Source organism: Diospyros lotus, chromosome 14 (assembly GCF_014633365.1).
Source record: "Diospyros lotus cultivar Yz01 chromosome 14, ASM1463336v1, whole genome shotgun sequence".
Classification (NCBI taxonomy): Eukaryota; Viridiplantae; Streptophyta; class Magnoliopsida; order Ericales; family Ebenaceae; genus Diospyros; species Diospyros lotus.
The window spans coordinates 19,385,743-19,522,101 of record NC_068351.1 but is presented as its reverse complement, the minus strand read 5'-3'; the positions used below and the strand labels follow the sequence as shown (position 1 = coordinate 19,522,101).

Here is a 136,359-nt window from a genome sequence, read left to right as displayed (position 1 = left end):
TAAAAAATAGTGCATATGAGCATAGATGCATGTATCATCATGTGAAAGTACTGCATATGAGCATGGATGCATATATCATCATTTTATCATGTGAAAGTACCCTAAATGGCATTCATGTTTCTTTTGCTTTTTGATACCCATGACTCTTATCCTCGCTTTCTTCCAATTATACTTGCTAGGCCTTGTGGCTTATGTTTGCTTGCATCATTCCAGGTAAAGGTAAGGCTAAAGTAGAGGGTGAGCCAAGTGAGACAGGATCCATGGGATAGCAGTATATACAGAGCCGTAATAATCAAAGGTCCTTGGGGGGTGTTTTGTGGTGTGTAATATTAAGTTATGCTTGTTTATGTTTTAGGTTGTACCCCTAAGGAGATATGATGGGTTGTGAACCCTAATAAAGTGTGTAATATTAAGTTATATTATGGGTATGTGGACCCGAATGTATTTGTCTATGAGTAAGAGTGTATGAATGTGGTTTATGTTGTCAATATTAAAGAGAATATGTAATATTTTAATGAATTTTGACATTTATATCATCTTGTTGTGGGTCCCTAGCTAGGGGCGCCTACATCATGACCATTAGAATGGGAAGTTTTCAACATAATTTGAATTTCAAAAGTACCAGAGATCATGTCCTTTTATAATTGAAACTAGTGGTTCACCCATGCGATGCATGGATATTGTAAAAAAAAAATAATTATTAAAGTGAAAGTTATATAATTTATTTAGTAGTTACAATAAATGAAAATCACAATAAAGAAGTAAAAAATAAATAAAATAATCGTGTTATAATCATGAAAATACAACAAAAGGATCACATATTTTGAAAGATTTCCTTATATGTATTCAAGAGTAGACGAACAATTAAAAGCACATAACTCTATCCCGAAACCATGTAAAAAATAAACTTAAATTAACATGTAATACAATAAATAATGCGTAAAAAATAAAAAAATTATACAATAACAGGAAAAAAAAAAAGAAATAAACGATAACCAACCTATTTATTCTGAAATATGTATTCAAGGATAGATGTTTTTTTTTTTTTTTGGATTTTCACGTGTATTTGTCTCATATGTGCTTACCATACAAACCCTCAAGGCCTAATTTTTCTTAGTTGCATTCACATCACTTACTTGACAGAATAATGGTGGTATGTTACACCAGAAGACCAAACTAAGTAAAAAAATATAGTTAAATTTACTAAATAAAAGTAAAGAAAAGAGAAAATTTGAGAAAAAGAATCGAGAAATGAGAAAAGAGGAAATGGAAGGGTTGAACGGGAATGGAGAGGAAGAAGAGAGAGATATTTGCTTTCTTTTATTAATTTATCTTTCTTCAAATTCTCCTATTTCTTTTAATTTATCAAATTACATGCCACCATTAAATTTCTCTTTTTTCCTACGCTTTGCTACATAATTCGAATCTTACTTACTTAACAAAATTTTCAAAACACAAATTTAATTTGCATTTAATTTCTCTAATTCCAACATATAGCATATCTTCAAAGTAGACTAAGGGGAATAATGAGAATTAAATAAATGACAATAATCAATTAAGTTGAAAAATAAAATTATGACATTTAAAATTATAAAAAATAAATTTAAATTAATTAAATTATAAGTAAAATAAAGATAATTTAAATAATCAATTAATTATATAAATGATAATAATCAAATTTTCAAAATTGATTATCCATGACTTTACATATTTCTTCTCGCAATCAATAACCATATTTAAGATAGGTCAAATTTTTAAGAAAGTAACAAAAAAAAGTTAAAAAATAAAATTATAATATTTAAATTATATATAACATTTAAAAATATAAAAAATAAATTTAAATTAATTAAACTATATATAAAATAAGAATAATTTAAATAATTAATTAATTATATAAATGATAATAATTAAATTTTTAAAATTGATTATTCATACATGGCTTTACATATTTCTCCTGACAATCAATTACCATATTTAAGATGGATCAAATTTTTAAGAAAGCAACAAAAAAAAAATAAAGTTAAAAAATAAAATTATAACATTTAAGTAATATATAAAATTATAACATTTAAAATTATAATAAAATAAATCTAAATTAATTAAACTATATAAAATAAAGATAATTTAAATAATTAATTAATGATATAAATAATAATAATCAAATTTTCAAAATTAATTATACACACATGACTTTACATATTTCTCCTGACAATCAATTACCATATTTAAGACATGTCACATTTTTAAAAAAACAACAAACAAAAATAAAGTTAAAAAATAAAATTATAACATTTAAGTTTTATATAAAATTATAACATTTAAAATTATAAAAAATAAATTTAAAATAATGAAACTATATATAAAATAAAGATAATTTAAATAATTAATTAATTATATAAATAATAATAATCAAAATTTTAAAATTGATTATCCATACATGACTTTACATATTCCTCCTAACAATCAATTATCACATTTAAGAATTATCACATTTAAGACAGGTCACATTTTTAAAAAAATAACAAAAAAAATAAAATTATAATATTTAAGTTATATATAAAATTATAACATTTAAAATTATAAAAAAAATAAAATTAAAATAATTAAACTATATTTAAATAAAAAAAAATTACTTGACAGTCGGTATTCGACGGTATAACCTAATATATCAAGATTTCTCCCGATTTAAAAAAGTCTCATTTTTTTGTAATTTATTTCAATTAAAATTTTATGTTAATATTTAAAAATTAATAATATGGATAAATTAATAATATTTATCTTGCCTTTTCATATACCAACATGCTTACACATTCTTCAAAACACTATTCAATCATGAAAAAAACCATTTACATGTTCCAAGAACTACATGTTTTTCATAAATATAGATTTAATTAATGACCTATAAAAATTTCATTTTGAGTAAGCAAAAAAATTAAAAAAATATAATAAAATATCAAAATAATAACTGAAAATGGGCGAGAAAAAAATTGACGATTGTTTTGTTATAATATATATATATATATAGATTAATTCAGCTTGGCAAATAAAATGCAAACCATGTGGTCAATATATATAAATCCAAAAGGTAATTAAGTCTTTACAAATGTCTAGTTTTTACGCTTCAAATGATTGGTATAATAATAGTCCAAAGATAATTAAAAGTTTCACAAAAATAATATGTCTCCAAATCTAAATAAGATCTTTGCACAATGTAAGTTATAGACAAAAATTAATTTTGTGACAAGATAGAGCAATTCAAAAAGTATCCGGGTTTGATTTTCTAACCATATTTGAAAATTGTCATGTCATAAGTAAAGGTCCATTAAAAGTCTAAGAGTCCAAAACGATATTTTGGATTGAAAGGTATAAATTTTTCATACACGAGAGGTCCATATAAACGAATAAACAATATAACTTTGATATTCAAAAATTTCTTTGAAAAGATAATCAATTATCCTTAAAAACTTTGAATTCTAAAATGGTTTTGGAATATTGGGATAAACGTCATCTATAAGAGATAGACGCTATCCATAACAATTTTAGTCTCAATCAAACTATGATTAATTAAGATAAACATCATCTATAAAAGATAGATATCATCTATAACAATTATAGTTTCAGTCAGGCTAGAATTAATCAAGATAAGCATTATCTATAAAAATTCTAATTCTGTTACACTTTATGTCATTTCATATTTCTCTATAAATAAACAGGCATTCATTCTTGAAAATGTACGACATTTTTTGTACTAGTTTCAATACAGTTTTTTTCATTATATTCAGTGTCTAATTTAAGCATCAGAGTGTTTGCACGGGGATCTCTCTGCGCCATCTAATTATTTTCTTATTTTTGCAGATTCAGACAGCTTGACGACGACGTTTTCAATCAACTAAATTCATTGTTGTAACCAGACAACTAACAAAAATATTTTTATTTAACTTTAACTTAATAGTTTTGTCATTACAACTAGATAAAAACATATATTTGAAGAGTATGGATATAGGACAAATTCATATGAAGATTAATTGGTATATTTTTTTTATTATCAAATAAGTTCAAAAAAATCAACTTGAACAATGAAAATTAAGTTTCTATAGAACTTTAATCAACTAGTTGACAAACTTTAGTCGACTAGTTATAGCTCTACGGGCAAGAGCAAAGCATTCTGTCGAACTTCAATCAACTAATGGCGGGTCACTAGTCGATTAATTAAGTACTTTCAGAAACTCTCATGGCTTCCTGTCAAACTTTAGTCAATTGATCTTGATCAACAAGGTGACTATTGTTAATTTTATTTTATTTGTTTTAAACTTTAGTCAACCAATTATAGTTGTTGGTTAACTAGTAAATTTATTATAATTTCTAGAATACTGGTTAACTTTAGTTGACTAGTTATAGACTATTTGATATACTTCAACTTAGTAATTTTATTTCTTTGATCACTATGTACTCTTGAAAATATAAATCATCTTTTTAAAACATATTTTAAAAATATTTCATTATCATCAAAAACATAACAAAATTTATACCTTTTAAGGTCAAAAATATGTAATAATATATACCATATATACGAAGGGTTCAAAAATCCTTTTGAGAATTTTGACAATGGGTTTTTATTTTTTATTTTTTTATTTTTTTGGGATCAATTTTGTCCTTTTTTTTTAAATGAAAAAAAATTAGAAATGGCAGCATTTTCAAATTAAACCTTATGTTTTCTTTATAACCTTAATAAAAGTTTAATTTTTTGGGCTTAAAGTTTAAGTTCAAGAATGTATCATCATAAGTTCAGTAAAATACATATACTAATAAAATAAAAAAAAAGAAAGAAAAAGACATGTCGAATAAATTCATTTTAAAGAATCAAGTACATCAATTAATTTTATTAATTTATTGAAAATAATATGAATTTAAATTCTTGAAAGTCAAAACATCAATTGTAATACTTGAAACTTGTGACACATTCCAACAATTAGAGTAAATTCACATAGAGGTTTGGCTAAAAGACATCAACTATAATTGTGTTTTTAAAAATGTCACTAAACTCTGTCAAGATTAATTATTATGCAACACTTATTCCTCCGTTGTCAAATAACGGTAGTTAGCTTTTTAAAATTTTCAAATTAACCTCCCATCTCTACTCTCCTTCTATCTCTTCTAAAATTTAAAAATAAAATAAATCAATCAAAAAAACCCATGTTGGTAACGAGGAAGACCTATTATCAATAAAGAGTTATAGAGATATAAAGAAATCTAGATATATGTTTGTGTGTATAGAGAGATATGTGTGATATGGTTTCTTTTTCATAATTGATGATCAATTGTAATATTCTGGTAATTCAAGAATAATTAATGATTATTAATTAAATCGAGAGCAGCTGATAATTATTAAATTAAATTGGGAGCGTTTGGTAATTAATAATTATGGTATTTGTGGTGACTATCAAATATTTGTGAGTTTAAGAGAAATATTAATTATTAATTATTTTATTTGTGGAGATTATTGAATATTTGTGGGATCAAATGAAATATTAATTTAATATTTTTTCGGTGATTATTGAGTGTTTATGGTTTAAAGAAAATAATTATTTAATGGGGAGTATTTTTGAAAATAGTGGAATAAATTAATTTAATAGATTTCTAGAAAATTCGGGGTATAAGTGTAATAAGAGAAAAATTGGATGTGGGGTGTATGTGATAATTTTCGAAAGTTAGGGGATTTAAAGTGTGATTTGTGAAAATGGGCTGGGATTGCTTTAAAATTAATGGTATGGCTATATATGTTAAAGGTGCGGCTGGAGCGGATGGTCCTGCGCAAGAAAGTCCGTGGGCGAGGCGCGTGTTTGAGGCTGGAGAAGGAAAATGCTGATTTTAATCAGTAAACTAGCTCCAAAAACGATGTCGTTTTGGGGCTAGGCAGTGGCACCAGCTGGCTGCCATACGGTAGCTTCTGGTGGCCCATTTCTTTTCCTTTTTAAATCCCAATTTCAGTGTGTAATCAGCCAGTTCGAGTAGTGAGCAACAAGGAAAAGTTAGGAGAAAAAGAAGCATGCGTAGAGGTGAAGAAGTGAGAAAATTTGGGGAAAAATTCAGTATTAAACTTGGTTTAATCTAAGTTTAATTAGTCAGGTAAGTAGAGAAATGTGTTTTAAACATTCTGTGCGGTTGGAATTTAATTTTGGGTTCAATTTTATTAATTTTGGGAGTTTATTTTATCTTGTAGCGTGTATTAATTTGGTGGCGTTCAAGCGTAAAAATGCTGTAATCTGCTAAAGAGAGGCAGGGTTTTTACTCCCTTTGTGACTCTCATTCAATTTATGAATTTTATATCCTCCCTTAACTTAATTTGGTTTCATAAATTCATTACGTTCGTTATAAACGGTTATTGTGCAAATTTTGCTTAATTAATTTAATTAAGAGACTTCTGGTACCTTTGTGAACTCTTTCAATTTTATGAACCCCATGCCTTTCCTTAAATTGTTTCGATTTCACGTATTAATTATACGAAACGAGAATTTTATTAGTATGAGTTAATTTAAATTAAATATGAGGCTTGTAGGGGTTTTATTTGTTGTGTGCCTACGGGGGTTTGTACCGTCCACATTCCTTTCGGAATGATCCCGAACCCAACTTAGGGACTAGGTTTTCTTAGATTTGCGGGTTTGATTATGAATTTCTTAGGTGTGAGTCAACTAAGGCTATCGAGCAGTGGGGTAGGGGTCGGCTGTTTGGTGACGTTAGAGTAGACTATCGTACGACCCTAATGTGGATCGTCGGGTGGACACTCCTAGTCACTGACTGTTGATTGGTGCCGGACACTGTTGACTAGCTCTGTCATTATGTGATTTACTGCATGATTTGATATGTTGTATTACCGTTCATGGTTTGATATGCACATGGGTACGGGATGCATGTTGGGGTATTCATTTATTGAGTATGCTTGTACACAAACATTCTAGTGTGGTTAGATTGCATCTGGCACGGGCATATGCATTGCGTGTGGTTTATTATGTGGACGGAGCATGCCCTGATGCCTGGATGTATGGGCGCCGGTGTATCACGTTGATGCTCACTATGCCATTGCATTTTTATGTGTATTGCATGGTTACCAACAGTTCACAGGTCTCGGATGGGAGGACCGTTTTGAGAGAGCCTACAGCTTGGGTGTCGGGAAGACCAACGCGAGCACACGAGTGAAGGGAGCACTGACCCGGGACAGCGCGCATAGGTTTGTTGGAGATATATGTTGCATTTCAGGGCAACGATAGGTTGGTATGGGACTTGGTTGTCGTGTGTCTTATGTGGGCCCCAAGGACTGCTACGTACTTTTATTTACGCTTTTATACTGTGTTGGGCGTTTTATGGCTTGTGTGTGTTTGGGGGTTGATGTTCTGGGGAGAGTATATTGGATATGTTTAGCCTTCAGCCTTTATTTCCTTATGCTTGCTGAGTCTCTCGACTCACTTTGCTTTCCATCATTCCAAGTAGTGGCAGTGTGGGTTAAGGGCAAAAGAGATAACATCTAACGGCAGAGTTGGTTTGGTGTACAGGCAGTTCCGTCAGTCCCCGTCAACTCTGATTGTTGAGAGGGTTTTTCTCTATTATTTTTTACTATGCCAAGTCATTCCGCGTGTCTCATGTATATGTCAGCACAAGAGTCTGTATTTATTTATTTATCTTGCGATCGTTGTGCTAGCGGTGTACTCGTAGTGCATGCATGTGTATAGCTTAGTTTCTGCTGTTTTCATTCTTGTATATGCATGCCAGGGTAGTTCTTGTTTTGTGTCTCATTCTTTCTCCTTCCGTAGGCACTCCTGTTTGGGTAGTCCGGGTGGTTGGGATATCCAGGCGGGGGTGCTTACATCAATAATGGGGAAGAAATTGACCATCAACAATAGGTGATGGGTAATCCTTCACAAGTAATTGAGAATATGATATGGTGGGGAGATGAAAAGATGCACAAGAAGAAAAATAGAGAAAATAAGGGAAGACGAGAGAGAGTCTTAAATACATGGGAAAATAGTTATTGATTTGATTTATTAACAACAAAGGGAAATGTATAGCATTTCTCAAAACACAAACTAGCATATGAATTTTACTTGAACAATTATTATTTTTATTTTTTATTTAGTTAAAAAATCCCCATACTAAGCATAGCATTAATTTTCAATTTTTATATTATTAATATAATTAAGTAAGATTGTGTACGTCTGCGGCTTGATTGTATTTTATATGATATAATTTAATTAATTAAGATTGTGTATGTAGTAGAATTTTAAACTAAAGGACAAAAATTGAGATTTAGTCTTATTACAAAAATTATCTCTTTTTTCCCCCTATAAATAAGATATATCAACAAAAAAAGAACGACAAAAAGCCTACAAACCAACGCATGAACATACCCCGCAAGACAAAACAAAAAAAATCATCCATCAACAAATAGGTACAACCACCACAACTAAAACAAGCTAAACAATGCAAACAAAAGAAAAAACACCCCCTCTACAAATGAGCAGAGAAAAACAAGAAAAAAACTAAGTCAAACCAAAATTACATGGGATCGATGATAACTACACCTTCTGCACACAGCTTCTATTTGGCCTTTTCAATTGCAAGCTTATTCTTCATCTCGCGCTTAATCTAGGACTTGGACTTCACTTGAACAAACTTAGAACTTGAACTTTTAGTCTTCTCACTAGAAGAATCATCCTTATTCTCCATCCTATCTCTTTTTCCCCTATTCACAACATCACAACATCCGCGGTGTCCTCAGCTACAACTTCTTGACACCCCACCTCTCTTGAAAGTTGCAATTCCCCTACCTCAGGAATATCCATATTTTCTTCCAACAAATAATATAATTGATTTGCCATCGACTCAAGAATATCCATATTTTCCTCCAACAAATAATATAATCGATTTGCCATCGACACCCTCTCATCACTCGAAGGAATGGAATGGGCCCTAGAGGCTTGCTTAACAATCTTAATACGAGAAACTGGGGAAGACATCTTACCAGAATAATCTTTATGCACAACATCTTTAACAATATGTGAGAATACAACGAATACCCTTGACCTTTAATAAAATGTTGTAGTTTTTTTTTTTGCAAGTATGAATTTTATAGAACAAAAAACAAGTGCATGAGCGACTACAAACACAACTGGGGCATACCCTGAGCAGAGAACAAAACTACAACACTAACTAAAACAAGAAAAAAAAAAAAAAAAGGAACCAAAAACACCACCACAAACATACGAGGCAAGAGATAGCCACAAAAGACAGTCACCATGAAAACAAAAGAAGCTACTTTGATAATAAATTTCCAAAGTAATTGTGTGTAAATTTCCAAAATACCTGTATGAGCTATAATGTCCATTTTACCTTTGTGATAAATGAACAAAAAAAAAAAAAGAAGCTACTTTCAATGTTCTAAAACGAAGATCAAAATTAGATCTTGATCGACAAAGGAAAAATAGTGTTCGATGATGAACTTCAACCATTGGCAACTGATGTTTAAAGGTATGATGTTCTAAGTGAAGGAGATGGGTTGCCTAGGGCTTCAAATAGGGGAAGATTAATTGTGCTACCACATGGCTTGAAATTGTAGACACCATTTTAGTTGAAAAATGAGTGACAAAATGATAAAGGGATATGATATAATTATGTTTTTGATGTGTTTGTTTAGATATTCAATGAAAAATAGTTGGAGAAATCTAGAAAATTGGTGAAAATTGATTCGGTTTTATAGAGATCCATTTTTGTAGAAATACTAAAATTAGAGGGATACCACTACAACAAGTAATATTACCTTAATCTTTTGTTGTATTGACAACATGACCAACATCCAAAAATATATATATAAAAAAAAAATCCCTTTTAAGATATGAGAGCAAATTTGTCGTTTTGCATTCTAATGTAACCTTAGACTAACATATTGGTAGTTTTTACTATTTTCAAAATGTGAGGAGTATTATCTATAATTTTGTGAAACCTTAGGAGTGTTCTTTGCAATTTAAATTAAATTAGGTAATATTATTGACAATATAGCTCTAAGAACCACACAAATTAAAACACATATAATACCAAATGTTCATTTAATCATCAAAACTCACCACTATTTGATCCCCATAACATTCACATATGAAACTCACTAACTTAGCATATATCACATATGCATACACCAACTGTCATTAAGCAACGTTTAATTTCGCAATAACGATAACATTTTTTCAAGCAATCATTGTCACTTATGCAATTGAAGGGTTCATCTTTCGTAGAAGAAATTGTATCAGACCTTGTTGGTTTTGTCCCTTCAATGCCAATCACAGCTACATGTTGTGAACCTGCAATATTACACGAATACATAAATGTTAGTCACCTCATTATATATGGGCATACATGAAATCTTCTATTTAGCAAAAATTTGGTTATGATTTTTAAAATTATTTTATCATTCTGAAATTAAAGTAACCTTAAACAATGTGTTGGGTAAAATAATTTTGGGGAACAATCTCAAAATTTCAATTTACGAAATCGTAATTTTTTTTTAATGAATTGTATTAACTCCACTGGGTAATAAAATGAAAATCAAATGAAAGCAAAGTGTTTTAAAGTTTTGGATTTCATAAATAGAAAAATAAGAAACGAAAATGTAGAAATTGCTAAGTAGGAGAGAGAGAGAGAGAACCCGAGACGAAGAGAATAAGGATCGCTAACAAAACTTTATTTTTGAGAAGCATCTTCTTCACAGCTTCTGCCTTGTGCTTTAATGGCCTAAGGAGGGGAAATATCTTATTTGTAGTATAGAATGACAAAACCCCATCTTTGGAGCCAATATATATAGAATGGTGTGTGGTTTGCTATGATAATGATTAACCAAACTTTGATATCATTGTACCAAACACTTTACAAAATTTAAATAAGCAAACTTTTTAAAACATTAAAAAGTTTAATTTTAAACTCTAGTAATGGAACTCCTTATTTTTATAATAGCATTAAAGATCGAATATGCTAAATTCATTATATTTTATAATATATTACAAAGATATTATAAAAATTACGATAAAAGAATCTCCTAAATACTAATATGTGCATGTACTTGATTGGAGGTTTATACAACAGTTGTATATAAATTAATATTTCATAAAATTAATTTGATGAGAAACAATTTTTATGTAACTACGGTGAAGAAAGTGGACCCAATAGTCTGTAGAAGTGTTGCCCTAAAGATTGGATATATAATTATAAAATTATATATATATATATAGTGAGCTCAAATTATAAAATTTAAGTGATATATATATATATTTCCAATATATAAGAAATCATCTATTTTACTGTTACTACTTTTGGTAACATTTAATTTCCTAAAACAACCTCGTATATATTTTCTAAATTTAAAAATTAACCAGCCAATTCGGTTGCATGACTTTGGGGGGTCACATTGGTACCTTCATATTTGTGTTTCTTTATGCAAAAAACAATGAGGTGTCTGTCCGAGGCAGGAAACTTCCTACAGAATGCCAAAACAATCTATCCAACTTTCTTATTCTAATTTGGTGGAGATCACATAACTATATCTATGATTATTAAAAATAATATATATATATATATAGTCCAGAAATATATTTAAGAGGGGTGAATTAGTAGATAAATCAACACAATAACATAAGAATTTTATAACAATTTACTTTTGCAATCCTCTTTCTTTAAGAAGAATATTAAAGATTTCACTAAAAAATAATATTAATAACCCTAATTTTTATTTAGAACATGAAAAATGTTATTTATATAAATAAGTGGGACACTGTAACATCCCGAAATTTGAAAATAAATAATAATTATTCAAATCGGTGTTTGAGGACATTATTGAATATTTGGGAATTTAAGAGAAATTATTTATTTATGTGGTTTTGAGGAAAATAAGAAATTAAAGGTAATTAATTAAATTACTTAGAAATGGTTAATCCTTATTAATTATTGTATTTGTGGTGATTATTGAAAAATTGTGAGTTAAAAGGAAATATTAATTTATTTGGGTATTTGAAGATTTAAGAAAAATGTTTATTTATGTAATTTTGAGAAAATAGGAAATTTAGGTATTTAACTAAATTATTGGAAGTATTTATGAAAATAGTGAAATAAATTAATTTAGTGAATTTTTGAAAGTTTTAGGGTATAAGTGAAATAAGAAGGAAATGGAAGTTCGGGTGCATGTGATAATTTTCGGAAGTTTAGGGGTGCTGGTGCAAAAGTTGGGAAGTCACTTTAAATATAACTGAAGGCATATTAATATTGAAGGCGTGTGCTGGCACAAGCGGTTGCTCGCGAGGCGCGAGTTCGATTCTTCCCGCGCGTAAGAGAGGAAGATGCTGATTTTTAATTAGCAAGGACGCCTAAAACGGCGTCGTTTCGCCTAAGGCGGTGGTGCCTCCAGCGGCTGCCTCCGTTGCTGCCACGTGGCTCTCACCTAGCCACTTATTTTTTAGCTTTTTAAAGCCCAAATCGGGTGTCTTTGAGCAGCAAGAACAGTAAGGAAAAATGGAAAAAGAAGGAGGCGCACGCAGTGAAGAAAATGAAGGAATTTGCGGGAAATTTTGAAGATTAAATGGGATTTAATCGCGATTTAATTAGCCATGTAAGTAGAGCAATATGTATTAAACATTCTATACGGTTAGAATTTCATTTTGGGTCAAATTTTATTAATTTTGGAAGTTTAATCTATTTTACAACGTGTATTAATTTGGTGGTGTTCAAACGTAGAAACACTGTAATTTGCTTAAACGAGGCAAGCTCCCTCTACCCTTGCGATTTTTTTTTCTATTTTATAAACCCCTCGCCTTCCCTCAATTCGTTTCGATTTTGCGTATTAATTATACAAAACAAGAATTTTATTAGCGTGATTTAATTTAAATAATTTAAAATAAATATGAGACTTATTGGGATTTTATTTGTGATGCGCCTACGTGGGATTTTAGATGGATAAATTATTTATATTACACGGTAGATTTATTTAATTAAAGCTATGATTTTATTAATTGTTAGGAAAAGTTTTATTTCGCAGTGGGGGTACAAGAAAGGCAAGAAACGGTCGTGTAAAGGCAAGCTCCCAACTCTTTCCTCATATTCTTTAATTCCCGTGAGAGACTCCGTGGTTTCTCGTACTTTATCCCGTCCCTTACTCTAATTCGGCGCCTAGTATTATTTATTGAGTTGTTATTCGTTTGGTATGATTTAAATTAAATCCGGGACTTCTAGAGTTTTATTTGTTGTGTGTCTACGGGGGTTTGTACCGCCCCCACTCCTTTCGAAATGATGTCGAACCCAGCTTGGGGTTTAGGTTCTTGGTGGTACGGGTTTATTTACGAATTTCTCAGATTTATTTATGGTTCGGTTAGAGCTATCGAGAAGTGGGGCAGGGGTCGGCTGTTTGGTGACGTTGGGGTAGACTATTGTATGACCCTAAAGTGAACCGTCGGGTGAACACTCTTAGTCACTGACCGTTGATCGGTGCCAAACACTACTAGTTAGCTCTGCTAGTATGTGATTTATTGTATGATTTGATATGTTGTATTACCGTTCATGATTTGATATGCACATGGGTACGGGTTGCATGTGGGATATTCATTTATTGAGTATGCTTGGACACGAACATTCTAGCTTGGTTAGGTTGCATCCAGCACGGGCGTATGCATCGCGTGTGGTTTACTATGTAGGCGGAGCATGGCCTGATGTCTGGATGTATGGGCGCCAGTGTATCACGTTGATGCTTACTACGCCATTGCATTTTTATGTGCATTGCATGGTTACCGACAGTTCACAGTTCTCGGACAGGAGGACCGTTTCAAAGGAGCCTTCGGATCAGTTATTTTACGGCTCGGGTGTCAGGAGTACCGATGCGAGCACACGGGTGACGAGAGCACCGACTCGGGATGGCGCACACAGGTTTGTTGGAGATATTTGTTGCCTTTTAGGGCAGCGACATGTTGGTATGAGACTTGGGTGCCGTGTGTCTTGTGTGGGCCTCAAAGACCGGTATGTGCTTTCATTATGTTATACTATTGTATTATAGCGTCTCATGGCTTGTGTGTACCTGGGGGTTTGTTATGAGAAGAGTTTTCTGGATATGTTCAGCTTCCAGCCTTTATTTCTCTATGCTTGCTGAGTCTCTCGACTCATTTTACTTTCCATCATTCCAGGTAGTGGCAGCATGGGCCATGGGCAAGGGAGTCAACTTTTAGTGGCAGAGTCGGTATGGTGTACAGGCAGTTCTGTCAGTCCAGTCAATCCCTGTCAACTCTAATAGTTGAGTACGATTTACTCTATTATTTTCGACTGTGCCACATCATTTCTCGTGTATGTCGGCACAGGAGTCTGTATTCATTTATTTATCTTGTGATCGCTGTGCTAGCGGGGTACCCGTAGTGCATGCATGTATATAGTTTAGTTTCTACTATTGTCATTCTTGTGTATGCATGCCAGGGTAGTTTTGGTCTTGTGTTCTATTCTTTCTTCTCCCGTAGGCGCTCCCGTTCGGATAGTCTAAGTGGTTGGGATATCCGGGCAGGGGTACTTATAGTTACCGAGAGAATGATTGAAGACGGCAAAATTCAAAAATACCTTGACATAATTTGCTGACTTTGGATGAAGCCCTGTAACAGCCCACCTCTTCAGGGCGTGTTATGCCTTAGGAAATTTGGTCTCTCTTTTTTTTTTTTTATATTCGAAATTCCCTAAGACCTTATCTAGTGTTAGACGAGATGTTTACACTAGAAAATAAATACGAAATGGAAGCTGAATCGAACCTGCTCATAGCAATACATACATGAATATTTGGACATAATATTTATTACAAAGTTATTACATAAGCTTCTGAAAATAAAACAATTGTACAAAATTCTTAAACTATTACATGGCACATTTCCTCATCTCGCATCACTACACATCTCCAACCTTTGTATCATTACTGCGAGTCCCGACTGGAACGTTGAATGTTCCAGGGGCAAACCCGAGTTAGATGATAAACCATCTAAATAAGGGTACATAATGCTATGTCATGAGTGTATGCAATGTCTTTCATCGTAGGTGTCAACTGTACCCCTCATGCTATCTACCATTTTAGCTGCCACCTCTTTCGAAGCCGGGGTGTATGGGTGCACCCTTGGTAATTCAGTGGTGCCAGTTCGTACTCCCTACGGCCTCATATGCGTGTGATCAACAACATCAACGTATATTTATGCATTTCATAGTCACGTCATGGATGCAATCTACGTGATGGGTACATATCATAGTATGTCAATATGACGTAGGCATTCTTAAAGATATAATCGTACTAAGCTTGAAACAGTACACTTATGTTGGTCCCTTGACACACACACAATGGCCACTCAAGAGGGGGGGTGAATTGAGTGATTAAAAACTTATTGAATCGATTCTTTCCTTTTTAAAACTCTTGAGATTTTCTTATATACAAAATACACTTGTTATAAATATATATGTTGTTTGGAAATGATAGCGATATAAATACACAAACAACCATAGTATAAACACAAGATATATAGTGGTTCGGTGTATCCAACACCTACTCCACTCTCTCAAGGTCAAACCGACACTTGAGGTTCCACAAAAACCACCACTAGGTTTCCACACAAGAACACCTAGCAAACTTGTACACCCTGAGGTTTCCCCTTAGCTCACCCCGAAAACTATTACAGCACAATAATACACCGAGATTACTTGGGCTCTAGGATGCCACTCACAATCCACAATCTAATACAAATAAATTAATTCTATGTCCAACACACTTGGACTACAATGGATATCAATACAAGATCAATATACAAGGCAAAATGAAATGATACAAGTTACCAATAAGAAGAAAACTTCTTCTTTGCCTTGAGGCTCCAATGGATAGATCTTTGAAGCTCCTTGGGTCTTGGATTGCTTTGATTGAGTACTAAAGAGCTTGGGTGTGCTTTAGGAAGATAGGAAATGGTAGAGCATTAGCCTTCTCCAGATTTCTCCTTTTGATATTTATAAAGAGGCTCCCAAAACGACTTGCAACGGCTCCAAAAATTCGATCGTTGGAGTCTGGAAGTCGACTGCTCTAACTGACAGTCGACTCTCGCTCAACCCACAGTCGACTTTCTCACAGACAATCGACTCTCATTGGCCTACAGTCGACTCGACCGTCGACTGGCCAAAACCCACTCTCGGCTACCTCGACTCTGCATAAACAAGGCTCGGCTATATCGACTGATGCACATCCATAGTCGACTGCCATTGACTTATAGTCGACTGTCCCTCACCGGGAGTCGACTCTCAGACCGAATTTTAGAAAAATAAGATTTGCTTTGATAATACAATACATAGCATAAATTCATTACAAGATATTTACATTCATTAGTTCGTTTTGATACACAAAATACTATAATAGTTAACAATTATCAAAAATTCATTAAGGGTTTTAAACATACTAAAAATAGTTTTACTAAAATTATGTTTTCTTAAACATCAAAATACACAATAAGTTGATTGGAGCAACTTGGCTCAACAATCTCCCCCTTTTTGATGATGACAAAAACATTATAATTTTATGAAAACATTTTTGCAAAACAACTCTCCCTATGATTTGTACTAACAGATACTAATAAAACAAAAACCACAAAGATTGTTTTTGAAAAACATGAACCAAGGTTTTACAATAAAAAACCATTTGGAAGGACATTCCTCTCTCCCTTACAACTTACCTCCCCCTTAGACATACCTCCCCCTCACTACATACTTCTCCCCCTTTTTTTGAAATCAACAAAAAGAGAAAAGAGTTAGTATAGAGAGAAATATAGGGAAAATAATAAAGCAATAAAGCACAAGGGATCAGAGCATGCAGAGTATAACAAATAAGTAGTAAATAGCAGCCAAGCAATCCAAACATATACACTAGCCAAGAGATAAATAAGATATCAATTAAACAAGAGGCTAGAAAAAATTTTTTGTATGCCTTTGATTTGAAACAAGAAAATGATACCAATTGAAGCATTAAGACCAAATGATTGAAATGATGCCAAATTCTTTAAAATGGTATAAGCATTTTGAGAATAATTTTTGGATGATGATACTAATTGTTGCATAAAAGAAATATCCTCTTGATACCATTTGTTGGAGAACAATGAAACAAAATGATATCAATTTATACCAATTGATAAAACAATGATGCACTAGGATACCAAATGACTTTAAGCAACATATTTAGGCATACTTATATTTAAAACATAATGGGAGATGAAAATTTGATCAAATAAATTCATTTTCTCCTGGAGTCTTCAGGAGAGTCGACTTCCAAAAACGGACAGTCGACTGCCAAATGAAAGTCGATTGTGAAACTTACACAGTTGACTGCAACAATGCAGTCCTAAAAGAAACTTCCTCCTTTTGAAACATAGGCTAAAAACAATTAACATAACATATACCAATATATTCTACAAGGCCTAAAACACACATAAATGAAACATTTAAGCACATAGAACACACAACACATTTAGACCCTTTCAAAAATAATTCTTTTAGAAAATAGGGACTAAAATGATCAAAACCTCATTTTTCTTCCAAATGACCAATTTTTCTTGCATTGAATGACTCCAAAGAAGATATATCTATCACAATAGGTCATGCAAGTTGGATCAACAATGGAAATAAGGGTTGTCTTACAAAAATCCCAAAAATTTCAAACATTTAAACACCATGGGATAAGACCTAAACTAAAGCATAAAGGATTTCATTAAGTCCAAATCTTTTATATGCCATAAGATGATTTTTCACATTTTAATGCATTTGGAAAACTTAGATTTCAAGCCATATTAATTTTAGAAATTAGGAATGAGGTGATTACCCAAAAAAAAACTAAACCTCTCATATTCTCATTTATTCCATAGGCTTTCCATCCTATTTTTGAGAGTGAGGTCTAAACCATAGAACCCCTTACCTCTATTGTGCCATGAGTCTCCACTAAAACAAATACAACATGTTTCCCATGTGGATCTCATGCACATTTGCACACATAAGGCTAAGTCTTAGCCTTGGGCACCCATCTAAACATGGGACCTTTGGCTTTTGGCTCTTGAATGCCCTTTGCCTTTGTGTTGGACCCTTTAGGAGGATCCAAATCTCTCATTTGTTGAACTACCCCTTTTGGCACCCAAATTTTAATTTCATTTCTCTTAGGGGGTTGGGGAGTCCATCTATATGATTTCCAATATTTCTTTTCATATTTTGGCTTTGGCTTTGGCTTTGGGGGATTAGAATTCTTTTTCACAATTAAGCTTGCCAAAAACTTCTCTATTGCACCATTTTCTAAAGTGAGCTTGGAGTTTTGAGCTTTTAAAACAAATATTTCTTTCTCCAATATGGGGAATTTTTCAAACATTTTATCATCCGTTTTTGCTTCATTTTTCTTTTTAAGCTTTTCTTCTAAAGACTCATTTTCTTCTTTGAACTCTGCAATCTTTTCTTTTAAGATTTCTATTTCATTTTTCAAAGACTCATTCTCTTCTTCAAGATTTTCTTTTTCCTTAGCAAAATTATTTCTTTGCATTCTTAAATTCCTTCTTAAGAGACTTAAATTTAGCAAATAATTCTTTAAATGCTTCTTGGAGTTCATCAACTCCTACATTCTCCTCTTCTTCATCCTCTTCTTGAGCCATAAAGCATACATGTGCCTTTTCCTTGTTGGATTGGAATGACTCACTAGAATCGTCCATATCCCATGAGGGAATGACATTTTTCTTTGAATTATTGGCTCTTTTTTCTTCCTTTTTCTTTTTCTTTTTCTCCTCACCTTTGAATGCCAATGATTTCTTTTCATTATACTCTTTAGCATCTTCATTCATTTTCCTAAGCATTCTAAAAATATTTGAGGCTTTTTCGAACCATCCTTTTAAAATACTAAATGTCTCACTAAACCATAATTTACATCTTTGATATTGAGACATAATAAAACTCATTTTAGAATTATTGGATGCTTCATGAATTCTCTCTAATTCTTTCCATAAATCATGAGATGTGGAGCATGAAAACAATTTTCCACACTCACTAGGCATTAAAGAACTAATAATTATATACCTAGCCCTATGGTCCATTTCTATTTTTCTTAGGTCATCATTTGACCATTCTTCCTCATATTGAAAGGATAGATCAAATCCATCCCTAACAAGTCTCCATAAAAGATAGCTTATGGAAATGATATAGGATTCCATCCTAATCTTCCAAATAGCATAATCCTTTCTAATGAGCATTGGAGGACTAGAGGGGATTGAGATATCACCTAGGGATTGGCTAAAATAAGAGGCCATTATAAGATCTTAACCTAAGATTTGAGATTGATGATCACAAATATTGTAGGACCCGCTCTGATACCAATTGTTGGTTCCTTGACACACACACAATGGCCACTCAAGAGGGGGGGTGAATTGAGTGATTAAAAACTTATTGAATCGATTCTTTCCTTTTTAAAACTCTTGAGATTTTCTTATACACAAAATACACTTGTTATAAATATATATGTTGTTTGGAAATGATAGCAATATAAATACACAAACAACCATAATATAAACACAAGATATATAGCGGTTCGGTGTATCCAACACCTACTCCACTCTCTCAAGGTCAAACCGACATTTGAGGTTCCACTAAAACCACCACTAGGCTTCCACACAAGAACACCTAGCAAACTTGTACACCCCGAGGTTTCCCCTTAGCTCACCCCGGAAACTATTACAACACAATAATACACCTAGATTACTTGGGCTCTAGGATGCCACTCACAATCCACAATCTAATACAAATAAATCAATCCTATGTCCAACACACTTGGACTACAATAGATATTAATACAAGATTAATATACAAGGCAAAATGAAATGATACAAGTTACCAATAAGAAGAAAACTTCTTTTTTGCCTTGAGGCTCCAATGGATAGATCTTTGAAGCTCCTTGGGTCTTGGATTGCTTTGATTGAGTGCTAGAGAGCTTGGGTGTGCTTTAGGAAGATAGGAAATGGTAGAGCATTAGCCTTCTCCAGATTTCTTCTCTTGATATTTATAAAGAGGCTCCCAAAACGACCTGCAACGGCTCCAAAAATCCGATCGTTGGAGTCTGGCAGTCGACTGCTCTAACTGACAGTCGACTCTCGCTCAAGCCACAGTCGACTTTCTCATAGACAATCGACTCTCATTGGCCTACAGTCGACTCGACAGTTGACTGGCCAAAACCCACTCTCGGCTACCTCGACTCTGCATAAACAAGGCTCGGCTATATCGACTGATGCACATCCATAGTCGACTGCCATTGACTTATAGTCGACTGTCCCTCACCGGGAGTCGACTCTCAAACCAGATTTCAGAAAAATAAGATTTGCTTTGATAATAAAATACATAACATAAATTCATTACAAGATATTTACATTCATTAGTTCGTTTTGATACACAAAATACTATAATACTTAACAAGTATCAAAAATCCATTAGGGGTTTTAAACATACTAAAAATAGTTTTACTAAAATTATATTTTCTTAAACATCAAAATACACAATAGGTTGATTGGAGCAACTTGGCTCAACAACTTATAGCTAAGTTGTCTCGAGAAACGTATCGACCTCAAAAATCGTGCTGAGCGGGTTTCACTTAATCTTCTTACCCTCAAGGACTCCTAAAACAATAGATTTATTTTTAGAATATCATTTTACTATTTTCCCATAATTTCTATAATTTCTCTTTATTTCTAAACCTTATTTATTCAAAATTGCATAAAAATTATCTAGACTTTCATAAAAATCTGATTTCTCTTTACTAATATTCCTTAAATACTATTTCTAACATTCTGGAATTTTCTTGGAATTTTTCAAATTAAAATCCTTTTTTTTTTATTTCCATAATAGAAAAACTACTTAAATAATTAATAAAATTAGCATTTTCCAGAAAATTTTTCACAAAATAAACAACATTTCAGATTTAAAATTTTTTGCAAAATTTATTTCTTTTATTTTTTATTTCCATTTATTTCTTTCTTTTCTTTTTATTTATTTTTATTTATTTCTAGTAGGTGCGTGTGGGCCACGCGCCTTCGCCTCACTTGGGGGCGCGTGCGCCCACGCGCCCGACCCCTTCCCTCTCGGGTCGTCTTCTCCGGCAGCCCATTGCCGTCGGCGACGCTGCTGCTTCCCGAAGCTTCGAAAGAAGCCTTTGATCCCCTAAATTTTGACCTCCCGAACCCAAAATGCCAAAAAAAAAAAAAAAAACATGAAAAGAGTAGCAAAAATACCTCAATCGCGTGATGAAGCCTTGGCTCCGGCGAGTTGCGCGTTTTCCGGCGAGCTTGATTCCTTCTTTCTTACTACTCCATTGGCCACCAAAATTACCCGAAATGCTACCCACGAAGCAAAGACCAAGACCCCGCTCTCAAATCTCTCAAACACTCTCCCAATCGACTGATCTAAGCCTCGAAATTTTCGGATGAGAAGCTTTGTTCAACCGCGGCTATTTATAGCCAAAACTTCACCACGGAACGTCCCATCGAGGCACCCACGTGCCCTAGAAGCCATACCCGGCGTCCTTGCAAGCATTAAAACCCTCCCTTAACCCTAGATGGCTGATTGCAAGCGCGACCATGCTCTGGCCGCGCGTCTGCTCTGCAAAATCCAGATTTTCTAGATTTTTTTTTTGTATTATTATTATATATACATATATAGATATATATTATATATATATACGAATTTTCATACATACTTATATATACAGTAAGCTATATACATATACATACGTACATACATATTAAATTATATATACAGCAAGCTATATACATACTTATTTTTTATTTACATACTTATATACTTATATATACTTACATAATTTCTGTCATAAGCATACTTCAATAACTTAAATCATATTATTTTCATTTACATACTTATATATTTACTTATATTTTACATATTTACATACTTACACATACTTATATACTAAGCATACTTTAATAACTTAATTACATATCATATTAAACTAAGTAAATATATCATATAAGCATAATTTATTTAAACTAAATAAAAGCATAACTAAGTATAATATTAAATTTATTCATAATGACTTAGGGTATTATATTCTCCCCTCCTTACAAAAATTTCATCCTCGAAATTTGATCATTACTATAGGTTTTCAAATAGGTATGGAAAATTGAGTTTCATATCTTCTTCTTGCTCCCAAGTTATCTCCTCACTTACCGGGTTTCTCCACAAAACTTGAACAAGGGGAATTGACTTGTTCCTTAAGACTTGATCCCTACGATCCAAAATACTGACCGGTTTCTCGACGTATGAAAGATTTTCTTGAATTTTGATAACTTCAGCTGGCATTACCTGTGAGGGATCTGGCTCATACTTTCGAAGTTGTGATACATGAAACACATCATGGAGGTTTGATAGGGCCAGGGGTAGAGCAAGTCGATAAGCAATTGGTCCAATTATTTCCATTATATCATATGGCCCTATATACCGGGGGCTTAACTTGCCATTTTTCTTGTTGCTTCTAGTCACCATTCTTAGTGGAGATATCTTTAGGTATACTTTGTCGCCTATTTGGAACTCCAATTTCCTTCTTCTCATATTTGTGTAGGATTTTTGGCGATTCTGAGCTTCCTTAATTCTCTCTTGAATGATCTTTATCTTTTCTGTTATTTCCTGAACTATCTCGGGTCCCAAAATTTGACGTTCACCAACTTTAGTCCAACATATCAGGGACCTACATTTTCGTCCGTACAGGGCTTCATAGGGGGCCATTCCAATGCTGCTGTGGTAGTTGTTGTTGTACGTGAACTCTACTAATGGCAAATGCTCCTCCCAGCTACCTGGAAAATCAATAATGCAAGCTCGCAGCATGTCTTCTAGGGTTTGAATGGTTCTTTTTGATTGACCATCTGTCTGGGGATGATAGGCTGTACTTAGCCTAAGCTGAGTACCTAAACTCTCTTGCAAACTTTCCCAAAACCTAGAAGTGAACCTCGGGTCGCGGTCTGATATAATGCTTACAGGTACTCCATGTAACCTGAAAACCTCGTTCACATACTGTTGGGCTAATTTGCTGATCGGTTGGCTTACTTTCATGGCCAAGAAATGAGCAGACTTAGACAATCTGTCAACTATCACCCAGATAACATCATTTCCTTTAGGACTTCTTAGTAATCCAGTCACGAAATCCATCGTAATGTGTTCCCACTTCCACTCTGGGATTTCTAATGGTTGCAAACTTCCACCCGGTTTCTGATGCTCGATCTTGATTCTTTGACACGTGTCGCATTGACTTACGTATCTTGCCACGCTTTTCTTCATTCTGGGCCACCAATATACAACCTTCAAGTCTTGGTACATTTTGATGGCGCTAGGGTGTATCGAGTATCTGGATCGATGGGCTTCTCCCAAAATTATTTGCCGCAATTCCCTCACACGAGGTACATATATTCTACCTTGAAAACGAAGGATGTTTTCTCTTACCTCAAATTCTGGTCTCTTTACTCGCCCACGCTCGTCAACCCACATTTTTATTCGAGAGTCTTCTGAGTAGGCTTGTCGTATCTAATCCATTAATTCTAGTTGTAGCGTGAGACTAGCTGCGTAGGCAGAGTTTTCTTGGGAAATTGCTCCTACTGTTATCAAGCTAAAAGCTTCAACTAGCTTCCACTCTGCCACCATCATTCCTGCCACATAGGTGGTTTCTTTCCTGCTTAGGGCATCTGCTACAACGTTAGCTTCACCGGGATGGTATTGAATAGTGCAGTCGTAATCTTTTAACAACTCCATCCATCTCCGTTGCCTCATATTTAATTCTTTCTGCGAGAAAACGTACTGTAGACTCTTGTGATTAGTAAAAATTTTGAACTTCTCGCCATACAAGTAATGTCTCCAAATCTTTAGGGCAAACACTACTGCAGCCAACTCAAAATCATGAGTCGGGTAGTTCCGCTCGTGGTTCTTGAGCTGTCGGGATCCATAGGCGATGACCCTACCGTGCTGCATCAGCACACACCCCAAATCGTTTCTCGAGGCGTCAGTGTAAACCATAAAGCCTCCTGATCCATTTGGCATAGCTAGTACCAGAGCGGTTGTCAGTTTATCCTTAAGTGTCTGAAAACTTTCTTCGCACCGTTCACTCCAGTCAAACTTCACCCCTTTCTGAGTTAACTTGGTGAGGGGCGTTGCAATCTTGGAAAACCCTTCCACGAACTTCCTATAATATCCAGCTAATCCCAAGAAGCTCTTAATTTCAGTAACCGACCGAGGTTGCTTCCAATTTGCCACAGCTGCTATCTTGGCTGGGTCGATCGATATTCCTTCAGCCGATACAACATGCCCTAAAAATGCCACCTGGTATAACCAAAACTCACATTTCGAGAATTTGACATACAGCTTATGTTTCTGTAATGTTTGTAATATTACCCTTAAATGTGATTCGTGCTCTTCTTCCGAGGGAGAGTATATCAGTATATCGTCTATAAACACGATCACAAATTTGTCCAAGAATGGTCTGAAGACTCGATTCATAGTATCCATAAAAGCTGCTGGGGCATTGGTTAGTCCGAACGGCATCACCAAAAATTCGTAGTGCCCGTATTGAGAATGAAAAGTTGTCTTGGGCACATCTTCTGCCTTGATCCTCAATTGATAGTACCTTGATCTCAAGTCGATTTTTGAGAAAACCTTAGCTCCTTGTAACTGGTCAAATAGCTCCTTGATTCTGGGGAGTGGGTACTTATTCTTGACCGTTATCTTGTTTAGCTATCGATAGTCGATACACATCCTCAGACTCTTGTCCTTTTTCTTGACAAAGAGTACTGGTGCTCCCCATGGCGACATACTTGGTTTGATGAACCCTTTGTTCAACAACTCTTGAAGTTGAGTTTTTAATTCTCTTAATTCTGCAGGAGCCATTTTATACGGGGGTATTGAAATCGGACCTGCCCCTGGCACGATTTCTATTGAAAATTCGATCTCTCGCTGGGGTGGCAATCCAGGAAATTCTTCGGGAAACACATCCCTGAACTCTTTAACGATTCACACTTCTTCGACTTTTAACAGCTCCTCGCTTTTCCCTTGGACACAAGTCAAGTATCCTTGTGCTCCTTGACGTAATAGTTTCTCAGCCTTTAGAGCTGAGATCCACTTCCGTTCACTTGCCCTCTTTGGCCCTCGAAACTTGATGTTCGAGTCCTTGCTCCTGAGACAGATTGTCTTAGCTTTACAGTCCAATGTCGCATCGTACTTGGTTAGGAAGTCCATTCCTAAGATCACGTCAAAATCTTGAAATTCTGGAAGGATTAGATTCACCAGAAATTCAACTTCTTTTATCTGGATCTTCCTATTCTTGTATCCTGAAGAAGTTTCTAAAGACTTCCCTATTGGGGTTGCGACAATCATACGACAATTCAAATTTTCTAGTTTATCTCCTAGTACTTTAGCAAATGCATGTGAAATGAATGAGTGACTTGCGCCTGAATCTATTAATGCATGCATGGGGATACCAAATAATAACATGGTACCTTCAATTACGATTGGGTCTTCTGTTGTATCTTGTCATGTTAGATGAAACACTCTTCCTTGCTGTACTCTAGCATTTTCGGATGTCTCTTGAGGTTGACTCATTGATCGCGGCTTGGGACAGTCTTTTGCAAAATGACCCGTCTGTTGGCAGTTAAAACAAGTGATTCCTCTCTTTGGGCAGTTCTGGTTGAGATGTCCCATTTTTCCATAATTGTAACAACCTTTTGTTCCAAGCCGGCATGGCCTTCCAGGGTGCTGCTTTTGGCACCCATTGCATGGAGTACTAGGCTTGAATTTTGGCTTCTGGAGTTCCAGCTTCTTGCCTACTTTTTGACTGCTTCCTTGCTGATTTTCTCCTTGGATAGCTTCGATACGGCTCAGGTTAGCCTCAATGGTAAAGGCTTGCAACACCACTTCTGAATAGGATTGAGTACTTATACTACTCAACGCCCTCTAAAGCTTCAGATTCAGCCCTCCCAAAAACTTCTGGGACTTGATTCTTTTGTCCCCTTCGTAAATAGGCATGTACCTAATTAATCGGCTAAAAGCGTCCTCATACTGGGCGACAGACATGTCCCTAGTTTGTTTTAGCTCCATGAATTCTCTCTCTTTCTTCATTCTTAAATTCAGGGGAAATTACTTCTCATTGAAGAGTTCCTTGAATCGCTCCCAAGTGATGTAGGGTGCCCTAGCTTGAGGGGTCATTGCCCTCTTGACTCCCTTCCACCACCTATCTGCCTCATCTTGCAGCATAAAGATGGCACAATTGACCTTCTCTTCTTCTCCGCAGTGCAGGTGGTCTAACAGCTTTTCTGTTTGCTCGATCCAGAATTCCCCTTCGCTGGGATCTGCACCAAGTCTTCCTTAAAAAGTAGGAGGGTTCTGTCGACGGTAGAGGTCGAGCATATTGACCGAATGGCCGTCCCGGGAGTGAGTTTCTTGCATGAATCCCACCATGCTTCCTAGTATTTGTTCCACTTGATCCAGTCGGCTGTTCCCAATTTCCTGACTGGAGTCACCTCCCGGGTGCCCTCCTGCGTTTTCTCCTGTGTGGCCAGCTTGTTGGTCGGGTGTTCTAGGTCCCACTGTCAATCTTCTTTGAGTGTTTACCATCTAAAAAAAAGTAGCATTCTGGATTAGATAACAGAGTCTTGTCATCCGATAAGATAAATCCTTCATTAATTCTACATATAGTATATATTCGGTTGCAAAATGTCATAGGTGCGTGCTACATAAGTCACATCGATCCTAGGCAATATACTATACAAGTCACGTAGCTAATTAGAATATTTCTAATTAAATCTACTTTCGTCTTGATGACCTCCATATCCAAACATTCTTCTCATCCTCCAACTCGTGTGGGGGTATTTCGGGATCGTCCATCACTTCTTCAATCTCTTCCTCGTCTTCAGAGTCCGTGTCCTCGAACTTGAGAAGATCATCTCCGGCCCAGAATATGGGTATGTTGTCTTCTTCTTCAGCTTCAATCGAATTTTCCATTTCTCCTGCTTCTCATGGTTCGATCGAGTTCTCTATATCTTCTTCCTCTTCCTCCTCGAGTGGATCTTCCATCTCTTCGTCGGGCTCATCTGCTAGTACTGGCTCATACAGCTTTACCAGTAGCTCGCAAATCCGTGCACAATAGAAACGAAAATCAGGGAATGGCTCGCCATATCGAACCCAATCTGCAAAATCCTACAAGTCGCCCTCTAGAACGTCGACCATCATGTTTATCTAGAAGTGAACTAAGTCAGGCCAGAGTCAATAACTTGGGGGTACGTCATCGATAATTTCTTCCATCTGGACTAGGTGTTCCATAATACCCTCGTTTGGCTCCGGAATCCGACTCTCCAGGCGATGAGCCCAATGATCAACCAAGACTTGCTCCGAAAAGTTTTCAGCCATCCTGTCATCACAATTTCCATTAGTACCCCGAACTGTCCTCAAGTTGGTACTTCCCACCTGTTAAGCCAAGTTTTTTTTTTTTTTTTTAGGTACCCTACTTGGTTGAGTTCTGATACTAACTGTAACAGCCCACCTCTTTAGGGCGTGTTATGCCTTAGGAAATTTGGTCTTTTTTTTTTTTTTTTTTTATATCCAAAATTCCCTAAGACCTTATCTAGTGTTAGACGAGATGTTTACACTAGAAAATAAATATGAAACGGAAGCTGAATCGAACCTACTCATGGTAATACATACATGAATATTTGGACATAATATTTATTACAAAGTTATTACATAAGCTTCTGAAAATAAAACAATTGTACAAAATTCTTAAACTATTACATGGCACATTTCCTCATCTTGCATCACTACACATCTCCAACCTCTGTATCATCATTGCGAGTCCCGACTGGAACGTTGAATGTTCTAGGGGCAAACCCGAGTTAGATGATAAACCATCTAAATAAGGGTACATAATGCTATGTCATGAGTGTATGCAATGTCTTTCATCGTAGGTGTCAACTGCACCCCTCATGATACCTACCATTTTAACAGCCACCTCTTTCGAAGTCGGGGTGTATGGGTGCACCCTTGGTAAGGCAGCGGTGTCAATTCGTACTCCTTACGGCCTCATATGCGTGTGATCAACAACATCAACGTGTATTTATGCATTTCATAGTCAGGTCATGGATGCAATATACGTGATGGGTACATATCATAGTATGTCAATATGACGTAGGCATTCTTAAAGATATAATCGTACTAAGCTTGAAACAGTACACTTACAGCTAAGTTGTCTCGAGAAACGTGTCGGCTTCGAAAATCGTGCCGAGCGGCTTTCACTTAATCTTCTTACCCTCAAGGACTCTTAAAACATTAGACTTATTTTTAGAATATCATTTTACTATTTTTCCATAATTTCTATAATTTCTCTTTATTTCTAAACCTTATTTCTTCAAAATTGCATAAAAATTATCTAGACTTTCATAAAAATCTGATTTCTCTTTACTAATATTCCTTAAATACTATTTCTAACATTTTGGAATTTTCTTGGAATTTTCCAAATTAAAATCCTATTTTTTCTGTATTTCCATAATAGAAAAACTACTTAAATAATTAATAAAATTAGCATTTTCTAGAAAATTTTCACAAAATAAACAACATTCCAGACTTAAATTTTTTTGCAAAATTTATTTCTTTTATTTTTTATTTCTATTTATTTATTTCTTTTCTTTTCTTTTTATTTATTTTTATTTCTTTCTAGCGGGCGCGTGTGGGCTACGCGCCTTCGCCTCACTTGGGGGCGCGTGCGCCCACGCGCCCGACCCCCTCCCTCTCGGGTCGTCTTCTTCGGCGGCCTTATTACCGTCGGCAACGCTGTTGCTTCCCGAAACTTCGAAAGAAGCCTCTGATCCCCTAAATTCTGACCCCCCGAACCCAAAAATGCGAAAAAAAAAGAGAAAAGAGTTGCAAAAATACCTCAATCGCGTGATGAAGTCTCGGCTCCGGCGAGTTGCGCGTTTTCCGGCGAGCTTGATTCCTTCTTCCTTACTGCTCCGTTGGCCACCAAAGTTACCCGAAATGCTACCCACGAAGCAAAGACCAAGACCCCGTTCTCAAATCTCTCAAACACTCTCCCAATCAATCAATCTAAGCCTCGAAATTTTTGGATGAGAAGCTTCGTTCAGCCGTGGCTATTTATAGTCAAAACTCCGCCGCAGAACGTCCCATCGAGGCACCCACGTGCCCTAGAAGCCATACCCGGCGTCCTTGCAAGCATTAAAACCCTCCCTTAACCCTAGATGGCCGATTGCAGGCGCGGCCATGCTCTGGCCACGCGTCTACTCTGCAAAATCCAGATTTTCTAGATTTTTTTTTGTATTATTATTATATATACATATACAGATATATATTATATTATATATATATATACAAATTTTCATACATACTTATATATACAGTAAGCTATATACATATACATACATACATACATACATATTAAATTATATATACAGCAAGCTATAAACATACTTATTTTTTATTTACATACTTATATATTTACTTATATTTTACATATTTACATACTTACACATACTTATATACTAAGCATACTTTAATAACTTAATTACATATCATATTAAACTAAGTAAATATATCATATAAGCATAATTTATTTAAACTAAATAAAAGCATAACTAAGTATAATATTAAATTTATTCAAAATGACTTAGGGTATTACAAGCCCGATCGAGATGAAGTTTGGTCGGGATTCATGATATAAAGCCCGAAGATTGATAATGAAGTTCGATCAGACTTCATCATCGGTCATCGGACTTGTACATTTCGTCGTACATGTAGCACAATTCTTAGAACATAGACACTCAGTATTATCTTTTTGCTGACAAAAACATTCTTATAGTAAGGCAAATCTCTCAAATTAATACAAGTGAGTCAAATACAACAAAATTAACACCAACTTACAAAGAAGTCCACAACTCAGTTACTCCATTTTGCTTTAGCAAGAACACTCTCCTTTTTTGTAGTGCAAATCTTTAATGCTATCTAAGTCTGTTTTTAAGTGCTCATTCTTGCTGCTTAATTATTGGAAAGAGAAACTTTCAACACAATTTGAATTCCAAAAGTAACACAGGTCATGCCCTTTTTATAACTGAAATTATTTTAGCTTTGCAAAGAAAATGTGAGCTCACATGTGGTCAACATATATAAATCCAAAAGTTAATTAAGTCTTTACAGATGTCCAGTTTTTAGGCTTCAAATGACCAGTTAGTCCAAAGATAATTAAATAAAAATTTCATAAAATAGGGCGTCTCTAGATGTAAATAAGATCTTAGCATAATATAAGTTATAAACAAAAGATAACTTTGTGAAAAGATGCAGCGATTGAAAAAGTATTCAGGTTTGATTATCGAACTATATTTGAAAATATTTTTGTTTGACTTCAATTTAATAGTTTTATCACTACAACTAGATAAAAACATACATTTAAAGAGTATGGATATAGGATAAATTCATATGAAGAATAATGGGTACATTTTTTATTGTCAAATAAGGTCAAAAAATCAACTTGAACAGTATTGAAAATTAAGTATTCTGTCAAACTTCAGTCAACTACTGCAGGTTATTATTAGTCGATAAGTTAAGTGCTTTCAGAAACACTCGTGCTCATTATTAAACTTTAGTCAATTGATCATCTTGATCAACTAGTTGATTATTGTAATTTTCATTTTATTTGTTTTAGACTTTAGCCAACTAGTCATAGTTGTTGGTTAACTATGATATTTTACTCTTATATTTTGGTTTTGACGATGAAAAACAAACGAATTTTATATCTATACCCTAATCCAAATTAGGTAATGTTATTGACAATATTGCTCTAAAAACCACACAAATTAAAATACATGTAATACCAAATGTTCATGTATTCATTAATAGAACTCACCACTATTTGATCATATATGAAACTCACTAACTTGGCATATATCACATATGCATACACCAACTGTCATTAAGCAACGTTTAATTTTGCAATAACGATAACATTTTTTCAAGCAATCATTGTCACTTATGCAATTGAAGGGTTCATCTTTCGTAGAAGAAATTGTATCAGCCCTTGTTGGTTTTGTCCCTTCAATGCCAATCACAGCTGCATGTTGTGAACCTACAATATTACATGTATACATAAATGTTAGTACATGGAATCTTCTATTTAGCAAAAAATTGGTTATGATTTTTAAAATTATTTTATCAATCTGAAATTTGAGTAACCTTAAACAATGCGTTGGGTAAAATAATTTTGAGAAGAAATTTTGGGGAATAATCTCAAATTTTCAATTTAGGAAACTGTAATTTTTTTTTAATGATTTGTATTAACTCCACCGGGTAATAATTAAAATGAAAATCAAATGAAAGCAAAGTGTTTTAAAGTTTTGGATTTCATAAATAGAAAAAAAAAAAGAAACAAAAATGTAGAGAGAGAGAGAGAGAGAGAGAGAGAGAGAGAACCAGAGACGAAGACAATGAGGATCGCTAACAAAACTATTTTTTGGAGAAGTATCTTCTTCATAGCTTCTGCCTTGTGCTTTAACAGCCTAAGGAGAGGAAATATCTCACTTGTAGTACAGAATGACAAAACCCCTTCTATGGAGCCAATATATATAGAATGGTGTGGTTTACTATATATGGTAATGATAATAAATTTTTCATGTGGTTGGCTAAGAATCAAGTAGAATTCAATGTATTGAATTTGAATTCAATGTAGATTCAATGTATTTTGTTCCTTCTCAAATGAGTCAAATCATAATCTTACACTTGATGATACGTTTTGATGATATGCGTTTTGTTCCTTAATAAAATGTATCATCATCACGTGTCTTATCACCCTAAATTGAGTTATTTATCACATGACTTAACAATGCTAGATAGATCATTGTTGGGTTTCCACATATATAATAACTCATAATTTTATTTTTTATTTTAAAATAATTAAATAAATTTAGGGCATATTTGATTTGAAAGAAAATAATAAAAGTCATAACTCGAGGCTACAAAATCTTGCAAATGAAAGAAAGTGGGCTAGCTATTAGGTGATTTACGAGTTGAGTGGTGGGTTGGTGGAACATGGTTGGATGAAGGGGGTAAATGTGAAATTTGGATAAAAATTAGACTTGAAAAACAAAAAATTTTGAAATTAGAGGGTAAGGTTTTGGAAACAGATTGAGTAGTTTCGGAACTAGGGTGGATAGAAAGATGGAACAAATTCTTGTGTCATTTTCCTCCAATAGCAAAAAGCAACTGTTAAATATTTTAAAATATCAAAAATTCCCTTTTCCTCTCTCCTCTTTCTTTCTTCTCTCTCTATATATATACTAGGCGTTATTCCATGCGATGCGATTTTCTTGTGAATAGATAATAATGATATTTGGGTTATATTTTTTGTAAATATTATTAGTATCAATTTTTATTTTTTTGGAATAAATTTTTACTTGGAATATATTATAGATTTTGTTAGCTTTGTAGATTAGTGTGGAATATTTTTTGTTGTTTTATTCTTCTTGTTTGATTTTTTTTTTGTACAATAAATATTTTTTTAAATTTCAGTATCATAATTGGATGACTTGTTTTTTTTTTTTTGGTAATATTTGAATTGGGTTTGTGAAAATAAATGATAGACTTTCAATTGAAAAAAAACTTTAATAGACATAAAATGAACTTAGAACAGTTATAGTTATGTGTGGGCTTTTTTTTTTTTTTTTTTTTTTTGCAATTAGTTTTTAGTATAATACCATTGTTTTAATTATGCACCATTCAATATTTGCATAGTAAGTGGATGTGTATAATTAAGGTGTGACTATTGATATGTCTTTTGTTGATAAAGGTTGAAGTTGAAAGGCTTACTATGTTTGAATGGTGAGAAATTAAAAATATCATAAAATATGTTTGATTGGTAGCAAATTGAAAATACCATAAACAATATGTAATATAATATATTTTTGTTATTTACTATAAGCACTTAGACAATTACGAAAGATAGAAATAAGATATGAAACCTAACACTATAGGTATTCTATTAACTGAATTAAGAATTTTGATTTTAGGTAGTAATTCTAAAAGAGATGCGGATTGTATTAATATATAATCTATGGGTGTAATCGTCACATGTTTATATATTTGGACCAGGCCCAGACCCATAGGCAAAATCAAGAGCCTATTGTCTCAGGGCCCATGATTTTGCCAATTTAAGGGGGTCCATAAATTTGAAAAGAAAATTACTATTTTGCCCCCATATAAATCTCCCCCCCCTCTAAAAAAAAAAAATCTATTGAATGCGACAGTAACTCTCTGGCAAATTCTCTTTCCTCCTTTCTTTCACTCTTTCAAGAAGAACAACCCTCTAAATCACTGACTTTTTGAAATTCAGCCGTCTGATCTTAGATCCAACCATATTTTTACTATAAAAGTGGCATTGATCTACAAGAAGGTATGTCTTTTAGTTTTATAAGCAATTATTTTCAATATAGATGTATGATATATACGTATATACACACAGTTTGGGCTAGGCCGAAAGTTTAATCTTAGATCCATAGAGATTCGATCGTTGGATCTTGTTGGTTTTTTGGTATGTTGATCGATGGGGATAAGGGTGTCTGGTGGTTGCCTCTGATTGTCGGAAACCATCGGCCACGATAGCTGGCGGTGGGATTTGCCAATGAGATCTTTTTTTCTACTATTTATATTTTTGTTATTTTTTTTACAAAATATATATATTCTATAAATATAAATATATATATGTCTGTTAATGTTTATATATTCTGTAAATATAGAATATATAATCTGTAAATATATATATGTTAATGTTTATATATTATGTAAATACATATATATATATGTTTATATATTCCTAGATGTTAATGTTTTCTGTGTGCCTTAGGTACACAAGTTTTGTGATATAGAATTTGATTTTATAGTTTGAAATCAAGACCCAACAAACATATTTAATTGGGTTTAATTATTTCTATTTTATTTTATAATTTAAATTTATAAACTCAATTATGATTAACTAGAATCTTAGTAAATTAGAAGCTCTAGCAATGGGTTATGGGTAACTAGGATTTTATGCATTTATTGATTTGTGAATTTTTATTGATTTGTTGGATTATAATTTAAAAATTAAGTTTAATGTTATTATTGCTTAAGTGAGTTGTGTATTGTTATAATAATTGTTTTTTTTTTTTTCCTTTTGTTAGGCTTAAGTGATAATCACAAATCATGTCTCCTAAACATATGTTTGGAGCTCAAAAAAGAAAAAGGAAACAAAGGGAAGAATCATTAGTTCAATGTCAACCCGGTGATATGTTTAAATACTTTAGTAGCAACAAAATAACAGAGATGACAGAAATAATTGAAAACTTGGATGAAACCTTGGTGGAGGAATAAGAAACTTGGAATGACAATGTCAATGAACAATGTGAAAAGGCTGATGAATTTAATGAAGATAAAGACGATCACGTTAATATCAATGAATTGAACGATGAAGAAGAAAAAGAAAATGTTTATGTGAATCAATTGAATGAGGAAGAAGAAGAAAATGTTAAACACGAAGATTTGTTGATTAATTTTTATGATCCAGGGTGTTGGGATAAGATTGATCAAAATATGAGAGATTTTTTAATAGAGAGGGGACTAAAAAGAGTTGATCGAGTATTGTTTCTTAAATATAGTATTGGCAGACATTTTGAATTATCACAATATAAGCGAGTACTGACCAATGGAGAAACAAAAGATAGGAGATGGCTAGTATATTTAGTTCATTTGGACAACATTTTTTGCTTTTGCTGTAAGTTATTCAAGAGTCAAAAAATAATGAGTAAAATTGGTTAGTTGGGAAATGAAGGATACAAAGATTGGCATAATATGAGTCGGAGTCTTAAAAATCATGAAGCAAGTAAGGAGCATGTAGATTACATGACTAGTTGAATTGAATTAGAAACAAGACTGCAGAAAAATAAAACAATTGATCTAAGTGTGCAAACTGAAATCAATAAAGAAAGATAACACTGGAGACATGTGTTGAAGAGGATAATAACTGTTGTCCAAAGATTGGCAAAAAATAACTTGGCATTTCGAGGAGATTGTGAGAAGCTTTATGTGAAAAATAATAGTCTATTTCTGCAAATGATTGAAATGATTGCTGAATTTGATCTAATTATGAAATAGCACATTCGAAGTATTCAAGCACATGAGACTTATTATACATATTTGGGTCTTAAAATTCAGAATGAATTGATACAAATGTTGACAAATGAGGTAAAAAGTTCAATTGTTAGAAAAGTTAAACAAGCAAAATATTTTTCGGTCAAATTAGATTGTACTCCAAATGCCAGTCATGAGGAGCAAATGTCTCTTATAATACGATGTGTGGATGATTCAACAAACTCTACAACAGTAGAAGAATATTGGATATAATTTTTGAAAGTTAATGATACATCAGGGCTTGGACTTTTTACTTAGCTTAAAAACATGTTGACCAATCTTGAGCTTGATATTGACAATATAAGAGGTCAGGGATATGACAACGGATCTAATATGAAAGGAAAGCATAAAGGTGTATAGACAAGACTACTTGAAATAAATCCGAGGGCTTTCTATACTCCATGTGGCTGTCATAATCTTAATTTGACATTATGTGATATAGCAAATTGTTGTCCTAAAGCTATGTCATTTTTTGGAGTAATACAACGCATCTATACATTGTTTTCTTCTTCTACCAAGCAATGGAAAAATTTTAAAGATCATGTAAAAGGTCTTACACTTAAGCTATTGTCAAAAACACATTGGGAAAGTCATGTTGAAAGTGTTAGGCCTATAAAAGAGCAAACTATACAAATAAGAGATGTTTTATTTGACTTGGCAGATACTAGTGAAGATCCTAAAACGAAAGGTGAAGCTGAGTCCTTAGCAACATATGAACTTCAAAATTTTGAGTTCTTGCTTGGTATGGTAATTTGGTACAAGTTGTTGCATGCAATTAACACTGCAAGTAAATTTCTTCAAGTTGAAAATATGGATATTAATGTTGCTATCAATCTTTTAGAATGATTTCTTTTGTTTCTTGATGACTATAGAGAATTTGGATTTGATAAGACTATAGTTAAAGTAAAACAAATGGCAAATGAAATAGGAGTTGAAGCTATATTTCGAGAAAAACGCATGATTCGAAGAAAGAAACAATTTGATGAAGATGGCAGTGATGAGGTAACACAATCAGCAGAAGATTCTTTTAGAGTAAATTATTTCCTCTTCATAATTGATCAGGCTCGTTCTTCACTTCAAACTAGATTTGAACAATTTCAAAAATATGAGGAAACATTTGGATTTTTATTTAATTTGGAGAGGCTGAAATATGCTGATGATGATATTTTGTTGAGGTCTTGTAAGAATCTTGAAAAATCCTTAACGCATAATGGTTCATTCTAATATTGATGGAGATGATTTGTTTTTGGAGTTGTCAGTCTTGAAATACTCTTTACCTACAGAAACAAAAAAAGCAATTGATGTGGTAAACTATTTGAACAGAATGGATGGATGTTTCCCAAATGCTTGTGTTGCTTACAAAATTTTGTTGACTATACCTGTTACAGTTGCATCTGCAGAAAGAAGTTTTTCCAAGTTGAAGTTGATCAAGACTTATCTTCGCTCAACTATGTCACAAGACAGATTGAATGGATTGGCTATGTTGTCTATTGAGAAAAAAATGCTCGAACAACTTGATTATGTAAATTTGATTGATATTTTTGTCTCCAAAACTGCAAGGAGAGTATTTTTTAGTTGATCAGTTATAAAATTTTTAATTTTATTTTGATATGGTATGAATATTTTTTTATATTTTATTATGAAAAATGAAATTTGAATGTACACTATGATTTATGGGCCAATTTTTTACATTTCATCTCAGGGCCCCAAAATCTCAAGTACGGCACTGATTTGGACCCGTATAAATAATACAACTATTATAATGTTTGACCTATTTGCAAACCGTTATCGCTAAGACAACACTATTGCCATTATTTCAAGCATCCCAACCACACATAGGTTTTCCATCATAAAAATTTAAGGAATAATAGACTAACAAAAATTTTAGATAATAATTTGCAATGAAAGTGTATGTAGTTCAGTATATTTATTAAAAATATTTAATAAAACTTGCAATAAAACTGAATTTGTTGTCACATGTTATTAAATTACAAAACATTTCTCATAAAAATTACAGTACTCTATCTTATATGATATATCTAATCCAAGTAGATTAATTTTCTCTTTTTATTTTTGTTTTGTTGTTCATCTTCATATTCATTGTCCTGGTCCACTTTGTCCTTCATTTTTTGTTCTAAAATATTTGAAATTTCCAAGTGATGCTAGAAATCCTACAATTTTTTAATTAAAAATTTTGTAAGTATATAACTTTTTTGAGTAAGAAAATTGAATTTAATAAATAAAGAAAAGAATTACCTCAAACCCTTCAAGTTCCTAAGCTCAAATCCTTTGCTTTTTGTGACCTACAACCGATGATTAGTAATGTACATTTGTAAAATAAAGTATTCTTATCATAAGTTTTTTTTTTTTTCTAAAATCTTGGGAAAAAATATTGATACCTTTTTTGCTTGTTGGAAGCTATAGTTTGATTCTAGTTTTTCATGTGATTCGTAGTTTGATTTTGTCATCGTAAATTTGTTTCAAACCATTTTGTTAATTTGGTTTTTTCTACTCCAAGTTTGGTCAAAACACTTTGTAATGTTTCATCATCCTCAAAAATAACATTATGCTCTCCTGGAAAGTGGAAGGGCAACCTTTCTACTGTTGGTTCTCTATGCTGTATGTCGAATTGAAATATTCTCCAGCAAGCTTCTGTAGCAGAAATATATCTACAATCTACGTATCCTTTGATCTCATATGTTCCTTCAGAATGAGTACCTTTCACAATAGGGATGACTCTATCACAACTTTTGTGAACATAATTGAATAAGTACTTGATTGATAGCAATTAAAGAGTTCAACATTAATATGCGCATCGAACTTTATTATTAGATATTTATTATGAGGAACAAAATACTGATTATTCAACAAAATTCCTTTCTTCTTAACTGTGAATGACGACTGTCTCCTTCTATATATAGGAAATCCATCACAGTCTAATGTGGTTAGTTCATTAAATGGCTTAGGAAAAGTTTGTTACATCTTCCATTTATCATATAAGGCGTGTCTGAATTGTAGATGTTGCACGATCCATGGATCATAAATTTTTGCAAGGCATCATATCTATTAGTGTTGTATGTCTTAATGCTAGATTTGGATGACGTTTGGCGGGCTTTGTAACTAACCACATTTATTGTATCTTTGTATATATTTATAAAAGACAGGTTTCTTTATTCATGAGCTCTCTAGTTGAACACATGAATGAGTCTCTAGATATTCTATTTCGGAATCTTATTCTCAAGAAGTTGAGACTATGTGATAGGATTATCAGGTAACAATATTTCTTAAATTATTCCTAGACCTTAGATTCTTTGGATGAGGACTTCGATTAGTCGAGTATGGACTAGCACAGGCGTTACTGCATCATAAAGTATGAGATACTGATGGGAGGGTGGCATGTCACATGCCACGTGACATGAGATGTCACTAGTAGACCTGTGGGTGGTTGTTGGGGAACAACCAGCGCATGGTGGATAATGGTCTTATCGTTAAGTTGTGATGGTGTGTTGATCCTTGGACTTGAACCAGCACGACTGTTTTGTATATTGGTGTGTGAGATTTACTAATAAGCCGAACCATCCAATTGGAAGGTAGAGAGGTTCATCTATGTGGTTCTGTATTGCTGATATATGGAAACAGGTGTTGGGGATATGATCTGTCACCTTTGTTGGTAGTTAATGGGGTGAACGTCTAATATGATCTACTATTAGTGTGATTGCACAGTTCCTGGCCAGGGCAGATTGGATATCAGGAAAGGAGTTTCCTAAGGTGTCATCTAGTCATATTGACAAGATCAAACACATAGTTACTAAGTTTGTGAGTTTATCACTCCATGACTTGCTCAGTCAGGATGTTAGGTGATGGAAGGATTATAGCACTAGGTAATCGTCAGCCTTAATAGGTTTACTTGAAATGAGACTTCACTGGCACCTATATTGTCCTAAACCACAACTAGGCGCTATTTAGGAACTCTCGAATCGTCATTGGGATATGAAGAGATTCCGATAATGGGTTAAGAGGTTGGTCGATACCGAAAGGGGTTTTGGTGTTATTTGATTGCTAGTGGGTAGTGAACCTAGAAAGTCACACACTATATAGTGTTTTGTTTGGTAACTACATTTTGTGCCCAAAGCGTCTCAAGAATTGGCGGGTCAAATGTTGACTTGCTAGCCTAGACAGTCGATTTTCTTGTGGCAAAAGTCAACTTTTGGTCCTAGCTGTTGCCCAAATTAGAATGCCATGTGGCGTGAAATTGGGCAGACGTTGGGGTGAGGTAGTGGACGATCTGGGAAAAGATTAAATTGAAGTAGTGTTTACTACTTCACATTTCTTTTTTCGCTTCCTTTGCTTCTTCTGTTAATTTTTGTGGTTGCCAGAAATTAATACGCATGACAGTCATGCGGGGATAAATTTGAGATGCGAGTATGGGTGATACAACAATCCTTGTGTCTAGCTCAGAAAAGGAAAATCAGAAAAGTATCGGATAATGTACTAGGTGTGGACCGACTAGGACCACCACAAGGTAAGGTGGAGCGGTCTCAATACAAAAATAATTTATGTACCAACCCTACATTGGATTGTAGGTATATGCATATTTATATTCATATGATGAATATGCGTGTTGCTTAAATACCCAAGTTGTGTGTATGATGCCTGTAATTGATTCCATTGTGCACATCTGATGTGTATAAAATTTTTAATTAAACCTACATGATCATATACGAGTTTTCCATCAGTGGTATTAGAGATTCAGTTTGGTATTTAATGCATATATGCGGTTGTATGTGTCAAATATAACATCAAATTGGCATTAATTAGACTTAAGGCACTAGTTTATTGAAGAAGACGATTCTACGTTGCAAAAGTCAACTTTCTTAGTTTGGAGAGTCAACTTTCGAGCAGCCAGAAGTCGACTCCCAGTGTTACAAAAGTCAAATCCTGCCAATTCCAACGACCAAATATCATGCTCCAAATGTTTTTTTGTTGATGATTGTGTGGGCATTCACATTGGATGTTGACAAGAGAGATTAGATATGCGTGTTTGGATGCTATGTTGTAATATTTGACATATGCGATATAAATGTTTTCAAAATTATTTTGAAGCAATAGTGGAAGTGGATGTATTTTTAGGATGAGCATGGGCTTGGCATGAATGAATGAATATTACAAGGCTTAGATTGATTTATTTCAATATGTAATAATTTATTCATTTGAGTATGTAATGAGGTATAAGCCTTGAGTAGCTTTTTTTAGTCTTTATTTTACAAAAGTTGTAATGTGAAGACAACACGAAGGAGTTGGTGGTAGTAAGAAGCGGTTAAGCATGCAGTCCATCAAGGAGTTGATGTGTACCATGGTTTAAACTCTTGAGGCTAAGTTTTATTCTATGAGTAAGCCCATGGTCATTCTGGTTATTTATTGTTCATTTTATTATGCAATGGTTGTTTGATGGAATGAATTATGAGTGTATGATTTGACCTTAAATAAGAAGCTCAAAAATCTTCCCATTGCATTAATATTATGTCTAAACAGTGAATTTGAATCATTATGGCTTTTCACTGTCGTAGGGGTTCATCAGTCTAATTGGGTGTACCTAATAACTAAAATGTGAGGGTGCATTTCTTAAAAGATTGTTTAAGTTATCTTATTAACCATGAGATGGAGCGATATTCAACGAGTCTTACCTAACCAAGTAACTAAAATGTGAGGAAGGGTGATGTTCAACTCATTGCACTTAGCCAAACATTGGGTGGGATCTAACTAGTCCATCGGGCCAACTAACTAAAATGTGAGGTTTATGATGGGTTAGAAACCGAAGGTCGAGCTCCACATATAATGTGGTGGCAAGTGTTACCTACTCAATTCTAAGCGTACTTCAAATAACTAAAATGTGAAAGGTATTCTTATGAAAGAGAATTCGACCACCCGTTATTGGATCTTCAATAAGGGATCACGTTTCTTGCTTGGGAAGTGTAGGATTTGAAAAAGTTAACGAGAGTACCCATTTGTTTAAAGTCCTAAATAAATGGTAGTTTATAAATATGCAAGCTAATAAATCTATTTATTTTTTACAGATAAAATGGAAAAACTGAATCTGTTATCATGTATTCTAGACACTAATAGGCTCACTGTCCCTAATTTTCCTGACTGGTTTTGCAATTTAAAGGTAGTGCTCAAAATGAAAAGGATGGATGATACTTTGTCTTTTGTCCCACATTTGGAAATTCCTAGACTGCGACTGAGGAGTAGGTTATCACTTGGGAAATTTTGAAAGAGCATGATATGCGCGCTCATAACTATATTCTTGCATCGATGTCCAACAATTTACATAGTCATCTTGAGTATTTTATGAGTGGTATAAGCATGATACAACATTTGTAGGACCTCTTTGGCGAGCGTAGTACAACAACATGATATGAGATATCAAAAAAGCTATTTCGGGCCCAAATGATTGAAGGTTCAGATGTTGGGGACCATGTCATCAGATGATTAATGCAATTGGTCAGCTGGATGCCTTAAAATTCCTAATGAATCATCAACTCCGTGTCGACCTTATCCTGTAATCGTTGCCTGAATCTTTTAGTTATTTCATTACTTATTTTTACATGAATAAGATCAAGTGTTCTTTCTCTAAGTTATTAAATATGTTAATACTTGCACAGTCATAGATGAAAGACAAAAGAAAAGAAGTAGTTCTCATGGTTGCCTCATCTTCTTCTCAGAAGAAATCTAAATCTAGAAAGAGAAAGAGAAGTGCAATAGGGGCCAAGAAGGGTAGCAAAATGTTAGAGACAAAGGGTAAGGGAGGTTAGAGCAAGGTTAACTGTTACTTTTGTGGACATAAGAGACACTGGAAGAGAAACTGCCCCGACTATCTGAGGAGCTTGAAAGAAAAGCGCCTTGAGGGTTAAGATATGATTCCTTCATTGTGTGTCATTGAGATTGATTTTACTATTGGTTGATACACTGCTTCTTGGATTGTGGATTATGGCATTTCTTCTCATATTTGTTTGTTTGCATAGGATCTCAGTCAAAGTAGGGCGCTTGGGAAGCGTGAGGTGGTCTTGAAGGTTGGAAATGGGGCAAGCGTTGTTACATTAGCCGTAGGACTACCTTTGTATCTTTACCTTTTGGGTGTGTGTTGGCACTGTATGATTTTTTACTTATTTTGAATGCGATTCAGAATGTTGTGTCTATTCTAGAGCTTGTAACTCACGGTTATACATTTTCTTTTACATGTAATGAATGCCATATTTTGTATGGTAATGTGTGTGGGAAAAGTTGTGATGGTAAGCGATCTGTACTTTTTGGAAACACATGTATGTGAATATAGACAAATGGTTGCTAGACCTAATACCATGGTAAATGAGAAGCATTCTCGAGATAATCATGTAAATTCCAAACAGTTGTGGCACCTTAAGCTAGGCCATATTAGCGAGAGTAAGCTTATGAAGTTAACTCATTAGGGTCTTATTTGTGATTTGTGTGCTGAACTCGGGCCAACTTGTGAGTCATGTATTCTCAAGAAAATGACCAAGTCTCCTTTTGTTGGATAAGGGAAAAGGGCTACTAAATTGATAGGATTAATATATTCAGATGTATGTGGGCCTATAAATGTGATGGCCCAAGGTGGTTATGTCTACTTTGTAAACTTTACTGATGATTTATCACGATATGGTTATATGTACTTAATAAAGTACAAGTCTGAGGTTTTTAAAAAGTTTAAAGAATTTAAGGCGAAAGTAGAAAACAAATTAGGAAAAAGTATCAAGACACCTCGATTGAATTGGGGTGGTGAATACTTGAGTACTAAGTTTGTTGATTATCTTAAGTTTTATGGTATAGTTTCACAGTATACTCCTCCTTATACACCATAGTTGAATGGTATGGATGAATGTAGGAATCACACCTTGTTAGACATGGTTCAGTCTATGCTAGTTACATGAATTTGTCTATTTCACTATGGGGATATGCTATTCTTACTACGATTTTTTTTTTTTGATAAATTAAGTTCCGACTAAATATATCACGACTACTCTATTTGAGATATGGGTTGGGAAACCATCTGGTCTTAAGCATGTTAGGATTTGGGGTTGTCAGGTGCATGTAAAGAGGTTAAAGATAGAGAAATTGGATTGTAGATTTGAGAAATGACGATTTATAGGGTATCTTAAAGATAGTTTAGGATATTATATGTATTTTCTGGCTGACATAATAGTTATGGTTGTTAACCATGTTATCTTCTTAGAAGAAAAGTTCATCCAAGAAGGTGGCATGGGGAAGAAAGTAGATTTAGCAGAAGAGGGGTCTTTTGTTCCATAGATACTTATACAAATTATTGAGCCAGGTGAATCGAGTCAGGTAGATCATCTGTTGGTTCCCCGTAGGTCAGGTAAAGTTCCTCATCTTCTGGATCGATGGTATGATTTGTCGATGGATGAGATACATAAATTGTTCTTGTATGTGGACAGTGACAAATTAGTTGACCCTATCACCTGTGAGGAGCTGATATGAGATATCGATGCCTTGAAGTGCTAGATAGCTATGGAATCTGAGATGGAGTCTATGTACTCCAACTAGGTTTGGATCTTAGTGGATCAGCTTGCAGGAATTGTTCATATAGGATGTAAATGGATCCTCAAGAGAAAGATTAGTGTTGATGGATAGGTTTTCACATATAAAGCTCGGTTGGTAGCAAAGGGCTATCGTCAGTGTCAAGGAGTTGACTATGATGAGACTTTCTCACCTGTCGCAATGCTTAAGTCCATCAGAATGATGTTAGCTATTATCGCTTACTATGACTATGAGATCTGGCAAATGAACGTCTTTTTTGAATGAATTTTTTGAAGAAGAGATCTATATGAAACAATCATGTGGATTTTAGTTTACTGATCCACGCCAAGTGTGTTTGTTGAAGAGATCGATTTACTGTCTGAAGCAAACATCGAGGAGTTGGAACTAATATTTTACTCTTGTGTTGGTTTTGATGATGAAAAATAAATTATTTATATCTTAAGTCAACTATATGGTTTTCAAACAAAAACCAATTTTAAATACCTTTGTGAAAATTAAAACCAAATGAATTACATATATGGAGATTTGTAAAAACAAGTATTAAGATTTAAAAGAATCTCCTAAATAATTTTTTTTTTACAAAATTAGTTTTGAACCATTGGATAAATGAAATAAAATATTTTCAAAGGCAAAAGACTATGCATGCTCTTTATAATAGATTGATGTTTTTGTTTTTGACATGATTTTAGTGATGAAATTCAATTGTATTTTATGATGGAATTACTTTATTAATTTTCATTCACTTGGTGCTTTAAATTTCTTTTATATGATTTATTAAGCACCAAAATTAATTTCATCATACAATTAAATGTCTGAAATCTTCTTATAAATTTCTTGATGACAATTGAAATATTATATTTCTATTTGATCAAAATTGTTGAATGAAAATTAAATCCAATGCCAAAATATCTTGTGATAAATTTCTTATCGAATTTTGGAATATTGTGTTTTTAATTGATTAAAAATGTTGAATGAAAATTACTTTGAGCAATTTAATGTTAAAAAACATGTGATAAATTTCTTGATGATATTTGAAGTGTTGTATTTTTATTTGATTAAAATAAAACAAGTGTAGTTGTTGGCCCTCACGTTTTGAACCCTTGTCACTAGCCAAGTCCAAGACTTTAGCAAAAATAAGGAACCACTTCTTCTGGAAGCTAACTTGTTTATTTATGTGCACAAACTAATATATATATATATATATAACAATCTGTCGACTAAATGCTTTCAATCTGTCGACTAACCCCTGCATCTATTGACTAATGCCTTCAATCTGTCAACTAATAGAATCCTCAAACTAAATCTGTCGACCGATTTAAGTCATCTATAGACTGATTAATTCGCAGAAAGCTTCCAATAGCTAGTTTTTTAAATTTCAACGGCTCAAAATGGCTAGTTTTCTCTTGAAGCTCTTGGGATGTCTATGTATACAAAATCAATGATGATCTAGAAGAGACGAATGGATGAAAATAAAATGATTTGAGCTTACATCTTATACTCATTTGTATTTATATTGATTGTGCTTCATTTTTCTCTCTTCAAGGCTTTGATTTTAATTTGTATCAATTCATTCAAGTCTTGTTTGTATTTTAACATATCTTGTAACTAAGAGATATATCTCTTAGATCTTCTCTTTATTATTCAATTCTTGTATTTCTTAATTTGTATAGCTAGAGGGCCTACTTTTGTAAGTAGGAGGTTGATTTCCTAGCAAGTGTGCTAGAGGGCCTACCTTAAGTGTAGGAAGTTGTATATCCTAGTCTTGACTAGATGGTCTACTTGGGTTCAAGTAGGAGGTTTTAGTGAATTGGTTTAAAATTCTTAGTGAGGAGTTAAGGTAGTGGATTAGGCTTGGTTTAAGCCAAACCACTATAAATATTTTGTGTCATTCATCTTTCTTGCTTTACATTCTTTAAGCTTTACATTTGTCACTTTATATGTTTTATGTTTTTAAATCACTAAAACCTCAATTGGATCAAAAAGTTTTTCAAGTTCTATTAAGTTTTTAAATTACCCAATTCACCCTCTCTCTTGGGTGCATGCCATAGCATTTCAAACCTATCAGGAACATCATTTTTTATCACAAGATCAAACAATTTGGTTAGGTGAGAAATCTGGATGAACCATATGTATATAAGAAGGCTAGTAGGAGCGACATTGTGTTCCTAGTCATTTATGTGGATGATATTTTAATTATGGATAATAGTATGGACATGATGATTGTTGTATCATATTTTTTGGTATATGAGAAAATGTGGTTAATGAAAAATCCTATGAAAATCTCATATCTCGAAATAAGTTTTCTATATTTTGAAACATGTATGATTAGTGTTTTGGCGCTAAAGGTCAAATGTTTTAAAAATCCTTTTTTTATCTCATCATGTTTCGAAACTATGTTTTTATATTTCGAAACATAGTTCTGTAGTGTTTATTCGAAATGCTCTTCAATATGATGTATTTCGAAACATAGTTTCCATATTTCAAAACATCAGTCTGCCATGTTTCTAAACTTGTTTCAAGATGTATATTAAAAAGAGTTCAAGTTTTGCTCAATCTATATGATGTATTTCGAAATCTATTTGAAATCTAAGCCTATGTTTCGAAACATATTTAGTATATTTCGAAACCTTTGTCAGTAGTGTATCCTTGTTCAACATGTTTTGAAATATGTTTCTGAAGTATTCGAAACCTATTTTTCATATTTCGAAACATTTGTATCTGTCAAAAGAATTTCAAAAATCTGTCATGTCTTTGCACTTTATTTGAAAAGCTATTTTAATAATCTATTTTTGAAATTATACCTATACCCTGATGTTCAAATTTCAGATATGTTTTTAAGTGGAGAATAAAACCAAATCATTTTGTTTTCTAAAGAGAAGTCTTCCACTCATTTTGTCTCTTTGTGCATATCCAGCTGTAAAGGCTATATGTTTCGAAACATGTTATGTGTGTTTCGAAATCTCTGTGTAAAAATGTGTTGTTTCGAAACCTGATAAGTATATTTCGAAATTTACTTTCTTATCTTGTCTCTAATGGTTATAATTAGTCAAAAGTGTATCCGTTTATTATATATATAAGCTCTTTGAAGACAAGAAGGCTCTCTCTCCCAAGTATACACAATTTTTACACATCTACAAGAGATTCTTGCCACAAGCACAAGTGAACAAAACTCTTCTAATGAACTCTCAAAGAAGTTCCTTTCAATCATTCCTTGGTGTGCATTGTGGTACTAACAGGAGAAGCAAGTCAAATCCAAAGCTCTCATTTCTTCAAGCTCTCCTCATTCCATACCAATAGGTTTGCTATAACTATTTGGTAAGGTGTTTTAATTATATTCAAAATTGTTGGGTTGTAAAAGATAAGTATTATTTATCTTGTTGTAAGGTTTGAATTGAGCCCGTAAAAACTCAGTGTGTAAGATTTTAGGGTGAACCTTGGTAAAACCCTTGGTGTCATTGATCGCTAGTAAAAGTGATTGTGGTTTGCAAATCCTTCAAGTGGGTAAGCTTGAAGGTAGTGGAGTAGGTAAGTGCCGAACCACTATAAATCTTGTGTGTACTTGATTTCTCGTTCCTACTTGTTGTTATTCTTGTTCAAGTTGTTTAAAAGAATAATTTTTGAAAATATAAAGGAGTTTTATTAATTGCAAATCAGTGAGCACTATTTTGAAACACACCTTAGTAGGTTTCGAAACATACCTGCCAGTAAGTTTGATTTCGAAACATACTCATCTATATTTCGAAAGATAAGTCTTGCGATAAGACAATCCTGTCAACAATATCCTTACAGGAAGACTCAACAACCTCTTTGTGGCAAGACCTAATCCTCTCGAGAATCTCCTTGCGACAAGACCCAATCCTCTTGGCAATATCCTTGTAAGGGCCCACTCCCGAATGTGCCTGCTAGCATAGGACATTCGAAAGGAGGTCATCACAAGGATGATATAGAACAATACCTCATAATAAACACACACATTTATCTATTTTCACGCAGCGGAATATCAATAACTTTCGTTACAAACCAATGTTGATACATCTAGGCTCTTAGGCCATACAAACCGAATATGAGGCTCTAATGTAAAACAACAATTTAAAATCTCATCAATCTTCCTCACCAAAACGCAACTAGGATCTCCGAGTTGAGTGCCTCTGTACACCACTACCCTTGGGTTGTAGTCCCACTGGACTCGCCCTTAATGACTGCTTTACCTTTACCTGGAATGGCATAAGAAGATCAAGTGAGCCACAAGGCTCAGCAAGTTCTAGTACAAAGGAGCAGTATGAAGAAAGAGAAATTATGATGATACCGAGAGGAGTGTACAACGACTTCATATCAATATTCAATTATAGAAGTCGGAAATCATATCTCATAGAATTATAAATTTCAAATTTTTGTTCATGTATAATCATACAAGTGCATACATCATAAGTATAAGTCCCATAGGCTCATAAGCCACGATGCAAAATATGCGTTAATCATCATATCAGTAAATCAACACATAATGTATTGAGCACAACCTGCCGGGCTATGGCCACCTCGTCCCGCATCAGGCGCTCCTAGGGTACCCTTTATTTCCGCGCAAAATAATAAGTGCGCTAAGAACATATATATATATATATGAGCATCATGTACATGTATGCATCATGTATGCATTTACCAGCAATGTAAAATTTAAATTCTCGTTCTCAATATACATTTAATACCATTGAAGAATGTTATGGCAAAAATTGTTATTTTTCCACCATACAATCGCTCTAATACATTAAGTAAATGTTTAATTAATATTAATAAAAATTTTCGGATGGGTACTGTAGCGGGGTACTATACGGATACGGTATGGTACTGTAGCAAGATACTGTATGTATACTGTACGAATACGGTATTATACTATAGCGAGGTACTATATGGTATTGTATCGAAATACTGTATAGGTACTGTATGGTACTGTATCGAGATACTATATGGTACTGTATCGAGATACTATATAGGTACTGTATTGAGATATTGTATAGGTACTGTATGGTACTGTATTGAGATACTGTATAGGTACTGTATCAAGATACTGTATGTATACTGTACGAATACGGTATTATACTATAGCGAGATACTATATGGTATTGTATCGAGATACTGTATAGGTACTGTATGGTACTGTATCGAGATACTGTATTGAGATACTGTATAGGTACTGTATCAAGATACTGTATAGGTACTGTATGGTACTATAGCATCCGAATTTTTCACACATTAACTTGATATTTTTCCACAATTTCATGGGACATTCGGGTATAGACATTAATTATCCAGACATCATTCACATATAAGATATACCAATAAATATACTACAATGAGCAATGAAGGTGAACAAACTCCCATCATAATGGAGGCGAAAAATGCCATTCACAGAATAATATTGGGGTGAATCAAACCCCTTTTGAGACATCAAATAGACTCACAATATTTAGGAATTTTTATACTATGTAGATAATAAAAAAAAAATTTAATAGAAATGCTATACATGGAAGGGGAGAAAAATAAAGGAAGAAGAAGAAGGGATACTTGCCTGAGGATGAATAAATCAAGATGAAGCACCCGCACAGAAGCTCCAATTGCCACAGAAAATTTAACAGAATAGAAGCAGTAGAGGAGAAAAAGAATGCGTATCAGATGAGGAAGAAGAAGAGGAAGGAGAAGAAGAAGAAGAATAGAATAAGAAGAAGAAGAAGAAGAAGAAGTCGGGAGGGAGAAGAAGAAAAGGAAATAAAGATGAAGAAAAAGAAGGTGTAAAAGAAGAAGTGAAAGAAGAAAGTAGGAGTAAAGGAAAAAGAAGAAGTAAAAGGAGGAGTGAAAGAAGAAAGGAGAAGTAAAAGAGGGAGTGAAAAAAATAAAGAAGAAGTGAAAGAAAAGGTGAAAGAAGAAAAAGAAATGGGGGTTGGGAAATAATGATGCGTAGATGGTTTTTTTTTTTTTTTTTTTTTTTTTTTTGTATTGGGCTTAAGCCCAATAAATGGCCCATCTTCTATTTCCTTAAAGGCCTAAGCCCAACTCTTAGCCCACTTGCCTTAAATAAATTGAAGCTCAACTCATTATCCCATCCATTTAATTTAAACTCATACATACAAGCCCATAGATCTATTTCAACATTAAGAATCAAATTTGCTCAACTTATATAAAATAATTAAAATAAGTTAATATATCATTCTAAAATTCTAAACCCAATAATGGGTCGTTACAGTTTCTCCCCCCCTTCAAAGAATTTGGTCCCCAAATTCCTGTCTGGTCACTCGAATAGCTGGGGGAAAAGACACCTCATCTCCTCCTCGCGCTCCCAGGTAGCCTCATCTAAAGAGTGACGCTGCCACTGAATTTTAACAAATGGAATCGATCGATTTCGTAGCACTTTCTCTTTCCGCTCCAAAATACTAACAGGTTTCTCCTCGTATGTGACATCCTCCTTGACTTCTATAGTCTGATAGTCGATGATATGCTGGGGATCCGACACGTACTTCCTTAACATGGACACATGGAAGACATTATGAACGCCAGCTAACTGTGGTGGCAAGGCCAACCTATAGGCCAAAGGGCCAACTCGTTCCAAGATTTCAAACGGTCCAATATAGCGAGGACTAAGCTTCCCCGACACCCCAAATCTGCGTACGCCCTTTATGGGCATCACTCTCAGCCATACGTGGTCCCCAGTTGAGAACTCCAAGTCTCGACGTCTTTTATCCGCATAGCTCTTTTGTCGGTCCTGTGCGACCTTCATTCTAGCCCTGATAATCCGAATCTTTTCTGATGTCTGCTCAACAATCTCTGGCCCCAATAATGCTCTGTCTCCAATCTCCTCCCAACAAATGGGTGATCTACACGGTCTGCCGTAAAGTGCCTCATAAGGCGGCATACCAATACTAGAGTGGTGACTGTTGTTGTAAGCGAATTCTACTAGTGGCAGATGATCATCCCAACTACCATGGAAATCCAACACACATGCCCTCAACATGTCCTCTAATGTCTGGATGGTCCTCTCTGACTGTCCATCTGTCTGAGGGTGGAACGCGGTACTAAACTTTAGCTTCGTCCCCAAAGCATCTTGCAACGCTCCCCAAAAGTGTGAAGTAAATCGAGGGTCCCGATCCGACACGATACTAAAGGGAACTCCATGTAATCTCACCACTTCCTCCACATATAACTTCGCAAGGTGGTTCAAACGGTAAGTCTTCTTAATCGGTAGGAAATGGGCTGATTTCGTCAAACGGTCTACTATCACCCAAATAGCATCACACCCCTTCGCTGTTCTTGGTAGCCCTGACACGAAGTCCATGGATATGTTATCCCACTTCCACTCTGGAATGGGCAACGACCGTAGGAGACCTGCTGGTTTTTGATGTTCTGCCTTAACCTGCTGGCACACTGCACACTGGGATACATATCTTGCCACATCTCTCTTCAAACCATCCCACCAAAACTGCCTCCGTAGATTCTGATACATCTTCGTCGTGCCGGGGTGAATCGTATAGCGGGACTTATGAGCCTCTGCCAAAATCTCGTTCCTGATCTCCGCATCATCTGGTACACAAATCCGATCTTGGAATAGTAGCATCCCATCGCCCCTTTGGCTGAAACCCACTGGGGAAAACTTCCCCACATCTGCCAAGATCTGGGCCAACTTCACATCGTGTGATTGTTGTACCCTAATCTGTTCCATCACATCAGGTTGTACCCTTAGGTACGAACAATACCCCGTAGGTCTCTCTTCGGGTCCAGAGATAGATAACTCCCCCATCTGACTCAAAAGCATCCATTCCTGGGTCTTCATAGCCGCCATATAAGCCCCTCGGCGACTCAATGCGTCGGCCACCACGTTGGCCTTCCCCGGATGGTACAAGATCTCACAATCATAGTCCTTCAAAAGCTCCATCCACCTACGTTGCCTCATGTTCAACTCCTTCTGGGAGAAAAGGTACTTTAAACTTTTATGGTCAGTATAAATCTCCACCTTCTCTCCATAAAGGTAATGCCTCCAAATCTTGAGAGCAAACACTACTGCCGCTAACTCCAAGTCATGGGTAGGGTAGTTCACCTCATGTTTCTTCAATTGTCTCGAGGCATAGGCATTCACTCGTCTATCCTGCATCAATACACATCCGAGACCTGAGTGTGACGCATCACTGAAGATGGAAAATGTCTCTCCACTCCTAGGAATAGCCAATACTGATGCTGAGGTTAGCCTCTTCTTCAACTCCTCAAAGCTACGCTCACAAGCCTCGTTCCATTCATACTTGACTCCCTTCCGAGTCAACTTTGTCATAGGAGAGGAAAGCCTAGAGAAACCCTCAATGAATCTTCTGTAGTAACCTGCTAGCCCCAAAAAGCTCCTGATGCCGGTCACTGTAGTCGGTTGTGGCCACTCAATCACTACCTTCACTTTTTCAGGGTCTACTGAAATACCCTCACCAGATACTACGTGTCCCAAGAAGTCAACCTGTCGCTGCCAAAAATCACACTTACTGAACTTGGCATACAACTGCCTCTCCCTCAGCCTCTGCAATGCCAGCCTAAGGTGGGTCTTATGGTCCTCCAAACTCGGCGAGTAGATGAGTATGTCATCAATGAACACTATAACAAAGCTATCCAAATACTCTCTAAACACCCTGTTCATCAAATCCATGAAGACTGCCGGGGCATTAGTCAACCCAAATGGCATGACCACAAACTCGTAATGGCCGTACCTAGTGCGAAAAGCAGTCTTCTTTACATCTTCTTCTCTGACCCTCACCTGATGGTATCCAGACCTCAAGTCAATCTTCGAAAAGACGGATGCTCCACGTAACTGGTCCAACAAGTCATCAACACGGGGGAGGGGATACTTGTTCTTCAACGTCACCTGATTCAACTGCCGGTAGTCAATGCATAATCTCATGGATCCATCCTTCTTCCTCACGAATAAAACTGGAGCACCCCAAGATGAGGCACTCGGGCGGATGAATCCCTTCTCAATCAATTCCTCCAACTGCACCTTTAGCTCTTTCAATTCATTTGGAGCCATCCTGTAAGGAGCCCTAGAAACTGGCTGCGTACCTGGTACTAAGTCAATAGAGAATTCAACCTCCCTCGATGGCGGCAATCCTGGCAACTCTTCAGGAAATACATCGGGAAATTCACAGACCACCGGAATATCTGGCAATTCCATCTTGTCCTCATTACCAGTCGTCACTAAAGCCAAATATGCTTCGCAACCATGTCGCATTAATTTCTCCGCCTTCATCACCGAAATCAAGGGTGTGGAGCTCATTGGTTTAATGCCTCTATACACAACAATTGGCTGATGAGGCAACTCAAAATGAATTACCTTGTGCCGACAATCAACCTTAGCATAGTGTTGGGATAGCCAGTCCATGCCCAAAATAAGATCAAAATCTTTTATGTCTAGCACCACCAAATTCCCCGGAAACTCCTTATCGTGCACCATGATTTTACAATCCCTATACACCTCACTACCCACCATTTTCGTATCTCCCGGAGTAGTCACAATCAAATAATATGGTAACAATGTACTGGAAATTGGAATATGACATACCACCCGAGGTGCAACAAAAGAGTGTGTGGATCCCGTATCAAATAAAACACAAACATCAATATCATATAAGGATAAGATACCTTGCACTGTGTCTTTCCCTTGCTCTGCTTCAGCTGTAGTCAAGGCGAACACTCGCCCCTAGATGTGGGGTCTATCAGCATCTGCGGTGCTCTGTCCTGATGGTAGTGCCAATGATGGTGCCATCCCCTGAAGTCTAGGTACTGACTGCCTCTGCCCAGATCTATCACTCTGATACCCCGGCCTTTGGCCTCCTCGCTGAGGTGGCACTGAGCAAACGTTGGCCTTATGGCCCTTGCGCCCGCATTTAAAACATGTCACCTCCTGGCTACCTGCTCTACCTGACCCTTGAGGGCAGTCCCTCTGTATGTGCCCCGCCTGACCACAAGTGTAACATGTCACCCCTCTGTCGTAGCGGCATGGGTCACGATGCCTCTTTCCACATGTCTTGCATGGGGGGATGTCTGGCGTGCCTCTCGAAGGCCCTGGTGCACCCTTCCTCTTCCTGTCATTGCCCTGGCCCTGGGCTGAGCCTGACCCCCTAGAAGCTGTCAGGGCTGCTCTCAGCTCGCTCCTCTCCCTCTCAATGATGTATGCCCGATGTACCAGTGTAGAATAGTCAGTGAACTGCGCACCTGCCAGCTGAAATCGAATCTCCACTCGTAACCCTCTCAAGAACTTGGTCGCTTTCTTCTCATCAGTGTCTACTAACTCGGGGGCAAAGCGTGCTAGGGAGGTGAACTCCTCATACTGAGCCACTGACATGTTGCCCTGGGTCAACTCGATGAACTCGTATGTCTTCTGGCTACGAACCCAGGCGGGAAAATAATTGGCGTTGAAGAGCTCCCTAAATTCAGCCCAAGATGGCTCCCTGTTCCTGAATCGCAGTCTGGCCGTCTCCCACCACCTCTCAGCTGCTCCCTGAAATAGGTATGTGGCCAGCTGTACCTTCTGTGCATCAGTGCATCCTATGGTCCGCAGATGTTTCTCTATTGCCATCAGCCACTCTTCTGCAACCAGAACGTTGTTTCCCCCTCTGAATTCTGATGGCCTGAGTGCTATGAAGTTCCTCACCAACTGACTGCCAGCATTACCATCCATACCCTGAGGCTCGACCTCCTGCTGCACTGGGTTCGACGTCTGACCACTAACATTTTCTTGTAAGACTGGCTCATTCCCTGCTACCGGCGGCGCCTGTCCTGTCCTGCCCTGATGGGCCATGAATTCCTCGAAATGCCTCAACATGGAAGCCATCGTGCCCCTCAACTCAATAACCTCTTGGCGCAACTCTGCCACTGAATCTGTAGGAGTAGGCGATGCTGGGGGTGGTGTAGGGTTAGGTACAGGTGCAGGCTCCGGAATGGGATCATGACCTGGAGCAAGAATTGCCCGGTTGCCTCGGGCTCGTGTCGGCGGCCTTCCTCGACGTCCACTCATTTCCTGTACAACCAAAAGACCTTTTAGTACTCCATCTTAACTTAGTCTCACTAGACTACTAAACACACATCTACTCTACCCACCAATCCTAAGTGTACAGAGACTCTCCTCACTCCTATACCTAATCGCTCTGATACCAAAACTGTAAGGGCCCACTCCCGAATGTGCCTGCTAGCATAGGACATTCGAAAGGAGGTCATCACAAGGATGATATAGAACAATACCTCATAATAAACACACACATTTATCTATTTTCACGCAGCGGAATATCAATAACTTTCGTTACAAACCAATGTTGATACATCTAGGCTCTTAGGCCATACAAACCGAATATAAGGCTCTAATGTAAAACAACAATTTAAAATCTCATCAATCTTCCTCACCAAAACGCAACTAGGATCTCCGAGTTGAGTGCCTCTGTACACCACTACCCTTGGGTTGTAGTCCCACTGGACTCGCCCTTAATGACTGCTTTACCTTTACCTGGAATGGCATAAGAAGATCAAGTGAGCCACAAGGCTCAGCAAGTTCTAGTACAAAGGAGCAGTATGAAGAAAGAGAAATCATGATGATACCGAGAGGAGTGTACAACGACTTCATATCAATATTCAATTATAGAAGTCGGAAATCATATCTCATAGAATTATAAATTTCAAATTTTTGTTCATGTATAATCATACAAGTGCATACATCATAAGTATAAGTCCCATAGGCTCATAAGCCACGATGCAAAATATGCGTTAATCATCATATCAGTAAATCAACACATAATGTATTGAGCACAACCTGCCGGGCTATGGCCACCTCGTCCCGCATCAGGCGCTCCTAGGGTACCCTTTATTTCCGCGCAAAATAATAAGTGCGCTAAGAACATATATATATATATGAGCATCATGTACATGTATGCATCATGTATGCATTTACCAGCAATGTAAAATTTAAATTCTCGTTCTCAATATACATTTAATACCATTGAAGAATGTTATGGCAAAAATTGTTATTTTTCCACCATACAATCGCTCTAATACATTAAGTAAATGTTTAATTAATATTAATAAAAATTTTCGGATGGGTACTGTAGCGGGGTACTATACGGATACGGTATGGTACTGTAGCAAGATACTGTATGTATACTGTACGAATACGGTATTATACTATAGCGAGGTACTATATGGTATTGTATCGAAATACTGTATAGGTACTGTATGGTACTGTATCGAGATACTATATGGTACTGTATCGAGATACTATATAGGTACTGTATTGAGATATTGTATAGGTACTGTATGGTACTGTATTGAGATACTGTATAGGTACTGTATCAAGATACTGTATGTATACTGTACGAATACGGTATTATACTATAGCGAGATACTATATGGTATTGTATCGAGATACTGTATAGGTACTGTATGGTACTGTATCGAGATACTGTATTGAGATACTGTATAGGTACTGTATCAAGATACTGTATAGGTACTGTATGGTACTATAGCATCCGAATTTTTCACACATTAACTTGATATTTTTCCACAATTTCATGGGACATTCGGGTATAGACATTAATTATCCAGACATCATTCACATATAAGATATACCAATAAATATACTACAATGAGCAATGAAGGTGAACAAACTCCCATCATAATGGAGGCGAAAAATGCCATTCACAGAATAATATTGGGGTGAATCAAACCCCTTTTGAGACATCAAATAGACTCACAATATTTAGGAATTTTTATACTATGTAGATAATAAAAAAAAAATTTAATAGAAATGCTATACATGGAAGGGGAGAAAAATAAAGGAAGAAGAAGAAGGGATACTTGCCTGAGGATGAATAAATCAAGATGAAGCACCCGCACAGAAGCTCCAATTGCCACAGAAAATTTAACAGAATAGAAGCAGTAGAGGAGAAAAAGAATGCGTATCAGATGAGGAAGAAGAAGAGGAAGGAGAAGAAGAAAAAGAATAGAATAAGAAGAAGAAGAAGAAGAAGAAGAAGAAGAAGTCGGGAGGGAGAAGAAGAAAAGGAAATAAAGATGAAGAAAAAGAAGGTGTAAAAGAAGAAGTGAAAGAAGAAAGTAGGAGTAAAGGAAAAAGAAGAAGTAAAAGGAGGAGTGAAAGAAGAAAGGAGAAGTAAAAGAGGGAGTGAAAAAAATAAAGAAGAAGTGAAAGAAAAGGTGAAAGAAGAAAAAGAAATGGGGGTTGGGAAATAATGATGCGTAGATGGTTTTTTTTTTTTTTTTTTTTGTATTGGGCTTAAGCCCAATAAATGGCCCATCTTCTATTTCCTTAAAGGCCCAAGCCCAATTCTTAGCCCACTTGCCTTAAATAAATTGAAGCCCAACTCATTATCCCATCCATTTAATTTAAACTCATACATACAAGCCCATAGATCTATTTCAACATTAAGAATCAAATTTGCTCAACTTATATAAAATAACTAAAATAAGTTAATATATCATTCTAAAATTCTAAACCCAATAATGGGTCGTTACAATCCTGGCTGCAAGACTTGTCAACCTTCAAGAATCTCCTTGTGACAAGACATAATCCTCTCAACAATATCCTTACAGGAAGACTCAACAACCTCTTTGTAGCAAGACCCAATCCTCTCGATAATATCCTGACTGCAAGACTCGTCAACCTCCTTGCAGCAAGACCCAATCCTCTCAGCAATATCCTTGCAGCAAAACTAGATAACATCATTGCAGTAAGACCTGGCAACACATTTTCCTTACGGCAATACAATACATTTCCTTGTGGCAACATAGGGATTTTCCTTGCTGCAACGCATCCTTGCGATAAAAGGCAATGGATCTTGCGACAACTCTTCTTGGCAAGGTGGCAGCACAAAGGGTCTTGCGGCAACTCCTCTCGACAGCCTGGTTCTTCTCTCGGCACTCATTGCAACATGGTTCTTCTCTAAGGCAGCATGGTTCTCCCGACAATTGCTGCATCTCTCTCGGCACTCTCTTCCTTCCCCAACGTAAATCTCCTCTCGGCATAGCAAGCAGAGCAACACTCTCCTTCCCGACAACTTCCCGCTAGCCCCGTGGCCGCATGGCCTTTCTTTTGGGTTGTTTCTAGCCACCTAGCTTCCTCTCATCTAGCCACGTGTGCTCCATGCCACCATTTCCTTCCACACACAAGCAATACACATGCTGCCACCATCTAATTACAATACTTCTATAATATACAAGTAATATGCAATCCAATTCCTCAAGCAAGTGCCCATGGTGCCCCACGTTTGTGGTTCCTTGGCTTGTCCCCTATAGCCTTCAATTACAATTCACCTAGGATAAATATATAATATACACGTACTTATATCATACTTTTATATAAATGACCGTAAGCCATCCCTCAAGCACAAAGTGCCATAAAGGCCCCGCGCAATGGCCTATTTCCTATGTGTTACACATGTCTCCCTAATCCACCAAGCAAAGTCCATCCAAAATATACAGCTTAAATGCATCTAAGTGTATTCAATTGCATATAATATTCAATTGCAAGTCCTTTCTACATGCAAAATACTCGATGGGCCCCACGCCCTGATCCTTGCCATTTCCTAATTGAATTGCATAACATATGTATATTGCATGAGTATAATTGATTAATTATATAATATGTATGTAATTAATTAAGTTAAGTAGGGTGGAATTAATTAGTCGTATTGCAACTTCTCCCGAATGAATTAATTGCACAACTGGGATGTAATTTCAAAGATATCATACCTAATTTAGAGTAATAGACAACATCTAGAAGCATCTTCTGTCACCCTAAGATTTTGCCCAGGCAAGCTAATAGAGGCTAAGAACCTGCTTCGAGAGCTCGTCGTAAGATCCATCTTCTCCCAAAGGACTCCCTAGACTATTTAGTCCTCTAAGGGAGGATTCCTCTTAAACCCATCAGAATTAGGCCACACTCACTGCTTCTTTTATTTATTCGTTAATTGCCTCTTTTATTTATTACACTATTTTTTCTCACGTACTGACTTAAGCATCGGAGAGCATACACAGGTGAGAAATCCCTGCGTATTTTTGGCAACAACACAATCAGAGACCGAAGTTACCTGATGTACATTTCCACAAGTAGATAACTGTCAGCTCTTCACCTTGCTCTGTTGTAGCTCCAGTGTTCCCGCATCACAAATTCTAATTGTTGTATTTTTTGCAACAACACAATTAATGGTGATCTAAGAGATAACTCTCTTAGTTACAATAAAGCACAAATATAAGAATCAAAGCATACAACAAATGTTGCAAGAAATACACTTTGTCTTTGAAACAAAATTGAAAGCTTAGAGAGATGTAAGGTGAGATATTAGTTTGAGCACATGCACTTCTTCATTAGTTCTCCCACAAGATCCTTTATGCTCTATTTATAGCTTTATGGTTGGCCGAGCACTTAAATTCAATTTAATGACCATTGCCCCACATTAAATGTCTGAAAACTAGTCTTTTTAAGGATGTCAAAATATAAAATGTCGATAGATTGATAAAGAAATCAATTGTTTCTTTCAAAACATTTGAAAATTCAAACAAAACTTAAAAAATACTTGACTTTTTTTAAAAAGAAGTAAACTTGAATAAAAAAGAAATCGACATATTAGCATATAAAGTCGACATTTTTGGTAAGAAAGGTGACACTATACAATCACTATCAACTGTATTTAAACTAAAAACACTTGGATTGAGAGCATGAATTTTCTCTATCGACAAATTTTAAGAATTGTCGACTGATTTATATCAAAGGACAAAAGAAGTCGACTAATTTTGTAATACCTCAAGAGCCCAGAGAAAGGTAGTATATATAGAGGATAAGTAAAGAAGAAAACAATACCAGTTGGATACCTTTTGGACTGAATGTAGGCAAAAGAACTCACAGATTAAGCGTGTTTGAGCTAGGGAAGCTCAGGGATGAATGACTCTCTGGGAAGTTTGTGTAGGCCCATCAGGGTAAGTTGTTACGGTCCTTCTTATCGCTCGATGCGGGATGTTATATGTGGTATCAGAGTCGACCCAGACCGTGTGTTGGGATCGTGTACTAGCCAAAGCCTGGGGGTACTAGACTAGGGTACTAGCCCAAGGCTGGGGGTACTGGACCAGGGACACTGGACAGGGGAGAGTTGGGACCAGTTGTAAGGTCGCATGATGAAGACGTCATGTGTTCAAGGGAGGAGAATGTAATACCCCAAAAGCCTAGATAATGGTAGTATATATCGAAGATAAGTAAAGAAGGAAATAACACCAGTTGGATACCTTTTGGGTTGAATGTAGGCAAAAAAACTCCTAGATTAAGCGTGTTTGAGCTAGGGAAGCTTAGGGATGGGTGACCCCTTGAGAAGTTGTTCCGGTCTTTCTTATCACTCGATGCGGGATGTTACAAATTTATCTAGAAAGTCAAAATATTTTGATCTTTCAAAATTTCATACAACAAAAGTATGAAAAAATTGACATTTGTAAGGAAAGAGTACATTATTCACTAACTCATTTTAAGAAGTGTGATTTTGAAGAATAAACTTTGACAAAAATTCAACACATTTTAGCAAAAATACTTTTCAAGGGATATAAAGATATTTTTCATGATTTAGTATTTCTCAATGAAAATTTTATATGGCTTGTTAAGAACAAAAATTGTGTCTCTAAGTCATGAATATTTAGTTTGCAAGGTGTAAACATATACTATTATCATTTTCAAATTCCAAAACAAAATTAAGTTTTTCATCATCAAAATTACTTTAAAACATAATGAACAAATGTGAGTTTGAAGGCCAAAAGATTTGCATGTATGGGTTTGCTCTCTTACGTTTTGGGGATACCATTTCATTGGCAAACAAAACTTTCTTAGTGTATGATTCAATCCAAGTATCTTTTTCTATATATAGGTATTGTTAATAATGTGAAGTAATTTGTTTGTTAAAGTGTTAAACTATAGTGTTCATAGACGTGATATTGTAAGCTTATTGCAATTATTCATGTTCAAAGGATGATAAGAATGGGAAGAAAATCAAAAGACTAGACAATAAAACTAGAAGATTTAGAGTGAGCCATCAAACTTATGAACTTATGTTGATAATTTATTGTACCCAAGAAAAAGGAACTAAATATTCTTATATTTTTATTAATAAAGGAAGAAGAAACAGAAGTGTACTTGGGGGGGGGGGGGTGAATTTACTAAAAAGTAGTCTCCTATTTAGAAGAGGGCAATGAAGGCCCTACGATAATTTCTCTCCAAATCTAAAGGGTCAAAAACTTTCAAGGTATAGTCCCTTATTTCCCCCCATTAAATGTATTATGTTGCAATTTTGTTCATGAGTACTTTTGAAGATAACTTTTTCTCCCTTTTAATGTGTGATATGTTGGCTTAGTTTTCTTGTTGAACAAATGCTTTGCAAAAAGAATAATGATAAATGAAAATATGGTTGATGTATTGGAGTTCAAAAACAAGCCTAAACAATGTAATTCTAATTTAATTTCAAAATAAATAAGCATGACTTCATCATTAAGTGGGTGCTGATTATTAATTAAGGCACATTAATTTGAAAGCTTGATTTCTATTGGGTATTATATTTTAAATTCCTTTATTGATATCTATACAATTCAAATTGGTATTCATTTCATAAAAGTAGAATATTATTTTAAATATCTTTGCATTCAAATGACAATAAGTTCTTTAAACATGATTTCTTGCGCTTTCATTAGCATCAATAGGGAAGTGTTTTATTCTCAAAGGGTGTGTCAAATACCAAGTGAATTATCATACTCTATAACAATAATTGGTGATTTCCTCAAATTGATCAAATGAAAAACCTTTGATAGAATACATGAGACACATGAGGTATGAATCATTTTGATATCTTCATTGATAACAACCCAATAGGTGATATCTTTCGTTAGATCTCTGATTTGTTTCTATAAATGGTACAAGAATGCAGCCAGATGATGTTAGCAATAGGGTTGGATATCATGTATGGGCCTAACATTGATTTGTATATGGTCCTTGTTGATATGACTTAGTCATTATACCAGTTGGAGGAGATGTTGCTTTCAATCGATGCACATGGTGGTGATGACACACATTATCTTTGGTTCATCACATGTGATGTGTAATGAATCAAAGCCAATTGACAAATGCCCATCCAAAACAAGCCCAAAGGTAGAAAACAATGAATAAAAGTAAAAGAAAGAGACTCAAGAGACCCTCTCATGATGATTGTCTCTGGGAGATCCATTATAGACTCTGTAAGCTCATCTTTCGGGAGACCTAGAAGTCTCCATTTCCTATGAGATATTTCCACATAACCAAAAGCGCAAATCTACCTTTGAAAGGTCTTCCATGAATTGCATAAAAGATAATGATTATTTATAGTAGTCCAAACCCTAATGAATCTTGAAATATTAAAAATACTTATCACAAACTCCCTCAATAACTTAATTATAAATAAAAAAAATACTCATTTTAAAATGGTAAGTCACTTGTTATCAATTCAAGAGTTCTATACTTTTTTTCTTTGTTGTCTAAGAACTTAATTTAAGTATTAGAGTGTTTGCATGATGAATGTCTTATGTCCTTCAATGATTTCATATTTTGTAAAATTCTGAGTCTTGAAGACGATTCTTTCTGGACAAATAAATTTTATTATTATATTTGAGCTGCAAATAGAGACTTGCACAATGATGTTAAGGGATTACATCAGACACCTATTAGTTGTCCATGATAATGCAATTACAAATTGGCTTCTCATACATGTGTAAGGATAACCATGATGAACTCCCGATATCACTTTAGACAAAGATCGAGGTATTGGTCCATGATGGCATCGAGGAGAAGGTAGAGGATTTTAGTGCTATATGGGCAATCATTGCAAGCTATATATATTTCCCACCCTGCAGCAACAATCACTGCTAAGGGCACCATAACACTAGTCACCATTAAAGGTGTATCAATATAAACCACGAGTTATGCAACCAGACCTTTTGGTTGCTTTTTCTCCATAGAGACAGAAGAAGCTTACACACCTTTACTTCTGTGTTCTTGAACGTTTAATGCTCTTATTTTTTTGTTTCATGTTCAATGTGTTTTGGTAATATGTATATTGGAGAGAAGTTGTTGGACACATTGGATGTGTTATGGTTAGATATATATATAGGAGACATTGGGTGGGTGTTTCGTTAGATGTATATTACAGACAATGGATGCTTTTGTAGCTTTGATAGACATGTTTGATATGTTAAATTTATTTGACGTCGAACAAATACAGTTTGATATGATGTTCTTATAGTAAATAGCTGGATATTGGATTCGTTAGCGATCTTTTTCTTGGTTGTTGATTGTGATTATTAAGGTTTATGTACATTTTTGTCATGTGTCATAGAGTTTTATAGTTAATGTTAATACTGTCATAATGAGGGACGAGTCATGTAGTAACTCGCCCCTAGCAATAGTAAGTGACTTTGCCCTAGCTGTGGTTCTAACCAAGTGCATTTTTGCTTTGTAACAAGCTTAACTCACCTTTGCTAGTTGTGTCTTACAAAGGTTGTTGCTACTTCAATTAGTGTGATTAAAAAAATATAACAGTGTGAAAAACACAAACAATTAAAAAAAAAAAAAAAACACCTTGCTACTATAAAAGGCAACACTATGCAAAAGTCGATTTTCCACTCTAGCTATGTTCTAGCAAGGACTATCATGATGGAGAAATTTTAATAGTTTGTTAATTAATTTGAAACTATAATATTTTGTTAAATATCTTCAAAATTATAGTGTTTAAAATTTAAATCTTAAACCAAATATAAGGTTCCATGTCTTCCAAAGTAAGACATGTTATGCTAACATCCAATTCTTCTTGTCATCTCTTTTACCAACACTACTAACAGTAAGTGTCTCCCTTTCAGTTACCTATTTTCTATTCTTTGAATAAGCAAAATTATGAAACAAAAATATTTTACCCAAAAGAGGGAAAAATATCAATTGTCTTTATTTCCTTTCATTCCATTAAATTCAATTCTCTTTATTTCCAAGAAAATAGTTTTACATACACATATATACACATGCACAGACATATGCAATATATAGTAGAAATATATAGCTAATATTTAAAAAGTACTTCTTATATGTCAAATAATAAAAAATATTCTTTTTGTTGCTGAGATATAACAATAAATTTGTAACTATGAGAGACTCTTCAGCCTTTGAGAGACTATAAGTCCTTGAAAAATTGCAAGACAGAAAATAGTTGAAGGTGCAAGGTGTCTCTCGTGCAAGCTCTTTAATACTTAAGTCAGTCTAAGTTAAAAAATAAAAAAATATTTAGATAACTTGTGTAAGAGTTATTACTACCTAGAGAATGTGACGTCACCCCTACTTATATAAACTGAAGCTAATAGATGAAGAATATTTACATCTTTCGAGATCGTTTCTTCTGAGTTTCAAGGCATCAATTTCGGATGTTAGTTGACATGTTTCAACCAATATTGTATTTAGAGAGTCTTCAAGAGACTTATCATCACTCTTCCAAAAACTAATGCCCGGATGAAAATTATTGGGTGAGTCTCTAGGTGACCTAGATGAGAATCTCCTCCTTTGGTACTAAATAATTTTGGAGATAACATCTAAATAATTTATAAATAATGTGTGTCTATGTATATATATAGTTTGTACAAAAAATAAAATTGTTTAAAAAAATATGGATTAAGATTAGATTTTAGTTCAAGAGATCCAGTTGGATTTGATCTATGATCCTAAGTTTCAATCAGAGTGAAAATAGATCTAGAGGGGATCATTACTTGTCGAATTTGGATCCAATGGATCCATGACTAATCTAACCCATATTTGAATCATTAACAAAAAAAGGAAAATGCTATTGGTACACTTTTGTGTACATATTGGGTTACATAAAAATATATCAATAACAAAAAAGTCCCTTATGAGCGTGTGAGACGCATGTGAGGCGAGAGATATTTTGCTCATAATACCCCCTTATGTAGCCCAAGATGTACAAAATGGTTATACATCTAGCATGATTCAATAAAAAATTATTTGCATATTAATAATTTTCTTATCATGCTTTTATAATTAAAAATTAATAAATTCATCATAGTTGCATTTGAAATTCTCATTTATTATATTCATCCAAACACTTGAATTTAAATTGTGATAATTCTAATTCAAGAAGAAGATAGGGAAATGTACCTAGGGAAGGTACTGGGCAGTATAAAATCTGAACGCAGCCTAGCACTTATGTATTGGGAAATGCTATTAGTACAAAAAAATTGACAAAAACATGTTTAAATAACAAAAATACCCCACCCAATTGCAAATTCACCATCCTTGCCCTTGATCGCCTCCCCTCTTCTCTCTCTGCCCCTTCCCGTGGCAGCCTCCAACAACCGCCGCCCCATCAATGCATCATTGTTGTCACTGTTGCCTCGCCATTGTATCCTCATGGCCTTGCCACCATCGCCTCGCGTTGATCGAGTTTCATGTGCAATGAAACCCAAGCTTCATCACAAATAAAGATGAGCGATCAAGCCCGATCGCTTCATCCCAAATGCGGGTGAAGCTTCATCTGCCACGAACAAGGGAGAGATGGCAAAGAGGAGGCGATAAATGGGTGGAGTTTTTTAGTTATTTTATACATGTGTAACACTGTGTGTAAGCCTATATGTATATGTAGCACGATCCTGATTTCTTTTCTTTTTCTACGGATGGCTACGCTAGAGAGAAGTTTCTCTTGCAATTTTCTTACTCTCGTTCCCATTTTTATTTCTTTTGTTCACAAACTTTCACCGGCTGGCTGCAAGTATAATTACATCTCTTTATGGTTATAATTTCAAAATGTATGATAGACGAATGGAAATCTAAGAGAAGTAAAATACCCATTCAACCTCCTCTCTAACTCCCATCCGCCCTAGAAATTCTTGTATGAACTCAAGTCTCTCTACCTATTATAAGGTATACTAAGCCACTAAGCCAAACCAATCAAATACAAGGTGGATTTAAACTTTTAAATGGCAAAATCCCAAGAATATTTTAAGTAGTCGTTGTTAAGCTCAAAATTTAAAAAAACTTGAAAAACTATCTCTAGCTTGAAAATGAAACAGATCTGCGGCATCAGCATGTGTTCAGCGAACTTTGATCCGCGAATTGATAACATATAAATGTCAATTCGCATAAAAAATCATGTTTCCCAGAAAACACCAGCAAAAACATCCAGAGGAACTCAAATTTGGTTTACAGAAGACATATGTAAGGAAGAATACAAGCTCACAAAAATTGAATCCATCCTAATAATTATATAAAGAGTAGAGTAAATCTAGCTAGTCATCATAACCTGGTCGGTTGCTTTAAGTGCTTGGCCGGCAAAATACCTCACGTCAACGTCTGGGTCCTCACTCAGCTCAACCAAACAGGGCCGTATTGTACTCTCTACCACCTGCAGAGTTGAAACATTAGTTCCCAACAAAATCCTGCCTCAACATCTGCTTCATAATTGTGCAACACAAGCCTTGAATCCATTAGCTTATTGACTGGGATTGAGTAATCCCCTCAACAGTTCGTAGTATTCAAGGCACTCTTCCCATTTACAATCGGTTCCAAGGACGGGCCGGGCAAAAGAGGGTGGATGAGTTAGATACAATATAACCAACGTAAAAGTTGGTCGATCAATCATGAATTCTAGACAAATGAGAAATGCTTCATAAAATGTGCAATTCTTTTTATTCATTTCCCGTCCTTTTTCTTTTGGTGGGTGGGACGGGGTCGTTCACTAATTTAAAAGAAGAAAACTTGATTTAATTATGCAAGATGATCATCAGAGTTCAAAGATTTAAATTGATAACAAACCAGCCGAGGAAGTAGCTGCTTACAGAGTGGTCAACTACTGGAACAATAGATTGCAGCACCTTGGCCACGTTGAACTTGATGTTAGGCACCCTGTAATAAGTTGTACTCAGGCCAAGCAGTCCAGCTTATCATTAAAAGGATACATTAATCCCTAGACAGTGGCTAAACTACCTGTCTTTTGATGCGTTAATGATGATAGGCAGAAGTTTGGAACATGTAATTTCGGAGCCCATCACAGGGGCAAGGAGAGAAATTGCATGCAGTATGGTCATCCGATAGAGATAATGAGGGTTGTTAATCATGTCCAGAACCTGTTAAGGGAGTGTGAGATTTATTAAATGACAGGGAAACAAAATTGAAAATGCATTCATTAATTTCAGAAAGGAATGACAGCTGAACGGTATTATTTTTTCAGAAAGGATATACATAGTTTAGCATAACTTTTACTTGTATGGGCTGGCATAATGTTGTGCGTCTATAGCCCTAACATGTTAAATATTTGTAATTCACAGATCAAACACATACTACTGAAACGAAATACCTAAGTGTTTATTTTGCAACTTAGTAAGACATCCCTAACATGATTGCAAATTCAGAGTGTCAGGCATCTTATAACAATCACAAAGTGGCAGGAAAAAGACTAAATTAATTTTTGTTAGGTAACCAATTCAGTACCTGTGGAACTATGTGCTGCATTGCCCATTCTGGACCAAACTCTTCAGCAAGGCGCTTCACGTTGTTAGCAGCTGCATCACGAATGGAATAAACCTACAATGCACACCCCCTAAAAGAATTAGCAAAGCTGATATGAACAAGTCAAGATGTTCACTGCTTGGAAACTGCAAGAGCACATTGCTAACTGCTGGATATGAAGTGTTACCGACAACAACCAATTATTAAGGAAACAATAATAAATAAAACACAAACTTCTCACACCAGGCTGGGAAGAGTGAACATTATGCAAGCAGGAACTATGAAGGGGATGAGCTATGTGAAACTACAGCGAGAATCATAATATGCATTTCTGTAATTTTGTCGACATTATAATTTGTAATATTTCAATGTTTTCATACTAACTCATCTCTCAGAGAAATGGAGGAAACTTGTGTTTATGTATGCAGTGGACACTGCCAACTTTGGAATGCAGGAACCTTTACACGGAAATCATTGAAAACATAAGAGTTCCAGACCACATATGACCAATCTTCGGATGCATTACAATTGACTGACTTGCCAATGGAAGTGTGCATTTTGATATAAATTCACAAACCTTATCATTTAGCCATTGCATGCAAAGAGAGCCAAGCTTATCATCAAAAAACCCTACACCCAATTGACTTGCCAATAATGGAATGTATTCTATTATTGCAAGCCGAACTCTCCAGTGTCTATCTTCTGCAAGTTCAACAATTGCAGGCAGCAGGGACTGGGAGAGCAGATCGATTCCAATGACCTACATGAGAAGGTTACATCAACAACTAAATGAATAAAACTATGATAATGGTAAATATATGGCAACTTAATAGAAGCAGTTCATGCAAGTCTTTTAGCAATGGCACTTTTCTTTTTTGTTTCAGATGGATTAGCAATGGCACATTTAAATGACAAAGCGTGAAGAGGGACAACAGGCCCACAAGGCTCCTGCCACTGAAGGAGGCTAAATATACTCAAAACTTTTTTCCAATTGGCAAAGAGGCTGTTTATATGGTCTGAACCCTTGATCTTCAGGTCCAAATGAAGAAGCTCTACTACTAGTCCAAGGGTGTCGTTAGACCAATAAAGAGTGTGGACTATAAAATTCTCTACAACTGGCAATTGCAAACTGCAGCATCTTACAAGGCATGCAATGAAATCATTGTTCCCTGAATGCAAATGAAGTTATTAACTAGTTATTAACAGAAGGTGCTTCATTGACCAAATTTAGCACATTCTCTCTCTCTGGGGGGGTGGGGGGGCAACACCCTTACAACCAACCAAAGAGGCAATTCTTTTGGCAGAAACCTCTGGCCTCATAAACGGCTGAGACCTCAACTATGTCTTCCATGCTCTAGTCCGGTACAATAGAGAAACAGTATTAACCCAGCCAACTATACAATCCGTCAACTTGGACATAAGACCTGTCATGGAGAAGCTAAGAGATTTTCCACTAGGGGCTGGGAGAACCCTGACCATGGCATCCATGAAATCTGATTTCAGTATTCAACCAACCTTAAGAAGCCAGGTTGTGACAGCCTAAGGGCCTGTTTGGCATTGTCTTTTTTGTGTTGTGCAGAAAGCAGTGTTGGAAAAGTAGTGTCTGGTAACCAAGTGTGATCTTGTGCTTATTAATGTTAAAAGTAGGTGTTGACAGAATAACTAATAATATAAAAGATAAAAAGTTAGTAAAAACTTAAGCTTTTAGATAAGATGGTGGTTAACAATTTAACATGGTACTAAAGTAGGCAAAGATCTTGAATTCAAACCTTATCACTGACCCAATATTTAAATAGTTTCATGTGTTTGGACAAGTTAAACAATGAAGCCTGGCTACACTTGAGGGGCCATGCTGAGAGTAAAAACAATAATATAAAAGATAAAAGTTATCTCTCTATCTAATTGCTTTAGATAAGATGGTTAACAAGTCAACAATAAGTAATAAATGTGGGTCCCACTATAAGATGCTCAACATTTTATAAAAAATAGGGGATCTCTCGCTTTTGCTTTTAAGCCAGCTTAACTTGCATTTTTGGATAAGCAGCCATGGTTTAAAAGCACAATTGGCTTTACCAAACCCTACTTTTCTAAATCTTTTACAATAAAGCGGATGGGCTTTATAAGCACAGTAATACCAAACAGGCTCTACCCTTTTACAAAAGATTCTTCATTATCACTCCACAATCTCTTGTCCATATATTTCAGGCCTTCCCTACAGTAGCCCAAGGATTTCCTTGATTCTGGAAGGTCAGAGATCAGTGACAAACGATCAGCTAGCCACCTGGGATACTCCCCAAGGAGCAACTTCCCCCTGACTCCAGTAAAATATAGTCCCCCTTGGAAATTCACCTGGGATAATCCAACGTGGAAATTCATTGACAAATTGAAGGACTTCCACTAAAGTGGCACGAGCTCTCTCTCTCTACTGGCTTTTTTTTTTGGAGAAATCTTGTCTAGAAAAGGAAAATTAATTCTATAAAATATAATAAGAGAGAGCATATCCAATTCCCTTTATATAAAATATAATAAAAGAGTATATCTAATTCCCTTCAACCTCCTTTAACACACTAATAAATAAATCAGATCTCTCTCTATCACCTAATACTACAGTGGGAAAAAAGTGGACAATTTTCTCAAGAAATAAATACTTTTTGAAAATGGATATGAATATAGTGGAAGGTTTATACAAACCTTCAAAAAGAGGATTAGTTAGAAAGCTATGTAAAAGGTGATTTCCCAAGCATATGAATTGCAACATTTCAAAGTTCTATTTGAATTAAACCATGTTATTTAGATATATAGCCATCCTCAATTTGTTTGTTTTTTTAGTTCAGTGAGCAAGTCATCCTCAATTCAATGAAGTAAGAAAATAATTCTTCCTAGGAAACACATTAGTACCATTTCCAAGAAAGATTAGTAATTTCATACATCGGATATGATAGTGAAACAATGTATCTCTTTAAATAGCTTTGTGAATCTTGATTTCTGGCAATACTTGGTATCATTTCAGAGATTTTAAAAATATTCAGGAGTATGGGTTGTGACTATAAAAAGTTGGCCCATTCATGTAAAGAATATGACAGTCCTATATTCATCATGCTAGATACTTCCATCTTATAACAACTACAATTAGAGGTAGAAGGAAATGAACCATGCATGAAAAAACAAGAATGCATGAAACTTGTTGCATCGTAGAGACACTGAAATACCTGATTCACTTGATCAAGCTTGCTGATAATATTCAGCCGAACATCAGGGAATTCATCTTTCAGCAGAGAAAGGAAGATTGGTAAAAGCTGCTCAATTGTTGCATCCTGCAATTATAGGTGGAGAGAATTGGAGGTCAATTAAATGTATGAAAAGAAAAAATTACATAGAGAATCAACAAGAATCAGTTTGACACTCTCTTTAGAAAAGAAAGACCACGAGCATAGCAACCCCTGAAAATTTCTGACAATTTGTCAAAGGAATCACAATTGGATGCTTAGTTCTTGCTCTTACATTTACTAGGTGCTAAAATTTTCTGGAAATAATCATGTTTAGCCATGGCTGAGTGAGTAATTAAAAGTTAATTCTACCATTGATGAAACATAAAATTTACTGAAGATTTGTAATATTTCAAAGATGAAAAATTGAGGGCTTGGTCTGGATAGTGTCTAGTACAATTTACACCACTTTAAAACTTTTTTCAAGGGCCAATTCATGACAGGTAAATGACTTTTGATAGCCCAGAATCTAGATCATTCAGTGGAACAGCATATGGCACTACAACCATTCTAGTGCTGACCACAAAAGAATCCAGAAGATCCGAGACAAGTGATCCAGTTCATTAGTAGGAAGTTGCATCTTTGCAGGGCTGAGTGGTTAACAGATTTGAAGAAACAAACTAGATTTGGGTTTGTTTTGGCATTAACGGACAAGGCACTTTAATTAAAAATGCAGTACTGCAAATTCAAGAAGATTGGGGACAAATGACCAACGGTTTCCAATATGAATGCAAAAAGAATAAGTTGTCCGATGCAACATCCAAGCAACCATTTTGAACTCGAATCTATTGTATCTCTTTTGAAGCCAATAGTTCAAACATTTCCTAGTCATTATATGTACAAAATAGCACTCAGGCAAGAGAAGCAACAGGTCTTGATTAGTTAGACTCTATAGTTTAGCAATAGAGATTCCATGAAGCTGCTTGCTGAAAATAATATTTAGAAGAAGTGTGATGAATATTCAGTGCCAACAGAACTAGCATGGTGGCGATCAGAATCAGACATGTAGAATCACTGGGACTAACCAGCTAACATCCACAAAACACCAGAGAATGCAAAGGCAGAAATTTAGCAACAACAATCCAAAGCCTCAATCCCACTAGGTGTGATCAGCTACATAAATTCTAGATCTCCATGCATCTCTATCCATGGCCATATCATTTATTAGGTCATTATATCCTCTATCATGCTAAGAGTTTCCCACCAGGTTTTTTTTTTTTGGTCTTCCCCTCCCTCTCGCAACAAATTTCCTCGATTCCATCCACGATCCTAACAAAACCTTCTATTGGTCTTCTTCTCACATGCTCAAACCATCTTATTCATAGCTCCCACATCTTATCTTCTATAAGTACCACTTCAACCTTATTGCATATGACCAAAGACAGAAATTTTGCCTTTGTCAAATCATTATATACCTCAAGGAGAGGTAGCTACATAGTAAACTAATACCTAATTATCAAAGATCAGTACCTTTCCAAGAACTGGTGCCATTCCCATTATAACTGAAGCCAAAGCAGAACGTACATGCTGTGATGAATCTGAGGACAGTTCCTGTAGAAGACACAGCAGTTATATATAGCATTGCATATGAACTTCAATCCTGCAGAAGAAAAGGCCAGTAACACACACACACACACACACACACACACACACACATATATATTATCATGTCAACTTGAAGCACGATAGACACAACAACAAGAAGTGATTTTTAACAAAATAAACTGACAAAAAGATTTCAATAGGAACAAAACTGTTGAGGAAGAAATCTCGGTGGAAAGGAGATAAATCCGAAAAAAGAGGAAGCAGATCAGGTTGAATGAAAGGAGATAAAGATTACAGCTATTCCTAAGAATTAGGAGAAAAATTAGGAGAAAATTTCTTTCCTTAACTGTTGTTTTTTTTGTATTTTAAACTCCTAGATTTTAGATAGATGATAGATGGATTTTCTGTATTTAAAGGGACCATGTAACCAAGAATGAATGTGAAATAGTTAGTATTTTTTGAACCCTATTACTTAAGAGGGTATTATTCCTAAATTCTCTTAAAGTTTGTTTACGGTATCAGAGCTAGGTTTCCGGTAAACTGCGTACCTCTTTTTTCACACAAACTGCTTCAAGATGGCTAGTTCCTCGCCAACTAGTGAAGCCTCAACTACTTGCCCTACAACCTCTCGATCTATACTTCCAACTGCTGCCCCTATTTCTCTAGATCACCACACCCTTCAAATCACTCAACATAAGCTCCATGGGACTAATTTTCAAGAATGGTCTCAATCGGTCCTTTTGGTTATGAAAGGCAAAGGGAAAGTGGGGTATCTAACCAGGGGGATTCCAAAACCAGATCCTAAAGCTGCAAACTATGAAGCATGGGATGCTGAAAACTCCATAGTAATGGCCTGGCCCATCAATTCCATGGAGCCAAAGATAGGGAGGACCTATCTGTTCTACAAAACAGCAAAAGAAGTATGGGAGGCGGCTCAAAACCTTTACTCAGACATGGAGAATACAACACAGTGTTTTGAAGTTAAAGGAAGGTTGTTAGGAACAAAACATTTTCCATCTAACAGGGAGGCTTTTGTCAAAGTTAGGAGGGAATAAAGCCGGAAGAAGGTCATGCTCCATGCATCACCTGAGATTAATAACCAAAGTGGTTTAGCCCTTGATGTTTCTAAACCGAGAACAACAGCAACTCATGGAGAATCTCAGAAAGAAAAGCAATGGTGTGATCATTGCCACAAGTCTTACCATACCAAAGAAACCTACTGGAAAATACATGGGAAGCCAGCAAATTGGAAAGGGAAACGTCAGAAGAAGCAACAAACATCCTATGCAGTAGATGCTGAAGAAGGTAAAGTTGCAAATTTTTCTTTAACTGTAGATCAACTGGAATTTTGGCAACAAGTTTTGAACCAAACAAGGGTTACAAAACCATCAAATTCTTTGGAAGCACCTAACCCAATAGCCTCCCTTGCAAAACAAGGTAATTTTCATAAGTGCTACCTCTCTAAATTGCTGAATATGAATGATTGGATTGTGGACTGGATACCAAAGCCTTTGACCACATGACTGGATCCTTGCATGGAATGTCTAACTACAAATAGTGTGAGACATCTATAAAGGTAACTATGGCAGATGGTACAATCTCCTATGCTAATGGAGAAGGCTGATAGGCAACCCATAACATTCCCCTACCAAAGATGTAAGAAATAAGGGCAGAATAGGGATACTGAAATGGGAGAAAGCCAATTGGTGCATGTGCAGATAACAAATTCAATTAAGAGATAAAATGGGAAGAGCGAGGAGGGGTGGGGGGGGGTGGGGGTGGCATGTGCGAGCAACAGATTCCTATAAATAGAGAAGCAAATAGAGTAGAAGGGAGAATACTTTGGTGAATATAGAGGGAGAGAGTGGACCTCTTGAATGTTTAGCGACAATGCTGGAACAGTTTAACTTGTTGGTGAAGAAGTGGGGAGAGCAGGAGAGGGGGCAAAAGGGGAAACGAGGAGAGGACGTACCGGTGAACCCATCCCTTACCATGGGTAGCTCGCCAACATAGGGGAAACGTAGCCGTGAGGTCAGAATGGAGGACGAAGCTCTCTGGAGGCAAGACGGTAGAAATTGGCAGTTGGAGATGCCAATCTTCGAAGGGGGCGACCCTGATGGGTGGGTTTTCAAGACCGAGAGATACTTCACCGTCAACCAATTGACGGAGGCTAAGAAATTAGACTTAGGGGCTCTCTGTTTCGATGGGCATGCACTCACCTGGTTTCAATGGGAGCAAAGGCGACATAGAGTCAAGAGCCGGGAGGAGTTGAAAATCCGCCTAAGTAAACGATTTCGGTCTTCGCATGAGGGATCAATGGAGGAGAGGCTTTTGGCCCTCAGGCAGGATGACTCCGTGCAGGAATACCGCCTCCTCTTTGAGACTTTGGCGGCCTCGGTGGGCAAAGTTTCTGGGGCCATACTGGAGGGCATCTTTATTAATGGGCTGAAGCCAAAAATTAGGGCAAAAATTAGGGTGTTACAGCCATTGGGTGTAACGCAAATCATGGAGACAGCCCAGCATATTGAAGACAAGATTCACATACTCCAAGCCCAAGTTGGTCCTGGACCACTAGGGAACCTTGCAACAGTTCCCTACTTTTCACCTTGAGGAAAAGGTGAGTTCCGTGGGCAGCCCATAACATTCCACTACCAAAGACGTAAGAAATAAGGGCAGAATAGGGATACTAAAATGGGAAAAGGCCAATTGGTGCATGTGCAGACAACAAATTCAATTAAGGGGTAGAATGGGAAAAGCGAAGGGGGGGGGGGGGGGGGGGGGGCATGTGTGGGCAACAAATTCATATAAATAGAGAAGCAAATGGAGTAGAAGGGGGAATATTTTGGTGAATATAGAGGGAGAGCATGGACCTCTCGAATGTCCAATTTAATTTCATTTTGTTAATTTCCAGCCTTGTAATTCCTTTCGATTATCAATAATACAAGTAATTCAAGCTAGACTATTATCAGTATCCTATCAAAGGCTCAGTATATCTTGATGATTCGTGGCTGAAATTTGTCCTATATGTGCCTAAATTGAGATGCAATCTATTGTCCATCAGCAAAATTACTAAAGACATGAATTGTAAAGTAATTTTCTCTCTAACTCATTGTGTATTTCAGGATCTAATTTTGGGGAAGATGATTAGCAATGTTGAGGAGAAAGAGGGACTATATTATGTGAAGGGAGCTACTGGTACCCCTATTTTTTCTAAGTTACATAATTCGTTTTTATATTTTGTTGTCTCAAATTCTAGCATCCAGTTATGGCACAGACGATTAGGCCATCCAAACTTTAGATACCTAAAGATCTTGTATCCTCGCTTGTTTTTCAATAAAATAAGTGAGTCATTCAATTGTGAGTAATGCATTCTTGCTAAATAAACAAAAGCTTCACATCCTATTCATTCTTATCAACCAACCAAACCATTCTATCTAGTACATAGTGATGTATGGGAACCAACAAAAGTTCCAAATCTAACTAACACTCGCTGGTTTGTCACCTTTATAAATGATCATACCAAGGTGTGTTGGGTATTCTTGCTGAAGGAAAAATTTGAAGTATACAAAGTATTCAGAAAATTCCATCAAATGGTTCTTAATATTTTCCAAACCTCAATCCATATCCTTTGATCAAATAATGGAAGAGAATATTTTTTAACCGAATTTGAGACCTATTTGAGTGAGAATGGCATTGTTCATCAGAGTACATGTCCCTATAATCCCTAACAAAAATGGAGTAGTCAAAAGAAAGAATAGTCATTTTCTTGAAATAGCTAGAACCCTCATGTTTACCAGCTTGATTCCTACTTCCTACTAGGGAGAAGCCGTTCTCACTGCTGCCTACCTCATCAATAGACTCTCCACTAGGGTTCCCAACTTCAAAACTCCCTTGAGTGCTCTTATTGCTTCCTATCCTCTTCTTACCTGAATGCTCAATTCCTCATCCCCAAAAGTATTTGGATGTACAACATTTGTTCACCACTATCACTCCAAATTAAATCCCAAGTCTTTAAAGTACATATTTGTTGGCTACTCTCCCACACAGCAAGGCTACAAGTGTTATTACCCTAACACTAAGAATTTTTTGTGTCTTGTGATGTCTCTTTTATTGAGAATCACTATTACTACTCTACCAAACCTTTGTAGGGGGAGATTCCTAGTGCAGAGCAAGGCAGGGGTGACTAGAATGTTACTATTTTTCCTGAGACAATTACCTCTTCTACTCCTATTCCTAATTATGTAACTAATCAAGGGGGAGAACAACAAATTCAAGAAGAAATTCCTAAGTCACAACCACCACTATAGGTGTACTCTCAAAGGACTCTTGAACCAAAACAAAGCCATTCATTAACCTTGGAAGAAGGTTCGGTACCTAAAGAGAATGAAAGGGCTGAAATAACAATGCCTAAAACAATGCCTATTGAGGAGGATAACAAAACTGAAAATGCAAAAAAATGCAGAGCATGCAGAGCCTGAATTATATGATTTGGATATTCCAATTGCTTGGAGAAAGAGGGTGAGATCATGCACTAAATATCATATTTCTAACCATTTGGTATATTCTCGATTGTCTCCAAATTTCAGGGCATTTATTTCTAGGGTTGATGAAGTGCAAATACCTAGGAACATCAATGAGGCTTTACAAATACCAAACTGGAAAAGGGCTATAATGGAGGAAATTGATGCACTGGAAAAGAATGGCACGTGAGAAGTGGTGAATCTGCCTCAAAACAAGAAAGTGGTAGAAAGCAAATGAGTGTTTACAGTAAAACACAAATCTAATGGGAGTATTGAGAGGTATAAGGACGGGTTAGTGGCCCAAGGCTTCACCCAAATATAAGGTATAGACTATGAAGAGACTTTTGCACCAGTTACAAAACTTAATTCTACACGTGCTATTATCTCTTGCAACTACTTTAGATTGGGAATTACACCAATTAGACATAAAGAATGCATTTCTCAATGGGACCTAGAAGAGGAGATATATATGAGAATCCCTCCTGGTTTTCAAAAAAAAAAGAAAAGAAAAAAAGTTTGCAGACTAAAGAAATCCTTGTATGGGCTAAAACAATCCCCTAGGGCTTTGTTTAAAAGGTTTAGCACCACCTTACATCAACTAGGGTATCAACAAAGACAGTCAGATCACACTTTGTTCACTAAACATGCTGCTAATGGTCTGAAAATTATCTTAATTGTCTATATGGACAATATTATTATTACAGGTGACAATCAGTAGGAAATAAAGGCACTAAAGGGACAGTTGTAGCAGGCATTTGAAATCAAAGACCTTGGACAACTAAGGTATTTTCTAGGGATGGAAATAGCCAGGAGTAAAGAGGAAATCTTTATTTCTCAAAGAAAGTACACATTGGATCTACTAAGGGAGACAGGTAAGCTTGGTCATAAGCTAGCCAGCATACCATTGGAACCCAACTAGAAAGCTAAGGAAGATGGGACAGAAACAACAATTGATAAAGGTAGATACCAGAGGTTAGTAGGAAGGCTGATTTATTTATCTCTTACAAGACCTGATATTTCATATGAGTAAGTGTAGTAAGTTAATTTATGAATTCACCCACTAACAAACATCTTAATGCTACTTATCATATCCTAAGATACCTTAAAAGAACTCCTGGGAAGGGTATTTTATTCAGGAAGAATGAAAACCGAGGAATTCAAGGTTTTGTGGATACTGATTGGGCAAGTTCCTTAGAAGACAATAAATCAACCTCTGGGTATTGCACAAAATTATGGGGTAACCTTGTGACATGAAGGAGCAAGAAACAAAGTGTAGTAGCTAGAAGTAGTGTTGAGGCAGAATATCGAGCTATAGCTCAAGGTATTTGTGAAGTAATATGGCTAGGGAAGGTCATGGAAAACTTGAAGGTACCTAATACTAACCCTATGAGGCTATATTGTGATAGCAAGCCTACCATTAGTATAGTAAAAAATCCAGTCCAACATGATTGGATGAAACATGTGAGGATTGATAGACATTTCATTAAGCAAGAGATTGAAGATGGTGGTATCAATCTGGTAAATATCCCTACAGGTCTACAAGAAGTTGATATCCTCACCAAGGCAATGAACAAACAAGGTTTTGAGTTGATTAGAGGCAAGCTAGGAATGAAAGACATTTGTTCACCAGCTTGAGAGGGAGTGTTGAGGAAAAAATCTTAGTGGAAAGGAGATAAATCCGAAAAAGAGGAAGCAGATCAAGTTGAATGAAAGAAGATAAAGATTACAACTGTTCCTAAGAATTAAGGCAAAAATTGTCTCCTTATCTGCTGTTGTTTTTTTGTATTTTAAACTCCTAAATTTTAGAGAGATGATAGATAGATTTTCTGTATTGAAAGGGACCATGTAATCAAGAATGAACGTGAAGCAGTTAGTATTTCTTCAACCCTGTTACTTAGAGGGTATTATTCCTAAATTCTCTAAGTTTGTTCAAAAACCATGCTCTTCTTTAGCATTAATACCTTCACACAAGGAAGTATATGCTGAATTGCAAGCTGTGGATCCAAAATTCGAGAAAACTTGGTTACTTTTCCAGCAGCAGCTATACGTACTTCAGCTTCATTATCCCGAAGCAGTCTAACATATGCAGGAACCAAGTCTGTTCTGAAAATTCACAGCAACCATCAGCAATAATATAAAATATTTCAATAAACAACAAGCACAAAAGCATCAATCACATTCATAACAATGACAGACAGAAACCAAATATTATCCAATAATAGTTCAACAGTGACTAATGCGCTTATATGACAAATTCTAAGAATAGGTCGGATAGCAGGGTAGACAAAATAAAAATAACAAAAAAAACTACTAAATGTACAAAGAAGTTGCATGATAGAACTACGAAACAGAAATTTAACATGTGTATAACTACCTGGTAGATTCTGGACCCACAGCTTCACATAGCTCATATAATTGATTTCCAACCATGTAGCGAACACGCCAAGACTTATCCTGTCATAGACAATAGAAGGTATGCATAGACAATAGAAGGTCAAAAGAGAGTATCCAAAAGAAGCTTGATGGCTTTACCTGAGAGAAATTAACTATCACAGGCAGAATATGTGTCATACAATCTTGGGCTTCCAACAGCTTCCCGAGAGCTGCACAACCCTCTACAGCCAATAATCGAACAGAATCTTGATCTGACCAAAAAACAACTCATTCTTAGCACCTTCTATAAAGGTAGCAATCTCTTAGCATAATTTTATCAAAGGATAACGTGTTTAGTATATTTCCTTGCACAGTTAGGCCACTGACTGATCAAGACACAGACTTCCTCAACTAAAAGCAACAACTTTTGAATCTCTAATAAGATAAAAGCTTCAAACTTATAGCTGCAAAATGCAAAGCTTGGGAAGCAGTTAAACTAAATGCAGTATTAGATGTAATTGATAACATGGCATGCATTTCAGCAGAGCATTGTACTCAAACTTACAGTTGAGTTGAGCACAACTGCCCCAGCCCCCTGGGTGCTTTCCCTTCCTTGTTAAGGGAGCATTGATCATTTATTTATTTACTTATTGATAGAACTAGTGTTGTACATATATTATGTATATCCTAGATAGTGTTGTACATATATATTAGGAAGATATGCTAATGAGACATGGGATCTAGTTCCTCTCTCTCCGGGGAAGTCTACTATTGGTTCTTGGTAGGTGTTTACAGTTAAGGTTGGTCCAGATGGTTCTATTAATCATTTGAAGGCTCGACTAATTGCTAAGGGCTATACTCAAATTTTTGGCCTAGATTATGGTGATACATTCTCTCCCATGGCTAAGATTGCTTATGTTCGTTTTTTTCTTTCTATGGCCACTATTCAGTAGTGGCCTCTTTATCAATTGGATATTAAGAATGCTTTTCTTCATAGCGACCTTCAAGAGGAAGTGTATATGCTTATATGAAACAACCTCCTGGTTTTGTTGCTCAAGGGGAGTCCCAACTGGTATGTCGCCTGAAGAAGTCCTTATATGGCCTAAAGCAATCTCCTTGGTGCTGGTTTGGTCATTTCAATTCTGTCATCTAGTCTTTTGGTATGCGTAGAAGTAAAACTAATCACTTTGTTTTCTATCGCCATTCTCCTAGTGAGTCGTATTATTGGTGGTGTACTTAGATGACATTGTTATTATAGGAGATGATGACGTTGGTATTGGATAGTGGAAGACTCATTTGCATTTTTATTTTCAGACTAAGGATTTGGGCAGGTTGAAGTATTTTGTTGGCATTAAAGTAGCTCAATCTGCCCATGGTGTGTGCATCTCTCAAAGGAAGTATGCCTTGGATATTTTGGAAGAAATCAATATGCTTGATTCCCAGCCTATAGATACTCCTATGGATCCTAATGTTAAACTTGTACCACGACAAGAGGAGCCATTAGAGAATCCTTGGCGATATAGGAGACTGGTTGGGAAGCTTTTAAAAGTGCTCCTGGTAAAGGCTTGTTGTTGTTTGAGAACAAAGGACACAAGCAGGTTGTTGGATATGCTGATGCAGATTGGGCTAGTTGTCCTACATATAGGCACTCTACCTCGGGTTATTATATCCTGATTGGAGGAAATTTGGTGTCTTGGAAGAGTAAGAAGCAAAATGTTGTGGCTAGATCTAGTGTAGAAGCGGAATATCGGGCTATGCCTTTAGCCACATATGAGTTGATTTGGCTCAAGCAACTTCTTACAGAGTTGAAATTTGGAGATTCATAATCAAGCGGCTCTTCATATTGCCTCTAATCCAATTTTTCATGAACGAACCAAACACATAGAGATAAACTATCACTTTGTGAGATAGAATTTGATTTCTGGAGAGATTAGTACCTCATTTGTTGGCTCTAATGACCAACTAGCCGATCTTCTTACCAAGGAATTACAAGGTCCACGGCTTGCCTACATTTGTACCAAGCTAGGCACATATGAGATATATCCGCCCGCTTGAGGGGGAGTGTTAGAACTAGTGTTGTACATATATTATGTATATGCTAGATAGTGTTGTACATATATATTAGGAAGATATGTTATCCCATGGTTGTACCTTGTAAATTGGTATTGTGAATAATAAAATAGAATACTTTTTCCTCTCAAAATACAACACTTATCAAGCTTGATACGTAAAAGATTGTGGTCTTGATATCATTTCTTGTATTTTACTCAGCTTTCACTTGATTTGAAGCACAAGTCCACAAGTGGATTAACCCCAACTATTCTAGTATTGGAGGTAACCCCTCCTACTAACAGCCAGCTCAGTCCCAAGCCCGAGTAAAGGAGGAAGGTCACACTAGGTGGCCAATAGCCAATAAAAAAAAAAAAAATCATTTGATCTCATATCATAAATTCTGGACAAAAAAGTAAATCAATGGGGCATAACCCTCTTAGCAACACACTATATCTCTTGAGTGCATTAAAAACTAAGCTAGAACTGCTGCATTGGTGCTCAAACATACTGTTAAATTCACAAGGATTCACATTTTTATAGACAACTGTGAGCAAAGAAATTAATCCTTGACCAGAGGCTAAGGATTGAATCACGGAACATTAAATGTAAAACCAGAAAACATATGGAAGTGGTGGATGTAGTGATTGTCACATTCCTAAGGGTAGGATAGTCAATGTAATTTTCCTTCTTTATGCTATGAGGGTTGTACTTAGTTGGTTAGGAGCAGCCATGCTTCACCAGGCGTACATTCTCAGTTGGTTACTTCCAGCTGTGAGCTATATACATGGCCACAGCCAAAGATTGTAAGGCATGTGATGAATGAAATATTCCCTCTCTCTCTCTCCTCCTAAATTCTTCTCTAATCCTTAATATACCAAATCAGACCCTTTGTCAATTCTGGATAATTGACAGTGATGAGAGGAAGAATGGATATTCTTTGTCTTCAACAGATGAGATAAGTTGTCAAGAAGGCTAAAATGTTGATCAAGTCTGGATATAAACGTTAATACTCAAGGAGGAATCATTCAAAGAATAGAGAAGGGGTTATAATAGATAACACTTTACAAGATGTAGTAGTAGATGTAAAGATGCTGGAAATAAAATTATCAGAATGAAACTTGATTTGGGATAAGAGGTTTTGAATACTGTTAGTATCTATGCATCACAATGACAATGGATAGAGAAGGTTGGAAGTCTAGAATTCATGTAGCTTATCCCACCTAGTGGGATTAAGGCTTGTGATTATTGTTGCTGTTTATATGAAATAAGGATTTTTTTACACCAATTTGGAAGCTTAGAGTTGGAAAAACTTAAATAAATTGCCCAGGGTAATTGGGTCTTCCAAAGGAGGAATAGAGGCCAAGTTTATAACCCTATAAATAGGGGAGCATGTCTTCCCTTCTCATTTTGCAAGTGTTAAGAGTGTGAGCTTGAGAGGAGAGAAAAGAAGAGGGAAGGGAGAGGGAAGAAAGAAGAGGAGACTAAACATCTCCACCGTGGCATCTCTCTATTGGGTATTCCTCTTTTGAAGCTTGTAAACCAAAGATGAGGGTTCATTGCTAATTCTAAATTCATTATTGCATGATAAATGTACTGTTGAAAATATTGTGCATCAAGACATGAAATGCATGAATATATATGATTCTTAAAGCTTGCTTAAAAAAGAAATGGATTTTTCTTTGCATGCAGATTGCTGTGGTCACAGGGTTGACATAGCGCTATTAGAAATGGTACATCTATTACCATGGGTGAACCGTTGGATTGCACCCCGGTACCAATCTTGCAAGTTGGTCGACTTGATAATGGTTTGTAAATGTTACCTTCCATAGGTCACTAAAATATCAAGGGAAATGTTTACACATATAACATGAATCATATAAAAAATGATTTCTAACCCTCATCAAGTGGTTCAACACTTAAGCACATTCAATCATCCAGCCTAGATCAAGTTAGACCAAGGGTAAGGAGAAAGTTGTTGAATGAAAGAAAGAAATGATTTTGGATTTTGAAGCATAAATTTGGTTTAGATTTGGCTTCATACCACAAGTTTTTGCACTTATAAGTTTTAAACCATGTAGGTTTCATTTTAATAATTTGTATGAGAATGACCTCTTATGTAGTGATATTTATAGACCTTGTCATGAATATTTTTCGATGAGAAATCGGACATATGGTTATGTTAATTAAACAAGGATCCTTGTGTGTGGTTATGTCTAACTATATCTTTCCCATAAACTAGGATGTGGTGCCAAACTTTTGGCACAAGAATCATTGAAAAATGATTTGTCTACATTTAGTTATGAATTTTCACTACAAACCTGTCCTAACAACCTAAAACAGAACACTGCCACAAACCAGTCCACTTTTTATGGCTTCCTGGGGTGCAATAGAAAGCATATTAAATTACAAAAAAAAATTCGGTGATGGAAAACAAGTCTAGTTTCTAGCAAACTTGGTTTCTCTTCCATTCATTTTTTGTGGAAAAAGATATGCCCGATTTGGTAATGATTCCACAGTGCAGTCGTTCAGTCAGACCAACTGACTTTGAGTCAAATTTGGAAAGGTCAAACCTTAATAAAATCAAATGAGTTTCGAATATGCTCTAACCCATCAAGTAAGTTTTCCAAGGGTGTATATGGCTCACGAGAAAAGACATAGATTTGGTTAGTCAACGCTCAAGATTCAGAATGTTATATGTCACTATAGAAATGAAATTTGGAACAACCAATTTTGTGCAAATTGTTAGAAGAAATGTTGTCAAGTGGATTTGATTTTCTCAATAAGTCCTAGCTAAGGGTTGTGTAGAACATAAAAAAAAAAAAAAAAATTCATAGATTAATATAAAAGTTTCAATATCTTAAGATTTGATCTCAATAGGATGTCTGGTAGCAACTACATCAAAGAACAAAGTATAAAATGACAATATCATGGAGGTTTGTTCTAAACAAGTTTAGATGAATTGAAACTCTATCACCCTTGATCACATTTTAGAATAAATGGTAGTATTTTCAAAATGGGTAAGGGATTCCCTAGATGAGCCAAGGGGGAAGAAATTAATTTAACAATGGAAGTTGAATTCGTTATTTATTTTCATAAAAAAAAATCCCCCAATTTTTTGGTTTAATATCATGCCCTGGAGAGCAGGTTATTACAATACATAATAAAGTAAGTAGCACTTATTGAAGATAAAATGAATTGAGACACAATTGGGATAATTTGAACATGTGAGGAAATACCAACAGATCCACTTGTGAGCAGGTTAATCATTTCTTTCCCCCTTTTTTCTTTGTTCTAGCATACATCAATCATTTCAGCAGAAGTGCAACAAAATCCAACTGGTAATCACTTCTAAAACAACAATAAGCCAAAATAAACAACAAATCATATATCTTAGAGAAAATATAAAAAAAAGTAGCAATAGTAATAAATATATAGATACTTGGCTATGATATCTATGAGAATTCACAACAGAGAAGACCTGATAAAGCCATTAACTATGACATAAAATTCTGAAGGGAAGACTCAGTGAAACAGGAAAAAATTAATTCATGTGTGGCCTGGCATCATCTGGTTTTTCTCGTGGTTAATTTTTCAGGTTATACTCAAATCGACAAGTTTGAAGCATAAGTAAATGATGCATAACCTACCTCATTGAGGAACCATCTAATAACATTTATACATAAAAGACCAAAGTGAAGTGTGAAATCAGAACTTTGTCACAACTATCAAGAGGTAGGAATCAGGCAATGCAATCAACATACCATCCTGTGTCAGCTCATCAAACATAGACATGATATCAGTCTTCATATGGGCAGCTTCAACAGTAGCAGCAAACTTTCCCAGGTTTGTGGCAGCAGCTCTTCTCACCATGGGCATGTCATCTTGACATAATTGGCCATACACCATTCGCAGTTCTGTCTTTAATCCCTCTGGGGCACTAGGGTAAGCAATATGAAACAATCCACAAGATGAAACTCGAGCTGTAAACCATTCCCCAGCAGCCAATCTCTGTATGTGAGGACATACATAATATATGAAGTGAAGAAGAGATATTAATGTTGTTAATTTAATTAGATTAAATAAAACTGTGTTTCCAGGTTCAAGAACATGTACAGATGCACGCATGATGGACCAGATAAAATGATACCAAATGATTCAATACTATTAGCAAGAAAAGATCCATTGCTTTACTTCTTCATTAATAATGAAAGAAACACCCTTTGGGTGGTAGTTTCCAAGTAAAAAATGGCAGAGGGTAGTAAAGGAAAATAAATATTTTTGGAGAGTAATGTGGCAACATGCTGTCATGGTCTGGCCGTGATTGAGTTGTCCTCCTAATTCCGATGTGAATTAGGAAGATGCAAGAATGGAACAAGAGCAGAGAAAAGAGAGGAAGAGAAGAGAGAAAGAGAAATGGGAGGGAGAAGAGAGAAACGAGAGAGAGAGAGAGAGAGATTAGAAGTAGGAAGAAGTTCAGAATTCTATTCCACGAAAATTAGAAGTAGGAAGAAGTTCAGAATTCTATTCCACGAAAATTCTTCCAAGAGAGCCTTGGAGAGAATATACAATCGACAGTGGAAGGATAGGCCCGCTACAGCAAATCCTATTCCCTCTTTCTGTTGTAACCAACCTTTTTGTCCTATTCCAGCCCTTACCTGTGGGCCCTATAGGTTAAACTAACTCTTAACAGAAATGACAATAAGAGTAACTAACAAATTATAGCAGTAAAGAAATAACAAAAGTTACAGCCATAAAGAAATTAAAATTTCAGTAATCTGGATTCTTCTCATGACAATTCTCCCCCCTTAACAAATTTCTTGTCCTCAATAAATCCTGAGGAGGCTGGTAGATCTCAGGAACTGTTTGAGTAAATCAGGCAAGTACTCTTAGGTGTTGCTCCCCGCTGATCCTTTCTTCCATTTTACTAACACTTGAATGAGCGGGGCTCCCTAACTGTAAATTACCCTCCTGTCTAGTATAACCTCCAGCTCTTCCACCCTATTCCCCTCCTCAGGAAGTGAGGGCAATGCTGGATTCACCAGTTCAGTACCCACTGCCCTCTTCAAGAGGGAGACGTGAAAAACGGGGTGAATTTGGAATTATTCACGAAGTTGCAACCGGTAGGCCACCTTCCCCACCTTAGCCATTATAGTAAAGGGCCCATAATATCGGGGATTGAGCTTAGATACCTGCCCTCGTGTGATTGATTTCAGATGGGAGTGTTTCAGTCTCAAATACACCTTCTCCCCCACTGCAAACTCTCTATCACTCCTTTTCTGGTCAGCTACTTGCTTCATTTGGTTCTAAGCAGACACTAACTCCTGTTTCAACTGTCATAATACTCCTCTCCTTTGTTGTAAATACTCCTCAACCGAGGCTGCAGAGGTGTGATCTCTTATAGCAGGTAGGAAAGGTGGTTTATACCCAAAGAGAGCCTCGAATGGAGACATTTTTAGGGAGGAGTGATGGTTAGAATTATACCACCACTGAGCTAAAAAAAAGCCACATATGCCAGCCCTTAGGTTATAGGATACACACACCTCACATATGTTACCAAACTCTGATTCACCCTCTCAATTTTCCCATCTGATTGAGGATGATAAGCTGTTAACATATTTAGTTTAGTTCCCAATGCCTTCATGAGTTCCTACCACAAGAGGCTTGTAAAAATCTTATCACGATCTGATATTATCGTCTTAGGAATCCCATGTAATGCCACCACCTAATCCAAGAAAACCCTGGCCACCTTTTGGGTTGCGTAAGGATGGGCAAGCCCTATAAAATGGGCAAACTTAGTTAACTTGTCAACGATTACCAAAATATTTCCTTTCCCTTCCAACATCGGCAAACCTTTAATAAAATCCATTGATACAATGGACCAAGCTTGGTCGGGTATTAGTAGAGGTTGCAATAACCCCAGGTAAGCTACATTTTCATACTTGCATCTCTTACAAGTGTCACAAGCTAGCACAAACTCTTTTACTTCTGTCTTTAGCCTTGGCCAATGGAATAGTTGTTTCACTTGAAGATATGTGTTTGGAATCCTAGAATGTCCCCCTATTAGAGATTCATGCAGTGCTTGCAAAATCTTCCTCTTGAGGCTGGCACTATTACCAATCATAATCCTGCCTTCATACCTCAGTAATCCATCCACCAATGTGTACCCCTCCATTTCCTCAAGCCCCACAACCAATTTTTCTAACACCTCCCTCACCTTTTCATCCCCCTCATAGTTGTGTATTACCTCCAGGCACCACTCTAGAATTACAGTAGTCATAGTTGCATTACCTCCTTCATGACACCTCAAAAGTGCATTCGCTGCCTTATTTTCTTTACCTGTCTTATACTGGATTAAGTAATCCAGATCCATTAACTTGGCCATCCCTATCTTTTGCAATTGAGTTTAAAGTTTCTATTACAACACGAACTTCAAACTTTCGTGATCGGTCTTAATCACAAACCTGTCTCCTTCCAGGTAATGCCTCCATCTATCAACTGCCATTAACACTGCTATAAATTCCTCCTCATATATATTGAGCCCTTGATGTTTAGAACTCAAGGCCTGACTTAGGAATGCCAATGGTCTTCCCTCCTATACCAATACTACCCCAATACCAGTCCCACTCGCATCTATTTCCAGCACAAAGGGTTTCATGAAATCTGGCCGTACTAATACCGGCACCTTGCTCATGGCTTCTTTCAGTCTCTCGAAAGCTTCTTCTGCTTTAGTTCCCCAACTGAACCCCCCTTTCTTCAGCAAATTGGTTAAAGGTTTGCTAATGGTTCCATAGTTCTTTACAAACCAGCGGTAGTATCCAATTAATCCTAGGAATCTCCTTAGGACCCTCATAGAGGCCGGCCTTGGCCAAGTCACCATAGCTTCTACCTTCCTTGGGTTGGTGCTAACTTCTCCTTTTGATATGATATGCCCCAAATACTTCATCTGTCCTTGATCAAATGCACACTTAGATGTCTTAATCAAGAGCTGGTTAGACCTGAGGATATCAAGGGTGATTCTAAGATGAATCAAGTGTTGATCAAAGGTAGGGCTATAGATAAGTGTGTCATCAAAGAATACAAGTATAAATTTTCGAAAATGGCGTTCAAAAATTCTGTTCATGAGGGATTGAAAAGTGGTTGGAGCAATGGTGAGCCCAAATGGCATCACCAAGAATTCAAAGTGCCCATAGTGGATCCTAAAAGCTGTTTTATGGATATCCTCAAGTTTCATCCTAATTTGGTGATAACCTGAACGTAAATCCAACTTAGAGAAATATTGAGCATGATAAGTTCGTCCAAAAGGTCCTCCACCAAAAGCACAAGAAATTTATCCTTGATAGTCATGGCATTAAGTTGGCAATAGTCCACACAAAATTGCCATGATCCATTTTTTTTTTAACTAATAGGACTAGAGAAACAAAAGGACTTTGGCTAGGCCGAATGATGGATTGTTGGAGCATATCCCTAACCATCTTCTCAATCTCATTCTTTTGAAGTGAGGGGGTAACAATAGGATCTAATGTTAACAGGTTCCATATTTGGTTTTAAATCGATCGAGTGGTCAAACAATCTGGTTGGGGGTAGAGATTTAGGTTCAATGAAAAGATCCTCATATTCTACCAACAGTTTATTAATGATCTCTAAGTATTATACCTGGTCTGAACTCCCCTGGGGTGTGCTGACAGTGAGGCCGATCTCACCCTATATCATTTAATCTCCCAATCCTTCCTCTACGACCACCATTGAGAAAAAATGTGTGAACTAATTCCACCTTCCCTTGACCACTCTCTACAGCCTTTTTCCAAAAACCATTTTACAAGTCCCAATCTCCTTTTCCCTAGATAATGTCATCCTCCTCCCTTCCTTCTCAAAGGATACCTCTATTATGTTAAAATCAAAGCTAATGGGGCTTACCCCCTTCATTCAATCCACTCCAAGAACCACATCACAACCCTTCAATTGCAACAATCTCAAATCTGCCTCAAACTTGTCTCTTTGCATCTCCCAGCAAAAGCCATTGCAGGATGACCTACTCAACACCTTTTGGCCATTGGCCACTGTCATACTCAAGGGAGGTGTCCCTGCGAGTGGACACGTCAACCACCTGGCCGTGCTTTCATCAAGAAAGCAGTGGGTACTCCCACTGTCGATTAGAATCATGAGGTTGCCTTCCTTGACTTGTCCCTCCACCTTAATGATTTTGTTGTTAGCTACTCCCTTTAAGGCATGAATGGATATCTCCTCATTATCTTCCTCTTCTATATCCTCACAATCCACTTCCTCTGGCTCTCCTAATTCCTTCTCTTCATTCCCTTCTAGTAGCAGAATATGTCTTTTGCACTATGACCAGGGTGGTATTTGTCCCCACAATAAAAACAAAGGCTAGCTAACCTCCTCTATTCCTTCAATTGATCCCCAAACGATACTAAATTTGAGCCCACTCCACTTCTACTCCCACTGTTTACCTTCACTGGTTCTCTACCATATCCCTTTCCCCCCAAGTTAGAGGCTCCAACAACCATTCCCCTTGTTTACTGTCTCTATTTTTTTAATAGGGCCTCCATCGCCAGTTCTTGTAGACGAGCACTCTCTGCTACTTGTTCTATAGTTTGAGGTCTCAACACCTTAACCATCGGTCTAAGCTCCTCATTGAGTCCACTTAAATAGCCAGACACGAAGTAGGTTTCTGATAGATGGGGATTATGTTGGATCATGAGAGACCGTAGCTCCTCAAAACGCATCTGATAGGATTCTACACTCCCGGTCTGTTTGAGTTTATTGAACTCTTCTATGATATCCACCATGCTCTTCTCTCCAAATCTTTTACACAATTTCTCCAAGAACTCCACCCAAGTACAATTCCTCCTCAGCCTTAAACACCCTTGATACCAGGCATCAACCACCTCATTGAACTAGGCTGACGCCAATGACACCTTCTACCCTTCAGGAATGTTATACCAATCAAACATCATTTCACATTTTCTCAGCCACCAGCGAGGATTCACTCCCTCGAATGTGGGAATTTCCACCTGAGGCATGGGAATCCACAGGTGGTGGGGATTAATTGGACCATTCCTTCCCTGGTCCAGTAATCCTTCCAACTCCTTCTCTGGGTCAACCTCAATCTCTGAGGTGCCTTATCCCCTATCCCTCCTATTCCCTTGTAGAATTGGCTCCGTTCTCTCTCTAGGAGGAAATTCGAGAGATAAACTTACCCTATTCTAGCGGCCAAACATTACCATAAACTACTGCATTTGGGCTGCTAAATCTTCTCTCACCCGTGTTATGGAGCCTTCCAATCTTCGCTCCAGTCCCTCCATGGAACTCTCTACCATATGATCCATCGCCACAATCGCTTCATGACTTTGGTTGGCTCCTAACTCCAATTGCGCAATTCGATTCTGTGTATCGGCCATAGTCGAGCTAAACTGATGCAGCTGCGACTCTAAGGCCTTCATGCGAGTTCCATCCGCCATTGCCTGTATCCCAATGCACGACCGAGGATGTTGGCTCTGATATCAAATTTGTCACGATCTGGCCATGATCTAGTTATCCTCCTAATTCCGATCTGCATTAGGAAGATGCAAGAACAGAACAAGAGTAGAGAAAAAAGAGGAAGAGAAGAGAGAAAGAGAAACAGGAGGGAGAAGAAAGAAACAAGAGAGATTAGAAGTAGGAAGAAGTTCAAAATTCTATTCCACGATAATTCTTCCAAGAGAGCCTTGGAGAGAATATACAATCGACAATGGAAGGATAGGCCCGCTACAGCAGATCCTATTCCCTCTTTCTGTTGTAACCAACCTTTTTGTCCTATTCCAGCCCTTACACGTGGGCCCTATAGGTTAAACTAACTCTTAACAAAAAATGACAGCAAGAGTAACTAACAAATTACAGCAGTAAAGAAATAACAAAAGTTACAGCCATAAAGAAATTAAAATTTCGGTAATCTGGGTTCTTCTCATGACACATGCCAATATGTACCATAAGCATAGAAGGATGATGCGAGACAGCAAGAAGAAATTGCAGAAAGGAGGGAAGAAAGAGAAGAGATTAAGAGGGAGAAAGAAGCCAATGCATGCAATAATCCAAAAGAGAATAGCCCAGAGAGGAAATCAATTCCAAGGTATTCAATAATCAAAGCTTCATAAAAATTTACATCATGAGCCTTATTTATAGGCCAAAACTAAATCAAAATGGAAAGAAATCATATAATCAACATGATTCTGATCCAAATTCTAAGTCCTATAATATCTATAATCATCTAATGGAAACAAATCAAATCCAAGATAACAAAATAAATCCTAACCTAAATCCAATCTTTTAAATCAAAATAAATATATCCCTAATAAATCCTAATCTAAATCTAATTTTTTAATCAAAATTGGAAGCATATCCCTATCAAAGAAAATTGAGCAGCCAGGGCATAATGGGAGCAAAACCAAGAAATTTATACTAATACTGCTGCAGTTGAGAGGAAACCAAAATACAAGGGAATTAGCAATATGCTTTATTAAGATCATGAATTCCGGACTGGTATATGCCTTTGATAAGGTCTTTAGCAATTCCTAAAACACTTCCCAAAAGAAAGAAGACTTAAAAGTATGATAAATATTACATGTATATTTTCCAACCTTATTGGAGATTAAATAGATAAAATTTCAAAGCCATTAGGTTTCTTAATATTTATAAGACCCTCCCATATGTTGGAGAGAAAATATATGACCTGAGAAAATAATTTAGTTGTGGTCATATCCCAAATCTGGAATCATAATATTGAATTAGACCACCTAAACAAAATACCTCAAGCCTTAATCCTACTAGGTGCAATCAACAACATGGATTCTAGCTCCCCAATCATTTATATCTATGGCCATATCATTTGTAAGGCCCTTATAATTCTATCCTACCTAAGGGTGGCTCACCAAGTTGATATGACCCTAGGGTTTGGCTAGGGTTTAGGAAGTAAATTGGCAAGAATGCAGGAAAGAAAGAGCAAAAAGGGAGGGAAAGAGAGAACAGAACAAAAAGAATTGTGGGAGAAGAGAGAAAGCTGGGGGAGAGCTAGGAGAATTGAGAGAGGGAAATGGAATTCAATTGTTATTCAAATCATGCCTTCCTCTAACTATGCCAGCCTCTTTATAGGCTTACAATTGAAGGGAATAACAGAAAATACAACCGACTAACTACTCTAACAGCCCTGCTAACTGTTTATACAAGAATTAGTTATTCCCGCCTAACCTCTAAACTTCTACAGTTAGCCCTAACAGCTTATCGATAGTGAATTTCCCCCCAATTACAATCATATCCCTAGGGTCGTGACACAAGTTTTGCTTAATCTTCTTCTACCTCTTTTGCTAGAGACTTGTTCCATTCCATCCACTCCCTTTATAGAAGCCTTTATTAGTCTTCTTCTTACATGACCACACTACCTTAAACATGCCCCATACTTCTTTTCTTCAACAAAAGCCATTCTAATCTTATCATGAATACTCTTATTTCTAATTTTACATTTTCTTATATGGTCACACATCCATTGTAACATCCTCATTGCCAATGGGCCTGAACTATAGGAAATTTCTAAAACCTGAGGCAGGGGGGCATAGGCCACCCAGCATAACCCTCTTGGCTCTGCTGCTACATATCCAACCATGCCACATGCAACCTGCTGCAGGCCTTACATGTTGGTTGTTGCCAGATGCTGACTAGTCAGCACTGTGCAAAATGGTAAATGGATTCTAAAGCAGTTTCATATGCCTATTTTTAAGGTTACAGGGGTTAAATAGAACAGCATTAGCCAAATCGTCTTGCCAAGCTAATTTTGTGGATACACACATATGAAGTACTAAAGGTGCATTGAATCAGGCCATCTGGTTTCTAAAGCATGCAACAGTATTTTGTGACAAATTTTCATTTATGGATTGTTTTTACATTCAATGGACAACAAAAGAGGTATGACCTCCAGAAGCATGAGCACTGAATTGCAACAGTAGTTCGGCAACAAACAAGCATGAGATCATTTTTCCTCTTTGAGATGTCCCTGTGCATATGCATGAGAGATCATACTTTTCAATAGCTTTTACACCTAACTGAAGATCCTTAAACATCAACCAACATACACTTTGTTCTAATTGCTTAAAAGGTTATACATGCAAGAAAAGTAATCCACAATTTCAAGGTATACTAAATATTCTCTCCTAAACTGTAACGTGCCAACTAGACAATAAGATAGGATTTTAAATGTGCATACCACATATGTCCAACTGTTCAGTCTCAATAATTATGTTATAAATAGATGAGGTTTCTGAAAATTATGCATAAAGCTCTTAGTTTATTCATAATGCCAAATACTAAATCATGAATTCCATTTTACCTTACACACAAAAAAATGTGTTAGAAAAATAAAATTTAAATAGGATAAAGAGTTTAGATGTTAAAAACACTCAGAAACCTGCATCCAGGTAATAATGATTTTAAATACATTGCTCCTTGAACTTCCTAATATTCTGAAAATCTGTTTAAGCATGGAGAGGTTTTCAATCAGATAGCAAATCAAACTATAGTACAAGAGGTTTAACTATTATGATCGTATTTATTATTTTTATTCCCTATAGGCCACTATGTACGACACTGAAAGAAATCCAGTACAAAACTTTCACCTTTCCGTTTTGCATAAAATACATGTTCGGTAACACACGATAGTACAAGCATAACAAATTATTATCTTATTAGGTATGGTATTGATAGCTACAGAATATATTATTAATTTATCATAAAGATATATCTAAGATGGTACCCGGCGTAGTGGGATTAAGGCTTGGGATTTGTTGTTGTATCTAAAATGGTACCCAATATCATCTGCCATCGGTAACCGCCACACTAATGACAAATTGAATACTTTGCCCGGATGCAATATCAACAACAATGCTTATTGTGTAATAACACGAGAGATACTCAAATAAGATCAAATGGGAACAAGAATCATATAGCCAAAACATACCAAAGTATCAAGTACACAGAATCAAACAAGATTACAAAGTTGATGCACGCACCTTCACCAGCGGAATGAACGACTCGATGACGTCCTGCTCCCTCATCTGGGCCCCAATCCTGCACAACGACTCCACCGCTTTGTCCCTGACACAAGTTTCTTCGACGGTGCAGAGAGTCTCCAACGGCGGGAGCAGCACATTGGCATGCTGAACCCCACCCACATACGGAATGAAAACGCCCAACTCCTCCGCCATTGCAAGAAGCACCTCATCATCATCATCATTGTTTTCGCTCAAGAACGGAATCAACTCCTTCCGGGTCCTCTCCTCCCCAAGCGCCCTAGCAATCGTGGAGAGACGCCGGATCGAGTTCAGTCTCAGCTGAATGTCTTCGTTCTTGAGCTCGTCGATCAGAACCGCAATTGGATAGAGAGGCTCGTCGACCATAGCCATCGTTTACCTCCGCGCAATCAACTAGATCCGAAATAGCCGAATTAAACAAAGTGAAACTGAAATCAAACAATTAGCAGATCAAATCTCTTATACGCGGCTAATTGGAACAAAAATTGGGTATTGCATAGAGATCTCGGAGATTAATTGAACGATTATAAATTGGTGGATTTCTTTTTTGTTGGAGAGAGAGAGAGAGAGTTGGGATTGGAAATTAATTGATGGATCGGAAACAAAAGAACCCTAGACGACAAGTGTGCCTGGTAAATTGAGATTGAACGGATTAATTGATGGATCGGAAACGAAAGAACCCTAGACGACAAGTGTGCCGGGTAAATTGAGATTGAACAGTATCCACAAGCAGATGTTGTGAGAGAGAGAGAGAGAAACGAAGAAATTGGTCTGAAATTTCACAGGAGTTCAAGGGGGGGACATTGGTCGGGTCAACAGGCCCGGCCGGCAACTGTGAAACCGGCTCCGGCCATCACTTCCTGGGTCAGGCCCATCTTTTTCATCCACCCTCTGAGTAAAATTGTCATAGATATTGCTCCGTTTGTTTTCATATTTGGACAATTAAGATTAGGTAAAATATTTTTGAGTAAATTTATCACTCTTGATATTTAATGATAATGTACCAATTATTAATAGTATAATTTTTTTTATCTACAATATTTTATATCATATGCTCTTCTTTATCAAGGAGGCATGAGAGTAAAATTTTGAAATTCATTGAGCTCAAATTGGTACGATGGACTGTGGAAGACAAACCCAACAATATTTTAAGAATAAATTAATAAACGCAGGAATGTGTGAAAGGGCATTTAGGAAATTGTGGAAATGAAACAGGGTCCAAGTGAAATATATAGAACCTAAGGGGGTTTATATGAGGTTTCTTGGAACTTTGTGAGATAAGCTAGAATTAATGGGTAAAAGTCTAATTAATGGAGGTTGATATACATATATGTATAAAACCTCTTATTCTTAGTCATTCAATCAAGCAAGAGAAGAAAAGAATTAAAAGAGGAAGAAAGATACGAGAAAAAAAAAAAAGCAAAGAAAAAGAAAAAAAATAACTATTAAAAATCATTGGAGAAAAGGTAAAGTTATTGGTTCAGCATCATTCGTCACTAAAAAACACAAGAAAATTTATTAGGATTGGTATGCATGACGTTAATCTCTTATAGATAACATTTATCTTGTTCTTATGGATGATTGTTTATCTTAATATTTAGAATTATAATTTTTTTATAGATAATTGCTTATTCTTTTTCTTGAAATATTCGGAGAGAATTTTAAATGTCAAAGTTATCTAATTTGCACGTTTGTATAGGACCTCTCGTATATGAAAAATTTATACTTTTTAGCCTAAAAAAGATATTTTGGACTTTTGAACCTTTAAGAGACCTTTGCTTATAACACTATACCATTGAACACAAAGATAGCAATTGGGTTTCTCCTCATCACCAATGGTCGAATGGTTGACAATAGGAAGAAATCTCATTTTTCTCTCTATTTGTGTGTGTGTGTGTGTGTAGGAACCCATGGCCTTGGTTTTTTTTAGTATGGTGGTGGTTGTTAAAGGGAGATATTTTAGGGATTTAAAAATGTTTAACAATTATTATTTAACAATAGGGGGTTTAGTGTTATAGGGTGTACAAAGTCAACGGATGTCAATGGCATATATTTGAAGGCACAAGGATGGTTGGTGCTATTTAAGCAAATTTAAAAAATAGTTTATAAAATATACCTAATATTTGAATGTTATTTGTAAATAGAGTTTGTACACTTCTATGTAGACTTCCAAAACCATTTGTACTACTACATTTACAATGGATTAGTGATTATTCATAAAGTTAATTAATTAATAATTTTGTAAAAAATATATTTTTAATTTATTAATTATATAAACTCAATATACAAATAATTAGGGATGACAACGAGACTCCTTCCTCTATTCCATTACACACATCTCTATATTAATGACCATGTCACTGACCCTGTCCCATTAGGCTCAAGGTTTTTGTTTTAAAAATGTTTAACAGTTATTATCAAACCAGCATTGGCGGTGGCAGTTCTGACAACGCCAAGGTTGTTGCTGCCGCCAAACGATTATTCGATTGACTAATCCTTCAGTTTCTAACGACCCGTTATAAATAATGTCAATTATATATGTAATTAATATTATTGTTATTAGTTATTAATTGTCAATATTATTACAATTAATATCGCTATTATTATTTATTGTTATTAATATTAATATTATTTCAATTAACAATAATATTATTACTTATTGTTATTATTATTAATAATATTATAATTGATATATGATTGTTATCAATACTACCATTATTGACTATGTTACTTATACCAAAGCTATATTAATTATTATTATAATCACCATTATTATTATTATTATTATTATTATTATTATTATTATTATTGTCATCATCGTTAGTAATTACCATTTCTATTATTGTGAACTTATATTGATAATTTATTGTACCCAAGAAAAAGGAACTAAATATTCTTATATTTTTATTAATAAAGGAAGAAGAAACAGAAGTGTACTTTCTAGGGGTGAATTTACTAAAAAGTAGTCTCCTATTTAGAAGAGGGCAATGAAGGCTCTACGATAATTTCTCTCCAAATCTAAAGGGTAAAAACTTTCAAGGTATAGCCCCTTATTTCCCCCCATTAAATATATTATGTTGCAATTTTGTTCATGAGTTTTGAAGATAACTTTTTCTCCTTTTTAATGTGTGATATGTTGGCTTAGTTTTCTTGTTGAACAAATGCTTTGCAAAAAGAATAATGATAAATGAAAATATGGTTGATGTATTGGAGTTCAAAAACAATCCTAAACAATGTAATTCTAATTTAATTTCAAAATAAATAAGCATGACTTCATCATTAAGTGGGTGCTGATTATTAATTAAGGCACATTAATTTGAAAGCTTGATTTCTATTGGGTAATATATTCTAAATTCTTTTATTCCGTTATTGATATCTATACAATTCAAATTGGTATTCATTTCATAAAAGTATAATACTATTTTATGTATCCTTGCATTCAAATGACAATAAGGTTGTGTTTTATTGCATTACCTGAATTCTAGGTAACATTGTCTAGAAAACAAAAACCACCTCACCCCTTTGAAAAATGAATTCCATGGAAAGAAGATTTAAATGTTTGTACTATACACATTTTTTCATAGAAAAATTAAGAGTGTTTGATTGCTTTCATAGAAAATATTGTAATAATTACACATTTTCTATGAAAAATGTGTGCAATCAAACATACTCTAAGTTCTTTAAACATGATTTCTTGCGCTTTCATTAGCATCAATACGAAAGTGTTTTATTCTCAAATGGTGAGTCAAATATCAAGTGAATTATCATACTCTATGACAATGATTGGTGATTTTCTCAAATTGATCAAATGAAAAATCTTTGATAGAATACACGAGACACACGAGGTATGCATTATTTTGATATCTTTATTGATAACAACCCAATCATTTATGCATTGTAATGAGAAATAATGTACTCATAAGATCTCTGATTTGTTTATATAAATGGTACAAGAATGCAGCTACATGATGTTAGCAATAGGGTTGGATGTCATGTATGGGCCTAACATTAATTTGTGTATGGTCCTAGTTGATATGACCTAGTTATTATACCAGTTGGAGAAGGTGTTGCTTTCAATCGACGCACATGGTGATGACACACATTATCTTTGGTTCATCACATGTGATGTGTAATGAATCAAAGCCAATTGACAAAGGCCCATTGGCAAAAGCCCATCCAAAACAAGCCCAAAACTAGAAAACAATGGGTAAAAGCAAAAGAAAGAAACCCAATAGACTTTATCTGAATAAGTGTCTTCGAGAGATCCATTAAACAGACTCCACAAGCTCATCTTACGGGAGATCTAGAAGTCTCCCCCTCCTACGAGGTATTCCCACATAACTAAAAGTGCAAACCTTCCTTTGAAAGTTCTTTCATGAATTGCATAAAAGGATAATGATTATTTATGGTAGTCTAAACCTTAATTAATCTCGAAATATTAGGGATGTTTATCACAAACTCTCTCAAGTTAATTATAAATAAGAAAACACTCATTCCAAAAGAGCAAGTCCCTTGTTACCAATTCAAGAATTCTATACTTTCTTCTGTGATATTTAAAAACTTAATTTAAGCATCAGAGTATTTGTATGGGGAATGCTTTATGCCCTCCAATGGTTTTGTTTTTGTAATATTCTTAAGGCTTGAAAACGGTTCTTTTTGAATAAATAAATTTTATTATTCTGTTCAAGCAACAACACCATGCAAATAGAGACAAACACAACGATGGTAAGGGATTACATCATGGGGATACCTACACATTATCCATGATAATGCATTACAAATTGGCTTCTCATACATGTGTAAGGATAACCATGATGAACTCCCGAGATCACTTTAGACAGAGATGGAGGCATTGGTCCATGATGGCATCGAGGAGAAGGTAGAGGATTTTAGTGCTATATGGGCAATCATTGCAAGCTATATATATTTCCCACCCTGCCGCAACAATCACTGCTAAGGGCACCATAGCACTAGTCACCATTAAAGGTATATCAATATAGACCACGAGTTATGCAACCAGAGCTTTTGGTTTCTTTTTCTCCATAGAGACGGAAGAAGCTTACACACATTTATTTCTATGTTCCTGGACGTTTAATGCTCTTATTTTTTTGTTTCACGTTGAATGTGTTCTGGTAATATGTATATTGGAGAGGTGTTGTTGGACACATTGGATGTGTTATGGTTAGATATATATAGGAGACATTGGGTGGGTGTTTCATTAAATGTATATTAGAGACAATGGATGCTTTTGTATCTTTGATAGACATGTTTGATATGTTAAATTTATTTGAAGTTGAACAATGCAGTTTGATATGATGTTCTTATAGTAAATAGTTGGATATTGGATTTGTTGGTGTTTTTTTTCTTGGTTGTTGATTGTGATTATTAAGGTTTATATACACTTTTGTCATGTGTCATAGAGTTTTGTAGTTAATGTTAATATTGTCATAACAAGGGACGAGTCACGAATGGCGAGTCATGCAGTAACTCGCCCCTAGCAATAGTAAGGGGCTTTGCCTTGGTTGTGGTTCTAACCAAGTGCATTTTTTCTTGTAACAAGCTTAACTCGCCTTTGCTAGTTGTGTCTTACAAAGGTTGTTGCTACTTCGATTAGTGTGATTAAAAAAATATAACAATGTGAAAAACACAAACAATTAAAAAAAAAAAAAACTCCTTGCTACTATAAAAGGCAACACTATGCAAAAGTCCATTTTCCACTCTAGCTATGTTCTAGCAAGGACTATCATGATGGAGAAATTTTAATAGTTTGTTAATTAATTTGAAACTATAATATTTTGTTAAATATCTTCAAAATTATAGTGTTTAAAATTTAAATCTTAAACCAAATATAAGGTTCCATGTCTTCCAAAGTAAGACATGTTATGCTAACATCTAATTCTGCTTGTCATCTCTTTTACCAACACTACTAACAGTAAGTGTCTCCCTTTCAGTTACCTATTTTCTATTCTTTGAATAAGCAAAATTATGAAACAAAAATATTTTACCCAAAAGAGGGAAAAATATCAATTGTCTTTATTTCCTTTCTTTCCATTAAATTCAATTCTCTTTATTTCCAAGAAAATAGTTTTACATACATATATATACACATGCGCAGACATATGCAATATATAGTAGAAATATATAGCTGATATTTAAAAAGTAGTTCTTATATGTTAAATAATAGAAAATATTATTTTTGTTGCTGAGATACAACAATAAATTTGTAACTACGAGAGACTCTTTAGCCTTTGAGAGACTATGGCTCTGTTTGTTGCACCTTAAAAATTGTAACTTATAACTTCTAGCTTCAAAAAAGTTGGGATGTACTGTTTGTTTTAGCTTATAGAATTCTAACTTAAATCTTTTACTAGCTTTTAGAAGGGGTAGAAGCTGGCTTTTTCTACGCAATCATGGATTTTTCTTTTCTACCGCCATTTCTATTTTCAAATCTCTTCCTCTCTCTCGTCATCTTCCCCTCTCTCTCTATACTTTAATTAATTTTTTTATAACACTTGAAACTTATACATATACACTAATTAATTTTTAAATTATCATTCTATAACTACTAAGGGTATTATAGACAATTATACAAAAATAAGTTATTTTACAACTTATGATATCAAACACTACAACTACTTAACTATAACTTCTAAGAAGTTGCAGCAAACAGGTTCATAACTTATTCTAAATTTTAAAAGCTATAATCTAAGAAACTATAAGCTATAATTTCTTTAATTAAGTTACAACAAACGGGGCCTATAAGTTCTTGAAAAATTGCAAGACAGAAAATAGTTGAAAGTGGAAGGTGTCTCTTGTGCAAACTCTTTAATACTTAAGTCAGTCTAAGTTAAAAAATAAAGAAATATTTAGATAGCTTGTGTAAGAGTTATTACTACCTAGAAAATGAGACGTCACCCCTATTTATATAAACTGAAGCTAACAGATGAAGAATATTTGCATCTTTTGAGATCGTTTCTTCTGACTTTCCAGGCATCAATTTCAGATGTTAGTTGACATGTTTCAACCAATATTGTATTCAAAGAGTCTTCAAGAGACTTATCACTCTTCCAAAAACTAATGCCCGGATGAAAATTATCGTGACCTAGATGAGAATCTCCTCCTTTGGTACTAAATAATTCTAAAGATAACATCTAAATAATTTATAAATAATGTGAGTCTATGTATATATATAGTTTGTACAAAAAATAAGATTGTTTAAAAAAATATGGATCAAGATTAGATTTTAGTTCAAGAGATCCAGTTGGATTTGATCCATGATCCTGAGTTTCAATCAGAGTGAAAATAGATCTAGAGGGGATCATTACTAGTCGAATTTGGATCCAATGGATCCATGACTAATCTAACCCATATTTGAATCATTAACAAAAAAAGGAAAATGCTATTGGTACACTTTTGTGTACATATTGGGTTACATAAAAATATATCAATAACAAAAAAGTCCCTTATGAGCGTGTGAGACGCATGTGAGGCGAGAGATATTTTGCTCATAATACCCCCTTATGTAGCCCAAGATGTACAAAATGGTTATACATCTAGCATGATTCAATAAAAAATTATTTGCATATTAATAATTTTCTTATCATGCTTTTATAATTAAAAATTAATAAATTCATCATAGTTGCATTTGAAATTCTCATTTATTATATTCATCCAAACACTTGAATTTAAATTGTGATAATTCTAATTCAAGAAGAAGATAGGGAAATGTACCTAGGGAAGGTACTGGGCAGTATAAAATCTGAACGCAGCCTAGCACTTATGTATTGGGAAATGCTATTAGTACAAAAAAATTGACAAAAACATGTTTAAATAACAAAAATACCCCACCCAATTGCAAATTCACCATCCTTGCCCTTGATCGCCTCCCCTCTTCTCTCTCTGCCCCTTCCCGTGGCAGCCTCCAACAACCGCCGCCCCATCAATGCATCATTGTTGTCACTGTTGCCTCGCCATTGTATCCTCATGGCCTTGCCACCATCGCCTCGCGTTGATCGAGTTTCATGTGCAATGAAACCCAAGCTTCATCACAAATAAAGATGAGCGATCAAGCCCGATCGCTTCATCCCAAATGCGGGTGAAGCTTCATCTGCCACGAACAAGGGAGAGATGGCAAAGAGGAGGCGATAAATGGGTGGAGTTTTTTAGTTATTTTATACATGTGTAACACTGTGTGTAAGCCTATATGTATATGTAGCACGATCTTGATTTCTTTTCTTTTTTCTACGGATGGCTACACTAGAGAGAAGTTTCTCTTGCAATTTTCTTACTCTCGTTCCCATTTTTATTTCTTTTGTTCACAAACTTTCACCGGCTGGCTGCAAGTATAATTACATCTCTTTATGGTTATAATTTCAAAATGTATGATAGACGAATGGAAATCTAAGAGAAGTAAAATACCCATTCAACCTCCTCTCTAACTCCCATCCGCCCTAGAAATTCTTGTATGAACTCAAGTCTCTCTACCTATTATAAGGTATACTAAGCCACTAAGCCAAACCAATCAAATACAAGATAGATTTAAACTTTTAAATGGCAAAATCCCAAGAATATTTTAAGTAGTCGTTGTTAAGCTCAAAATTTAAAAAAACTTGAAAAACTATCTCTAGCTTGAAAATGAAACAGATCTGCGGCATCAGCATGTGTTCAGCGAACTTTGATCCGCGAATTGATAACATATAAATGTCAATTAGCATAAAAAATCATGTTTCCCAGAAAACACCAGCAAAAACATCCAGAGGAACTCAAATTTGGTTTACAGAAGACATATGTAAGGAAGAATACAAGCTCACAAAAATTGAATCCATCCTAATAATTATATAAAGAGTAGAGTAAATCTAGCTAGTCATCATAACCTGGTCGGTTGCTTTAAGTGCTTGGCCGGCAAAATACCTGACGTCAACGTCTGGGTCCTCACTCAGCTCAACCAAACAGGGCCGTATTGTACTCTCTACCACCTGCAGAGTTGAAACATTAATTCCCAACAAAATCCTGCCTCAACATCTGCTTCATAATTGTGCAACACAAGCCTTGAATCCATTAGCTTATTGACTGGGATTGAGTAATCCCCTCAACAGTTTGTAGTATTCAAGGCACTCTTCCCATTTACAATCGGTTCCAAGGACGGGCGGGGCAAAAGAGGGTGGATGAGTTAGATACAATATAACCAATGTAAAAGTTGGTCGATCAATCATGAATTCTAGACAAATGAGAAATGCTTCATAAAATGTGCAATTCTTTTTATTCATTTCCCGTCCTTTTTCTTTTGGTGGGTGGGACGGGGTCGTTCACTAATTTAAAAGAAGAAAACTTGGTTTAATTATGCAAGATGATCATCAGAGTTCAAAGATTTAAATTGATAACAAACCAGCCGAGGAAGTAGCTGCTTACAGAGTGGTCAACTACTGGAACAATAGATTGCAGCACCTTGGCCACGTTGAACTTGATGTTAGGCACCCTGTAATAAGTTGTACTCAGGCCAAGCAGTCCAGGTTATCATTAAAAAGATACATTAATCCCTAGACAGTGGCTAAACTACCTGTCTTTTGATGCGTTAATGATGATAGGCAGAAGTTTGGAACATGTAATTTCAGGGCCCATCACAGGGGCAAGGAGAGAAATTGCATGAAGTATGGTCATCCGATAGAGATAATGAGGGTTGTTAATCATGTCCAGAACCTGTTAAGGGAGTGTGAGATTTATTAAATGACAGAGAAACAAAATTGAAAATGCATTCATTAATTTCAGAAAGGAATGACAGCTGAACGGTATTATTTTTTCAGAAAAGATATACATAGTTTAGCATAACTTTTACTTGTATGGGCTGGCATAATGTTGTGCGTCTATAGCCCTAACATGTTAAATATTTGTAATTCACAGATCAAACACATACTACTGAAACGAAATAGCTAAGTGTTTATTTTGCAACTTAGTAAGATATCCCTAACATGATTGCAAATTCAGAGTGTCAGGCATCTTATAACAATCACAAAGTGGCTGGAAAAAGACTAAATTAATTTTTGTTAGGTAACCAATTCAGTACCTGTGGAACTATGTGCTGCATTGCCCATTCTGGACCAAACTCTTCAGCAAGGCGCTTCACGTTGTTAGCAGCTGCATCACGAATGGAATAAACCTACAATGCACACCCCCTAAAAGAATTAGCAAAGCTGATATGAACAAGTCAAGATGTTCACTGCTTGGAAACTGCAAGAGCACATTGCTAACTGCTGGATATGAAGTGTTACTGACAACAACCAATTATTAAGGAAACAATAATAAATAAAATACAAACTTCTCACACCAGGCTGGGAAGAGTGAACATTATGCAAGCAGGAACTATGAAGAGGATGAGCTATGTGAAACTACAGCGAGAATCATAATATGCATTTCTGTAATTTTGTTGACATTATAATTTGTAATATTTCAATTTTTTCATACTAACTCATCTCTCAGAGAAATGGAGGAAACTTGTGTTTATGTATGCGGTGGACACTACCAACTTTGGAATGCAAGAACCTTTACACGGCAATCATTGAAAACATAAGAGTTCCAGACCACACATGACCAATCTTCAGATGCATTACAATTGACTGACTTGCCAATGGAAGTGTGCATTTTGATATAAATTCACAAACCTTATCATTTAGCCATTGCATGCAAAGAGAGCCAAGCTTATCATCAAAAAACCCTACACCCAATTGACTTGCCAATAATGGAATGTATTCTATTATTGCAAGCCGAACTCTCCAGTGTCTATCTTCTGCAAGTTCAACAATTGCAGGCAGCAGGGACTGGGAGAGCAGATCGATTCCAATGACCTACATGAGAAGGTTACATCAACAACTAAATGAATAAAACTATGATAATGGTAAATATATGACAACTTAATAGAAGCAGTTCATGCAAGTCTTTTAGCAATGGCACTTTTCTTTTTTGTTTCAGATGGATTAACAATGGCAAATTTAAATGACAAAGCGTGAAGAGGGACAACAGGCCCACAAGGCTCCTGCCACTGAAGGAGGCTAAATATACTCAAAACTTTTTTCCAATTGGCAAAGAGGCTGTTTATATGGTCTGAACCCTTGATCTTCAGGTCCAAATGAAGAAGCTCTACTACTAGTCCAAGGGTGTCGTTAGACCAATAAAGAGTGTGGACTATAAAATTCTCTCCAACTGGCAATTGCAAACTGCGGCATCTTACAAGGCATGCAATGCAATCACTGTTCCCTGAATGCAAATGAAGTTATAAACTAGTTATTAACAGAAGGTGCTTCATTGACCAAATTTAGCACATTCTCTCTCTCTCTGGGGGGGTGGGGGGTGGGGCAACACCCTTACAACCAACCAAAGAGGAAATTCTTTTGGCAGAAACCTCTGGCCTCATAAACGGCTGAGACCTCAACTATGTCTTGCATGCTCTAGTCTGGTACAATGGAGAAACAGTATTAACCCAGCCAACTATACAATCCGTCAACTTGGACATAAGACCTGTCATGGAGAAGCTAAGAGATTTTCCACTAGGGGCCGGGAGAACCCTGACCATGGCATCCATGAAATCTGATTTCAGTATTCAACCAACCTTAAGAAGCCAGGTTGTGACAGCCTAAGGGCCTGTTTGGCATTGTCTTTTTTGTGTTGTGCAGAAAGCAGTGTTAAAAAAGTAGTGTCTGGTAACCAAGTGTGATCTTGTGCTTATTAATGTTAAAAGTAGGTGTTGAGAGTAACTAATAATATAAAAGATAAAAGTTAGTAAAAACTTAAGCTTTTAGATAAGATGGTGGTTAACAATTTAACATGGTACTAAAGTAGGCAAAGATCTTGAATTCAAACCTTACCACTGACCCAATATTTAAATAGTTTCATGTGTTTGGACAAGTTAAACAATGAGGCCTGGCTACACTTGAGGAGGGGCCATGCTTAGAGTAAAAATAATAATATAAAAGATAAAAGTTATCTCTCTATCTAATTGCTTTAGATAAGATGGTTAACAAGTCAATAAGTAATAAATGTGGGTCCCACTATAAGATGCTCTGCTTTTTATGAAAAATAGGGGATCTCTTGCTTTTTCTTTTAAGCCAGCTTAACTTGCATTTTTGGATAAGCAGCCATGGTTTAAAAGCACAATTGGCTTTACCAAACCCTACTTTTCTAAATCTTTTACAATAAAGCGGATGGGCTTTATAAGCACAGTAATACCAAACAGGCTCTACCCTTTTACAAAAGATTCTTCATTGTCACTCCACAATCTCTTGTCCATATATTTCAGGCCTTCCCTACAGTAGCCCGAGGATTTCCTTGATTCTGGAAGGTCAGAGATCAGTGACAAATGATCAGCTAGCCACCTGGGATAATCTCCCCAAGGAGCAACTTCCCCCTGACTCCAGTAAAATATAGTCCCCCTTGGAAATTCACCTGGGATAATCCAACGTGGAAATTCATTGACAAATTGAAGGACTTCCACTAAAGTGGCACGACCTCTCTCTCTCTACTGGCTTTTTTTTTTGGAGAAATCTTGTTTAGAAAAGGAAAATTAATTCTATAAAATATAATAAGAGAGAGTATATCCAATTCCCTCTGTATAAAATATAATAAAAGAGTATATCTAATTCCCTTCAACCTCCTTTAACACACTAATAAATAAATCAGATCTCTCTCTATCACCTAATACTACAGTGGGAAAAAAGTGGACAATTTTCTCAAGAAATAAATACTTTTTGAAAATGGAAATGAATATAGTGGAAGATATTTGCAAACCTTCAAAAAGAGGAGTAGTTAGAAAGCTATGTAAAAGGTGATTTCCCAAGCAGATGAATTGCAACATTTCAAAGTTCTATTTGAATTAAACCATGTTATTTAGATATATAGCCATCCTCAATTTGTTTGTTTTTTTAGTTCAGTGAGCAAGTCATCCTCAATTCAATGAAGTAACAAAATAATTCTTCCTAGGAAACACATTAGTACCATTTCCAAGAAAGATTAGTAATTTCATACATTGGACATGATAGTGAAACAAGGTATCTCTTTAAATAGCTTTGTGAATCTTGATTTCTGGAAATACTTGGTATCATTTCAGAGATTTTAAAAATATTCAGGAGTATGGGTTGTGACTATAAAAAGTTGGCCCATTCATGTAAAGAATATGACAGTCCTATATTCATAATGCTAGATACTTCCATCTTATAACAACTACAATTAGGGGTAGAAGGAAATGAACCATGCATGAAAAAACAAGAATGCATGAAACTTGTTGCATCATAGAGACACTGAAATACCTGATTCACTTGATCAAGCTTGCTGATAATATTCAGCCGAACATCTGGGAATTCATCTTTCAGCAGAGAAAGGAAGATTGGTAAAAGCTGCTCAATTGTTGCATCCTGCAATTATAGGTGGAGAGAATTGGAGGTCAATTAAATGTATGAAAAGAAAAAATTACATAGAATTAACAAGAATCAGTTTGACACTCTCTTTAGAAAAGAAAGACCGTGCGCATAGCAACCTGTGAAAATTTCTGACAATTTGTCAAAGGAATCACAATTGGATGCTTAGTTCTTGCTCTTACTTTTACTAGGTGCTAAAATTTTCTGGAAATAATCATGTTTAGCCATGGCTGAGTGAGCAATTAAAAGTTAATTCTACCATTGATGAAACATAAAATTTACTGAAGATTTGTAATATTTCAAAGATGAAAAATTGAAGGCTTGGTCTGGATAGTGTTTAGTACAATTTACACCACTTTAAAACTTTTTTCAAGGGCCAATTCATGACAGGTAAATGACTTTTGATAGCCCAGAATCTAGATCATTCAGTGGAACAGCATATGGCACTACAACCATTCTAGTGCTGACCACAAAAGAATCCAGAAGATCCAAGACAAGTGATCCAGTTCATTAGTGGGAAGTTGCATCATTGCAGGGCTGAGTGGTCAACAGATTTGAAGAAACAAACTAGATTTGGGTTTGTTTTGGCATTAACGGACAAGGTACTTTAATTAAAAATGCAGTACTGCAAATTCAAGAAGATTGGGGACAAATGACCAACAGTTTCCAATATGAATGCAAAAAGAATAAGTTGTCCGATGCCACATCCAAGCAACCATTAGGAACTCGAATCTATTGTATCTCTTTTGAAGCCAATAGTTCAAACATTTCCTAGTCATTATATGTACCAAATAGCATTCAGGCAAGAGAAGCAACAGGTCTTGATTAGTTAGACTCTATAGTTGAGCAATAGAGATTCCATGAAGCTGCTTTCTGAAAATCATAATATTTAGAAGAAGTGTGATGAATATTCAGTGCCAACAGAACTAGCATGGTGGCGATCAGAATCAGCCATGTAGAATCACTGGGACTAACCAGCTAACATCCACAAAACACCAGAGAATGCAAAGGCAGAAATTTAGCAACAACAATCAAAAGCCTCAATCCCACTAGGTGTGATCAGCTACATAAATTCTAGATCTCTGTGCATCTCTATCCATGGCCATATCATTTATTAGGTCATTATATCCTCTATCATGCCAAGAGTTTCCCACCAGGTTTTTTTGTTTTGGTCTTCCCCTCCCTCTCGCTACAAATTTCCTCGATTCCATCCACTTTCCTAGCAAAACCTTCTATTGGTCTTCTTCTTGCATGCTCAAACCATCTTATTCATAGCTCCCACATCTTATCTTCTATAAGTACCACTTCAACCTTATCGCATATGACCAAACACAGAAATTTAGCCTTTGTCAAATCAATATATACCTCAAGGAGAGGTAGCTACATAGTAAACTAATACCTAATTCTCAAAGATCAGTACCTTTCCAAGAACAGGTGCCATTCCCATTATAACTGAAGCCAAAGCAGAACGTACATGCTGTGATGAATCTGAGGACAGTTCCTGTAGAAGACAGAGCAGTTATATATAGCATTGCATATGAACTTCAATCCTGCAGAAGACAAGGCCAGTAACACACACACATATATTTTATCATGTCAACTTGAAGCACAATAGACACAACAATGAGAAGTGATTTTTAACAAAATAAACTGACAAAAAAATTTCAATAGGAACAAAACTGTTGAGGAAGAAATATCGGTGGAAAGGAGATAAATCCGAAAAAAGAGGAAGCAGACCAGGTTGAATGAAAGAAGATAAAGATTACAGCTATTCATAAGAATTAGGAGAAAAATTAGGAGAAAATTTCTTTCCTTATCTATTGTTTTTTTGTATTTTAAACTCCTAGATTTTAGATAGATGATAGATGGATTTTCTGTACTTAAAGGGACCATGTAACCGAGAATGAACGTGAAATAGTTAGTATTTTTTGAACCCTATTACTTAAGAGGGTATTATTCCTAAATTCTCTTAAGTTTGTTTACGGTATTAGAGCCAGGTATCCGGTAAACTGCGTACCTCTTTTTTCACACAAACTGCTTCAAGATGGCTAGTTCCTCGCCAACTAGTGAAGCCTCAACTACTTTCCCTACAACCTCTCGATCTATATTTCCAACTGCTGCCCCTATTTCTCTAGATCACCACACCCATCAAATCACTCAACATAAGCTCAATGGGACTAATTTTCGAGAATGGTCCCAATCGGTCCTTTTGGTTATGAAAGGCAAAGGGAAAGTAGGGTATCTAACCAGGGGGATTCCAAAACCAGATCCTAAAGCTGCAAACTATGAAGCATGGGATGCTGAAAACTCCATAGTAATGGCTTCGCCCATCATTTCCATGGAGCCAAAGATAGGGAGGACCTATTTGTTCTACAAAACAGCAACAGAAGTATAGGAGGCGGCTCAAAACCTTTACTCAGACATGGAGAATACAACACAGTGTTTTGAAGTTAGATCAGTCATAAGAACTACTCACCAAGGTAATCATTCGATAACTGATTACTATAATATGCTATATGAATTATGGCAAGAGATTGATTTGTTTTATGACATCAGTTGGGAGTGTACAAAGGATGGGGTGAAGTATTCTAAAATGGTAGAGAAAGAAAGGGTATTTGACTTCGTACATGGGCTGAATTCTGACTTAGATGAAGTCAAAGGAAGGTTGTTAGGAACAAAACCTTTTCCATCTATCAGGGAGGCTTTTGTCGAAATTAGGCGGGAAGAAAGCCAAAAGAAGGTCATGCTCCATGCATCACCTAAGATTAATAACCAAAGTAGTTTAGCCCTTGATTTTTCTAAACCGAGAACAGCAGCAACTCATGGAGAATGTCAGAAAGAAAAGCAATGGTGTGATCATTTCCACAAGTCTTACCATACCAAAGAAACCTACTGGAAAATACATGGGAAGCCAGCAAATTGGAAAGGGAAACGTCAGAAGAAGCAACAAACAGCCTATGCAGTAGATGTTGAAGAAGGTAAAGTTGCAAATTTTTCTTTAACTGTAGATCAACTGGAATTTTTGCAACAAGTTTTGAACCAAACAAGGGTTACAAAACCATCAAATTCTGTGGAAGCACCTAATCCAATAGCCTCCCTTGCGATACAAGGTAATTTTCATAAGTCCTACCTCTCTAAATTGTTGAATATGAATGATTGGACTATGGACTGGATACCAGAGCCTTTGACCATATGACCGAATCCTTGCATGGAATGTCTAACTTCAAATAGTGTGAGACAGCTATAAAGGTAACTATGGCAGACGGTACAATCTCCTATGCTAAGGGAGAAGGCTGATAGGCAACCCATAACATTCCGCTACCAAAGATGTAAGAAATAAGGGCAGAATAGGGATACTGAAATGGGAGAAGGCCAATTGGTGCATGTGCAGACAACAAATTCAAGTGAGGGGAGGGCGGGCATGTGCGACAACAAATTCAAGTGAGGGGAGGGCGGGCATGTGCGGGCAACAGATTCCTATAAATAGATAAGTAAATGGAGTAGAAGGGGGAATACTTTGGTGAATATAGAGGGAGAGCGTAGACCTCTCGAATGTCCAATTTTCTTTCATTTTGTTAATTTCCAACCTTGTAATTCCTTTTGATTATCAGTAATACAAGTAATCCAAGCTAGACTATTATCAGTATCCTATTATTTTGGTATCAAAGCGTGATCCGTGGGGGTGTCTGTATCGAAGGGCAAGCTAGAGCAGAGGTTGGAGACTTACCAGCAGCAAATAGAAGGGGGGATGGATGGTCTGCAGGGAGGAATGGACTCGCTTAAGATCGAGTTTCAGAGGATGTAAGGGATCGAGAAGAGTTTAGCGACGGTGCTAGAATAGTTTAACTTGTTGGCGAAGAAGTAGGGAAAGCAGGAGGGGGAAAAAGGGGAAACAGGGAGAGGAGGACGTACCGGCAAACCTGTCCCTTACCATGGGTGGCCCGCCAACATAGGGGAAATGTAGCCGCGAGGTTAGAATGGAGGACGAAGCTCCCTGGAGGCAACACGGTAGAAATCGGTAGCTGGAGATGCCGATCATCGAAGGGGGCGACCCTAATGGGTGGGTTTTCAGGGCCGAGAGATACTTCACTGTCAACTAGTTGATGGAGGCTGAGAAATTAGACTTAGTGGCTCTCTATTTCGATGGGCCTGCACTCGCCTGGTTTCAATGGGAGCAAAGGCGGCATAGAGTCAAGAGCTGGGAGGAGTTGAAGATCCGCTTAAGTAAACGATTTCGGTCTTTGCATGAGGGATCATGGAGGAGAGGCTTTTGGCCGTCAGGCAGGATGACTCCGTGCGGGAATATCGCCTCCTTTTTGAGACTTTGGCGGCCTCAGTGGGCGAAGTTTCAAAGGCCATACTGGAAGACATCTTTATTAATGGGTTGAAGCCAGAAATTAAGGCAGAAGTTAGGGTGTTACAGCCATTAGGTCTAACGCAAATCATGGAGACAGCCCAGCGAATTGAAGACAAGATTCACATACTCAAAGCCCAAGTTAGTCCTAGACCACCAGGGAACCCTGCAACAGTTCCCTACTTTTCACCTTGAGGACAAGGTGATTTCCATGGGAGGAGTATTGATAGGCAACCCATAACATTCCGCTACCAAAGATATAAGAAATAAGGGCATAATAGGGATACTGAAATGGGAGAAGGTCAATTGGTGCATGTGCAGACAACAAATTCAGTTAAGAGGTAGAATGGGAAGAGCGAAGGGGGGGGGGGGGGGTGGCATGCACAAGGAACAGATTCCTATAAATAGAGAAGTAAATGGAGTAGAAGGGGGAATATTTTGGTGAACATAGAGGGAGAGAGTGGACCTCTCGAATGTCCAGTTTTCTTTCATTTTGTTAATTTCCAGCCTTGTAATTCCTTTCGATTATCAGTAATTCAAGTAATTCAAGCTAGATTATTATCAGTATCCTATCAAAGGCTCAGCATATCTAGATGATTTGTGGTTGAAATTTGTCCTATATGCGCCTAAATTGAGATGCAATCTGTTGTCCATCAGCAAAATTACTAAAGACATGAATTGTAAAGTAATTTTCTCTCTAACTCATTATGTATTTCAGGATCTAATTTCGGGGAAGATGATTGACAATGCTGAGGAGAAAGAGGGCCTATATTATGTGAAGGGAGCTACTGGTATCCCTATTTTTTCTAAGTTACATAATTCGTTTTTATATTTTGTTGTCTCAAATTCTAGCATCCAATTATGGCACAAACGATTAGGCCATCCAAACTTTAGATACCTAAAGATCTTATATCCTCGCTTGTTTTTCAATAAAATAAGTGAGTCATTCAATTGTGAGTAATGCATTCTTGCTAAATAAACAAAAGCTTCACATCATATTCATTCTTATCAACCAACCAAACCATTCTATCTAGTACATAGTGATGTATGGGACCCAACAAAAGTTCCAAATCTAACTAACACTCGCTGGTTTGTCACCTTTATAAATGATCATACCAGGGTGCATTGGGTATTCTTGTTGAAGGAAAAATCTGAGGTATACAAAGTACTCAGAAAATTCCATCAAATGGTTCTTAATATTTTCCAAGCCTCAATCCATATCCTTCGATCAGATCATGGAAGAGAATATTTTTTAACCGAATTTGAGACCTATTTGAGTGAGAATGGCATTGTTCATCAGAGTACATGTCTCTACAATCCCCAACAAAATGGAGTGGCCAAAAGAAAGAATAGCCATTTGTTTGAAATAGCTAGAACCCTCATGTTTACCAGCTCGATTCCTACTTCCTACTAGGGAGAAGCCATTCTCACTGCTGCCTACCTCATCAGTAGACTCTCCATTAGGGTTCCTAACTTCAAAACTCCCTTGAGTGCTCTTATTGCTTCCTATCCTCTTCTTACCTGAATGCTCAATTCCTCATCCCCAAATTATTTGGATGTACAACATTTGTTCACCATTATCACTCCAAATCAAATCCCAAGTCTTTGAACTACATATTTGTTGGCTATTCTCCCACACAGCAAGGCTACAAGTGTTATTTCCCTAACGCTAAGAAAATTTTTGTGTCTTGTGATGTCTCTTTTATTGAGAATCACTATTACTACTCTACCAAACCTTTGTAGGGGGAGATTCCTAGTGCAGAGCAAGGTGGGGTGGCTGGAATGTTACTGTTTTTCCTGAGACAATTACCTCTTTTACTCCTATTCCTAATTATGTAACTAATCAAGGGGGAGAACAATAAATTCAAAAAAAGCAACAAATTCAAGAAGAAATTCCTAAGTCACAACCACCACTTCAGGTGTACTCTCAAAGAAGGACTCTTGAACCAAAGCAAAGCCATTCATTAACCTCAGAAGAAGGTTCGGTACCTAAAGAGAATGAAAGGGCAGAAATAACAATGCCTGAAACAGTGCCTATTGAGGAGGATAACAAAACTGAAAATGCAAAAAAATGCAGAGCATGCAGAGCCTAAATTATATGATTTGGATATTCTAATTGCTTGGAGAAAGAGGGTGAGATCATGCACTAAATATCCTATTTCTAACCATTTGATATATTCTCGATTGTCTCCAAATTTCAGGGCAGTTACTGCCAGGGTTGATGAAGTGCAAATACCTAGAAACATCAATGAGGCTTTACAAATACCAAACTGGAAAAGGGCTATAATAGAGGAAATGGATGCACTGTAAAAGAATGGCACATGGGAAGTGGTGAATCTGCCTCAAAACAAGAAAGTGGTAGGAAGTAAATGAGTGTTTACAGTAAAACACAAATCTAATGGGAGTATTGAGAGTATAAAGCCAGGTTAGTGGCCCAAAGCTTCACCCAAATATAAGGTATAGACTATAAAGAGACTTTTGCACCAGTTGCAAAGCTCAATTCTATACGTGCTATTATCTCTTGCAACTACTTTAGATTGGGAATTACACCAATTAGACATAAAGAATGTATTTCTCAATGGGACCTAGAAGAGGAGATATATATGAGAATCCCTCCTGGTTTTGGAAAAAAAAAAAGAGAAGAAGCAAAGTTTGCAGACTAAAGAAATCCTTGTATGAGCTGAAACAATCCCCTAGGGCTTTGTTTAAAAGGTTTAGCACCACATTTCATCGGCTAGGGTATCAACAAGGGCAGTCAGATCATACTTTGTTCACTAAACATGCTGCTAATGGTCTGAAAATTATCTTAATTGTCTATATGGACAATATTATTATTACAGGTGACAATCAGTAGGAAATAAAGGCACTAAAGAGACAATTGCAGCAGGCATTTGAAGTCAAAGACCTTGGACAACTAAGGTATTTTCTAGGGATGGAAATAGCAAGGAGTAAAGAGGGAATCTTTATTTCTCAAAGAAAGTACACATTGGATCTACTAAGGGAGACAGGTAAGCTTGGCCGTAAGCTAGCCAGCATACCATTGGAACCCAACTAGAAAGCTAAGGAAGATGGGACAAAAACAACAATTGATAAAGGTAGATACCAGAGGTTAGTGGGAAGGCTGATTTATTTATCTCTTACAAGACCTGATATTTCATATGCAGTAAGTGTAGTGAGTTAATTTATGCATTCACCCACTAACAAACATCTTAATGCTACTTATCATATCCTAAGATACCTTAAAAGTAACTCCTAGGAAGGGTATTTTATTCAAAAAGAATGAAAACCGAGGAATTCAAGGGTTTGTGGATACTGATTGGGCAAGTTCCTTAGAAGACAATAAATCAACCTCCGGGTATTGCACAAAATTATGGGGTTACCTTGTGACATGGAGGAGCAAGAAACAAAGTGTAGTAGCTAGAAATAGTGTTGAGGCAGAATATCGAGCTATAGCTCAAGGTATTTGTGAAGTAATATGGCTAGGGAGGGTCATGGAAAACTTGAAGGTACCTAAAACCAACCCTACGAGGCTATATTGTGATAGCAAGCCTGCCATTAGTATAGTCAACAATCCAGTCCAACATAACCGGATGAAACATGTGAGGATTGATAGACATTTTATTAAGCAAGAGATTGAAGATGGTGGTATCAATCTGGTAAATATCCCTACAGGTCTACAAGAAGTTGATATCCTCACCAAGGCAATGACCAAATAAGGTTTTGAGCTTATTAGAGGCAAGCTGGGAATGAAAGACATTTGTTCACCAGCTTGAGGGGGAGTATTGAGGAAAAAATCTCAGTGGAAAGGAGATAAATCCGAAAAAAGAGGAAGCAGATCAGGTTGAATGAAAGAAGATAAAGATTACAATTGTTCCTAAGAATTAAGGAAAAAATTCTCTCCTCATCTGCTGTTGTTTTTTGGTATTTTAAACTCCTAAATTTTAGAGAGATGATAGATAGATTTTCTGTATTGAAAGGGACCATGTAATCAAGAATGAACGTGAAGTAGTTAGTATTTTTTCAACCCTGTTACTTAGAGGGTATTATTCCTAAATTCTCTAAGTTTGTTCAAAAACCATGCTCTTCTTTAGCAATAATACCTTCACACAAGGAAGTATATGCTGAATTGCAAGCTGTGGATCCAAAATTCGAGAAAACTTGGTTACTTTTCCAGCAGCAGCTATACGTACTTCAGCTTCATTATCCCGAAGCAGTCTAACATATGCAGGAACCAAGTCTGTTCTGAAAATTCACAGCAACCATCAGCAATAATATAAAATATTTGAATAAACAAGCACACAAGCATCAATCACATTCATAACAATGACAGACACAAACCAAATATTATCCAATAATAGTTCAACAGTGACAAATGCGCTTATATGACAAATTCTAAGAATAGGTCGGATAGCAGGGTAGACAAAATAAAAATAACAAAAAAAACTACTAAATGTACAAAGAAGTTGCATGATAGAACTACGAAACAGAAATTTAACATGTGTATAACTACCTGGTAGATTCTGGACCCACAGCTTCACATAGCTCATATAATTGATTTCCAACCATGTAGCGAACACGCCAAGACTTATCCTGTCATAGACAATAGAAGGTATGCATAGACAATAGAAGGTCAAAAGAGAGTATCCAAAAGAAGCTTGATGGCTTTACCTGAGAGAAATTAACTATCACAGGCAGAATATGTGTCATACAATCTTGGGCTTCCAACAGCTTCCCGAGAGCTGCACAACCCTCCACAGCCAATAATCGAACAGAATCTTGATCTGACCAAAAAACAACTCATTCTTAGCACCTTGTATGAAGGTAGCAATCTCTTAGCATAATTTTATCAAAGGATAACATGTTTAGTATATTTCCTTGCACAGTTAGGCCACTGACTGATCAAGACACAGACTTCCTCAACTAAAAGCAGCAACTTTTGAATCTCTAATAAGATAAAAGCTTCAAACTTATAGCTGCAAAATGCAAAGCTTGGGAAGCAGTTAAACTAAATGCAGTATTAGATGTAATTGATAACATGGCATGCATTTCAGCAGAGCATTGTACTCAAACTTACAGTTGAGATGAGCACAACTGCCCCAGCCCCCTGGGTGCTTTCCCTTACTTGTTAAGGGAACATTGATCATTTATTTATTTACTTATTGTTAGAACTAGTGTTGTACATATATTATGTATATCCTAGATAGTGTTGTACATATATATTAGGAAGATATGCTAATGAGACATGGGATCTAGTTCCTCTCCCTCCAGGGAAGTCTACTGTTGGTTGTTGGTAGGTGTTTACAGTTAAGGTTGGTCCAGATGGTTCTATTGATCATTTGAAGGCTCGACTAGTTGCTATAGACTATACTCAAATTTTTGGCCTAGATTATGGTGATACATTCTCTCCCATGGCAAAGATTGCTTCTATTCATTTTTTTCTTTCTATGGCCACTATTCAGCAGTGGCCTCTTTATCAATTGGATATTAAAAATGCTTTTCTTCATGACGACCTTCAAAAGAAAGTGTATATGGAGCAACCTCCTGGTTTTGTTGCTCAGGGGGAGTCCCGACTGGTATGTCGCCTAAAAAAGTCCTTATATGGCCTAAAGCAATCTCCTCGGTGCTGGTTTGGTCATTTCAATTCTGTCATCCAGTCTTTTTGGTATGCGTAGAAGTAAAGCTAATCACTTTGTTTTCTATCGCCATTCTCCTAGTGGAGTCGTATTATTGGTGGTGTACGTAGATGACATTGTTATTATAGAAGATGATGACGTTAGTATTGAGTAGTTGAAGACTCATTTGCATTTTTATTTTCAGACCAAGGATTTGGCCAAGTTGAAGTATTTTCTTGGCATTAAAGTAGCTCAATCTGCCCATGGTGTGTACATCTCTCAAAGGAAGTATGCCTTAGATATTTTGGAAGAAATCGATATGCTTGATTCCCAGCCTATAGACACTCCTATGGATCCTAATGTTAAACTTGTACCATGACAAGAGGAGCCATTAGAGAATCCTTGGAGATATAAGAGACTGGTTGGGAAGCTTTTAAAAGTGCTCCTGGTAAAGGCTTCTTGTTGTTTGAGAACAAAAGACACAAGCAAGTTGTTGGATATACTGATGCAGATTGGGCTAGTTGTCCTATAGACAGGCACTCGACCTCGGGTTATTATATCCTGATTAGAGGAAATTTGGTGTCTTGGAAGAGTAAGAAGCAAAATGTTGTGGCTAGATCTAGTGTAGAAGCGGAATATCGGGGCTATGGCTTTAGCCACATGTGAGTTGATTTGGCTCAAACAACTTCTTACAGAGTTGAAATTTGGAGATTCATAATCAAGCGGCTCTTTATATTGCCTCTAATCCAATTTTTTCATGAGTGGACCAAACACATAGAGATAAACTCTCACAAAGTGAGATAGAATTTGATTTCTGGAGAGATTAGTACCTCATTTGTTGGCTCTAATGACCAACTAGCTGATCTTCTTACCAAGGCATTACAAGGTCCATGGCTTGCCTACATTTGTACCAAGCTAGGGACATATGAGATATTTGCACCCGCTTGAGGGGGAGTGTTAGAACTAGTGTTGTACATATATTATGTATATGCTAGATAGTGTTGTACATATATATTAGGAAGATATGTTGTCCCATGGTTGTACCTTGTACATTGGTATATATATATATATAGATATATATGCCAATTGTGAATAATAAAATAGAATACTTTTTCCTCTCAAAATACAACACTTATCAAGCTTGATACATAAAAGATTGTGGTCTTGATATCATTTCTTGTATTTTACTCAGCTTTCAGTTGATTTGAAGCACAAGTCCACAAGTGGATTAACCCCAACTGTTCTAGTATTGGAGGTAACCCCTCCTACTGACAGCCAGCTCAGTCCCAAGCCCGAGTAAAGGAGGAAGGTCACACTAGGGGGCCAATAGCCAATAAAAAAAAAAAAAATCATTTGATCTCATATCATAAATTCTGGACAAAAAAGTAAATCAATGGGGCATAACCCTCTTAGCAACACACTATATCTCCTGAGTGCATTAAAAACTAAGCTAGAACTGCTGCATTGGTGCTCAAACGTACTGTTAAATTCACAAGGATTCACATTTTTATAGACAACTGTGAGTAAAGAAATTAATCCTTGACCAGAGGCTAAGGATTGAATCATGGAACATTAAATGTAAAGCCAGAAAACATATGGAAGTGGTGGATGTAGTGATTGTCACATTCCTAAGGGTAGGATAGTCAATGTAATTTTCCTTCTTTATGCTATGAGGGTTGTACTTAGTTGGTTAGGAGCAGCCATGCTTCACTGGGCGTACATTCCCGGTTGGTTACTTCCAGCTGTGAGCTATATATATGGCCACAGCCAAAGATTGTAAGGCATGTGATGAATGAAATATTCCCTCTCTCTCTCTCTCTCTCTCCCCTCCTAAATTCTTCTCTAATCCTGAATATACCAAATCAGACCTTTGTCAATTCTGGAGAATTGACAGTGATGAGAGGAAGAATGGATATTCTTTGTCTTCAACAGATGAGATAAGTTGTCAAGAAGGCTAAAATGTTGATCAAGTCTGGATATAAACGTTAATACTCAAGGAGGAATCATTCAAAGAATAGAGAAGGGGTTATAATAGAGAACACTTTACAAGATGTAGTAGTAGATGTAAAGATGCTGGAAATAAAATTATCAGAATGAAACTTGATTTGGGATAAGAGGTTTTGAATACTGTTAGTATCTATGCATCACAATGACAATGGATAGAGAAGGTTGGAAGTCTAGAATTCATGTAGCCTATCCCACCTAGTGGGATTAAGGCTTGTGATTATTGTTGCTGTTTATATGAAATAAGGATTTTTTTACACCAATTTGGAAGCTTAGAGTTGGAAAAACTTAAATACATTGCCCAGGGTAATTGGGTCTTCCAAAGGAGGAATAGAGGCCAAGTTTATAACCCTATAAATAGGGGAGCATGTCTTCCCTTCTCATTTTGCAAGTGTTAAGAGTGTGAGCTTGAGAGGAGAGAAAAGAAGAGGAGGGAAGGGAGAGGGAAGAAAGAAGAGGAGACTAAACATCTCCACCGCGGCATCTCTATTGGGTATTCCTCTTTTGAAGCTTGTAAACCAAAGATGAGGGTTCATTGCTAATTCTAAATTCATTATTGCATGATAAATGTACTGTTGAAAATATTGTGCATCGAGACATGAAATGCATGAATATATATGATTCTTAAAGCTTGCATAAAAAAAGAAATGGATTTTTCTTTGCACGCAGATTGCTTTGGTCACAGGGTTGACATAGTGCTATTAGAAATGGTACATCTATTACCATGGGTGAACCGTTGGATTGCACCCCGGTACCAATCTTGCAAGTTGGTCGACTTGATAATGGTTTGTAAATGTTGCCTTCCATAGGTCACTAAAATATCAAGGGAAATGTTTACACATATAACATGAATCATATAAAAAATGGTTTCTAACCCTCATCAAGTGGTTCAACACTTAAGCACATTCAATCATCCAGCCTAGATCAAGTTAGACCAAGGGTAAGGAGAAAGTTGTTGAATGAAAGAAAGAAATGATTTTGGATTTTGAAGCATAAATTTGGTTTAGATTTGGCTTCATACCACAAGTTTATGCACTTATAAGTTTTAAACCATGTAGATTTCATTTTAATAATTTGTATGAGAATGACTTCTTATGTAGTGATATTTATAGACCTTGTCATGAATATTTTTCAATGAGAAATCGGGCATATGGTTATGTTACTTAAACAAGGATCCTTGTGTGTGGTTATGTCTAACTATATCTTTCCCATAAACTAGGATGTGGTGCAAAACTTTTGGCCCAAGAATCATTGAAAAATGATTTGTCTACATTTAGTTATGAATTTTCACATGAAACCTGTCCGAACAACCTAAAACAGAACACTGCCACAAACCAGTCCACTTTTTATGGCTTCCTGGGGTGCAATAGACAGGATATTAAATTACAAGAAACTTTTCAGTGATGGAAAACAAGTCTAGTTTCTAGCAAACTTGGTTTCTCATCCATTCATTTTTTGTGGAAAAAGATAAGCCCGATTTGGTAATGATTGCACAGTGCAGTCGTTCAGTCAGACCAACTGACTTTGAGTCAAATTTGGAAAGGTCAAACCTTAATAAAATCAAATGAATTTCGAATATGCTCTAACCCATCAAGTAAGTTTTCCAAGGGCGTATATGGCTCACGAGAAAAGACAGATTTGGTTAGTCAAACGCTCAAGATTCAGAATGTCATATGTCACTATAGAAATGAAATTTGGAACAACCAATTTTGTGCAAATTGTTAGAAGAAATGTTGTCAAATGGGTTTGATTTTCTCAATAAGTCCTAGCTAAGGGTTGTGTAGAACATAAAAAAAAAATTCATAGATTAATATAAAAGTTTCAATATCTTAAAGATTTGATCTCAATAGGATGTCTGGTAGCAACTACATCAAAGAACAAAGTATAAAATGACAATATCACGGAGGTTTGTTCTAAACAAGTTTAGATGAATTGAAACTCTATCACCCTTGATCGCATTTTAGAATAAATGGATGTATTTTCAAAATGGGTAAGGGATTCCGTAGATGAGCCAAGGGGGAAGAAATTAATTTAACAATGGAAGTTGAATTCGTTATTTATTTTCATAAAAAAAATCCTCCAATTTTTTGGTTTAATATCATGCCCTGGAGAGCAGGTTATTACAATACACATAATAAAGTAAGTAGCACTTATTGAAGATAAAATGAATTGAGACACAATTGGGATAATTTGAACATGTGAGGAAATACCAACAGATCCACTTGTGAGCAGGTTAATCATTTCTTTCTCCCTTTTTTCTTTGTTCTAGTGTACATCAATCATTTCAGCAGAAGTGCAACAAAGTCCAACTGGTAATCACTTCTAAAACAACAATAAGCCAAAATAAACAACAAATCATATATCTTAGAGAAAATATAAAAAAAAGTAGTAATAGTAATAAATATATAGATACTTGGCTATGAAATCTATGAGAATTCACAACAGAGAAGACCTGATAAAGTCATTAACTATGACATAAAATTCTGAAGGGAAGACCCAGTGAAACAGGGAAAAATTAATTCATGTGTGGCCTGGCATCATCTGGTTTTTCTCATGGTTAATTTTTCAGGTGATACTCAAGTCGACAAGTTTGAAGCATAAGTAAATGATGCATAACCTACCTCATTGGGGAACCATCTAATGACATTTATACATAAAAGACGAAAGTGAAGTGTGAAATCAGAACTTTGTCACAACTATCAAGAGGTATGAATCAGGCAATGCAATCAACATACCGTCCTGTGTCAGCTCATCAAACATAGACATGATATCAGTCTTCATATGGGCAGCTTCAACAGTAGCAGCAAACTTTCCCAGGTTTGTGGCAGCAGCTCTTCTCACCATGGGCATGTCATCTTGACATAATTGGCCATACACCATTCGCAGTTCTGTCTTTAATCCCTCTGGGGCACTAGGGTAAGCAATATGAAACAATCCACAAGATGAAACTCGAGCTGTAAACCATTCCCCAGCAGCCAATCTCTGTATGTGAGGACATACAAAATATATGAAGTGAAGAAGAGATATTAATGTTGTTAATTTAATTAGATTAAACAAAACTGTGTTTCCAGGTTCAAGAACATGTACAGATGCACACATGATGGACCAGATAAAATGATACCAAATGATTCAATACTATTAGCAAGAAAAGACCCAATGCTTTACTTCTTCATTAATAATGAAACTATGAAAGAAACACCCTTTGGGTGGTAGTTGCCAAGTAAAAAATGGCAGAGGGTAGTAAAGGAAAATAAATATTTTTGGAGAGTAATGTGGCAACATGCTGTCACAGTCTGGCCGTGATCGAGTTGTCCTCCTAATTCCGATGTGAATTGGGAAGATGCAAGAACAGAACAAGAGCAGAGAAAAGAGAGGAAGAGAAGAGAGAAAGAGAAACGGGAGGGAGAAGAGAGAAACGAGAGAGAGAGAGAGAGATTAGAAGTAGGAAGAAGTTCAGAATTCTATTCCACGATAATTCTTCCAAGAGAGCCTTGGAGAGAATATACAATCGACAGTGGAAGGATAGGCCCGTTACAGCAGATCCTATTCCCTCTTTCTGTTATAACAAACATTTTTGTCCTATTCCAGCCCTTACCTGTGGGCCCTATAGGTTAAACTAACTCTTAACAGAAATGACAATAAGAGTAACTAACAAATTATAGCAGTAAAGAAATAACAAAAGTTACAGTCATAAAGAAATTAAAATTTTAGTAGTCTGGATTCTTCTCGAGACAATTCTCCCCCCCTTAACAAATTTCTTGTCCTCAAGAAATCCTGAGGAGGCTGGCAGATCTCGAGAACTGTGTGAGTAAATCAGGCAAGTACTCCCAGGTGTTGCTCCCTGCTGATCCTTTCTTCCATTTTACTAACACTTGAATGAGTGGGGCTCCCTGACTATAAATTACCCTCCTATCCAGTATAGTCTCCAGCTCTTCCACCCTATTCCCCTCCTTAGGAAGTGAGGGCAATGCTAGATTCACCAGTTCAGTACCCATTGCCCTCTTCAAAAGGGAGACGTGAAAAACGGGGTGAATTTGGAATTCTTCACGAAGTTGCAACCGGTAGGCCACCTTAGCCATCATAGTAAAGGGACCATAATATTGAGGATTGAGCTTAGATACCTACCCTCGTATGATTGATTTCAGATGGGAGTGTTTCAATCTCAAATACACCTTCTCCCCCATTGCAAACTCTCTATCACTCCTTTTCCGGTCAGCTACTTGCTTCTTTTGGTTCTGAGCAGACACTAACTCCTGTTTCAACTGTCGTAATACTCCTCTCCTTTGCTGTAAATACTCCTCAACCGAGGCTGCAGAGGTGTGATCTCTTATAGCAGGTAGGAAGGGTGGTTTATACCCAAAGAGAGCCTCAAATAGGGACATTTTTAGGGAGGAGTGATGGTTAGAGTTATACCACCACTGAGCTAAAAAAAGCCACCTATGCCAGCCCTTAGGTTGTAGGATACACACACCTCAAATATGTTTCCAAACTCTAATTCACCCTCTCAATTTTCCCATCTGATTGAGGATGATAAGCTATTGACATATTTAGTTTAGTTCCCAGTGCCTTCATGAGTTCCTACCACAAGAGGCTTGTAAAAATCTTATCACGATATGATATTATCGTCTTAGGAACCCCATGTAATGCCACCACCTGATCCAAGAACACCCTGGCCACCTTTTGGGTTGTGTAGGGATGGGCAAGCCCTATAAGATGGGCAAACTTGGTTAACCTGTCAACGATTACCAAAATGTTGTCTTTTCCTTCCAACTTTGGCAAACCTTTAATAAAATCCATTGATACACTGGACCAAGCTTGGTTGAGTATTGGCAGAGGTTGCAATAGCCCCAGGTAAGCTTGGTCGGGTATTGGCAGTGTCACAAGCTAGCACAAACTCTTTTACTTCTGTCTTTAGCCTCGGCCAATGGAATAATTGTTTCACTTGAAAATATGTGTTTTGAATCCCAGAATGTCCCCCTACTAGAGATTCATGCAGTGCTTGCAAAATCTTTCTTTTGAGGCTGGCACTATTACCAATCATAATCCTACCTTCATACCTCAGTAATCCATCCACCAATGTGTACCCCTCCATTTCCTCGAGCCCCACAACAAATTTTTCTAACACCTCCCTCACCTTTTCATCCCCCTCATAGTTGTGTACTACCTCCGGGCACCACTCTAGAATTAGAGCAGTCATAGTTGCATTACGTCCTACTTCATGACACCTCGAAAGTGCATCCGCTACCTTATTTTCTTTACCCGTCTTATACTGGATTAAGTAATCCAGATGCATTAACTTGGCCATCCCTATCTTTTGCAATTGAGTTTAAAGTTTCTATTGCAGCAAGAACTTCAAACTTTCGTGATTGGTCTTGATCACAAACCTGCCTCCTTCCATGTAATGCCTCCATCTATCAACTGCCATTAATACTGCTATAAATTCCTTCTCATATATATTAAGCCCTTGATGTTTAGAACTCAAGGCCTGACTTAGGAATGCCAATGGTCTTCCCTCCTGTACCAATACTGCCCCAATACCAATCCCACTCGCATCTGTTTCCAGCACAAAGGGTTTCGTGAAATCTGGTAGTACTAATACTGGCACCCTGCTCATGGCTTCTTTCAGCCTCTCGAAAGCCTCTTCTACTTCAGTTCCCCAACTGAACCCCCCTTTCTTCAGCAAATCGGTTAAAGGTTTGCTAATGGTTCCATAGTTCTTTGCAAACCGGCAGTAGTATCCGATTAATCCTAGGAATCTCCTTAGGGCCCTCACAGAGGCCGGCCTTATCCAAGTCACCATAGCTTCTACCTTCCTTGGGTTGGTGCTAACTCCTCCCTTTGATATGATATGTCCCAAATACTCTGCCTATCCTTGATCAAATACACACTTAGATGTCTTAATAAAGAGCTGGTTCCCAAATACTCTGCCTGTCCTTGATCAAATACACACTTAGATGTCTTAATAAAGAGCTGGTTAGACTTGAGGATATCAAGGGTGGTTCTAAGATGAATCAAGTGTTGATCAAAGGTAAGGCTATAGATAAGTGTCATCAAAGAATACAAGTATAAATTTTCGAAGATGACGTTCAAAAATTCTGTTCATGAGGGATTAAAAAGTGGTTGGAGCATTGGTAAGCCCAAATGGCATCACCAAGAATTCAAAGTGCCCATGATGGATCCTAAAAGTTGTTTTATGGATATCCTCAAGTTTCATCCTAATTTGGTGATAACTTGAACGTAAATCCACAACAACAACATATCCAGCCTTTATCCCACTATGTGGGGTCGGCTACATGAATTCTAAACTTCCATGTATTTCTATCTTTTGTCATATCTTCATTGAGATCCATACACTTCATATCAAACTTTAATGTCTCCCTCAAAGTCTTCTTAAGTCTGCCTCTACCTCTTTTTTTGATTAATTGTTCCATTTCATCAACTCTCCTCACAGGAGTGTCTCTTGGTCTCCTCACATGACCAAACCATCTTAATCTAGTCTCTCTCATCTTCTCCTCTATTGACACTACTCCTATCTTATTACGAATAACTTCATTTCTGATTTTATCTTTTCTTGTATGGCCGCACATCCATCTTAACATCCTCATCTCCGCTACACTCGTCTTTTGCTCATGTTGGTATTTGACTGCCCAACATTATGAGCCGTACAACAAAACTGGTCTTATAGCTGTCCTATAGAATTTTCCTTTCAATTTTAATGGGATTTTATCATCACATAACACCCCCGATGCATTTCTCCATTTTAGCCAACCTGCCTTAATTCTATGTGTGACATCCTCGTGAATTTCTCCATCTTTTTGAATCACTAAGCCCAAATATCGAAAATGGTCTTTTCTTTATAAGATTTGATCTTCCAATTTTATTATAACATCCTCCACTCTTGCATTCTTACTAAATTTACATTCCATATATTCTGTTTTCTTTCTGCTTAATTTAAATCCCTTAGATTCTAAATTGTTTCTCCATAACTCAAGCTTAGTGTTCACTCCTTCTTTTGTTTCATCCACCAACACTATGTCGTCTGCAAATAGCATACACCATGGCACATCTGTCTGAATATCTTTAGTGAGTTCATCAATTACTAAAGCAAATAAGTATGGACTTAGTGCAAAACCTTGATGCAATCCTATTGTAATTTTAAACGGTTCAGTATCCCCTCCGCATATTCTGACCCTTGTCTCTGCACCATGATACATGTCCTTAAGGGCTTGTATATAGGCTATTTGGACTCCTTTCTTCTCTAAAACCCTCCATAATACTTCTCTAGAGACCCTATCATTGGCCTTTTCTAGATCTATAAACACCATATGCAGGTCCTTCTGATGATCCCGATACCTTTCCATTAGGCGCCTCAGTAGGAATTTAGCTTCCATTGTTGACCTACCAGGCATGAAACCAAACTGATTTTCTGAGACCTCTGTTTCTTTTCTGAACCTCTGCTCTATTACTCTCTCCCAGAGTTTCATGGTATGACTCATTAACTTAATTCCTCTGTAATTTTCACAATTTTGAACATCTCCTTTGTTCTTATATATAGGAACCAAAGTACTCTTCCTCCACTCATCTGGCATCTTTTTTTATTTAAGAATCGCGTTAAATAATTTCGTTAGCCAGGAGATACCCTCTTCTCCCATGCATTTCCATGCTTCTATTGGTATATTATCTGATTCCACCGCTTTATGATTTTTCATCTTTTTTAATGCTTGCCTTATTTCATTTGGACTTATGCGTCGATAAAATATATAGCTCACGTTCCCTTCGGAGTTACTAAGATGTCCCAACCTAACTCTTGTGTCGCCATCATCATTGAATAATTTTGTGAAATACTCCTTCCATCTCTCCTTAATCGCTCCCTCATTCACTAATACATTTTGATTTTCATCTTTTATGTATTTCACTTGATTTAAATCCCTTGTTTTTCTTTCTCTTGCTTTAGCTAATTTATATATATCCCTTTCTCCATCTTTTGTATCAAGTCGTTTATATAGATTCTCGTATGCTTTTGACTTTGCTTCACTAACAACTTTTTTTGCTACCTTTTTTGATTCTTTATAATTTTTTTGATTTTCTTCATTGTTGCACTGATATACAACCTTATAGCAATTTTTCTTATTTTTAATTTTCAATTGCACTTCTTCATTCCACCACCAAGACTCTTTAAGGTTAGGGGCTCTACCATTTGTCTCTCCAAGCACTACCTTTGCTGTGTTTCTCAGGGCATTAGCCATTTCTCTCCACATTTGGTTTGTCTGTCCTTCTCCATTCCATTTTCTTCTACCCCTTAATTTTTCTTTGAAGATTAGTTGTTTCTCCCCTTTTAAATCCCACCACCTGATTCTTGGATTTTGTTTTATGTGATTTTTTCTCTTCCAATTTCTTACTTGGATGTCAAATACTAGAAGTCTATGTTGAGTAGTCAAACACTCTCCTGGTATCACCTTTACAATCCCTACAACATACCCAGTCCTCTTGTCTCATGAGGAAGTAATCTATTTGGGTGCTTGATGTGACATTTTTATATGTGATTAAGTGTTCGTCCCGTTTTTTGAACCTAGTATTGGTTATGATGAGCCCATATGCCATTGCAAAATCTAGAATAGACTTACCCTCATTATTAATTTCCCCGAATCCATACCCTCCATGTATCTCTCTATAGCCGTTTCCGTCTCTACCCACATGACCATTTAAGTCACCTCCTATAATCACTTTCTCTCCTCTTGGTATCATTTGTATGAGTCCCTCTAGGTCCTCCCAAAATTTTGCTTTTATCTCCTCACCTAACCCCGCCTGTGGTGCATATGTACTAAAGATATTCATAGTCATTCTTCCTAGAATAACCTTCACCATAATAATCCTATCCCCTATTCTCTTTACATCCACTACCTCATCTACTAAGCTTTTATCCATAATGATCCCCACTCCATTTTTTGCTCGATCATTTCCTGTGTACCATATTTTATATCCATTTTCTGACAAAGTTTTTGCTTTTTTCCCTACCCATCTCGTCTCTTGAAAGCACATAATATTAATCTTTCTCCTAATCATCACATCTACCACTTCCATAGCTTTGCCTGTTAATGTTCCTATGTTCCATGACCCAATCCTTAATCTATGATTTTGTTTTTGGCTTTGACTTTGAATTTGATTTTGTTTTTTATTTTGATTTTGTTTTTGGTTTTGATTTTGATTTTGATGTTGGACTAACTTCTTTACCCACATCCGTCCAAGCAAATGCGGGAACCCTTGCTCATTTGTCACTATATCCGAGCGCCGACGCAGCGGCCCTAGTGCACTTGACACTACACGCGGGCAGTGTAGCGCGTTGCTATGAAGGGTTAAGCCCACATGTATAAGTTCGTCCTATTGAGCATGATAAGTTCGTCCAAAAGGTCCTCCACCAAAAGTATAGAAAATTTATCCTTGATGGTCATGGCATTAAGTTGGCAATAGTCCACATAAAATCGCCATGATCCATCTTTTTTTTAACTAATAGGACTGGAAAAGCAAAAGGACTTTGGCTAGGCCGAATGATGGATTGTTGGAGCATATCCCTAACCATCTTCTCAATCTCATTCTTTTGAACTAGGGGGTAACAATAGGATCTAATATTAACAGGTTCCATATTTGGTTTTAAATCAATTGAGTGGTCAAACAATCTAGTTGGGGGTAGGGATTTAGGTTCAACGAAAAGATCCTCATATTCTACCAGTAGTTTATTAATGATCTCTAAGTATTATACTTGGTCTGGACTCCCCTGGGGTGTGCTGACAGTGAGGCTGATCTCACCCTATATCATTTGATCTCCCAATCCTTCCTCTACGGCCACCATTGAGAAAAAATGTGCGAACTGATTCCACCTTCCCTTGAACACTCTCTGCAGCCTTTTTCCAGAAACCATTTTACAAGTCCTAGTCTTCTTTTCCCCAGATAATGTCATCCTCCTCCCTTCCTTCTCAAAGGATACCTCTATTATGTTAAAATCAAAGCTAATGGGGCTTACCCCCTTCATCCAATCCACTCCAAAAACCACATCACAACCCCCCAACTATAGCAATCTCAAATCTGCCTCAAACTTGTCTCTTTGCATCTCCCAGCAAAAGCCATTGCAGGATGACCTACTCAACACCTTTTAGCCATTGGCCACTATCACACTCAAGGGAGGTGTCCCTGCGAGTGGACACGTTAACCGCCTGGTTGTGCTTTCATCAAGAAAGCAATGGGTACTCCCACTGTTGATTAGAATCATGAGGTTGCCTTCCTTGACTTGTCCCTCCACCTTAATGATTTTGTTGTTAGCTACTCCCTTTAAGGCATGAATGGATATCTCCCCATTATCTTCCTCTTCTATATCCTCACAATCCACTTGCTTTGTCTCTCCTAATTCCTTCTCTTCATTCCCTTCTAATAGTAGAATATGTCTTTTGCACTATGACCAGGGTGGTATTTGTCCCCACAACGAAAACAAAGGCCAGCTAACCTCCTCTATTCCCTCAATTAATCCCCAAACAGTACTAAATTTGAGCCCACTCCACTTCTACTCCCACTGTTTACCTTCACTGGTTCTCTACCATATCTCTTTCCCCCCAAGTTAGAGGCTCCAACAACCATTCCCCTTGTTTACTGTCTCTGTTTTTTTAATTGGGCCTCCATCGCCAGTTCCTGTAGACGAGCACTCTCTGCTACTTGTTCTACAGTTTGAGGTCTCAACACCTTAACAGTCGGTCTAAGCTCCTCATTGAGTCCACTTAAATAGCTAGACATGAAGTAGGTTTCTTATAGATGGGATTATGTTGGATCATGAGAGACCGTAGCTCCTCAAAACGATAGGATTCTACACTCCCGATCTGTTTGAGTTTATTGAACTCTTCTATGATATCCACCATGCTCTTCTCTCCAAATCTTTCACACAATTTCTCCAAGAACTCCACCCAAGTACAATTCCTCCTCAGCCTTAAACACCCTTGATACCAGGCATCAACCACCTCATTGAAGTAGGCTAACGCCAACAACACCCTCTATCCTTCATGAATGTTATACCAATCAAACATTCTTTCACATTTTCTTAGCCACCAGCGAGGATTCACTCCCTCGAATGTGGGAATTTCCACCCGAGGCATGGGAATCCCCGGGTGGTGGGGATTAATTGGACCATTCCTTCCCCGATCCAGTAATCCTTCCAACTCCTTCTCTGGGTCAACCTCAATCTCCGAGGTGCCCTGTCCCCTATCCCTCCTATTCCCTTGTAGAATTGGCTCCGTTCTCTTTCTAGGAGGAAATTCGGGAGATAAACTTACCCTATTCTAGCAGCCAAACATTACCATAAACTACTGCATTTGGGCTGCTAGATCTTCTCTCACCCCTGTTATGGAGCCTTCCAATCTTCGCTCCAGTCCCTCCATGGAACTCTCTACCTTACGATCCATTGCCATAATCGCTTTATGACTCCGATTGGCTCCTAACTCCAATTGCTCGATTCGATTCTGTGTATCGGCCATAGTCGAGCTAAACTGATGCAGCTGCGACTCTAAGGCCTTCATGCGAGTTCCCTCTGCCATCGCTTGTATCCCAGTGCACAACCAAGGATGGTGGCTCTGATACCAAATTTGTCACAGTCTGGCCGTGATCTAGTTGTCCTCCTAATTCCGATGTGAATTAAGAAGATGCAAGAACAGAACAAAAGCAGAGAAAAGAGAGAAAGAGAAACAGGAGGGAGAAGAAAGAAACGAGAGAGAGAGAGATTAGAAGTAGGAAGAAGTTCAAAATTCTATTCCACGATAATTCTTCCAAGAGAGCCTTGGAGAGAATATACAATCAACAGTGGAAGGATAGGCACGCTACAGAAGATCCTATTCCCTCTTTCTGTTGTAACCAACCTTTTTGTCCTATTCCAGCCCTTACACCTGGGCCCTATAGGTTAAACTAACTCTTAACAAAAAATGACAGCAAGAGTAACTAACAAATTACAGCAGTAAAGAAATAACAAAAGTTACAGCCATAAAGAAATTAAAATTTCAGTAATCTGGGTTCTTCTCATGACACATGCCAGTATGTACCATAAGCATAGAAGAATGATGCGAGACAGCAAGAAGAAATTGCAAAAAGGAGGGACGAAAGAGAAGAGACTAAGAGGGAGAAAGAAGCCAATGTATGCAATAATCCAAAAGAGAATAGCCCAGAGAGGAAATCAATTCCAAGGTATTCAATAATCAAATCTTCATAAAAATTTACATCATGAGCCTTATTTATAGGCCAAAACTAAATCAAAATGGAAAGAAATCATATAATCAACATGATTCTGATCCAAATTCTAAGTCCTATAATATCTATAATCATCTAATGGAAACAAATCAAATCCAAGATAACAAAATAAATCCTAACCTAAATCCAATCTTTTAAATCAAAATAGGAAATATATCCCTAATAAATCCTAATCTAAATCTAATTTTTTAATCAAAATTGGAAGCATATCCCTATCAAAGAAAATTGAGCAGCCAGGGCATAATGGGAGCAAAACCAAGAAATTTATACTAATAATGCAGCAGTTGAGAGGAAACCAAAATACAAGGGAATTAGCAATATGCTTTATTAAGATCATGAATTCCGGACTGGTATATGCCTTTGATAAGGTCTTTAGCAATTCCTAAAACACTTCCCAAAAGAAAGAAGACTTAAAAGTATGATAAATATTACATGTATATTTTCCAACCTTATTGGAGATTAAATAGATAAAATTTCAAAGCCATTAGGTTTCTTAATATTTATAACACCCGCCCATATGTTGGAGAGAAAGTATATGACCTGAGAAAATAATTTAGTTGTGGTCATATCCCAAATCTGGAATCAAAATATTGAATTAGACCACCTAAACAGAACATAGACCACCTAAACAAAATACCTCAAGCCTTAATCCTACTAAGTGCAATCAACAACATGGATTCTAGCTCCCCAATCATTTATATCTATGGCCATATCATTTGTAAGGCCCTTATAATTCTATCCTACCTAAGAGTGGCTCACCAAGTTGATACGACCCTAGGGTTTGGCTAGGGTTTAGGAAGTAAATTGATAAGAATGTGGGAAAGAAAGAGCAGAAAGGGAGGTAAAGAGAGAACAGAACAGAAAGAATTGTGGGAGAAGAGAGAAAGTCGAGGGAGAGCTAGGAGAATTGAGAGAGGGAAATGGATTTCAATTATTATTCAAATCATGCCTTCCTCTAACTATGCCAGCCTCTTTATAGGCTTACAATTGAAGGGAATAACAGAAAATACAACCAACTACTCTAACAGCCCTGCTAACTGTTTATACAAGAATTAGTTATTCCCGCCTAACCTCTAAACTTCTACAGTTAGCACTAACAGCTTATAGACAGTGAATTTTCCCCCAATTACAATCATATCCCTAGGGTCATGACACAAGTTTTGCTTAATCTTCTTCTACCTCTTTTGCTAGAGACTTGTTCCATTCCATCCACTCTCTTTATAGAAGCCTTTCTTCTTACATGACCACACTACCTTAAACGTGCCCCATACTTCTTTTCTTCAACAAAAGCCACTCTAATCTTATCATGAATACTCTTATTTCTAATTTACATTTTCTTATATGGTCACACATCCATTGTAACATCCTCATTGCCAATGGGCCTGAACTATAGGAAATTTCTAAAACCTGAGGCAGGGGGGCATAGGCCACCCAGCATAACCCTCTTGGCTCTGCTGCTACATATCCAACCATGCCACATGCAACCTGCTGCAGGCCTTACATGTTGGTTGTTGCCAGATGCTGACTAGTCAGCACTGTGCAAAATGGTAAATGGATTCTAAAGCAGTTTCATATGCCTATTTTTAAGGTTACAGGGCTTAAATAGAACAGCATTAGCCAAATCGCATTGCCAAGCTAATTTTGTGGATACATACATATGAAGTACTAAAGGTGCATTGAATCAGGCCATCTGGTTTCTAAAGCATGCAACAGTATTTTGTGACAAATTTTCATTTATGGATTGTTTTTACATTCAATGGACAACAAAAGAGGTATGACCTCCAGAAGCATGAGCACTGAATTGCAACAGTAGTTCAGCAACAAACAAGCATGAGATCATTTTTCCTCTTTGAGATGTCCCTGTGCATATGTGTGAGAGATCATACTTGTCAATAGCTTTTACACCCTAACACAAGATCCTTAAACATCAACCAGCATACACTTTGTTCTAATTGCTTAAAAGGTTATATATGCAAGAAAAGTAATCCACAATTTCAAGGTATACTAAATATTCTCTCCTAAACTGTGATGTGCCAACTAGACGATAAGATAGGATATGAAATATGCATTCCACATATGTCCAACTGTTCAGTCTCAATAATTATGTTATAAATAGATGAGGTTTCTGAAAATTATGCATAAAGCTCTTATTTTATTCATAATGCCAAATACTAAATCATGAATTCCATTTTACCTTACACAAAAAAAATGTGTTAGAAAAATAAAATTTAAATAGGATAAAGAGTTTAGATGTTAAAAACACTCAGAAACCTGCATCCAGGTAATAATGATTTCAAATACATTGTTCCTTGAACTTCCTAATATTCTGAAAATTTGTTTAAGCATGGAGAGGTTTTCAATCAGATAGCAAATCAAACTATAGTACAAGAGGTTTAACTATTATGATCGTATTTATTATTTGTATTCCCTATAGGCCAGTACGTACGACACTAAAAGAAATCCAGTACAAAACTTTAACCTTTCCGTTTTGCATAAAATACATGTTCGGTAACACACGATAGTACAAGCATAACAAATTATTATCTTATTAGGTATGGTATTGATAGCTACAGTATATATTATTAATTTATCATAAAGATAAATCTAAAATGGTACCCGGCGTAGTGGGATTAAAGCTTGGGATTTGTTGTTGTATCTAAAATGGTACCCAATATCATCTGCCATCGGTAACCACCACACTAATGACAAATTGAATACTTTGCCCGGATGCAATATCAACAACAATGCTTATTGTGTAATAACATGAGAGATACTCAAATAAGATCAAATGGGAACAAGAATCATATAGCCAAAACATACCAAAGTATCAAGTACACAGAATCAAACAAGATTACAAAGTTGATGCACGCACCTTCACCAGCGGAATGAACGACTCGATGACGTCCTGCTCCCTCATCTGGGCCCCAATCCTGCACAACGACTCCACCGCTTTGTCCCTGACACAAGTTTCTTCGACGGTGCAGAGAGTCTCCAACGGCGGGAGCAGCACATTGGCATGCTGAACCCCACCCACATACGGAATGAAAACACCCAACTCCTCCGCCATTGCAAGAAGCACCTCATCATCATCATCATTGTTTTCGCTCAAGAACGGAATCAACTCCTTCCGGGTCCTCTCCTCCCCAAGCGCCCTAGCAATCGTGGAGAGACGCCGGATCGAGTTCAGTCTCAGCTGAATGTCTTCGTTCTTGAGCTCGTCGATCAGAACCGCAATTGGATAGAGAGGCTCGTCGACCATAGCCATCGTTTACCTCCGCGCAATCAACTAGATCCGAAATAGCCGAATTAAACAAAGTGAAGCTGAAATCAAGCAATTAGCAGATCAAATCTCTTATACGCGGCTAATTGGAACAAAAATTGGGTATTGCATAGAGATCTCGGAGATTAATTGAACGATTATAAATTGGTGGATTTCTTTTTTGTTGGAGAGAGAGAGAGAGAGAGAGAGAGAGAGAGAGTTGGGATTGGAAATTAATTGATGGATAGGAAACGAAAGAACCCTAGACGACAAGTGTGCCTGGTAAATTGAGATTGAACAGATTAATTGATGGATCGGAAACGAAAGAACCCTAAACGACAAGTGTGCCGGGTAAATTGAGATTGAACAGTATCTACAAGCAGATGTTGTAAAAGAGAGAGAGAGAGAAACGAAGAAATTGGTCTGAAATTTCACAGGAGTTCAGGGGGACATTGGTCGGGTCAACGGGCCCGGCCGGCAACTGTGAAACCGGCTCCGGCCCATCACTTCCTGGGTCAGGCCCATCTTTTTCATCCACCTCCGAGTAAAATTGTCATAGATATTGCTCCGTTTGTTTCCGTATTTGGACAATTAAGATTAGGTAAAATATTTTTGGGTAAATTTATCACTCTTGATATTTAATGATAATGTAACAATTATTAATAGTATAATTTTTTTTATCTATAATACTCTATATTATATGCTTTCTTTATCAAAGAGGCATAAGAGTAAAATCTTGAAATTCATTGAGCTCAAATTGGTACGATGGACTGTGAAAGACAAACCCAATAATATTTTAAGAATAAATTAATAAATGCGAGACCTGTAATAAGGACATTTATGGAATTGTGGAAATGAAACAGGGTCCAAGTGAAATATATAGAACCTAAGGGGGGTTTATACGAGATTTCTTGGAACTTTGTGAGATAAGGTGGAATTAATGGGTAGAAGTGTAATTAATGGAAGATGATATACATATATGTATAAAACCTCTCATTCTCAGTCATTCAATCAAGCAAGAGAATAAAAGAATTAAAAGGGGAAGAAAGATATGAGAAACAAAAAATAAAGAAAAAGAAAGAAAAAAAGAAAATGACTACTAAAGATCATTGGAGAAAAGGTAAAGTCATTGGTTCAACATCATTCGTCACTAAAAAACACAAGAAAAATTATTTGGCTATATTTGATAA

The 136,359-nt window shown here is 36.3% G+C and overlaps 4 protein-coding genes across 4 annotated transcripts; 1 reads left to right on the top strand and 3 right to left on the bottom strand.

Moving 5' to 3' along the window:
• Positions 1 to 36,207: 36,207 nt before the first annotated feature.
• LOC127790929 (uncharacterized) lies at positions 36,208 to 36,783 on the top strand. Its single transcript, XM_052320663.1, has 2 exons — positions 36,208 to 36,397; positions 36,677 to 36,783. The coding sequence occupies exons 1-2, from the start codon at positions 36,247 to 36,249 to the stop codon at positions 36,781 to 36,783; spliced, it is 258 nt and encodes an 85-aa protein (XP_052176623.1). The 5' UTR covers positions 36,208 to 36,246.
• A 13,188-nt stretch (positions 36,784 to 49,971) lies between these two features.
• Positions 49,972 to 53,558, bottom strand: LOC127789782 (uncharacterized). Its single transcript, XM_052318771.1, has 3 exons — positions 52,837 to 53,558; positions 51,706 to 52,623; positions 49,972 to 50,952 (listed from the first exon to the last, which is right to left on the bottom strand). The coding sequence occupies exons 1-3, from the start codon at positions 53,366 to 53,368 to the stop codon at positions 50,144 to 50,146; spliced, it is 2,259 nt and encodes a 752-aa protein (XP_052174731.1). The 5' UTR covers positions 53,369 to 53,558; the 3' UTR covers positions 49,972 to 50,143.
• Positions 53,559 to 65,988: 12,430 nt separating this feature from the next.
• On the bottom strand, positions 65,989 to 95,183 carry LOC127789793 (serine/threonine-protein phosphatase 2A 65 kDa regulatory subunit A beta isoform-like). The gene is made up of 12 exons (XM_052318790.1): positions 94,244 to 95,183; positions 84,956 to 85,202; positions 79,302 to 79,414; positions 79,144 to 79,223; positions 78,731 to 78,872; positions 72,175 to 72,255; positions 70,648 to 70,752; positions 68,016 to 68,198; positions 67,421 to 67,513; positions 66,917 to 67,056; positions 66,769 to 66,835; positions 65,989 to 66,335 (listed from the first exon to the last, which is right to left on the bottom strand). The coding sequence occupies exons 1-12, from the start codon at positions 94,634 to 94,636 to the stop codon at positions 66,216 to 66,218; spliced, it is 1,764 nt and encodes a 587-aa protein (XP_052174750.1). The 5' UTR covers positions 94,637 to 95,183; the 3' UTR covers positions 65,989 to 66,215.
• Positions 95,184 to 102,950: 7,767 nt separating this feature from the next.
• Positions 102,951 to 135,575, bottom strand: LOC127789792 (serine/threonine-protein phosphatase 2A 65 kDa regulatory subunit A beta isoform-like). The gene is made up of 12 exons (XM_052318789.1): positions 134,783 to 135,575; positions 122,370 to 122,616; positions 116,687 to 116,799; positions 116,529 to 116,608; positions 116,119 to 116,260; positions 109,085 to 109,165; positions 107,557 to 107,661; positions 104,920 to 105,102; positions 104,325 to 104,417; positions 103,821 to 103,960; positions 103,673 to 103,739; positions 102,951 to 103,239 (listed from the first exon to the last, which is right to left on the bottom strand). Exons 1-12 carry the CDS (start codon positions 135,173 to 135,175, stop codon positions 103,120 to 103,122), a joined length of 1,764 nt encoding a protein of 587 aa, XP_052174749.1. The 5' UTR covers positions 135,176 to 135,575; the 3' UTR covers positions 102,951 to 103,119.
• Positions 135,576 to 136,359: the final 784 nt, after the last annotated feature.

Bases quoted from the DNA above. Each gene is read 5' to 3' on its own strand.
- LOC127790929 (XM_052320663.1), top strand. From the start codon at position 36,247: ATGATTCGAAGAAAGAAACAATTTGATGAAGATGGCAGTGATGAGGTA. The intron at 36,398-36,676 runs AGGAAACATTTG...ATACCTGTTACA, and splicing joins TGAACAATTTCAAAAATATG to GTTGCATCTGCAGAAAGAAG.
- LOC127789782 (XM_052318771.1), bottom strand. From the start codon at position 53,368: ATGGTGGGTAGTGAGGTGTATAGGGATTGTAAAATCATGGTGCACGAT. The intron at 52,624-52,836 runs GTGCCTCATCTT...GGGTCAGAGAAG, and splicing joins GAAGGGATTCATCCGCCCGA to AAGATGTAAAGAAGACTGCT. The intron at 50,953-51,705 runs GTCGCCGAGGGG...GAGCGTTGCAAG, and splicing joins CGTGGTGGCCGACGCATTGA to ATGCTTTGGGGACGAAGCTA.
- LOC127789793 (XM_052318790.1), bottom strand. From the start codon at position 94,636: ATGGCTATGGTCGACGAGCCTCTCTATCCAATTGCGGTTCTGATCGAC. The intron at 70,753-72,174 runs GTACTGATCTTT...CTATAATTGCAG, and splicing joins TGGCACCAGTTCTTGGAAAG to GATGCAACAATTGAGCAGCT. The intron at 66,336-66,768 runs GTAAGCAGCTAC...TCAACTCTGCAG, and splicing joins TTCCAGTAGTTGACCACTCT to GTGGTAGAGAGTACAATACG.
- LOC127789792 (XM_052318789.1), bottom strand. From the start codon at position 135,175: ATGGCTATGGTCGACGAGCCTCTCTATCCAATTGCGGTTCTGATCGAC. The intron at 109,166-116,118 runs GTATTATTGCTA...TGTCTTCTACAG, and splicing joins ATATACTTCCTTGTGTGAAG to GAACTGTCCTCAGATTCATC. The intron at 105,103-107,556 runs GTATTTCAGTGT...CTTCTCATGTAG, and splicing joins AGCTTGATCAAGTGAATCAG to GTCATTGGAATCGATCTGCT.